Source organism: Canis lupus, chromosome 34, assembly GCF_048164855.1.
Source record: "Canis lupus baileyi chromosome 34, mCanLup2.hap1, whole genome shotgun sequence".
Classification (NCBI taxonomy): domain Eukaryota; kingdom Metazoa; phylum Chordata; class Mammalia; order Carnivora; family Canidae; genus Canis; species Canis lupus.
The window spans coordinates 6,538,424-6,682,602 of record NC_132871.1 but is presented as its reverse complement, the minus strand read 5'-3'; the positions used below and the strand labels follow the sequence as shown (position 1 = coordinate 6,682,602).

The following is a 144,179-nucleotide window of genomic DNA, read 5'->3' as shown; positions in this document are numbered from 1 at the left end:
GTATTAATATTTTTGTGCTGGCTAAAAGCTTCATTTTTATACTGAAGAACATGGAAATGAGATTGCTGTGCCTGTTCTTTGAAGATGCTGTCACAAATAAACAATAAACAACCCCAAGGAAAAAAGAGCCTTAAAAGTAGCAACATGTTATGCATAGAATATTTTTAAAAGAAAAGAGCACCTAGATAAGCATTCAATTACATGTAAATTGACATCTTTGAATCAGTATGTTGGTTAAGAGGAAAGATCTGGATTTCACCATTGCTAGCTAAGGAACACTGAACTTGTGTCACGTGCTGTTGTAGCTTACTCTCCTTATCTATAATATAGAAATAATTACTGTACTGTGTCCTAGTGTTGTTGCAAAGATTTACTTAGATAAATCCATGGGAAGTATTTTAATACTACTTAGTACATATTAAGAACTCAAGGAACATTAGCTGTCATCATCATCAACATTATAAATAATCCTTATACATTGCAGTAATAACTATCCAAAATAATTAGATTCTGAAATGACATATTTAATACTTAATAGTATTATCTATAATACACAAATGCCCTTTAACTGGACGTTGACAGATATTGACTGAACCAAAAGCTTCTCATTAACTCATGAACTACGACAACAACAACAAAAATCTGTGCAGCAGTTAGAGAGGAATACGTCTAATAATATGGTTCTAGTTAAGTTGGTCCTCTACGAAGAATATTTTTCATTTTTGGATAACAGTATTTTACTATAACTGCCTCTCTGAAGAGGTTTGTAATGGACTTGCTGTAAATAATGAAGGCTTCTTCCTCATGACGTCTTCTGGCATTTTGGGGACCATTTTGGAAAAGGTGGCTCCATGGCAGCTCTTATATTCAGACCTCGGACAGCTCCTGGCACAATCCCTAAATATCCAGTGACTCCCTAACTAAATCTCCCTCTCATTCAATTCCCCACTCCAATGTTCCTCCTCCCAGCACCCCCACCATTTAATTCGGATTTTGTGTTTACTACTTTCCTACTAGTCTTCCATAAATACATGTGTATGTATATGTATATATGTGTATATGTACACATATATGTATATACTGTATATACGCACATGTATATACTGTATATTTCACCTTTTGGAACAAAAACCAAGTTGCCAGGCAATAATCACTATATGATGTATTAAAGGACTTATATATCACAATAAAATAGGTATAGCACAAGTTATAAGAAACAGAAGTGCATAAATGAACACCTAAGGAATTATGAAACTTAAAACTGACTTCTGTGTCTAATCTCATCAGTAGTTTGAATTACTGGATCTATTAACATGTAGGGAAGAATCACAAACATAGCATAGCTTTATTTAACATGATGAAGTAACTCATTATATTCTTGGGAACAATGGACACTGACTGCATAAAGACAGATTGATTCATTGGCAATTGAATCGCCCTGCCCAATATGTGCTAATTAATGGAATAATAAAGGGGGAGGCTTAGCGAGAACAACAATTAAAACATTGTATGTTCTTTTAAAATTTATTGATGTGTGATTAAGAAACAGTGAGATGCACAGATTTTAGGGGGTACTTGAAGTTTCAACAAATGCGGGCACCCGTGTAATCCGTACATTTCTCAAGATATGGGGCATTTCTCTCTTCAGGAAGTTCCTGTGCCTTGTTCCCAGTCAATCCTTCCCACCCAGAAAGCAATACTCTTCAGATTCTTTTCACAAAAGATTAATTGCGCTTGGTCTAGAACTTCATGTAAGTGGACTCATGCATGGACTTTTTTGGACTCTGGCTTCTTTCACTGCATGCTATTGTTTGAGATACATCCATATTGTAGAGTGTGACGCTAATTTAATCCTTTTTTTATTTTCTGGATACTATTCCATTGTATGAATATACTAGTCTGTTTATCCATTCTTCTCTTGATGGACAAACACCTGGACAGTTTCCAGGTTTTACTATTATGAATAGAGCTGCTATAAACATTCTTCTACTGGGGCTTTATGTCAGTACATGTTTTCATTTCTCTCAGATAAACATCAAGAAGCACAATACTCTATAAATACATAATGTTTATCTTTATAAGAAACTGCCACACTATTTCTCAGAGTGGCTTACCATTCATTATTCCAACTAGCATCACGAGAATTCTGAAAGTTGCGTATCCTTGACAGCATTTAGTACTGCAAGTTTTTGTTGTTATTGTTCTCATTTTAACCCTTCTAATAAGAAGTACCTCTTTGTAGTTTTAATTTGCTTTCCCATGCTTGATAATGCTGAGCAGTAAGTCCTTTATCAGATATATATGTTGCAAATGTTTTCTCTGAAATTTGTGAAGTAACTATTCATTACTTAGTGTAGTCTTTGGAAGAACAGAGAAGCTTTTGATTGTTGTGAACTTCAATGAACAATTTTGTTCTTTTATAATGAGTGCTTTCCGGGTCATTACTAAGAAATTTTCATTTTACCCAAGGTTGCAAAACTATTTTACAGTGAATGTTTCTAGAAGCTTTATTAATTTAGCCTTCATGGGTTAAGTCTATAAGCCCTCTTGAATTAATTTTGGTGTCTAATATGGAGTAGGTAGTGTAGGTGTGCTCATCTTTTTCCTGTATGGATATCCAAATGTTCCTTATAATATTGGTTGAGAGCATTCCTTCAGCATAGAATCACCTTGGGACTTTTGTATCAAGTCGTTGCACTATATATACATAGATCTATTTAGGGGCCCTTTATCCTGTGCCAATGATCTATTCGTCTATATTTTGACCAATATTACACTGTATTACTATACTTTTATATAGTAATTTGCTTGCTATACCTTTATGTAAGTCTTAAAATCAAGTAATGTAAACTCTCCAACTTTTAAGACTATTTTGGCCATTTTAGGTTCTTTAAATCTTTCACACAGTTTTTAGAACCAGCTTGACAATTTCTCAAAAAGTCTTATAGTCATTTCTATTAAGATTTCCTGAATGTGCAGATCAATTTAGGAAGATATTGAATCAAAATATTGAATCTTCCTATCCAAGAACATGGTATATCTTTATTTATGTCTTCTTTAGTTGCTGTCACCAGTGTTTTATAGTTTTCAATATAGAGGTTCTACACATTTTTTGTTAAATTTATTCCTAAGTATTTTATAATTTGGGATGCTACTACAAATGCTGATAGTTTTTCAATTTTTTATTGCTATTATAGAGAAAAACAATTGAGTTCTGAATACTAATTTTGGATTATCAACATGTTAAGTTCACTTTTAGTTAGTGTTTAGTTGGAGATTTTTGCAGGATTTTTCTTGTACACAATAATATCATCTAAAAATAGTTTCATGTTTTCCTTTCTTCAAATCTTATCTTCTTTTCTCTTGCATTAGCTAGAATATCTAAATAGCACAATGTTGAACAGGAGTGGAGAAAGTTTTAATATTGAAAAACTGAGCAGTAGGCTTTTCAGAAGTGCTTTATATCAGATGAGTGAGGCTTCTTTCTATCTCTAATTTTTTTTGTGAATTTTTATTATGAATAGGTGCTAAATTTTGCCAAATGCAATTTATGCATTTCTTGTAGTACTAGTGGGTTTTTTCCTACTATAAACTATTAATCTGAAGTACATCAATTTCTTTTTTTATTTTTAAAGTTTTTTTTTTAAGATTTTACTTATTTATTCATGAGAGACAGAGAGAGAGAGAGAGGCAGAGACACAGGCAGAGGGAGAAGCAGGCTCCATGCAGGGAGCCCGACGTGGGACTCGATCCTGGGTCTCCAGGATCACACCCTGGGCTGAAGGTGGCACTAAACTGCTGGACCACCAGGGCTGCCCGTACATCAATTTCTTAATGTTAAAAGAATCTCATGTTTATGTCTAAACCCCACATGGTCATGATTTGTTATCGTTTTAATACATATTACTTAATTTGATGTGCTAATATTTTGTTAAGGTTTTCTACATTTATGGTTATGAGCAATATTCTTTTTTCTTGTGGAATTATCTAGTTCTGGTAATAGCATTACGCTGACCTTATAAAATGAGAATTTTTTTTCTTTTCTGTTTTCTGAAAGAATTTGTATATGTTTAATATTATTTGTTAGTTAAGTGTTTGATAGAACTCACCATTGAAGACACCTAGGCTAGGTTTTCTTTGTGGAAAGGTTTATATAACAAGTTCAATCTCTTTAACAGTAGAGGGTATATTAGCTTTTTATTGGAGTGTTAACAAATTATCCCTAAATCTTAACAGCTTAAAAGAACAAACATGTACTATCTCATAATTTCTGCAGGTTGGTAATCACGGAGCAGCTTAACTGGGTGCTTCGGATTCAGAATCTCTCATGAAATTTCAGTCAAGCTGTCAGCCTAGGCTGCTGTCATCTGAAGACTCAGCTGGAGGAAACTCCACCTCAGGCTCATCTATGTGGCTCTTTACAGGCCTCAGTACTTGCCAGGTCACTGACTTCTAGTTCCTCTCCTGGTGGGCTTCTCCTAGGCTACCTAACTGCTGTCCTCACAAAATGGCAGCTGGCTTACTGTAGAATGAGTGATATAAGACAGAGATAGAGATAGACACAGATATAGATAAGATAGATAGAGACCCATAATGTGTTTTATAGTGGAAACTCGGAACTGAACATGCCATAATTTCTGTTGTATTCTATTGGTCTACACAGGCCAAGTGGGATAAAACATTGGAGGGGACAACACAAAGGTGTGAATACCAGTATTGTGAAATACATAAATTAATACAATCATAAGCAGTAGAAAAATAAAAGTATACTTTTCAGAAAAAGCAAGTATTTGTCCCAGTTATCTGTACATATATTGGGAGTTTATGCTCCTTTCTGACACTACCATAGAGTGGCATTGACAAACTGGACTAGGTAGGCAACATAACAAATGTTGCAGAGTGTTTCCCAAATGCCAAATGAAGAATGGTACTTAGAATTGATTGAAAATCTTGAAAGTTAGCATATTCTTTAATCTGATGGTCCCGCCTTTAAAGATTTATCCTGAGAAAAATGATGAGTACACAAAGAATTGTATTTGGAGTCTTCGCAGTTCTGGGGGCACCTGGCTGGCTCAGTTAGTAGAGTGTGTGACTCTTGATCTCAGGGTCATGAGTTCAAGGGCCTACTTTAAATTAAAAAAAAAATATCTTCACAGTGTTATTTTTTTTCCTTTTTTTCCCTATTTTCTTTTCTTCACAGTGTTATTTAGCAAAAAAAAAAAATATGCATAGAACTTACTGGTTCAAAAGTCAAGGAATGTTACATAAAATTGGTATTTTATAACCATTAAAATGATTTTCTAAAAATATTCATTGATGTGAAAATATTTTTAGTATTGTTTCTAAGTAAAATAGAAACAAAAGTCACAAAAATAGAATTTCCATAGAATGATTTCATTATAAGAAACATATGTGTATAAAAAGTCTAGATATTATTATTGAAAATATTAACTGTTATACCAGAGTGGACATCTGTTGTTTTAGCTCACCCAGTATCTATTTCTCCTTCTCCCAATAGCAAGACCTAGACTTTTCCATTATCCTAGTCTTATCCTCTATTCAATGACTGCATAGTGTTAACTCAAACCTCCAAGTTCAGCAAAAGAGTTGGCATATGACCTCATCTCAAGCAGTCCTTGTATTCCCGACCAGCCACAAATACTGAGTCAGGGTTAAGACTGAGAGAGTCGAATCCCCGACTTTTGTTTATTTAAGTCAGGAGCTAAAGTGGCTACGTTGCTCCTTTGTGGAAGCCAGGAGATGGCAGCAGGGTTGGGGGAGTTGGGGGAGTAGTGGGTACCTGTTGACCCACCAATGACCACATGGTCGTTTGACCATGCATTTCCAGGCAAGCTCTAGGGTCCTCATCTCACTTAGGCTCCCATACCCTATGTTACATCATCATGTTTCTCCCCACCACAGGCACCTCCACTTGACTTAGCTGCACCTCATGTCTTTTGGACTGAATTAGGAAGAAAGGAAGGAAGAAAAGATGGGAAGGAAGGAGGGATGACTAGAGAGAGGGAGGAAGGAAGCTTGATTTTTATTTATTTCTGAAAAGATGGCTATGTAAAAAAAAAATCAGGGAAATTGGAGACAAATGAAAACAGAAGGGGAATCATGACCATTGTCTTCATGTAGGTTAAAGACTCAGAAACAAAAAGGACTATTTGAATTCAGTGGTGTAAAGTTACAGGGAGGCATATTTGCTTCAGTATAAGTAACATAGTGTTCTAACAAGGAGAGCTGTCTAAAGGTAAAAATGGGATGCCTTGTAAAGTTATGAACCCCTTGTAAGTGGAAGCATTGAAGCAGAGACTGGATGCCAATCATCAGAGTTTTGTACAGGAAGTTCATTCCTGCCTTAAAAGAAGGGTAGCTCCAAATGACAACTAAGTTAGTTAACCGGGTTGGGTAACTAACTTGGGAGCCCTGGGCTTTCATTTCAATTTTTTATTTCCTTATATAATAAATGAATCTTTGCACAGCACGCTTTTTAACGTAACTCCAAAAATGTCTGAAAGAGGAAATTTGGGGAAAGCAGTACTCATGATTTTCTAGTAGCAAAAATAATTAGGTCCCGATTTTCTCGTGACTCAGAACAATCAGTAGTCAGTGCATTAAATACAAAGAACCTAACGTGACACAGTGTTCCCTTTTGAAATATAAAGCTATTTTGAATTATACAGAGAAGAGAAATTTCCCCCGGATAAAATTGAAAACATTACAGACTATACCAAGGAAAGGAAAACATTATATTTTTATCAGCATGGGACTTTAGAGTGTTTTTTTTTTTTTTATGAAAAAACACAAGCATGACAGAGTGAAAAAGAAACAAAAAATATTGATAAATTTCTGAACTGTCAGATTTTAGCTAATGGTGTAAAATCTCTCAGGACCTTATGGAATAAATTTTACACATGAGTGTTCATTCCTGAAAGTGATAAAAGTTTTGTTTTGATAGAAGTCTTTTTTTTTTTTTTTTTTTTACAAATATATAGGTGCATTTGCCACTTTCCTGCCTTAACAGAGAATGCAAAAAAAAAAAAAAAATTGTCTTAATGACCCACAGAATTATCATTGTATACTCGACTTACGTGGAGGCCCTCAGAGTCTTCTAAAGCATATTTTATAAAAATATATTAAATATTATATATTCAGATATATATATATATATATATACACACACATATTCCTACATTAGCATGCCATTAATGTGTGTTTTGAGCAGTATTGTCTCCTTTTTAAAGTTTTTCAGTTTTCTTCCTTACTGTCAGGCTCCAGTCTGTCATTCTTCAGTGCTGCTAATAAATCTATCTCTGGCAGCCTTTTTCCTAATGTTAAATTTGCTGCTTTTTACCTGCTGCTGGTTTGAAAAATGGATAACTTAAGCAGAAAAAGAACACACCAGAAAGATTAGATCAAAACGGTGGACTGAGTACATGTGCCGGCCTCATCTTCCTCTCCCAAATCCTTAGAAATGAAAAGAAATGGATGCTGTATGTGTGCGATACAAGGATGTATGGCATTTTTTTATAATGAATTTATTTGAAGTGTATGATTCCTGGGGGAGACAAAACCGTGTGGAGTACCTTGGTTCATACCTCCTCCTTGCAGTACCGGAGCTGGGACTGAGGATTTTCGATGTAGAGACAACCGAAACCATGTGGCTTGTGGGAAAGAGGTTTGACAAAAAGCATGGCATGTTCAGTATGCGGACACTTGCTGCAAGGAGGCCTTCCGCACCACCCTCCTGGCCACTTGTCAAATTTTAAGAAGCTTGGATTTTAAATTGAGAAACTGACCCTTTTCAGTTTAGCATGAGCAGAATTCACATTTTCTTCAAGTCGACATGTAAACAGCTTATAAGAATGGTAAATTTTAATTTATATGTAAGTTATTTAATCCCTAAAATATATCTTCATAGCTTGGGAGCTGGAGACTCGTGATTCTTTTCAGTTCTGGAAGATTCCCAGTTATCATTGCTTCAAATGTTACCTCTCTGCCAGTCCCTCCATTCTCTTCCTCTAAAACTCTTGTTAGAAGGACCCTAGACCCTTCACACCTACCCTCTGTATCTCTTAATTATCTTTTCACATTTTAATCTCTCTTGTCTCTCCGTGCTGTTTTAGATGAATTCCTCAGACTATCTTCTCATTCCCTAATTCTCTCTTTCACTCTGGCAATGTACCAGTTATCTATTGCTGTCTGTCTGACAAACCACTTCAAAATTTAGTGGTTTGAAATAAGAACAACTTGTTGTTTCTCATGATTCTGTGGGTTGGCTAGGTGGTTTTTCTGCTAGCCTTGCCCGGACTCCCTCTTGCAACTACCGCTTCCTGGTGGGTCAGCTAGAGTCTGGCCTTCACTGGCCTGTGGCAGACTCACTACTCAGTCCGCATGATCTCTCACTGGCCAGGAGATGACCACGGCTTCTAGCCTTGTGGCTTCAATATTCCCAGCATCATGAGTGTATGAGGCCCAATACTTAAGGACCTTCCAAGCCTCTACTTGCATCACTTTTACTAGTGATCCATTGGCTAAAACAAGTCACAGAGAAATAGGCTCCACCTTTGGATGCCAGGAGCTACAAAAAATGTATGGTCATTCTTCACAGGTGACCATACCTGGCTGGAATTTATTCACCTTCTATATTCTGTATTACAAGTAGAGTTTTTCACTTACAATATCTGTAAATCTCCACATATTATCTTCCTATGCCTGCTTTGTTGCATGAAATCTTGTTCTTGTAATGAATATATTTTTTAAATTTCTTTCTTTGAAAGAACAAACTTATTTTAAGATCTTCATCATATTGTACCATGTAACTGATTTCATATGGGGTGAATTTATGTTCTACTCGTTAACTTTGTTGGTTGTCTTTTTTATCACTGCTTTGTTCATGAGGTTCATTTGAGGAGTGGATTTTATTTTGATTTGTTATTTTGGTTCTCAGTCTCTGTCCTCCCCCTGTCCTACTTTTACTTACTCTCCCACCCCTTTGGACCTCTGGCCCAGAATTGAGTCTTACAATATGTTTTTGGGATCCCACGCTGATTTAGGATGAACTTGGGCCTGGGGCCAGAAGGCAGCTTGACTCAATTTCCAGTTACACAGCTTGCTTCTTGCTTCCTTAGCCTATACCTGTGAGTCCCAGACAGAAAGTCAGCAGGAAGGAGAGGTGGAGGGTAAAAATACAGGACCTTTCCTTTTTAGCTTCCATTCATAGAGATGAGTAGGAAAGGTCTTCTCCAGCCACTGGCTTTAAGCTCTGAGTCAGGCCAGGTCCCCAATCTCCTGAGGAGGATTTTTAATCTTCATTAGCAGCAGGAGCCATCCATTGCCCACTCTTGTTTCCAGGGCCCATCATCTGTCAAGCCTTCAGCTTCGGTTCCACTTATTCAGATTTCTATCGGTTTACAAGCCATGAAGATGTTTCCACGTTTTGGACTCTGCCTACGGATTTTATGTTTTATCTATAATGGCTATGGGTTTCAACTAGATGAAGTACATTACATATGAATGTACCATCCAACTGACCAAAGTCCCACAATTGGTTTAGCAAAGCACCTTATGTTAACTCAGAAGTATATGACAAGCACAGGAAAAGATGCTCAATATTGTTAATCATGAGGGAAAGATTAAAAGCACAGTGAGGTCTTACCATATAATTATTAGAATAGCTAAAATTAAAATCTGATCATACTAAGTGTTGAAGGATGTAGAGCAAGAGGAGCTCCCACACATACCCTGTTGATGGGAATGAAAAATTATAGAGCAAATTTGGAAAATAGCCTGGCAGTTTCTTAAAAAATTTAACATCTACCTACATACGATTTAGCCATTCCACTCTTAGATATTTACCCAATTAATGCATCATCTATATAAACACTTACCCATAAATGTTTATGATAGTTTTATTTGTAATAGCCAAAAATCAAAATTCTATCAACAGCTGGATGGGTAAATAAATTGTGGTATGTATTACAATGGAATGCTACTTGGCAATTAAAAGGAATGAACTATTAATACAGAACGAATCTCAAAATATTTAAGCTGAGTGAAAGAAGCCAGCAAAAAGGAATACATACCATATGATTCCATTTATAAACATTCCAGAGAATGCAAACTAATCTATAGTGACAAAAATTGGATCAATAATTATCTGGGGATGGGGAGGGGAAACAGAGGTGGAAGGTAGAAATCATAAAGAGTCACGAAGGACATTTTGGAGGTTATGGACATGTTCATTGTGGTGATGGTTTCACAGCACTTACATACCAAGCTTAAATTATACACTTTATATTCCACTTATTGTATACAAATTATGCCTTAGTGAAGCTTTTTAAAAATAACTTGATGCTATGTATTTTTGAGCTAGTTTAATTTGGACATACTATTTTTACTTAAAATTATAGCATTGGCCAAAATATTGACAGCGACAGCTAACACTTACTGGGCACTTTGCCAAATCAGTTATTATGCTAAGTGTTCTGCTAGGTCATCGCACTTGACCCCTTCAACAAATTTATCAATAAGGGATTACTAATATCCCCATTATCTAAATAAAGATTGGGCTTCAAAAGACTAAGTAACTTGCCCAATAAGTGACACATAGGCAAGCGGCAAAAATGGGATATGAACCATAAACTGTGGTTGTAGGGCCCAAACTTTTAACATTACCCCTAGTCTGATGGGAAGGGGTATTTGCTTCACTCTTACTCAGTTTCCTGGTCTTGTTCTTTAAAACTGGTCTTCCTCATCCCCATTTTTTATCTCCTCCTGGTAAGGCTGATAAGCTTCTTCCAAGGATGGGGGTCAAGAAAGAGCACCACCATTTGGTTATGTCTCACCAGGTTACCTATGCAAGGAAAAACTGAAAGACTGAAATTATGGGGTGTCCTTGCTGGTCCATACATCTAGTGATCACTTTTGCTTGTCTTTACTGGACTATTTTACACCTTTGTGAAGATAGAAGTTGTAGAAAATGGATACTAATGCCATAATTCCTATCCAGAGAAATGCAAATTATCTGGTGAATTGCTATATTGATTATTGCCCCACAGACAATGATTTCTTTTAGTCTGTGTTTTATCCATTTACATATCTATTTCAGCACTTCTCATCTGACTGTAGGTTGTCTTTTCAACTGGTTGTAACATCTCCTGGCTCCCTCATGAATTGGTAAGTTACATAAAATCTTTAATATGCGTTCATTTTTATTTGTATGAAAGACATGATTTTATCCCTTAAAAAACCTACCCTTTAATAATATGTTATATTATAATTTAAAATAATTCAAAAACGTATTCCTTAACAGAGCCAGCAGCTCCCTGAATTTAGTGATCTCTTCCTTATGCCGTCCAACCATGAAATTCCCTGTGTATATATCTTCAATGACTGTGAGAATTTCAATTCTAATGTAAGACAATGGTGAGCCCTTCCTATTGCATCTAATTAGTTAGAGTAAGATCTGGGAGAGGGAAATAGAGACTAGACATAAAAAATAGTTGGAGAAGTAAAAATGGAGTTTCCCCCTCCCATAAACGGATATAAAGTTTAAAGAGAAGAGGAGGAAAAGTAAATGCAGACTTTAAGATTGTCTTCCTGTGACATCTGTAAGGGGAAAGGAAGGAAGCCAAATACATGTTCTTTGGGTTGAAGTGATCATAGAAAGAGCTGAGACCTTATAAAACTGAGTATTTGGAAAGAAAGGAAGAAATACCTGCTTTATGATGATGTGTGTATTAAATACAGATGACTTACAGTTTTTTTCCATTTCAAATATCCAAGTTCTCCTCTGTCCCTCAGTTAAGGCGGAAAGGTGGCAAGACAGACCAGATGAGGAGGCCTGGCCAAGATGCGGGTGCCGGAGCATAAGATTAAATGACCACAGGCACAGAAAAGCAGAAAAGCACTGATAGAACTGGACCAAGCCTTGTAATCCAGATTATCTTCCATAAAAGAAAATAAATTTATGGATATCTGGTTAAAACTAAAGGAGAGGGAAACTCTGAACGTTTCCTATAAGAAACAGTAAATGGGAATTGAATGTAGCATATATTACTTCAAGGTATGTAAAATAGCAGTGATGCTGTCCTTATAAATAGGTGATGTTTTATCTAAGACAACATTAAAAATACTTAACAACCTTAAGGCACAAGAAAGACTTATCTGGAAGGATGCAGAGCCCAGTGGAGCAAGGTTCTGGAGTCCCCTGGCTGTGCCTGACGTTGACCTGGGATCCATGCTCCATGATGGAAAATCCAATAGCCCTCAGGGAAATAACCACAGTTACTGGGGCAAGTGATTGGCGCTTAGGAGGCTTGGGGAAGTGACTACTTACAAATTACATGGAATTATTTTGCTATTTTAATTAAAATGCTTCTTCTCTCTCTCTCTCTCTCTCTCTCTCTCTCTCTCTCTCTCTCTCTCTCTCTCACACACACACACACACACACACACACCCTCATCCTCTTGCTCTCCTAAGTACTTGGTATTGCTCACCTAAACAGGAAAAACAAAGGACTGTAAAAGAATTGATCACTGTATGAGTTAGGAATGTGCAGAGCTACAAATTGTGTATAAGTCTACCACAGGGGCTTAACAGAAGGGTTTTTTTTTTCGTATCACACACACACACATACACACATGATACGAGCAGTCCAGGGTTGGACATGGGATGCATACAGACATCATCAGGGACCCAGTCTCCTTCCATGTTCATGCCCCTCTATCCTGAGCCGTCCTCATTATGCTTGTGCCTCTTTGTTGCAAGAGGGTTCTGGAACCCTCACATTTCACATCTGAATCTCAGGAAAGAATGAGATGGAAGAGTGAAGGAGTAGTATGTATGTTAGGGGAGCACATTCACAGCAGACGTCTGCTTGCCTTTGGTCAGAAGTATGTCACATTATCTACCCTAGATGCCATGCAGCAGCAGGAAGTCAGTATTTTTAGTGATGCACTTTGTTGCCTTGAACAAAATGAGAATTTATTAGTGAGGACGAAGGAGAAAATAAATATTGGTTAGGTAAAAATACACTACACTCGTCTAAAAACTCCATCAAAAATTGGATAGAATTGGCCCTACCAATGAATTGTTAACATTTACAAAAAAGTCTTAAAATAGCAAAGTACAGTCCATTCTGCTGTGGGTTTTTAAATAATGTATTGTGTCACTCAGTAAATGTTGTTATTTTTAAATTTCACATCTGCAGGGATGTATATAATCACAACCTCATGTTTAAGTGGAAACCGTTGTATTACATATAAGCTGTTTCCAAACATGTATAACTAATCAAATTTTTAAGCCAAATTTCTTCATCCATGCAGAAAAACACTCCTCACTGATGTTCACATAAAAGCTCTTCATGAATGTAAGATTAATTTTGTAGTGTTTGAGGAGAGAGAAAGGGCATAATTTAAAAATCGTAAAATTATCCTAGTTAAGGCAATCAAATATAAAGAACTTTTCAAGTTAAAAAAAACATTTTAATTTCAGAATTACTCACCCCTTTAAAGCAGTTATATTTTGCTCTTCCTGGCTCTGCTTCTTTTCTAAGGTGATCTTCAGTTTCCATTCTGTCTTTCTCTATTTTTGTTTGACTTTTAATTTTTTTCTCCATTTCAGAACAGAATTTTTCTAAGAGGGGAAGAGAGGTTTGTTGGTTTGTTTGTTTTTCCCAAATTGCCTAACATCATGTATCTCTATTGTAGAAAATGGTGTTCTCATTTGTCTCTGCAAAGAGGCTCTTCATAGTTTCTAGTGCAGCAAATGAAATGCAATCAGTTATGCTCCCAGTTTAAAAACATCTATGATGAAATAATATGTACGAGTTCATTGGAGAATAACCCTTGCATAAAATGCTTGAGCCTTGCTTTATTTAATGTGAATCCCAGTTTGGGAAGAAAAATGTTTTCAGAACAGTTTGCTTTTGGTAACTGTTAATACTGCTGGATCCTCTTAAGTGCCACAGAGAGTAGAGGGGAATCGGGTAGAGACCAACATACACAGTTAAGCTCCTGATGCTCGCATAGAGCACATATAGAGCTATAATGCCTCAATCAAAAACTAAGCAGTTCTCTGAAAAATAAAAATGGACGGTAACAAATGGCATTTCCAAGATAGACATTGGTTCTCTGTTTAAGCTATACTTAGGTTCAATTTGAATTAACTCAAAGTAAGTTGACTGAAATACTTATTACGTTGCATGAAGCCCATTTACCCTAAATTTATGTCACTAATGACCAATGTGCAGCAGTGACCTCCTTTCCTTCTTTTCTTTCTCAAGCCCAGACAATGCCTATTTGACATTGAATGGACCCAATGAGTCACCTAGATCTAATCAGATAGAGCTGTAAACTTGGCCAGGATTTGTTGTCACTAGAAAATGTCCTATCCTGCTAGTGAGGGGAAAAGTTGGTTCGACTTTTTTGGAAGATCGCTTGATAATGCATCAAGAGTCTTTTAAAAACACAGCAATTTTACTTTGTGCTCATATCTGATCATCTCCTTTGAATAAATTAGATTTATATACAGATGTTTATTATAGCATGTTTACAAAAAACAGAATAAAAGTAACTTCTCATTACTAGGTTATTAGGATATAACCTAATACATAGCTATGATCAAAGAGAGGGTGAAAGGGGCGCCTGGGTGGCTCAGTTAGTGAAGCATCTGACTCTTGATTTTGGCTCAGGTCATGATCTCAAGGTGGTAAGATTGAGCCCTGCCTCAAGCTCTGTGCTGCTTAAAGATTCTCTCTTCCTTTCCCTCTGCCTCCCCCCCTACTCTCTCACCCACAAAACCTAAACAAAACAAAAACAAAGATAGGGTGAAAGGATAAAGTTTGAGATAGTATAGAGTGTATGACCTGTATTTTTAAAATTATTCAGACAATAAGACCCAAAGTAGAAAAATTACTGAAGGAAAATTCAACCGTGCCATATCTAGGTAAAGCAATTGCCTCCCTCTATAGAAACCTCATACACATATCTGATTAATTATTTTGATTAAATTCCTAAACAGAAATGATCCCGTGTATTACTATTTTTAAATGTCGTGTCACATTTTCAAATGGCCATCCAAAAATGTTATGCCAATTTACATATGTTGATTGTAAGCAAGCTAATTTTCCTTTCCTTTTTTCCTTTTTTTTTTTTGTTAGAGAGGGGGAGGGGCCGAGGGAGAGGGAGCGAGAGAAACTTAAGCAGGCTCCATGCCCAGCGTGGAGCCCAACACAGGCCTTGATCTCACAACCCCGAGATACTAACCTGAGCTGAAATCAAGAGTCAGATGCTGAACCAAATGAGCCACCCAGGCAGGCATCACAGCAAGCCAGTTTTCTACTTAGGTGCACCCAGCTTCCCGGGTCTTCTTTACATTTTTCTTTATTGTCCAAATTATCTACACCAAACAAGGATATTTAAATAATAATAAAAAATACTTATATATACATATGAAAAAGACACAGTATTAGAAATGCAGATCAAATAAGAGAACATCTTGTCCTTCGTGATTATCAAGAGTGTCTTGGACCCAGCCTGAGACCCATACATCAACCTCAAGCGTCTGTCTACCTTCCCTTCTTTAACTGATTGGTGTTTCTACTTAAGTGTGTCATCATCCACCTTCCATTAAAAGTGTCAGACATGGGACTCCCAACCTGGCCCCCCACTAGCTGCATTTGTATTCTCAGCATAGTCCTTCTCTCACGCTAGAAGCATCTGAGCAATCTTTGACTTCTCCTTTCTTGCCTACCACGTCACTAGATTATAAACTTTTCTGAACCTGTTCTCTGTCCTTTCTTTTCTATTCCCATGGCTCCCACCCTAACCCAGGTTTTCTTTACTTCTTTTATGCAACAAATACACCTTCAGTGCCTCCCCTGCACAAGGCATTCCACTATGACAATGGTATGAGGACAGAGGCTGTTCCTACCTGCATGGAATTTATAGTCTAGCAGGATGGACGGACAGTAAATGACACATTTTTTTAAAGATTTTATTTATTTATTCATGAGAGAGAGAGGCAGAGACACAGGCAGAGGGAGAAGCAGGCTCCATGCATGCAAGGAGTCCGACGTGGGACTCAACCCCAAGTCCCCAGGATCACACCCCAGGCCGAAGGCAGTACTAAACCGCTGAGCTACCGGGGCTGCCCCAACACATTTTTTAAAAGATTTTATTTATTTATTTATGAGACACACACAGAGAAAGGCAGAGACATAGGCAGAGGGAGAAGCAGGCTCCCCATAGGGAGCCTGATGTGGGACTGGATCCCAGGACCCTGGGATCACGCCCTGACCCCAAGGCATATGCTCAACTGCTGAGCCACCCAGCATGCTCAGGTGTCCCCAGTAAATGGCAAATCATGCAATTTATCATATAACTGCAGTTGTGACAATGCTTCACAGAAGAAGGCCTGAGAACTGTAAGAGCAAGGAACTAGAGAGACATAATCTAGTCTGGAGAGTTTAGGTTGAAGACTGCTTGAGGAAGTGCCATTTGTTCTGAGCTCTGAAGTGGGGGCAATAACTAGGCATAATGAGAGAACAATCTAGACATAACGAACGATGTGTTCAAGAAAACCAAGAGGGAAGGGACTTGGGGCATTCAGAATAGTGAGGCCAAGTCAAGTTGGATGGAGGACAAAGAGAGGAAGAAAATGGTCTACCCTGAGGCTGCCAAGGTAGGGTCGCCAGATTATGCAGTCCCTTATAGGCTATGTACTAGACTGTAGGACTAAAACAACCTAAAAATAGCCTCTCTGGCTCAGGGTTACAGTGTCTTCAATTGTTATTGCTCACTACAACTAGATAGATCGTTCTAAATGATCTGCTGGAGCACATCAGTTTCCTAACACAAAGAAAGCTGGAAAAACAAATCATCAATCAGTAGCTCACTGCTGCCTATGAACTCAAGGAGACTCCTTGGGCTTTGGGGGTAGGTTGAATTGTAACCCCCTCAAAATTCATATGCTGAAGTCTCTACCCCTAATAATATCTTAGAATGTGCTCTTATTTGGAAATTGGGGAAATGGGGTCATTGCAGATGTAATAGTTAAGGTCATTCTGGAGTAGGGTGGGCTCCTAATCCAACATGACTAGTATCCTTATGAAAGGGGAAATTTGGACCGAAGCATAAGCACACAGAGAGGACCCCATGCAATGGGAGTTATGTTGTCACAAGTCAAGGAACTACCAGCAGCTATGAGACAGCCCTGGAACAAATTCTTTGCTAGCATTTCCAGAGGGAGCACATCAGACTCCTGAACTCCATGCGAGGTGATATATTTCCGTCGTTTAAGTCATTCAGGGTGTGATGTGTTGTTCAGCAGCCCTAGCAAACTCATACTGACTTTTACCTTGCAATTTCTCATTGAAATATCTCACTAAAATATCTAGTGTTGTCCCCAGAGACCAAAGAAAACTGATACCATTCTTGTTGTCTTTATTTCCTGTCTAAAATGACCCCTACTTCTCTCTGCTTATCTGTATCAGTTTTTCCTTTTAGAACCCACCCATGGGAGCCCCCTTCTCTTCTGAAGCCCAATATAATTATTTTCTAATGTCATATTCATGCAACTTTTGTAAGCTACCTTGAATAATTTAGGGGACATAATGAATGGAGTAAAATAAATGGATAAAAAGGTAGTGTGGTGCCTAATTGCGATACCATTCATTGTCTATGATATGAAACTCTTGCCACTTTGTTAGGAATTTGTCTCATCTCTCCAACTAAATTGTGTGCTTTATGACCTTTCTCTACTTTTTTTGAATCCCCCCAAAGTAGTTCACCAAACTGTAGTTGATTGCCTGAAGTAGGCAGCCCTGACTGACCTCTTGTAAAGGGTGATCTAGTTGATTTCTGGGTAGTAGCAACCATGATGCTGACTTGACTGCGTTGGGGGCTCCAATTCTCACTCTCAGTATCCACCTTCAGCATCCTCTACGATCATCACGGCACCTCTTTTTCCAAGGGTCTTAGGGCTTTGGAGGACTAAAAATAGACTCTGTCAAAACAGATAAGAAAATTTAGGTGCGGGCTGTACATATATTAAAGTGTATTCAATTTAGAAACCATAATATAAGAAAGAATACAACAAGCAATGGATATTTGCTTTTCCTATTATAAGTCTCGTTCTATTAAATATGAATAAACAGTCTGGAGCCAATAACATAAAATTGCTTTTAATCATGACTGGAAATTTTTGCTGTTATTCAGACATGGGCATCAGTTTATTTATTTATTTATTTATTTATTTATTTATTTATTTATTTATTTATTTTTGCTGCTTTTTCAAGGCATACGGAATTCAAAATCTTATGTTCCTAACTCCTTATTTATTAAAGCACATCAGAAATAGAAGAAAGCTAATACTTCATGTAATACTACCTTACTTGCTAGTTTATTTTAAGGAATTACACTGAACCACTTAGAGACCTATGTTAGTGTGTGTGTGGAATATGGTTAACCCAATAATTAAAAGAACATTATTTCCCCTTCGGTTAAGAGAAAAAGTCAAATGATGCTAATGGTAATAGTTAAATACAGTATCCGTAGCAAAAGATTGTTTTCATAGGTTACGTTTTGGTGGTAAGGAACCTTGGGATTATGTTTGGAACTAAGGCATCAATCTAATTCCAAAATAGACCTAAACTGTAACCATTTGAACGACTATCAGGTAGATTGTGCCCACAATATATTGTCTCAAAAGTCACCTCTCTATAACTAAGTCCATTTTAAACATTGAGTTTAGAAAGACAAATACTGTCTTCCTTCTATGTGGGATCTTAAAAAAGAAAAAAAAGAAAAAAATAACCTCATGAAAAACAGACATCAGATTTGTGGTTGCCAGAGGTGAGGATGGCAGGTCGGGGAATTAGGTGAAGGTAGTTAATAGGTGTAAGCTTCCAGTTATAAGAAAAATGAGTTCTGGGGATGTAAGGTACATCATGATGACTATAGCCAACAATATTGTATCATATTTTTTAAGATCTTGAAAAGAGTCGATCTCATCACGGGAAAAGAAGTGTAACTATGTGAGATGATGGTTGTTAACTGATCTTATTGTGGTGATTGTTTTGCACGTACACACATCAGAATCAAGTCATTACATTGTACACCAACTTCTACAATGTTTTATGTCAACGATATTGCAATAAAACTGGAGGATATGGTTTAAACATTATTTTAAGGGCATTCCTCTTTGCTATTTATTTTCACCACTTAAATTTTTATGCACTTTAACCTGTAATATGCAGCCCTTTTGTTCTGTCTAAAATATATCTGAAATAGAGAAAGAATTGGTTGGCAGCCTATACGTTGGCCTCCAGCGATCCTCACCGCCTGACATCCATACCCTGTATATCACCTCCCTTTGAATGTGCACTGAACGTGGTGACTCACTTCTAACAAACACAGTATGACTAAAGTAACATTATATCCCTTTTGATATTAGGTTATAAAAAGCCTATGGCTCCTGTCTTGGGTACTCTTGCTAACTTTCTCATTCCTTCTTAATCTTGTTCTCTTTTAAATCACCTTGGGGAAGCCAACTGCCATAATGTGAGGCTGTCCTGCGAAAAGGTACATGGGAGTGACCTTGGAAGTGGATCTTCTGAGGCCTACCAAGAGCCACATGAGTGAGCTTGGAAGTAGATACTCCTTCAGATGAGACTACTGCCCTGGCTGACTGCTGGATTGCAACCTTCAGAGTGACCTTGAGCCAGAACCATCCCACAGGCTACTTCCAGATTCCTGATCCACAGAAACTGCTTAAAGTGATAAATGTTTGCTGTTTCCAGCTACTGAGTTTTGGGATAATTTGTTACAGCACAATGATTGCTAATGCATTGTAACATTGTATGCCATGTAGTACATCATTTTTCTTTCTTTCTTGAAATTGGCCCAATCGAGTTTTGAGTGTTGGGAATGGGGCTGCTAACTATATTAAATTTGATCTTATGGATAATACATTTATTATATAGTCTAATTTTCAGTGATTTCCATAATTAACCTGAGTGGACTACAGTGCCCTGATGCATTCTCTGTTACATGGGTAAATTTATTTCAAAGCTCTTGGTGAAAGCTTAAAATGTTAATGACGTTTGTATGTTTGGAATATGAGTTGTTCACTCCTGTATTCATTCCTTTTATCATTAATTCAGTTAGAAAGCATCTGTTGAATATTATTCATCCTACCTTCTAGAAACTTAAGGTCTAATAGGGTAGCAAACCAAAGGCAATGATAATAGAGAGTGATGATTGATAGAAATAGCAGTTGGTCTTGGATGCTATTAGCACTGAGGAGAAGCATTAAGGGGATGAAAGAAAGTTTCCTGTAAGAAATGATGACTGGGGCACCTGGGTGGCTCATTTGGTTATACATCCAGCTCTTGGTTTTTGGCTCAGGTCATGATCTCATGAGATCGAGCCCTGCATCAGTCTCCATGGTCAGCAGGAAGACTGGTTGAAGAGTCTCTCCCTCTGCCCTCCCCCGAAACATGCCTGCATGTGCTCTCTCTCTCTCAAAAAAAAAAAATAATAATAATAAACCTATTAAAAGAAAAAGGCATGACTGATTTTGAATGATAAATAGGATTTAGTCAAATAAAGGAAACATGCAGGAAGTATTTCAAGTAGAAGAAAGATGTGTGTCACAGCACAGAGTAGAAACACAGTTTAGGATTTTAAAGCCCCTTCAGGTTGTTTAATGTAGCTGTAAGGAAAAAGGTGTGTGGTGATGGTGAGAAAAGAAGCTAGAGGGATTGGCAGGGGCAGATATTAAAAGGATTTGTGAAACAACTTAAAAATTTAGATAGACAAATCTGCTCCCAGAAAGCTAGATTAAAGTTCTAGATTCTCACAGTCCCTGAAAGACCCATTTAATCAGATTCTGGAGACTGATGGGATCCCTGGGTGGCGCAGCGGTTTGGCGCCTGCCTTTGGCCCAGGGCGCGATCCTGGAGACCCGGGATCGAATCCCACATCGGGCTCCCGGTGCATGGAGCCTGCTTCTCCTTCTGCCTATGTCTCTGCCCCTCTCTCTCTCTCTGTGTGACTATCATAAATAAATAAAAATTAAAAAAAAAAAAAAGATTCTGGAGACTGAGAACATTATAGTAAGCTCTCCTGGCACTGTTTCTAAAATTAATGTAACTTAGGGACCATATTTATAGGAAAAGCAAACTGGCACTGACCACCAGTATTCCCAAATGAAATACAAGCAAAAAATTGTGAATGAAACCAATAAAATTTAAATCTAATGGTGCTCATTTCAATTGTGGGATGGAGTTGTTTGTTGAGCTAAACTGGTGCTTCCTCAGTGACTGTGACTGTGCCTCCTGTCTGCACCACTAGATCTTCAGAGTTTAGCATGTCGATATGATTATGCATCATGTAAGGACTCCATTCATCCCACACATTGTCCTATTTGAACTGCTATGAGTTCTAATTTATACAGCCCACGCTTACCAGTCATTTGACCTTCACTTAAGAATGTCTTGAGTATTGAATCTATGTACTCCTTAGGATTAAGTTCGCTGATGAACCAAAACCCAAATAGTTAAACAGGATAGATGTTTTATTACTCTCTTATGTATGCCTGAAAAGGTGCCTCGGCTTGGTTTAGTCTCCACAGTGTCAGAGACCCAGGCTCCTTTTGCACTATCATGTTGCTTGACCCTAAATGAGCCCTATACAGCTCATCAACCAAAAAGGGTATTCCAGCTTCAGGCATGAGAATATATTCTACACAGCAGGGCAAAGTGAAGGAAAGGGACAGGCTTTTTCTCTTTAAGGACACTCCCTAGAGTTGCGCAAACCACCTTCAGTTAGAGCCTGTAGTCACACCTAGCTGCAAGGGATGCTAGGAAACATAGATTTTCTTAGAGGCTGCCTTGTAGTTCTGTTACTGAGGAAATAGGAACAACCAATTATTGACAGATTATTGGTGGCAACTTGCAATCTCTGTTACACGTTGTAATTTTTTTTTTATCATTAGCCCACAACACAAATAGTTACACTATTTCTCATGCATGCTATCATAAACCTAAAAGTAGACAAGGATATTGAATAAGGGAGTTGTTGAGATCACCCAGGACACACTTGCTTAAATTGTCTTAGATCATCATGAAAGTGGAAATACAAATGTAAAAATAGTTTTAGTCTTGAAATCCATGACAAAATGGGACCCGGCTTAAGCAAAACTACCAGTGTTATTAAAATCATCAATTTAAAAACCAGTGCTAGATGATGTAGGACCATTAAGGGATTTTAAGTAAGTTTATGCTAATAACAATATTAGTTCTCAAAATGTGAGGGGCTATGTAGAGCCAAGCCTAAATCTTTGGGGATTTGGAAGAGAAATGTGCAAGCATGCACACACGAGTCAGTGGGAGGGGCAGAGGGAGAGAGACAGAATCTTAAGCAGCCTTCATACCCAGGGTGGGCTTGATCTCACGACCCTGTGATCATGACATGAGCCCAAATCAAGAGTCAGTCGCTTAATTGCCTTAACTGAGCCACCTAGATGCCCTGGAGGATTTGCTTTTTTATTTTATTTTATTTTATTTTATTTTATTTATTTATTTATTTATTTTTAAATTTATGATAGTCACACAGAGAGAGATGAGAGAGAGGCAGAGACACAGGAGGAGGGAGAAGCAGGCTCCATGCACCGGGAGCCTGACGTGGGATTCGATCCTGGGTCTCCAGGATCGCGCCCTGGGCCAAAGGCAGGCACCAAACCGCTGCGCCACCCAGGGATCCCGGATTTGCTTTTCAAAAGCATATGAATATATCTTCTATTTTTGTAATAGGAACAGCAGAAAGTAAAGTTTGATATGATCTCTGTGGAACTGCACAGAAGGTAAAGGGAGAGAACGTTTTAGAAGTCATAGGTTGCAAAAATTGACAAATACTGCTTTGGAAAGACCATTCCGATAGGAGTGTGAAAAATCATTTGAAGATAAAACCAGTAGGAAAGAATCCCATAAAGAGGCTATTACAGTTGTTCAAGGAAAAAAGCAAAGGCCCTGAATTGTCACTGGAGGGGAAATGAAGAAGGACAAGTCTGTGTTGACTTTTTTTGGCTTGGATCATGTGAATGTAGATGGTCTTGATATTTGCCAAGTCCCTGAACACAGGAGAAGACACAGTTATTATTTGCTCTTATACCAAATGATTTTTTGTTTGTTTCAACTGTAAATCACAGGCTGTTCTACATTCTGGGAATATTGTGTGACAAAATGAGCTTGATCCCTGCCCTCTTGGAACTAGCACTCTAGTGATGGAGAAAAATGTATGAGCAAACAAATTATTGAATTACAAATTGTGGTAAAAAAATAAAGGGGAAAACTAGAATGCAAAGAGATGGAATTTACATATAACAGTGTTATTGTGGAAAATAGTTTTTAGAAATTAATTTTTTAGAAGATTATGAAATATCTTCTTAGAAAAGTCCCAATGCAATGTATACAGAGAATGGGACTAAAAAGAGAAGCTGGCCTTAGGGTTAAAGACTTGGGTTTTATCAGTAGATTGACATTGTTAAAACCATGGATCTCAATTATGACCCAAGAGAAAATGTGTAGGGTTATCAAACTGTCAATTATTTAAGGAGAGTGCTTTTTGAGGTAGATTTTCAAGGTATCTGATTAATTTTAATCTGAGAATGTTACTTTTTTACATTAGTACCAGGTTTAAAAATAATTTCAAAGAATTTTCATTAAATTATAGTATCAGCAACCACAAAAATGGTTACTAATGCAATGTGCTTTCAGAAGTTCCATTTGGTAAGTTCGTAAGACCTGAGAAGCCGTTAAGTTTAATGCTTAAAAAGCACAGAATGTTGTGAGGGCTGCCTGGTTTCAAATGTTGGCTTCAGCACTTACTGTGTGACCACAGTTAGTTGCTTAAAATCTTTCATCTCAGTTTGTCTCTCTGTGAAACAGTGATAAGCCTTGGACATTTATAGGGAGAAGAAAATGAGAAAATGCAGGCCAAGTGTGGAGCACGCTGTACGTGCTCAATTTAAAAATAGTAGCAACAATGGGACACCTGCACCCCAGTGCTCATAGCAGCAGCGTCCACAATAGCCAAACTGTGGAAGGAGCCACGATATCCTTCGACAGGTGAATGGATAAAGAAGATGTGGTCTATGTATACAATGGGATATTCCTCAGCCATCAGAAAGGGTGAATACCCACCATTCATCATAGATGGAACTAGAGAGTGTTATGCTGAGTGATATAAGTCAATCGGAGAAAAACAATTATCAGTTTCACTCATTTATGGAGTACAAGAAATAGAGAAAGAGACCATAAGGGAAATGAGGGAAACTGAGTGGGGAAAAATTAGAGAAGAAGACAAACCATGAGAGACTCCTAACTCTGGGAAACAAACCAAGGGTTGCAGAAGGAGAGGGGGATGGGGGTGCGGTAACTGGGTATCAGGCTCTAAAAGGGCACATGATGAGATGAGCACTGGGTATCATACTATATGTCGGCAAACTGAATTTAAATAAAATATAAAAAAATATAAAAATGGTAGCAACTCGAAATACTATTATTTTTTAAAGATTTATTTATTTTAGAGAGAGAGAGCACAAATAGGGGCAGGAAGAGGAGAAATAATCCCAAGCGGACTCTGCACTGAGTGTGGAGACCAATGCGGGACTAGAATTTATGACGCTGAGATCACAACCGAAGCCAAAACCAAGAGCCAGAAACTTAACTGTGCCACCCAGAAGCCCCCAAATATTATTCTTAATGCTGAGCGTTACTACGTGTGGCAGTAGTAGTAAAAATTGTTCTGTGACAGCTTTCTGAAAATCTATGGGATATTTTGGGCTATAGAATTATCAATATTCTTATATTTTCCAGTTATTGTTGTAGATTTCCTATGACCAAAAGGAGACATGTGGTTTTTTGTTTGTTAGTTACTCCATTTGAGATAGGGGTCAGGAAAAAGAAAGGATTGTGAAAACACCAAAAGACAAGGTCAAGCAACCAAACACATGCCTTCTGCCATTGGAACTAAAAATCTTAGGATTTTTCAAGATCCCTATTTGTTCCTGGGACTAGTTGCTTGGTATTGCTGGGAAATTGCATTATTTTATTTTATTTTATTTTTTTTAAACACGTTGCTTTATTTATTTATTTATTTTTTTTATGATAGTCACAGAGAGAGAGAGAGAGAGAGAGAGAGAGGCAGAGGGAGAAGCAGGCTCCATGCACCGGGAGCCCGATGTGGGATTCGATCCCGGGTCTCCAGGATCGCGCCCTGGGCCAAAGGCAGGCGCCAAACCGCTGCGCCACCCAGGGATCCCAAATTGCATTATTTTAAATATGAAAATGTTGTTAAATTTTCTCAGTTGTTGTGAAAGGTTGTGAGAGAGCTGAAGGTGTGGCAGACAATTTTAATTTATGTTTAACTTTACCATTTTATTCTCTTTGAGACCCAGATTTCATTTCTTTTGGATATATACCCTGAAGTGGGTTTGCTGGACTGTTTGGCACATTGGTTTTAATTTTTTGAGGACCTCCCATATTGTTTTCCATAATGGCTGCACTAACTTACATTCTTACCAACGCGTACAAAGTTTCCCTGGTCTCCACAACTTCGCAACACTTTTGTCCTTTGGTAATAGCCATTCTTTTTTTTTTTTTTTTTTTTTTAAGATTTTATTTATTTATTTATGAAAGACAGGGAGGCAGAGACACAGGCAGAGGGAGAAGCAGGCTCCCCATTGGGAGCCCCATGCGGGACTCGATCCTGGGACCTCCGGGATCACGGCCTGGGCTGAAGGCAGATGCTCAACTGCTGAGCCACCCAGGCATCCCGGTAATAGCCATTCTAACAGGTATGAGCTGATAGCTCATTGTGGTTTTGATTTGCATTTCCTTGATGACCAGTAATGTTGAGCATCTTTTCATGTACCTGTTGGCCTTTTAAGACATCCTTTCTCCATTTTTTAATTGGGTTATTCTCATGCATATTTTATAAATCATATGTTGAAATCCTGAACCGTAGCGTGATGTTACTAGAAAGTAGGGCTTTTAAGAGGCGATTAGGTCATGAGGGTGGAGCTCTCAAGATTAGGATTTTGCTGTTTGTTGTTATTCCAGTCTCCATTTTTTTAGAGGACACTAAAATTCTCACCCAAAATCAAGAAAATGCAGCTAATAAGGAGTTTCCCCAGTGTTTAATCATAGATAGTGCTGATATGGGAATACTTTTATTGGTGCTTGGATGAAGTGAGGAAAATAATGTTTTTCCTAAGTTAAATTTATTTAAATATTTGCTCCTATATGTTTTATCTTATTCCTTTTTAAAGCTACGTTATAATATGCTGATGTTATAATTCTAAGCACTAAGTTTAGAATAAGGCAGCAAAATTAAACACTGGCTATTGGCCCTAACATTTTTGGAACTTGACCTATTAAATTTACAAATCTAGTAACTATTTACCTAATGCAGATAATCAATCATAGAAATTTTTCTACCTTATCAGTGCTATTAGTTACTTATTGCTGATGTAATAAATCGCCACAAACTTAGTGGCTTACAACAAACATTTATGACCTCGCTGTTCTGTAGGTTAGAAGTCTGACCTGGGTCTCACTGGGCGTCAACGTCCTCTAGAGGCTCTAGGGGAGAAAGCATCCCCTCACCTTTACTTTTGCCCCACTTCCTGGGTCTCTGGCATTCCTTGGTTTGTAGCTCTTCATCCTCAAAGTTCCTAAATAGTGGACAGTCTCATAGCACCACATCATGTTACTACAAGCTCTTCTTTCTTGGCATTTCCGTGTCAGACCCTTTTCTGCTGCCTTGCTCTTTCACTTTTAATGATCCCTGTGATTACGTTGGGCCCACCTAGATAATCCAGGATAATCTCCCTACTTTAAGATCCACTGATTAGCTCCCTTAATTCATCTGCAGCCTTAATTTTCCTTTGCCTGCCATGTGACCTTACATATTCATAGTTTCCAAAGATTAGAGTATGAACCGTTTTTTTTTTTTTTTTTTTTTTTGCAGGGGTTGGGTGCATTATTTTGTCTACCACATTAACAAACAGCAACTGAGAGAGAAGAATGAATGTGGTTTAATTTTGATTATTTCCTTAGGATGAATTATAAGCATTGAAATTGCTAGATATGTACGTGTTGTAAAGGTTTTGGAAGCACATTTGGCAAATTGCTTTGTAAAAACCATTGCAAATTATTACACAAAATATTATACCCAAAGTTTAGATTCTAAGAAGCATTATTTTACGTGCCATTAAGGAAGGAAAAGCACTGCCAGTTAAACTATGACATAATTTTTTAATCACTTAGAATTTTTATTTTTATTTATTTATTTATTTTAAGAATTTTTATTTTATAATTATTTAAGGAATTCTCGGGAATCCCTGGGTGGCTCAGCAGTTTAGCGCCTGCCTTTGGCCCAGGGCGCAATCCTGGAGTCCTGGGATCGAGTCCCACGTCGGGCTCCAGGCATGGAGCCTGCTTCTCCCTCCTCCTGTGTCTCTGCCTCTCTTTCTCTCTCTATGTCTATCATAAATAAATAAATAAATCTTAAGAAAAAAAAAAAGAATTTTCTTAAACTTACTTGGCCTTGGGTATTTATTCTGCATCATTGTCATGATGCACGAAGAGCTACAGCCAAGCTCGCGCAGTCACAGGAAGTGCCAACTATGTCAGAAGTGCTGCCTGACTGGGAAGGATTTAAGACACCATTGACTGAATGGTACATTTTAATTTCAGAGATGTTAAAACATGCACGTTGGAATCAGTGAAATGCAATATAGATCTATAGATAGATATCTATCTATAGATATTTATCTTATAATGTAAGGATTTAACATTCTTGATGCCCACTTTTTAGTAGTAACTGAGATAGCTCATGATGGGAGATGATTGCAGCTTTGCAGAGACGTGTATTGCACGTTTCCTGTTTGGTCACAGACACAGTACTTCAATCTGTGAATGAGTGTGGTGAGTTACGCGCACCCCACGCTCATAGCCGTAACCCATGCAGCAGCTCTCATTCTGCTTGCCGCTCTGCACCTAAATTTAAGAATATGCAAAGATTTCCTGTAACCTTCAGAATGTCAAGTATGTGGTGGGCAGTTAAGAAAAACAGCATTTATTACTCAGGGGGAAAATAGGCCTTCAAAAAAACCTGCTTCAATAATTAAAAAATAACTACTGTTTACTCAAGGCTTATGTTCAAGGTACTGTGCTTAGGGCTCTGTCAATATTTCTCCATTTAATCTCTCGCAACTAACAGCCTTGCACAGAAGATATAAATACGCCCCTTTTATAGCTGAAAAAAGTGAGTCCGGGACTAGGTAAATGGTATGTTCCAGGAAACATGGCCAGGAGGGCAGAGCTGGGTTTTGAAGCCTGGTTTATTTGAATCCAATCACTGTACTACACTGCCTTCGATATTCATTATATTGATTGTTTCTAGGCAAATAAATCACTGCTCCCAACTTACTGAAATTACATTAAAGTTGGGGAGATTTTTCTGTCTCTACTGTGATTCATCATTCTTATAGGATAATGCTTTTAAGATAACACAGGAAAACATAGTTTATGAAAATGAGCAAACTTCAAGGAGTAACATCTCAAAATACGGATTTATTGTTTTTTCCCTTCGCTGAACATGGCTAAAATCTACTTCCCAAGGACGTCCCTGCTACCTCCAAGTACCATTTGGAAAATATTCCTTCTACATCATGACACAACAGTAGGTATATTGTCAAGTTTTTTAATTGATAGAATATTCTTGCTAAGTATCTTTTCAAAACCACTTCTTTGAAAAAGAACTCCACGAATTAGGAATAATTATTATATATTGAAATGTAGGGGAAACTTATGTCAGTGGTGTATTTCAATCTTAATAAATAGGTGAACACTGCTAAACTCTAGAAATTTACCCTCTCATATAATAAAAAGACCTGAAATTATGATTTTGGAAGAAATATGAAAAAAATGCCTAATAGTCTCTTTCTATGTATCATTGGGGTGCAGCAATTTGAACCATCACTGACATTTACTCTCTAATTTAGCAGGTAGGCTTTCTTGTTGTCTCTCCACCTCACCAGTTCTCAGCATCCTTAACACTAAGGAGTTCTCCACCTTGACCGTACATTGAAATCACATGGGGGAACTTTAAAAAACTGCTAATGTCTGGGTCTCACCCCTGGAGCTTGTGATTTAAGTAATCGGGAGTATGGCCTGTGCATCAGGATTTTTAACAGCTCCCCAACCATCACAAGATGATTCTAATGTGCAGCCTAAGTTGAGAACCACTAATAAAAGGGTTAGATAATAGAAAACACATCTTTGAGTGTGCGAAAGAAGGCTGATTCTAATGGCTTAATAGTGATACTTCTGAATTGGTTACAGATTTTGACATATATATTACATCTGTTCCCAACACCATAGATAATTGAGATTTAGTTATGTTGCTAAATACTGTAGGCAGGTCATGGACCAAGAAATATAACCAGATCATTATCTCATTGTAACTCTTCTCCTAAAATTATCTTATTCGTTTCTGGAATTCTGTAACAAATCGTGTTTGGATTATAGCCCCAGGAAATTCAATGGTACTACTTGTCTTAGGGGAGGGGAGTGGGAGTGTATAGTAATAAGATTTAAAATTTATAACTTATCATCTTGGGCAGAAATCATGGCCAATTTCCTTAAAAGACAATTTGACACACTAATAAAACTTCTGCCAAAATAATCTTTTGCAGGGCCAAAGTAACTTTAGGTACGATAAACTGGCCCCAATTCCTGAATTTTTGAAACAAACGATTGTAATAAGCTATCTGTCGCTTCTGATATTGTTGTTTTCCCTAAAAACACACATAGGGGAAAGCAAGATTTTGCATAGCAAGCAAGTGGTAGAGATGCGGCTAGGCCCCAAATAATAATAATTTCCATTGATACAGAATTTTATGATTTTTTTTTAAAGCTTCTTCACAATGAAGTTCTTTATTTGGTTTCTATGGTGATTTAAAGTCACCTCACTTCATAGCAATGTTCTTTCCTAAATAAATGTTTTTACAACTCAAGCAGTGTACTAATGAGGTAATTTAAAAAAAAATTCATGATTGGTTGATTAGAAGCTATCCTGATGCTGTCGAGAAGGATAAGGTAAGTCCCTATGATGTTTATATCTGGTGTTATCACTGTTTCTAATTAGCATATTTACCTTTGGTTCAGACTCTACATCATTATACATCAATACTCCACTTTACACAGCTCCTTAGTGTTATGTCTTCTAAATAGACAATTGGCAACCGCAATAGCAAACACTCCGTAAGAGGAAAATATGACCTCTTAAGAGGAAAGTGTCATCTACTGGGATTTGATGTCAGCGAATGAATATTCATTCAAATAAACATCTGTTACTTCCACAAGCCACTGCAGTAAATCAGTTTTAAGAAGCTATACAGAGATGAATATCACATCACCTTCCCTCACCCCAAATCAATCTCTTTAAAATGGGATCTCTTTTGTTTGGATTTTACATCACACACACCGCACTAAAACACCGTAGCTACTTAGCTTAGGCATACAGAACCCTTGCCTGTGCTCCTGCCCTTGGTCCCTGACACTGGTTTTTACTTATTCTGTATTTGCAGCACCTAAGTAATGTGGTTTATAGAGTTATGGAGTTGTGAAATTTGCAGTGTTGATCCTTATGTGTAGTCTTTAACAAGCAAGTGCTTGCTCTTGTGGCAAATTGACTGTGTGCACATGCTCTCTATATATGCATGTATATTTGCACTGTTTTGCCAATTAGACTAAGTACGTTCAGATTAAATCATTAATTTGTACCAGACTAGGCACAAATTGCCTGCTGATAGTGAGAATTTTCTCTAGACAACTCCCGTTAATGACTCACTATTATTTTTATACATGCATAGAGTTAAATGCACAAATATAATTTATTAATGTTTTAGTGTTTTTTTCAGAAACGGAGAAACTTCAGTGTTCTATAAACAATCCCTTTGCTGTTAGGCACAAGCGAACGGACACTCTCCTAAAGTGAAGAGTCTAATTAATGTTAAAATGTTCCTACATCTAAATTTGGAAATATATTTTTTTAATTTAATAGAAAATGTTCAATTTCAACATGAAATGCTTTGTATTTAAGATTTGGCAATCCCTTCTAATATTGAATTGATGGAGTGCCAGGATTTATTTTCGCAATCTCTTACTCTTTAAGAATTAGTCCACTTTGGGAGACTTTTCTTCTATTAAGAATCATTGACCTGCATGTACCACACTAATAAGGACCAATTTTGAAATAACCTCAGTTCTTTTCTTTCCATGGAAGTGCAGAGAGGGAGTGGGATGATATATACATTTGATTTAGTAAATACAATAATTTAAAATGTAGGTCAACATTATAGCAGGCTAAAAGGGATAGGAGGGGGAAAGAGGGGGACAAAGGAGGAGAATGACATGAAGGAAGGTGAACTAGGGGAAGACTGGCAGGAGAAAAAAATGCCCGGAAGGACCGCAAATAATTTCTGATTTTTGCAGGAGCTTCGTACATGTCTCTTTCTCATTGGGCAGTCTCTGTCAACCCCACAATGCAAAGACTGTCCAAAAGCCACCCCCACGGGTTGCCTAAAATCATAGCACTTCTCCATCTTTGCTGGCTATCAACATCTCCAGCCTGGCCCAGAGGTGCCAATTCTTACCCTTCTCACTGTGGGGCCAATGATGCTATTGGTTCCTCCTCTCCTCCCTCCCATCTCAGCACTTGGAATGCCACTTGGTTATTTAGAAATAGCATAGCACAGTAGTCAAGAGCATGGGTCTCCTGGCCAGGGTCCATCATTTATAGTCAGATGACCTTGGGCAAGTTACTTTCATCTCCCCATGCCTCAGTTTCCTCACCTGTAACATTAATATATAATCATAATACCTGCCTCGTTGAGGCTATTGAGACTATTAAATGAATCAGTGTATGTAAAATACAGGGTAAAAGACAGTAAATATTACAGAAGTGTTTATTGTTCAGTGAATTTTTATTGAGCTCCCCAAGAGTGCTAGGCACTGTGGATACAGTCGTGAAGACAGGGAGTGAAAGAGACTGGTGTCTTAAGTACCTTAGCTGGATGGTTGAACTCTGAACTCTGTTCTCCTAAAAAAATAAATAAGCAAATAAGAATAACTTGCTACAGTGCAAAAAATAATTCAACTGCTGTTTTTTCAGCCGTGTAATTATCCTAAGATAGAACTCATTTTCCATCTACTCAAGCAGTGCCTACTTGTTCAGCAACTGCTTCATGCATGTGTACGTGTGCACGTTGAAGGACATCCTACCCACGTTCAAAAATACAGTTTTCTTATTCATCAAATAGGTACAGAATGTTTGTTGAGTGTGCATATAAATCCCTCTTTTACGTCCTCTGGCTTCTCCTCTAATGTATTTGAAGGCAGTGAAAGCACAATTCTAAGGCATTGTTTATTACCTGAAGAGTAGGTGAATGAACTTCTGCCATTGTTTTTTGGGCAGGAGACTCCTGTTTTTGGACTTTGAAACACACTCCCCCCCCTCACCCCCCCCACCCCCGCCCCTTAAACCATCCTGCTAGATTATAAACTTTACGGCAGAGACAGTATCATGTCTTGTTTGATACGTATCTTCTAGCATTGTGCTTTGTCCTTCAAAAGGCATTTGTTACATTTGTTAAATGAGTAAATAAAGTTTCAGCTATGCAAATAATTCTACTTCCCAACTTCAATTTTGTGAGGGCTTTTGCGTTGTGTGGCAAAAATGGCCCTAGGTAAGTTATGGACTTTTTTTTTTTTTTTTTTTCTAGGGGCAAGAAAAAAATTAAGTTTAGAATTAATGTGACCAAGAAGTGGCCATCTCACCTGGTATAAACAGCCTTATTAAAAATAACATTGATTATTTTCTTTATAAAACTTCAAACAACTAGAATTTCTGGTATATATTTTCCCCCACTTAAATTAATAGCTGGTTTGGATGCATATACATTCATACAGCCAAAATAACTGGGGGTGTGGTGGGGGTGGACGTGGAGCAGGGTTGCTGGTTACGGTAGCCTTTATTTAAGAAAGACATTCACATTTTTAAAAGCCAAATTGCACTTTAGCAGTTAATCAACTCGTGTGGATACATATGGCTTTAAATCATTGCTGGCGTAAGTCTTGACATGAAGCACTGTTAGTGTTTTTAAAAGCACTACCAGGCATGTTAGTTAATTCAGTTTGTTCAACAGCACTTACTTATACGATAGCATAAATCATACAGATTCCAGAATTGGAAAGAATCTCTGGACTCTCTCGTTTTGCTGATGAGGAAACTGGCATCCAGAAGGGTTGAAGCAATGTAGTCAGAACTAAAACCCCAAGATGCCAGGTTTCTGGATCAATGACCGTGATGTTCTGCTTAAGAGCTAGAGAAAGTTGAACCAAATACTTAACAGTTTTATTTTTCCATCAGTCCTTTTAAATATCTCTGCCAATGGGTCTGAGATTGAGGTCAATTGATTTTAATCTTCGTTGCTAACATTTAGCTTTAGAGAGCACATAACTTGATCTCTTCCATGTAGACCATGTAGACGTTGTATAAACAGGGGAAAAAATTTGCTGCCCTACTGTATTTTCAGAAAGGAATATAAGCCAGTATTCATTCTCTGACTAAGGTTCTATTAGAAGTTTGGTGAGAAAAATGTGGTCATTGTTCCCCGACATGTATTTCAGAGATTGGGGTCACGTGCAAAACACCCTTGATTTATCTGCATGTATGATCCTACCGTCCTTTAATTTATCTAAATACTTTTGGACTCCTGTATCGTTGGCCTATACTACTTTTCATAAAAATTAGGTCCATAAGAATACCAGGCAGTGTAAAAAGATTGTTTCTTGTGGTGGTTGTTGTTGTTCTATAACATTTCCTTCAATTGACATTGAGTGTGAAGGGAACTTGGCCATCCATCCATTCGTTCGTTCAGGAGTTATTTACTATGTATTATATGCGAGGCTCTGTATTGAACATAAAAATCAGATATGGTTCCTGCCTCACTCTAGTAGGGAGAGAAAAATATTAAAGAAATAATCACACAAGTATTTATTTGGAAACTGCGATTCAGTATTTTACTATAGGGTATTAGGAGTGATTAAAATAGTATTACCAAATTTATATCAGTGTATCAGAGGAGATCATTCTCATGCTCCCAAGGGTGAGAAAAGACTGTTACACTGAAAAGAACTTTCTGATGACATCATTTTGGTATCTCTACAAGAGCTGGTGGTTTGGGGAATGGGACTATATGCCCTGGTGGATATGATGGTATAATAGTAGAACGGGGATAAAATTCTAACGTTCTGTTTCCAATTCTGTCAAGAGCTACCTTTAAGACTTTAGGGAGGGAAGTCATTTAGTGTCTCCGAGTCCACCACACAATGAGTATATATTCTTACTGAAAATTATTTACCACTTTTTTTACCCACTCATCTCACTTTGTGATGTCTATTTTATCTGAGCTATTTTTGGGACATTATACTCCAGAGAGGTTAAACTATGGACTCTAACATTTTACTAGGCTTACCTTCGAGATCTCTTACAAACTATCACAAACTTCCAGAATTCGAACCGGAAAAAAACTGAAGTATAACTCTCAACATAGTTAGCTAATATCCCCATTTGAAATATATTGTTTTATGTCTTTAGTATAAGGACATTCAACTAAAATGTAAACTTGCTCATTCTGTCAAATTAAACCACTTTCTCTGCAGCCCCACATCGAAGCACATCGTTTCTTAATAAATCTCTTCCAAGTTGATAACCACTTCTGTGATATAGAAAAGGCAGCCAGAATCACAAGTAAACAGGCCCTTATCCTAAATGACTGTTTTCCTGTTTCTTCCAAATCTCTTTTATACATTTTCCAATCATATCGTGCATTTTGTTTTCTGAAGCATAAAGCATACACTTAACCTGGTTTTACAGTTGAGGTACTGTAAAGCATATCAGAAAAATTTAAGTGACATAATGTTAAGTAAAAACATCAGTTAAAAAGTTGATGCACGACGTCTTTTGTTAGTCTTATTAACTAAGCAGGACGTGAGCTGATCTCATAGAGAGGGATTACCGTGAGATGGCAATGAAGGCCAAAATGATAGTTATAATACTCGCTATTTTATATTCATGTATATTTCATTGAGTGAATGGACCATAATTTACTAAAGCATAGCCTTATGTTGGACAGTTTGAGTGGTTTCCATTTTTATATAGTATAAATTACACTGGGATAAACATTGTCAGGCATATGGCATTTTTTAATATTTTGGATTATTTCCTTAGGATAGATTCCCAGAAGTAGAATTACTAGGTTAAAGGGTATGAACGTTTTTATGACTCTTGAAATACATTGCCAAATTGCTTTCCAAAAAGAGGTTGTATCAATTTACAATGCCACCAGCAATATAGGAAAGTGCTCTTCTCATAATATTCTCACAGGTATTTGGCATCACAGAATCTCTAGTTTTGCAAATTTTGTGGACAAGAACGTAGTACCTCACTTTCATATACATTACTTAGTGGGTTTTTTGGGTTTGCTTTTGGTTCTCTTAAGGCAACATACCGTTGAATAACTTTGAATTTCTGACATGTTCTTTAACTGTCTATGCTGATTTGGTCATTTTTATAAGCCTGTACAGAATTATATGTGATTACATTAAACCTTCTCCATAGTACAAACTTTTGTCTATTTTGTTGCTACAAATCGCGGCATGTATGTGTATGTACGGCAGGAAGCATATTGAGGATGCAATTTTTGTACCTGCTCAAATTCTTGCTTTCTTCTGTGATTTTCTTTTTGCCTGTTGGTTTACAGCATATCGTAACTCCCCTCTCGCTACGTTAAGTATGTGAGTTATTCTAATTTTTCTAGGGAGTGACTTTTTATTTTTTTTATTTTTTATTTTTATTATTTTTTTAAATTTATTTATGATAGTCACAGAGAGAGAGAGAGAGAGAGAGAGGCAGAGACACAGGCAGAGGGAGAAGCAGGCTCCATGCAGGGAGCCCGACGTGGGATTCGATCCCGGGTCTCCAGGATCGCGCCCTGGGCCAAAGGCAGGCGCCAAACCGCTGCGCCACCCAGGGATCCCTAGGGAGTGACTTTTTAAAAACAACTCTTGAATTCATCTGTAATTTATGTTGATGTATGAGACAAGGCATGGATTCCAAGTGATCCTTTTTCCATATGGGTAACTAGTTATCTCAATATCATTAGTTAAATAAGTCTTCATTTTTCTGTGTTTTAGGTGAAGTCTCACTTATTATATATTCATCGAATTCTTATTTCCTTCTTCAGTCTAGTGATCTATCTATCCTTGAGCCAGTGTTTATTTAATGTAGAGTTCCCTCAAATGGCTTTCTAAGGATTTAAAAAAATGGTCTTGCCTTAAAAAAAAAAAAAAACCTGAAAATTTTGACAAATTCCAACAGTCTGCTTGAATTTTCATTTCTTTGAATTTATAAATAAAAATTTAAACAAAACAGCTTATAAACTTTTTTTTAAATAAAAAAACGGTTCAAACAGAATTTTTTACCAAATGCATGCCTCTGCAATTATTCACATCTTTTTTTTTTTATTATTATGAAAGGAGTACCTGCCTATTTAAAAATGCTTAGCAAAATACTGAATATAGATTGAAAAAGGTCATTCATAGTTGCTTTCTTTTATTTTAAAGGTTTTATCTATTTATTTGACAGAGAGAGAAACAGCACGAGCGGGGTGGGTGTGAGGGGCAGAAGGAGAAGGAGAAGGAGAAGCAGGCTCTCCGCGGAGCAAGGAGCCCAAAGCAGGGCTCAATCCCAGGACCCTAGGATCATGACCTGAGCCAAAGGCAGACAAGCAACAGAGCCACCCAGGTGCCCCTCATAGTTGCTTTGAAATATAAGCTTAGGGGATCCCTGGGTGGCTCAGCGGTTTGGTGCCTGCCTTTGTTTGGCCCAGGGCGTGATCCTGGAGCCCCGGGATCGAGTCCTGCGTGGGGCTCCCGGCATAGAGCCTGCTTCTCCCTCCTCCTGTGTCTCTGCCTCTCTCTCTCTATCATAAATAAATAAATAAATCTTAAAAAAAAAAGAAATATAAGCATAGTTAACCTCTAGAGTGTGCTCCTTTCAGATAGTTTTGCTAGTTGTGAGGATGTGGTGCATAGTTCCTTGACAGATATCTATTGAGCACTTACTTTGTCCCAGATCCCTTACTAGGCATCGAGTCAGGTTCCGACTTCACAAAATAGACAACTCCTGCCCTCGTTAGCATTTTATCTTAATCCGTTCTTGTATTTTGCATACTCTTCATAGATTTTAATACCTGCAGATTTCATTGTGTTGTATGAATCCATTTGAGTAATAATTTTCCTAGAATTGGACATTTCTGATTTTTTGATTTTTTTCCCCCCACATTTAGAATGTTTCCTTAAGATGCATTTCTTGAAATGGAGAAAGTTGGTTAAAGGATGTGAACTCATTTAAGGTTCTTGACCCAGACTTCCAAATTGCTTTGTAAAAGTTACTAACTTTGACTGCCACTGGACGTGGACAAAGGGAAACTTTTTTAATCAATTTGCCAGCAATGATTATCATCACTAAACATTGTTTTTGTTGTTGATGAGTTTTAATTTTCCTTTTTTGATAACTAGCAAGGTTTCAGGTTTTTGTTTTTTTTTTTTAATACAGTCAAGCAAATGAAGTTCTTTGAAAATTTTTCTGATCATGCGCTTGCTCTATTCAAGATGCTTCCGTTTTATTTTCATGTGTATGAGCTCTTTATAGATAAAGACATGAGCCTTTTTGGCATTTACCCTCCTTCGGAGTTATCACAAAAGAGAAAAGCAGGAAATGATCACTGAGTTTTGGGTCCTGACGTACTTGAAGTCAAACTGAGGCTTAGGCACCTGTCCATTTCCAGGGCCTAACCTAGGGTGGGCACACAGCGGGCTCTCCATCCAGGACGTGGTGGACGAGCACACAGGTGTCAAGCCGTGCATTGGGTTCTGGGGGTCCAGGGACACGGAGACTGACAAGGGCAAAAACGTGGCTTCCTAAATTCAGCCTGGGCCAAGGAATGACTTTCTGGGAAACCCATCCATGTTTATGGGTAGGAAGAAAAAAATATCATAGCCAGAGGGCAAAAGGATACAAGCAACTGGGTAGCATCGGAGAGAACCTGAGAGAAGGAAAGGGGTAAAATGAAAAGCTAGTGAGAGGAGAGAAACCAAAGCATTCAGAGATCAATAAGCAAATTTATTCTGCATCCATCCATCCATCCATCCATCCATCCATAGGACATGCACAGGGTGTCCTATGTTGGGAGGTATGTTGCTATGGTGGGCGATTAGAAACGATCGGCGGCCTCACCAAAGCTTATCTAACTCCTCAATTCAGAAACGTCTTAGGCAACTGAAAAGATCTATTCCTGTAAAATTCTTGGTTATACACGCATATGCTTAAGTACATGTGTAACGCTAAGACTCGTTGGAAGGTTCAGGAGAGAGCGTCTCCCCAGCTACAGATTTCGGGGGCCTGCCTTCTCTGCCCTTACAACGATAGGTCCCTCTTGGTCACAAAATCTGGGGGGGAAAAAGAGGAGAGAAGGTAATAATTATGGCACCATCTGTTGCCATTGGATAGAGGATCTTCTCACCCCTGCCTCTCTTGGGGTTGTGAGTGAGAAGCTGGCAAGGCCCCAGGCCAACAAGAAAAAAACAGGGGACTGAGAGGGGACAACCTGCCGCGGTAGCCGGTGTCCGCTTTGTGGTACTCTTTTGAGGGTCATCTGGGAAAACTTTTATTATATACTTTATGGAATAATTTGCATTAGGTCAAATTTATATTCCTTCCGGAGAGCCTATGAAACATGATCCCTAATCTCAAGGGTAGACGTGGCAAAAACAAGAAAGAGAGTAATTAGCAAAAAAGGGTGTCCTGTGGGAAAGAACTCTGAGTGAGGAACCGTTCAGAATTTACAAGTTGCCCCTGGTCGAGATGGTGATGTGATCTGACCTTGGAGATCTGTGCGCTGGAAAGGATCACCCGAAGGATACCTTTAGTCAGGTGAATGAAGGCAGCTGAGTACCCAAGATTTTGGGGGCAGGTCACCTCTCTCCCTAACCTTAAGGAGCCGTTCATTCTCTTTATGGTGGCTTTGGTCATCCCCTAAGTACTGGCTATTGAGCAACTATTATGTGCCAGCTACTGTGCCAAGAACATCATCTATATTATCACCTATTCATTCCTCCAGGCCTAGCTCACTGTTCTTTTTAACCCACCCATGACTTATGTCCCCAAGCCGAATTAATAATGCCACTACCGGTGGACTGGTCATTAAAACACTCTACTCATTCTGTTCACTCCTTGAATGCAGCTCTTCTCCCACAGCCCACGCTTCTACCTGTCCCCCTCAGTTCCTCAGTCCTCCTGAGCTGGACAGGACCAGCACCCACGCTTTATTCCAACTTCCCAGCATCTGGTAGTCCCCACGTGCCACATTCCGTTGAGTGGAACCACATGACTTCAAACTCTTGGAAGAATCCCGTAATTGTTGAGCAGGAGGGCGCCTGGAACCTCCGCTGGCTACAAGCTCCTTTCACACAGGAGGATATTTAGGTTCGCACAAGTAACTTGCCTGAGGTCACGTAAACCTGATAGGACGAAATCAGAATCCAGTTCCCTTGCTTTTCAGCCCAGTGTAGATGCGACCGAGACACAACTAAGTATCTGTATTTCCCAATCTCCTGGCCCCACCCGAATCCTATCAGCAACTGGCCTTTGGACCTTCAGGCTATTTCTGTGATAATCTATTTTCTAAAAGAGCCCACTTCCATACACAGCTTTTCTTTCAAAGCTCCGCATTCCAAACAGGAAAGTCCAAACTCCAAATGGGCTGGCTTGAGCCCTTGAGCCGCAGCATCGGTGTAAAAGTTGGGGGTGGTGGGGTGGTGGTGGTGGTGGGGTGTGGTGGGGGGGCCCTTCTGTGTATATTTTTACCAAGTTCTGTCCACATGCAGCCTTTGATCCCCACAAATCAAAACGCTTGTCAACACACAGAGCAGGCTCCCTCTTCCCCATCTCTTGAGACCTGGCGGTTGTGCTGACTCGAGGATCCTTCCTCCTCACCAACCTGGCGAACCCCAAGGATCTGTTCCCCTCCTGGACAGCGAGCTGGCTTGGCCCTCGCACCGTCCCAAAGGTGGACTGTGTGTGCAGCACCGAGCAGCAGGGTGCACCGCGTGCCTCTGCATCTGGAAAATTACAGAAATGTGACTTACTCCTCGCAGCTGTACGCAACCCTTAGCCCAAACTTTCCTACTTGTTGGAGAAAGTAAGTAAAATATGTTGGTGCATTCGGTTCCCCCCCCCCGCCCCCCCCGCAGATTTCTTCTCTTTCTTGCTTTGAGTCCGGTTGCTCTGTTATGGCTGCTGGTCCCGCCGCCTCCGGGAGCTGCACAGGCTCCAGCACCCCTGGCCCTGGCCCTGGCCCTGGCCCTGGCCCTGGCCCCGGCGGGACAGGGATCCGCAGCTTCCCGCGGGGCTGCATCCCTGGAGCACGTTCCCAGGAGCTGGAGGACATCTGGGCGGCCCACAGGAAGTTCTGGTACTTCGGACCCCAGAGCAGAGAAGGTGCTGGAAGGGGACAAGACCGGCCCGGAGGACGCCCCTCCGAGGCTGCCCCTGCGCGCACGCTCCGACCCGGCGTGGCCCAGCGCTCCCCGCTCCGCTCCGCTCCAGGACGGTTGCCCGGCGTGCACATGGGGCCAGGCCGGCGGGGGAGGCGGCCTCGGAGAGCCCCGCGAGCTCAGGCTGGGGCAGGACGTTTAACACCCCCCCACCCCGCCCCGATTGGGGTTATTTTTTAAGTTGTGAAAGCCTCCGAAGGGCTGGCTGCCCCCTGGGCGCGCGGAGGGCCAGAGCCAGGCAGAGCGCGGGGCCCTGGGCTGCCAACCCTTCCTTCCTCCTCCTTCGATGCCCTCGACCTCGTGTTGGCCTTGGGGCTCCGGGGCGGGCCAGGAGCAGCGCGTCCCCGCCTCCGCCCTCCCGGGCCCGCTCCACGACCCCCGCAGGCTCGCGGCCTCCCAGGGCGGGGGCTCCTCGGGGCGCGCCCTCCCCCCCGGGGCGTGCACGGAGGCGCGGCGGGCGGGGGTGCGGGGTGCGGGGTGCGCGGTGCGGGGTGCGCGGTGCGCGCGGGGGCGGGTGGCCCAATGGGCAGCCTCGCTCGGGAGGCGGGCTCAGGCCGGAAGCCGTCCCCGCGCCCCCGCCCTCCCCGGCCGAGGGCGGCAGGGTCCCCGCCCGCGCTCTTTGTCCGGGGCCCGCGTGCGCCCCCGCATCGCCGCGTCCCCCGCGCGTCCTCCGCGGAGCTCCCGGCCCGGGGGCGCGGGGCGCGGGGGGCGGGAGGGCGCGCGGGCGGGAGGCGCTCGTGCCCGGCGGCCCCGGGAGCGCGCGCCCCTCCGCCCTCCGCCCTCCGCCCTCCGCCGCCGCCGCCGCCGCCGCCGCCGCGCCCGCCCCTCCCCCTCCCCGCCCCTCCCCTCCCCTCCCCCTCCCCCTCCCCGCGGCCGCCGCGGAACTTGCTGACTGCGCGGCCGGGAGGAGCCGAGCCGGGCGGCGGCGGCGGGAGGCCACAGCGCGCGGGGTGCCCGCGTCCCCGGGAGCGCGCCCTCCCCCGCAGCCCGCGCCCGCAGCCCTCGCCCGCACGCTCTATTTATTATTTATTTATTTATTTCTCACTATTTATTATTTATTTCCTATCGCCTCGGCATCCTCGTCCCCCTCCTCCTCCTGCGCCTGTCCGCCTCCGCGGCCCTCCCCGGCCTCCGCGGCCCTCCCCGGCCTTCCCCGCGCGGGCCGGGCGGCGCCACCCTCCGGCCGGAGCGCGGTACTGCACGGCCCCCGCCGACTCTCGATGTTCCACGCTCCCCGGCCGGAGCCTCCGCGGCTTCTTTTTTCCCTCCCCCCCCTCCCGCCCCCCCCGCGGCTGCCTCCATTTCCTCAAGGAAGGGTTTTTTTCGCTCTCCCTCCCCCACAGCGTAGCGGCGCGCGAGCGGGCCGGGCGGGCGGCCGAGGTGAGGCGGCGGGGCCGGGGGCGGCGGGGGGCGCGGGCGGGGGCGGGGCGGGGGCGGCAGCTTTGTTCGCGGGCGGCGGGCGGGGGCGCGGGCGCGGGCGGGGGCGCGGGCGGGGGCGCGGGCGGGGCGGGGCGGGGGCGCATCCTCGGCGGCCCCCGGGCGCCCTCCCCACAAAGGCCGCGGGGCTGCGGGGCGGCCGCGGCTCGCCGGCGCGGGGAGGTGCTGCACTTCTTGCGGCTTTTGTTTGTTTGTGTTTGCCTCCTCTTTCCCCTTTTTTTTTTTTTTTTTTTTTTTTTTTTGGTTATTTCTGGACAAAATGTCGGTCCGCGATGCGAGCGCGGAGCGGGGGGCCGGGGCGGCGCGGGGAGCTCGGCGGGCGGTGCAGCCGGGCGCCCGCTGCGCCCGCGGGGCCGCTCGGGGGAGCTCGGGGAGCTCGGGGGGAGCCCGCCCGGGGCACCGGCCGCCGCCCCCCCCCCGCCCCCCGTCCGCGCCGCGAGGGCCGGCGTGCACCGAGCGGGAACCGCCACCCCGAATGCGCGCGGGGGCCATCGGCGGGGTCCGCTCTCCTGCTGCAGCAGGGGGATTGCACGGTCTGCCTGGACCCTTGTCAGCGCCTAAATATTGAGACGTTAGTGACTCCTCTCTCCTCTCTCTCTTTTTTCTTTTTTTTTGCACATTTTTCAGCCCCAGCTCTGTTATGCACAAGGTGTCCTCAATGCTCGTCGCCTAAGTTCCCTGGCAAATCTGTCTCATGCCTTCTGAGAAACTACACAATTGATAGATTGTCCAAGGGATGGGGGGGGGGGGGGGGGAAGGACAAAAAAAAAAAAAAAAGAAAAAAATGTGAGTGGGGTGTTTTGTTTGTTTGTTTGTTTTTCTTTTTTCTTTTCTTTTTTTTTTTTTTTTCTCCGAACTTGAGTTCGGCCAAGGCTTGAACGTGGTGAGACACACCACCTCCCCGTGTAACCTTGCTGGGTGATGATGAGATCAGTGTGAGCACTGGCAAGTGTTTCTCATTAAAATGCGAATGTAGGGGAACCTTGGGAGGAGAACGTGCTGTTGTTGGTTGATCCCTCAGGCTTAATATTTCCTTTCTCTCTCTTTTTTTCTCCCCCCCTCTCTTTAAAAGTTTTCTAAGAAATAAGTTCACCAAGATGTCCAGTGATAGGCAAAGGTCCGATGATGAGAGCCCCAGCACCAGCAGTGGGAGTTCAGATGCAGACCAGCGGGACCCCGCCGCCCCAGAGCCCGAAGAGCAAGAGGAAAGAAAACCTTCTGCCACCCAGCAGAAGAAAAACACCAAACTCTCTAGCAAAACCACTGCTAAGTTATCCACTAGTGCTAAAAGGTAACGTGTCAAAAAAGGACGAAAGCACATGATTCCGGTTGTCTTCCAGACAACTCACTGTTGGTATTTTTTTTTTTTACATCACTAGCCAGGGTTCGGAGATATTTACTTGGTGATCACTTCTATTTGCACTTGAATAGCTTGTCATTCTTTAGGTGGGACGTAAGGCACCTCCCTAGAACTGTACTTCTAAGGGAACTTAACTCTGTACTTTGGTTAACTTCAGGGAGAGTGTCCTTGAGTAGAGAGAGCTTGGACTCCCGTTCTGACAGATTGTTTGAGGAGCTGGCAAGGGAAATTTGGTGCGCCCAAATTAGCTGGTACATTGAGGATGTTCCTTTTTATGAGTCATACTCTTCTTCTTCTTCTTCTTCATTGAAATTGACACTTCTGGAGGATCAGCAGCGCCTCTCCATGAAGCCTGATGATTAGAAAGGGGAGTGTGTTTGCTAGGAAATTTGTCAGTTCAAGGCCTGGACTATACTGGAGAGCAGATTTAAAATTTGGGCTCCCCGTTTGCTTTCAGTTTTGCAGATAAGGACTTTAAGTCACGCATCCCAGGTAACTGCTCTTCTGTAGTTAACGGTTGGTTATGCCTCTCTCTCTATTCTCGTGAGCGCGCATAAAACTGCAGAGGAGCCATTTACCATTTTGGATGGCACCTGGCTGTCGAAAACTTTCGTTGTGTTTGTGGCCCTTCCCTCTGAAACTTGTGGATCTGCTTGACGTGTTAATACCCCACAGGAGAAGAAACCTGTTTTGTTGGGTATATACGAAAGGCCGTTTGTTTCCTGTTGATTTATATTATCTTTGATGGCAAAAAAGAGAGAGAGAGAGAGAAAAAAAAAAAAAGGATTCTGTCGAGGGGACTCCATTGGTGGCACTAGGGGAATATCCATGAATTCTATTAATTCTACGTCAGATATGTCTATAGCGTTAGCTCATATTGACATTTTGTTGGTTTCTAGTGATCACAACTAAAGGGAGAAGAAAATATAAAAACTGTTCAAATACTGCGTTCTGTAGTGATTTCGAAGTACTCTTATTTTTCTGTGGACTTTCACCTCTATCAGTAATCCCGTATTAATAACTTGAGAATGTTTTATTGAATAACAGCAGTCTCTTAAATAATTTAGAGTCCCCCTCAATTTGCTGTGATCTTGTTGAGGAACGTGTTAAACACATCTTAAGTTTTGAAAGCATTTTAAATTTGAATAAAATCAGAGAACTGCTTCCCCTGCTCTCCCCCCCCCCCACCCCCCCCGCCCCCATCTCAAGGCTATATATCCTGGTATTTCTTTCCTCCCCACTTTACTCAGTCTTAGTCCTGTACTGAAATTAAGGTCAAGGAAAACAGAATTGGTTAAGTAAGAATGTCAGAGTCCTTTAGAAGTTTTTCACTGGTAAAGATGTTTGTGAATTTTAAACTTTTTTTGGCCCCAGATATCGTCAAAACTGTTAACGTACTCGTGTGATAGCTTGCTGACGCTTACCTCTATAAAAGTGACTTGAAGTCATTGTCAAAAATTCTAGTGCTTTCCCTCCTCCCTTCTTGTCTCATTTGCATATAAGCTTGAAAAGAGAATTTCTTTGGTAAAAAGTGTTTTAAAATAGATCTTCTATCCTTTATTGAGTACTAGTGGAGGACTACTTCTCAAATCAGGTGTGCATGTCATACTTATTTACAGTAGCGAGTGAGAAAAAAAGCTGCAAAGTTTCTGTTAAGGGATTTGGGTTATGCCTCTGAGAACAAAGAGGAAGCAGCCATGTTAGCATTACTGAAGGCAAAGCCAGCCTTGCATTTAACTGCATGGTGGTAGAGGGCAGTGTAATTCCCCGGTTATTCTGTAGACTACCTCAAATCCTTTTTGTCTGTTCTCATTTCACTAACAGAATTCAGAAGGAGCTAGCCGAAATAACTCTTGATCCTCCTCCTAACTGCAGGTAAGACACACATTTTGTTGTTCTGATTTTTTTTTTTGAAATGTGGAGAAATATCAGGAGGTTAACGTATCGGCTCTGGGTACGTGTGCTGCAGAAAAGCAGCTACTGTTTGCTTCTCTTCAGTTCTTGCAAGTGGAGCAAATAAAAATTATCCGAGGTGAATTAAACCGGTTTGGGGGGGAAAATACTCTTCAGCGTGTATCGTACCTCTTAGATTTAGGAACAGACCGATTTCTGGGCTTCTTACTGACATGGGTGTGAGTGGTGCTGATTTTTGTTCCGTTGTAACATCTCTGTAGGGTGCTTATTCAGAAGTATATTGCAGAAACTTCTAAAATTTTGCTAAGCTTTAAAGTTACTGCTCGTGTGCAATCTGAACTGACCTTCCAAATTTAGAAATCGCTGAATGTGGTGTTACAGAATGTAAATGCAGTAAACAAGAGTATAGTTTCTGTTTGATTTATTCAGTAATGTGCCTTAAGGACAAATTTTATGTGCTAAGCTAATGCTTTTAGTTGTTTTCTAGAGAATGCATTGGTGGAATTACTTACTTGTTAATCAAATGTCTTAATTGGGAAAATCCTTAGGAGTCTTGGTCCTTATAATATGTGTATGGAAAGCAGTAAATGAATTGGAATTTGTAGGAAGAATTCATTACAGTGACATCCTGTGGGATAATTTAAAACGGTTGGTTGCTATAAGGTGCTTTAAAAGTAAGTGGTTGACAGTTCTGTTTGTGAACTTTTTTTTTTTTTTTTTCAGTTTGTCTTAGTGCTCTGTTTTCAGCTGTGACTATGTGGCTTCCAAAATTCATCAGACTTAGGAAAAAAAAAAGTGTTGTAGAGAATTTGCATACAGATATGTGCTCAAGAGCAAGAGTGGCAGCTAGAAACAAGGCAGGGTTACAGTTGGATAGGAAAATGATTTTCTTGTCCTAACCTGTATTTTTGATGTAAGTTGTGTTCACATGAGATGATCAGACCTAGCCCTGAAGTCTTCTTGAGATGTAATTGGGTGTAACTCCATTGCTTCTTGCTTGTGTGTATTAATCAGATCCTTGGATAAGGTGATCTGATCCTGATTTATTCAGTGAATTAACAGTTTTGCTGATATTCGTAATCAGCTATTTCAGTTCAGAAGGCAAACGTGAATGTAAACTAATTTAAACAGGTAGTGGGTATGTTAGATCTCGAAGTTCTAAGAGCTGTGCTGTCCACTGATGCAGCCACTAGCCACTTGTGGCTCTTGACCACTTCAGTTGTTGTCCAAAATGAGATGTGCTCTAAATGTAAAATACACATCAGATTTTGAAAACTTAGTACGAAGAAAAGAATGTACAGTACCTTAGTGATTTTTAAAACTATCTGTGACGTGTTTAAATGAGAAGTCGGGTATGTTGAGTCACATAGAATGTTTTAAAATTTTACCTTTTTACCATCTTAATGCCGTTATTAGAAAATTTGAAGATACGTTATGTGGCTTGTATTACATTTCTAGTGAGCAGTGCTGCTGCTTTAGAGAATAAATACATCAAAGTATTCCTTCCAGCCTTCTGGATTGGTGCGTCTAATCTGTAGCCATTTAGTGAGGTCAAGTTAGATTTGCTCTTGGAAGAATCACTTAACTTGCAGAGTATATTCTGATATTTCCCTTTGTAAAAGATGTAAAGATCTATCAGTTCAAAACCTAAATTGCACGTGAGGTCAAACATTGGTTTCTGTTGATTTTCTGCAAAAAAACTAGCGTACGTGCATAAATCTAAAGAGTCTAGTAGGCGAAGTGTTGAATGCCCTTGGAGCAGTAGTGTAGTGTTGCAGTTACTGAAGAAGTGTGCTTTACGTGTTTAACCCAGGAATGGTTCCCCAAGGTCACTGAGGATATTTTAGAGGAAGTTGAATGTTTCTGGGAGGCAGAAAGTTTGTTTATTTTTCTGTTTATATGCCATGTTTCATTTTAGTCTGAAATTACGCTTCACATTTAGTGATCATTGAAGTAGCGAACCTGTGGGCTTGGGGACGGTGACATGGACTACATCATCTGTGCTTTCCCTGGTCACAATTTGTGATGATTGTAAACTATTGCAAATTATGTATTTCGGTTCTCTAGTTCTTTTAATATTTCAGGGTGGTGTTTTTTTTGTTTTTTTTGTTTTTTTTTTTTTTGTGGCTATGTGACTAAAGGAAAAACAGAAAAAGTGAGTCTTGACAGGGAACTGGGAGAAGTTGTGTCTTACTAGTTTGGGGACGGTCTTCTTTATATGCCTGACGTAAAATAGATACTTCTGTGTCTTTTATTTAAAGCGTCTGGAGATTGTTTTGGGGTGGAAGATGATCTAGTCCTGTCCTCGAGCAGGAATTTGGAATATTGAGTGTTTGGTGGAGACACTTTGGGATTTTGACAGTGAAGTCTGAATTTGTGTTGCATTTTTTTTTTACCTGTCGGAAATGTGTGACAGATCATGGTGTTGTTGTAGTTCACAGGTGCATGGGTGAGGATTTTAGCTTTATGGTGATTGTATAGTTTAAGTTTATTGATTTATGTTATACTTTAAAATGGGATTCTATGTTAATCAGTTTTAAAATGTGTGAGTTCATATTGCCTGAAATCTATGAAACCTTATACTCTCTTGACTTTGATGTTTAACTTTCATGTGCAGTTAATTAATCAGAATTCCATTATGGTTTTGAAAATAATTTTTACAAGCTTGTCAAAGTAGGTGACAGATTTAATTCTTCCTCAGGGAAGAAATGTAAAGTATATCTGTGTACATTCAGGAAAAAGTTGGTTGAAATAAAACTCAGCAAAACCAGAATTAGACAAGACTAAGAATTCTCTTAGATCCCATCCTCCCTTCTTGTGCTTTATTAATAAAATATTCTTCTCTTATGTTACATATTCCCTTACTATTATATGTCTAATATGTGTATATCGAGAGTGATCTTAGGGTAGACTTACCTGTTGAAGTAAGTGTGTGGTTTTAAACAGGTTTGAATATATTTTTGATAGTAATGATATTTCTTTTCCTGAGAGTATAAAAGTTGGATAAAGGACTATTTCCAGTGATTTGATGGCATTTTAGTTTTTAGGTAGTGGAGTTCCTTAGACCAGAGCATTCTCAACATAGGGATTTAATATTTAATGTAGTGGCCTTGATTTATATGGTTTACATAGTGTATCCTGCGTTATGGTATAGTTGATTCATCAGTGAGAATGAAGGGAAGTTGTGTTATGGGCATTTCCCTATCTGTTTTTGGAGAAAGTGATTGACTAGAATTGTTGAGTACTGTGCTATTAGGACATTTATGTTCCCTCTTTCCCAGAGGGTGCCCTTGTCCTTTCACAGTAACCACTTACAGACCTTTAGGAGGTTGCTAGATCTTTAACTCAACCTCTGATTCTTTCCGTATATGATAAAAGCACAAATACGCACTCTTAAAAAGTTCTTTAATATGTTGAGGTTGAATCCGTGTCAAAGTTGGATATTCAGGGACGTTTGTAAATAGTTTTTGGATGTGGGAAAGGCCTTACTGGAGGGGGACGTAATAGTATCAAGTGTGTGCTTGCAGAACTTGAAAAGGTACTTTAATACTTGTAAATCTTGCTAGCAGCATCCTTCTTTTAAAAACAAAATTAATACAAGAGGCAATTAAGTTCTAAACCAGAAGTTGGCAACTCTTGATTTGCTCATAAGCCTCTCATTGTCTAACTGTGGGTGAACCGTACCTCGTGAGGGCTATTGCCGCTTGCCACCATTTTCTAGGATAGACTAGAATTTTGCTCCTCAGAGGGTGATCTTCAGGTCAGCAAGGTCCGCATCGCAGGTAAGATTATTAAAAATGCAGAATCTTGCCTACCCTCGCTGCAGAAGTACTGAATCAGAGACTGAATTTCAGCAAGAATCCCGGTGAATCAAATGTATATTAAGGTTTCAGAAACATTGGTCTGAGTTCAAATCCTTGATCTGCCTCTTATTAGCTGTGTTATTTTAGATCAGTTAGGATATATTTCTGTCTTTCAGTTTTCTTAAATGTAAAATGGAGATTAAAATAATTCCCCTTCTACAGGTTGAGGATTAAATGAGTTGTTATGTTTTAAAGTTTTGTAATGGTGTAAATTGGGTCAGTAAAGTGACCACAGCATAATTAAGGGGAGAGAGGCAGGTTAGACACCTGTCCTCACTCTTGCTGGCATTTTTCCAATGGATCAACATCGTACTCTAGGAGTAATTTTATTTTAATCAATTTAGCATCTATTTATTTGAAAACACATCAAGCAAAAAAATTTTAAATATATATTTATTAGTTAAAGGAGTTCCTTAGAACTTGTGTAAAAAAGAAAATTAACCTAAGGACATTGGGCAAGGATGAAGGACTAGTATATCCCTTTTAAGAGGAATATACATAAAGTTAATGATACTTAATTCAATAGAGAATGATCTCTCTCTGCAGTAAATTACAATGAAAAAATTTTGAAAATAAGGGTGATAGTTACGTTTTCCCTTTTTAAAATATCCTGTTTTAAAAATGTGCAGGTTTATTGAGAATGAGATTATATCAATATTTGTAAAACTTGGATTCTGAATTGATGTAGTTTACCAGTAACCTAAATATAGCAACTTTTTTCCTTGCCTGTGATTTTGGAAGCTTTTTGTAATTGGTATATGAAGGCAGGTAATAATCAAAATAACATGTGATATCTACATTGCTTGGTTGGTTGCTTATACAGCATTTTATTTTATTTCATTTTATTTGGGGGAGGGAGGCAGGGAGGTTAGGCCTGGATCTCACAACCTTGAGATCATTACTTGAGCGAAAATCAAGAATCAGGTTGCTTAATAGATGAGCCACCCAAGTGCCCTTACAGTGCTTGATTTTTAAAGTCCTCCGCATTTATAGATAGATTGCTTTTTTTCTTTTTTACTTATACATGTGTTGTTGTGGTTGATATTAGGCAGCATGTGCTATGTGAAGGAAGATACCCTCTTTTGTGAAAGATCTCTTTCGTCATCTAGTCATTTTCAACTCTTCAAAAAAATTCTGGAACTCTCTCTCTTTTTTTTTTTTAATAAAAATGAAATCTTAACTGGAAGCACACTTTCTAAAACAGATAAATAAAGAACTACTCTGGTTGAAGGTATTTTCCCTACCACCCCATTGTGGTCATCTACTGATAGATAGTTCTTAGTGTTTTATTAATTAAATTTTGACTTCTGCACAGATTTTCAAAAATCATGAGGATTTTTTTTGGAAATTTGGGCATTACTGATCCTTTTAAATGATATTTATGTTTCATTAGGCTAGTACTAGCTTCAACACAGATGAAACACATAATACAGTATGTTTATGTTGTATACTCTAATTATTTACTTGTTTCTACCTTCTGCAAGGGTAAGTGTTCCTCTGAAAGGAGGGTGTGGTCTTACACATTTTTGTAACTCTTGCTTTACACAGTATTTTGCATATGAAAATTTGTTAAATTAATAGATAAATCGAAATCTGTCGAATTGACCAGAATAGAAAGTCCAGGCAAAACAGTGACTTTGGGTTGGAGAAAACTCTCTTAAAAATACCATATGTTCTGTACTTTTCTTCATAGTAGTAATTCTTAGTATGATTATTCAAAGGCACTTAGCTACTGTTTTCTATTATAGAAGGAAACTGATAATACTATAGTAAGCCTAATTATTTGTCTCATATGCAAGAGTGCTGCAGGAAGACCCAGTGCTGTTGTGGCTAAAAACTTTTCCCAAAAGAATGACATGATTGAAAACAGTATTTCTTCCCCTAAAAGGTCATGTTTTTATTAGGGACCTATTATGTTCAAAGCAGATAGTGTAGTTAGAAAGTAGGTGAAAACACTGTGTGCCTTTATTCCCAGTTGTTTTGTCACTTTCTATAGTTAACCAATTGGTACCTTATTCCCTCCTTGAAAAGAGTTGCTGTTAACAACAGATGGATATGTTTAGTTACAAGAAAATCAACAAATCCTTCTTGCTTTGAGTGCAAGGGCATTCAGATTGAGAATGGAGAGCTTGATCTGCCATTCTCATCTTCCTCATAAAATTGAGATTAAAAACATACAATAAAACCACTTGTAGACTTAGAGAAATAGAAATGATTTTTTTTTTCTTCCTATGCGGCTTTTGTCAGGGAAGTATATTTGTCATTTTATTAGAATCTAGAAAAGAAACTCTTTAAACTTTTATTCTTTCCTTTGCCTCTATATCAGTGGTTCTTTTGCCTCTAGATCAATCAACTGGTGGTGATTTTTGCCTCCCTACTTCTCTCTATCAGCTCCTCCCCCCCCCCCCCCCCAAAAAAAAAAAGCCTAAGGAACAGAGGGAACAGTAGACAATGCTTGGAGACTTTTGTGCTTTCTTAACTGGGAGAAGGGGTGGTGGTGGCTGCTGATATTTAGTGAGTAGAGGTCAGGGATGCTGCTAAATGCCCTGCAGTGTGTAGGACAACCCCCTCCAACAAAGATTCATCTGGACTAAAGTGTCAGTAGTGCTCAGGTTGAGAAATCCTGCTGTAGATCCTTAACTCTGATACCTTGCTGCCTGAATTGTTGCATAGTTTTCTTTTTACCACTTTGCTGTCTTATTAGCGATGCCTGCTTAGTATACTCTCCTACACCTTCTTAGAGCTGATGGCTCTACCTCCCACTACTCCTGTGCTATGGTTTATATTTATTGTGTATTTTTTGACATATGAGTGTGTTGTTTTTTATGTGAAACCACAGGAATGGCTACCTTGAATACCTGCTAAATTATGGTCTATTGAGGCCAGAAATGCTTTCGGCAGTATTTTTATTTCTTTTCTGTCTTCCACCAGTTAATTATACCCCTGCATGATCTAGCTTTAGGCTGTTGTATCTGTGTTCTACCAGAAATATTGAAGTACGATGCATCAAGGAGAAATACCATTGGAAATTCATCCAAATTCAGTTTTACATTGAATTACAAACAGGTAAGAAAGCCATGCTCTTGATTTGGTTTTTAGTTTCATCATTAAGACAGTACAGAGATTATTCACTTCTATTATTGTTCTAAGTCCACAGTCTTTTATTTCCAACCCTTGGGGCTAGATGTGTTTCAGAGTACAGAAAATTTTTGATTTTAGAAAGGGAATATGATGTGCTTGCTGTATCTTATATAACAACCCCAGTGGGATCTTCAAACACATAATATTTTTACACCAAAAATGTATGAATATTTATACTAAATGGGATAATAAATAGACATTACAAGTAATTTCAGGTTAGTTCATGTTTGGTGTTGGCTGCCAAATTATTTTTCTCCAAACTTACTTTAAAAACCTTTTGATTTTTAGAGCTTTTGGGATTCCAGAATTGTGGATAAGCAATTGTGAGTCCTCTACTCCCTGTGTTAGAATGACAATCGATTACAGCCATTTACAGTGAAAGTGTTTTGAAGTTGGTCGACTTTCCTTTCTTCTACCTGTTTTCTAATAGCAGTTTTCAGTTTCTCACTTTTTATTCTTGGAAAATTGCTTTTGTTGTTGTGGTGGTATGACTTGTATGTTTAATTAGAAAAATAATTTAGCCTCTTGATTTTAGAATTCTTTCTGCTTAAGTTGAAACTATAAGTATCAGTTTCTTTTTAACTCGCGTATGGTGTATTACTTTTCCACTTTGTTTAGTCATTTCATTTTTTTTCTTAATGCACGAAATTACACCAAAACCAGTGCGTCCTTCAATACTTAAACAGAGGACTTGCCATTTTTATGTATGTGTTTTGTCCTGTAGCATTTGAGTACAGTTGAGTACAATTGAGTACATTAAATTTTGCTGTGTTGGAAACATATAAGGGTTTACTCTCTTGCTCATATGAAGTCCACTGTACATGCAGGAGCTCTCCTGGGTAGGTCTTCCATGTATGGACTCCGCTCTCTGCTTCTTGCATCCTGTAGTTGTGCCATTTGAAACCTGTGTCCAAGCAAGAGAGTTAGGGGGTCATGTGCCAGCTTTTAAGTGCTTCGGTCTGGAAGTAAGACATGAATTCATCACATGGCCTCCGCTAACTGCAAGGTGGCTGGAAAGTGTGGGGGAGCATATGGATATTCAGTGAGAAATCAGTTTTTCTGCCACAAAGGATGCATACTTCCATGAATAGATGACTTTCACTCTTACTTCAAAAGAGGAAATAATTGAGCATCCAGCCTGACACTGTACTGGAGTCCATAGTATAATACTTATTAATACTCTAACTTGTTTAATTCCCAAAGGAACCCTCTAAAGAATCATTCTTTTTAAGATCTCAAAACTGAATCTTAAGAGTAGTTGAGAAAATTGCCAAATGTCACATATGTAGTGCATATACATAACAGATGCGGGACAAAAATCTATGTTTACTTTTTGACATAAAAGTAAGCGCTTCTGCTTTTGTACAGTGCTGCTTGAGAGATCTGGTAAAAGCATTCAGAGTTGATTATGGGTCTGTAGGTGCATGCTTAGTTTAAGTATATCTCCCATTTGTTTGTTTATAGTTTTTCGAAGGATCCAAAAATACTGTTCCTTGTAGGGTTTTAGAACCTGGCAAGTAAGGTCCAGATGGTGAGTTGGAGAAAAAAAAGAGTTTCCTTCTTTGGCTTGGGAGTGCAAGGCTTTCTTACCTTTTTTTTTTTTTAATTTATTATCATTTAAGCTTTTTTTTTTTTTTTTTTTTTGTTTTTTTCAGGGAGCATTTCCCCAGTTGTCAGCTCTCTTGCCTTATTCTCTTCCCCTGTAAGAAAGAAGGTCAGGGACTGAGTATGATCATAACGGAAAAAGCAAATCTTTGTTCTCTGCCTTGTAGTTCTTTGTGTATGGCTTTCCTGTGGGCAAAGGAATATCTTTAAATCTACCTCTGCTTTTTTCTCTGGGGTATTGTGAAGCAGTCCATGTTTATGAATTGCTTTGAGGTTGGAAAAAAATCCATCTGTAGATAAGAATTCCTAGCTTTATGGAGAAAAGTCCCAATCACATAGGATTTTAGGAGAATTTGAATGCTGATTTCTCAGCACCATGTGCACTTACTATTTTTTGATACTGGCACTAGATCTCACGTTTTTAACAAATTTGGCTTCATGTTCAAGTTAAGTCCTCTTAATTTTGTCTTTTTTTTCTTATAGCTTCATAGTTCATTTAATCACTGTTTTCCTAAATTTGTGAATTTATACAGAAATTATTCCCAGATAGTAGTGTGGGGATTTGCTTTTTTTCTTACGAGTGAGTCTCTTTGGAAAAGGAGCTGGTCCACTTAGCAAGACAGACCTACTAACGTTCTCAGGGTGACCTGCTAGGTTTATGTAGTTCATTTTAGATTAATGAGATTAGTTTTATGAATCAATCTGTACCTTGCATTTTGTCTAAAGGCAGTCTTGAATTTTAAACTTGTGGCATTTTCCTCTTTGTTGACATTTCATTGGTTTTATAAGGGTGTGTAGATAAACAGCATAAGCTTATTTTATAGCGCTTGTTTTGTATGTGATGGTCAGTAGGAAGCGATTAACCTCAAAAACAACAGCAATGGGGCCAAGTTTTTAGATCATTACATTTAAAAACATTTCAGTCCTTTCTTGATCCTGAATGTATGATTATTTTAATTTAATGGTTATTTGCAGCGAATAGGAACTGAAAGGAATTGCAGTATTTCCATGTTCATTCATTGTTTGTGGTTTAGTCTGCCTGTTTTGGAGAGATTTGGACCAGTTATCCCCTTCCAAAGTTTCTTTGCTGCTTCACTGTCCCAGAGCAAATACACTTTGTCATTCTGTTTAACTTCTAGCTTGTCTGGGGAAAAATAAAGACATCTCTTGTCTGAAATTGCTTTTGGGAGTATAGCTCCACATGTTTTGGTCGGAATGAAAGGCCTAGGGAAACATGAATTTTGTTACCTTTTTATTTTATTTTCCTTTACTTATAAATCATCATGATGATCCTCCCTTTACATCCTTGCCTCTCACTTTTTATAAACAACATTCATTCCCTTTCTAAGGGTGGTTATTTGTAGTTTGTTTTGCCATTTACAATCTTAGAAGTCCTTTACAAATGGATCATTTTTTCACATTAAATTTTAGTAGGTCAAGAATCCATTTATTCAGGGTCCCCAAGAGAATCGATCTCAGAAGATTGTGGCTACATATTTTTTATGGCTTCCTATTGCTTTCTGTAGTCTTCTCAATTTAAAGAGTAGCAACAACAGAATATAAAGGGCACCATAAGGCCTTGGCTTTATGGTTTTATTTTTGTTTCACACTTGTTTCTAAGAGTATTGGTAATATTTGTTGGATCTGTGAAGTATATATGCTTGTGGTAAATTCACCTGCTATCACAGTGAGGAAAAATCTGGCCTTTGATGGGTTTGAACATGAATTTAGATGCATGTGTTCCATGTGGAATTAAGTGGCAGTTTTTAACTAGTATTCCTTTAGATTTTATTTTATTTAAACGAGTGTCTGTTTAAAATTTTAAAAGACGTTTCTGTTATATCTTCCCAGATGCTTAATATCCCCATATCCATTAGAGGACTATGCCAAGCGTGCATTTTGTTCTTTTTTAAAACCCTAAAATAAACATGTTGCAAATGATTGCTTTCCCCTCCTGCTGAGGTTTCTTAGTTTTTTTAAATTAACTTTTTATTATGGACGATTTGAAACATATATGAAAGTAAACAGACTATTATGATGAATCCCCATGTAGCCTGCACCCAGTTTGAGTAGTTACCAATCCTTGACCAGTCTTGTTCCACCTCTAATCCCATCCATCTCACCCTCCCATATTACATTGAAGCAAATCTCAGACATCATTTCATCTATATTTTTAAAGAACAGATATTGTGCTGTGCATTTTCAAAAAATAGGGACTCCTTTCTAACTTAACTACAATGTCATTAACACACCTACATTTTAAAAAATCTAAATTCCTTAATTGTTCAAGTTTACAGATGTCTCGTGGATGTCCTAGACAACTGCTCCCTCCCAATTCCCACTCCCTAAACTTACCTGAATCAGTGTCCAAATGAAGTAGACGTATTGAGATTGGTTGGTATGTCTTTTATATCTTTTTTAATCTCTAAATTATATTTTTCCCCATTTTTTTGCAGTGTAGTGAAAGAACTGGGTGAAGTTTCTGAGAGTAGACTTTGCTTATTGCATTTGTATAGTATAGTTTAATATCTTTGCTTTCAATATTTCCTTTAAATTTGGGAGTTTTGTCAAGAGGCTTGATCAGAGTCAGGTTTGGCTGGTTTTCTTTCTTTTCCTTTCCGTTTTCCTTTTCCTTTTCCTTTTCCTTTTCCTTTTCCTTTTCCTTTTCCTTTTCCTTTTCCTTTTTCCTTCCCCTTCCCCCTTTCCCCTTCCCCCTTTCCCCTTCCCCTTCTCCTTTCCCTTCTCCTTTCCTTTCCTTTCCTTTCCTTTCCTTTCCTTTCCTTTCCTTTCCTTTCCTTTCCTTTCCTTTCCTTTCTTTTCTTTTCCTCTTTTTCTTCTTTCTTTCACAACTGCCTTATGGGTAGTATGGTTTCTATCAGGAGACTTGTAAGATCTGATTTTCTTCTTGTGATGTTAGCAACCATTGGAATAGATCTCTAAAGAGAAACTTACTGCATCTTCCATTTGTTTACCCAGTTGGGAAAGTTACTTAGTGAAGGCAGACTGTTTTATTCCTTCTCTTATTTATCAGTTTTATTTTTTAGTGCTTTTTCAAAATAATAGTTGGTTTCCTAGTATCCTTTTCAGAATCATTGTGAACTCATAACTGTTGTGTTTCAGTCCATTGCAGCACTTCTGTATGTTGCCATTATAATCCTATACACCCGCTTAATTTTAAATAAACTTTAGCTTCAGTTGCTTTGCCTTAGGGAACTTTGGATGCATAAAAATTGCATGGACCTATTTTGTGGTAAAAAATAATGCAAATACATACATTCAGCCTAACCATTGCCCTAGATATTTTTCAAAAACTGAATACTTTTTTACGCTATTGTTTTAAACAAGTGATATTCTCCTAGCCACCTCTTCATCATTTGTCAAGGGATAATTATTAAGTCTTAGCATTAGGATGACTGAAATACCTTTATTGGAACTACAGGTCTGTTTTTAATTTCTGAATTAAAATAAATGAAGGTGGAATGCAGAGACCTTTATCAGAATGAAATTAATTTATCACAAGAAATGAATTTAAAAATCAACCCTGTTGTAATCTAATAAGATCTAACAAGATAAGCAACCTTCCTTGTCTGCTTACAGTGTTTCTCATCAGGGTTCCCCCTTGGCATTTGGGGCTGGATTGTGCTTTTCCTTGGAAGACATTGAGCATCCTTGGATTCTGCTGGTCAGGCCTGTCCCAGTATTGCCACCAGAAACCACCTTCTCCCATTTCCAAATGTCTTAAGGAGGGGAAAGGGGTTAATCACTTCACATTACAAATTACTGGTGGAGATTCCACATTGTAATGCTAGCAAATCATAACAGTGTAATTAAAAATTGTATAGTATTGCTTCAAATAATAATGTATAATAATTTTTAGTAGATTTCTAATGTAAAGTCTGTGATGACCCAGTGTGTGTGATTTTACTGCCTATGTAATTATCTTCCGTGCAAAAAATAGATGTTTTCTTCCTCTAGCATTTTACTTTTTACACCTCCCCCAAACTCTGAACTCTCATACTGAATATGAACTTTGTGCATGAGCTCAACATATATATATACACACACACATTTTTGCAAATATGTATGTATATACATATCTTTTGATCTTTTTGTTTAGCGAGTTTTATTTTACTTAGAGGAAAACCTGTGTACCTGAGGGATTTTTCTGCTGGCCCATTGCCTCCATTAACCTTTCCTGTTTTTCAGAAATTATTTAAAAGCCCGTTTAATTCTGTCATCTTTTCTCTCCTTATTATCTCCTCTCTGGCTTCTCATTTATCTTTATTGAGCCATGTATGTAGCTACTTCTCCACATTTGTCTTTTATCTCTTTCATCTTTTTGTAATCTGGCTTTTCGTCTTCTGTTTTATTTCAAAAATGTCATTTGGTAAGCTTGGTTGTCCATGTTTTCTTCATATGACTTATTTGTAATTTCTTTGTTTTAAGTGTTCACCTTGTTATGTCTCTTTACTTTTCAACTTGTATTCTGTTGTTGATGAAATATTTCTTCTTTCTCCTAATTACTCTTCTTTTGTATTTAGTATTTGTTTCTTCTTAAACGTGGTACCTATTCTTTCTTCACATGTGTATCCTTTTTTTTTTTTAAGGTTTATTTATTTATTAGAGAACATGAGCGGAGAGAGGAGGGAGAGGGAGAGGCAGGCTTCTCATTGAGCAGGAACCCAGGATCATAACCTGAGCTGAAGGCAGATGCTTAACCGACTGAGCCCCCCAGGTGCCCCACGTGTGTCTGTTTTATCTTTTATCTTCCCCTGGGCACTCATGCCACATTGTGTCAGAGGGGCCTTTGATTACAGAATTTCCTCAGAAATCTCAGTAATTGTGGGCCACCTGGGTGACTCAGTTGGTTAAGCATTAGACATTTGGTTTCTGCTCAGGTCATGGTCCTCACAGCCCTTCAATTGAGCCCCGCATGGGGCTCCATGCTCCCGGGGGAATCTGCTTCAGATTCTCTCTTCTTCCTCTGCCCTTCTGCACCCTCTGCTTGCATGCATTCATGCTCATTCTCTCTCTCTAAAATAAATAAACAAATCTATATTTTCATCTCTTAGTGTATGTAACGTTCTTGCATTACATTTTAGAATAATTTTAATGAACTTGTTAATTGAAAGCAGCTCTGAAACTAGCCAAACTCTTTTAAGTATGGAGTGCGCTATAGGAACCCTGCATTGACCATACATCCTGGCTTATGATTATTAATAGCATTAATATTAATAGCATTTGTTTTTACTTTCAGAAATTCCCCAGTGTGCTAAATTATAGGGTCATCTTACTCTTGTGCTAATGTGGGCAATGTTCTGGTTTGGCTTGGTGCATTAAGATTCTTGTAATCAATTCTCCAGAGCCGAGATTCTGATTTAGTAGTTCCAAGGGTGGCCTGAGGAGGATGTGCATTTTAAGAAGCATGTCTTAGGATACAGATAGTAGTGGCCCTCTAACCATTTTCTGAGAACTAGCACTCAGACTAAAGATCTTAGTTGGGTTGGGGATAATGGGGAAGCGGCAGAGGAGGTAATAAAATACCACTTATTCTCACTAGAGAAGAACAATTAAGCTCATATTTCTTACTTGATTTTAATGGCTGTTTTCTTAAGAATCACCTATACTTTGAATGCCGGTGTCATAATACAAGAGTATTGGTAAAAGTGTGTGTGGGAGGAGTCTGCTAAACATTAAGGCTCTGCATGTGTGTATGTAACTAGTGACTTAATGAGGACATGAAATTTTAGTGCAAACAGCTGAAAAATACAAGTAAATCAGAACTTAAGCTACAATTTTGGAGTAAGCTGGCTGAGCTAATAACTCCAGAGACAGTTCTGAATCTCACTCATGTGTTTCTATATTTTTTCTTTCATGTGTTTCTATATTTAAAAAAAACGAAGAAAATAAAAACACTTCAACAGCAGTCTCTTCAGGTATTTAACCAGAGGATGATTGATTTGAAAACCTGAAGTAGATTATTTGTAGACTAATTTTAAAAAATTTATCCTATATACTTTTGTTATATAGCTTTCTCTATGGATATGGATATTTCAAACTTCTAGGTGATTTTTTTTTACCTTTTATTCGAGAACATAGGAAAACATGAAAAACTACCTTAAAAACTACCTTAAAAATGTTTTGAAGCAAGAATAGTCTAAATTCCCAAGCATGATCCCACACTGCCAAAATGACAGTTGTATAGTCTCACTGAAGACTAGCAGTATTAAAATTGTAGAAACAAGTAGAATTCATTTATTAGACTGTTACCCCGCACACAAAGGAAGTTTGGTACAAGACTGTGAAGAGTGGCAGTTTCCAGTCCTATGCCTATGCCAATATGCCTATGACATATTACTACCATAGGCTACAGAAGAAAAAATATAGAATATTTTGAGATAAAGAATACAAGATAAAAGCATTTTTTTTTAAATTTTTATTTATTTATGATAGTCACACAGAGAAAGAGAGAGGCAGAGACACAGGCAGAGGTAGAAGCAGGCTCCATGCACCGGGAGCCCGACGTGGGATTCGATCCTGGGTCTCCAGGATCGCGCCTTGGGCCAAAGGCAGGCGCTAAACTGCTGCGCCACCCAGGGATCCCGATAAAAGCATTTTATATATTTTATCCGTTCATCAATTATGGATATTTAGCTCATTTCCATCATTTGGCTGCTCTGAGTGGTGCTGCTGTGAACACTTGCCTACAAGCATTTGTTTGAATACCTGTTTTCAGTACTTTGGGGTATATTTCTGGGAGTGGAATTGCCATATCATGTGGTAGTTCTGTTTAACTTCTTGAGAAACTGCCAAACTGCTTTGCACAATGCTGTAGCATTTTAGTTTCCCACCAATAATGTGTGAGGGTTCCAGTTTCTTTACATCCTTGTCACACGTATTTTCTGGTTTTTTGACTATAAGCATCTTAGTGGGTGTGAAGCGGCATCTCATTGTGGTTTGGATTTACATTTCCCTAATCACTTGTGATACTGTGCATCATTTGGTGTATTTTAACTGACTCCCAGTTCTAAATATTGAAGTAGAAGAGAATTCTCCCTTAAAGTAATAAAATATGCTCCCCTTTGAAAAAGCCAATATTCTTATTGAAAATACTTGTGAACAGTTCTTTAAATTTTGAAGGGAGAAAAGCCAGGGATGCCCCAATTATAACTAATAACCGTGAGTGACTATAATATAAACGTTGAAGAAGAAAAGATAACAAAGAATATAAATATTAGAAAGGCAGAGACAACCTCCCGACTGCCCCCCAAATGCCCTTTTTAATATATTCAGGAATTCCAACTGACTTAGACAAATACAAGTTCAAGTCCCGACTCCACAAGGTAGCTGTGAGATTTTGAGCAAGTTAATTTAAATTTCTGTCTCATAAATGTGGATGATAATCCTATTTCATCTGTTTTTGGTGTATTAGATACTCCATATCTGGTGTATGTTACATGTAATGGTAAATAGCTGTTTTATGGAAAAATAAACCAGCGTGTTTATGAAATAAGACTGAAAAATGAGGTATTAGGGTCAGTTATATACAAAGATTTAAGAAATATTTCTAGTCCACAAAGAGTAGTGATGAGTGGAATAGCATGGCAAAAAAATCTGAGATACTATGGTCATTGACTTCTATGGTAAGACTAAGAATTTTGTGTTCTACAGCCATCTTTTATATTTTATATTGTCAGCATTTAGCAGTTTCTGGCACATAGAAGATACATTGTATATGTTTTAAAGTTTTGTTGAATACAAACTTCAGGTGGAGACTTATTAGTATATTAGACAAATACCTTTAAAAATACTCAAAGTGACTTACTTAATATGTGAAATTGGAATAAACAAATAGTGCTTTAAAAAGTTGTCACAACTTTTATAATATAACCTCCAGATGGATGAAAATCTTAAGTATATTGTAAATAAAGTCAAACTGTTGGAAAACTTCAGGAAATGGGCCTATGTATTGTTTATTGTTTTAGAACATCCATAGTGTACAACTGCAGGGAGTGTCATTTACACTGTGCTCTGTTCAACACGCCGTAGCACAGACTCTACCGTAAGTGGCACCCTGGGGGTTGTGCAGTATGGTGGCCATGATCAGACCGTTGACGATTAACTTTTAATTCATAAGTGAAATCATAAAGGAGATGGTTGAAATTCTAATATATATGTAAAGTAAGAGTTCTTGTGCTATGAAAGGAACAAAATTTTAAACAAAGAAATATTCACATCTGCATTGCAAAGAATGTATATCATAAGGAGCTCATATCAATAATAAAAATATCGGTTCATAATGATTAGCTGAAGGATATGAATTCACACAGGCTCCTAAAGACGCAAAAACTGGAAACAACACTGGAGGGGTTGCACTCCTTGGACTGCTTCAAAAACCTATCGAAAGCTTATGAACCAACTCTTCAGGAAAATATATGCAGGACATTTCGGGAAGTTTAGGACACCATGAAGGTCTTTCTTTCTAAGCTCTGGAATTTTATAAATGAATTGTTACATTTAATGTCAGTTAGTGCAAAGAAGCAAAATATGCCTGTCACTTTTCAAGAAAGATAGGTGGGAGAGAAATAACTCTGTAGCCTCCAGAAAATTGAGAGCTTGCATGTTGAAAGTAGAATTTAAAGAGTTTCTTAAATAGCTGGGGGAAAGAAAAATAAAATTATGTTTTGCCTTGAGTCCTGGAAGTCCACCTGCCAGCTATGAATGTGTAAGGGGAGAAGTGGAAATAGAGCAAAAGAGATGATTTGGAGAAGGGGTGGTTTGAGACAACATGTCCAGCCCAACGGAAGGATTAGGAAGAAAAGTAGAAAAAAGCAGAGATTAGGCTGGATGTGGTCTGATGAGACCTCTGACACCTGCAGGCAAGCATCCTGATGCAGGACCTGTAAGGGCATTAGGAAGTCTTTGCAGGCTGTTGAAAGGGGAGTTGGGATTTCAGGGTAACAGATTAGCCTGCAGCTTGAGTTGTGGTGGTTAGACAGCCTTGGGTAACTAATTGACAAATGGATGATTCTGGGGGGGAAATGGTCCGGAAGCAGTTCCTCTTGAAATCTGTTAATTACACGGTTTTCAGATAGGGATGAGGAGATTTTCTAATTTTATTGTTTTAACCTTCCAGTAAGACAGTGCTCCCCTCATTATGAAATATGTAGTAGCTAAAGAAAACATACGATGTTTGTCCATGTCTGTTTTTTAATAGTGGGAGTTTACGAGGAAGTTGTGCTTTTCTGGTTGTTGCACGTGGAGATTCAAGGTCAAATATCTCAAGCAAAAGGCAATACAGGGGAAGCCCAGTTGGCACTAGCTGCAAGTATATGTGGCTTCCCACACCTCGCTGGCAGCTGGAAGTCTAGGAATGAGGTTGACTTTATCGTTGGTCTATGAAGTGCCCCTTGGAATGGATTTGTTTTAATGAAAACATCTACCGGTTATTGGCTGTGTGATAAAAACTCTAGTACGTTAGTAACGGCGTAATGTTTTCTGGTCTGTTTTCAACTGTAATATATATCAATATGTTTCTTTCGTATTGCTCACTGCTGTCAGCAAGGCCTGTTAAGAAGTTATATGAAAATGTGTGGAAGGGGGACAGGAAATGTAGATCATGCAAAGTGGCAGATACATGTCTCTTTTGTTGTTAAAAGCAAATTTAGGAAGCATTACAAACAAAGAAAATGTTCTAAATTCTTAAGTTTAGGTGCCAGGATTCAAAATAGTGCTATTTAATAAAAATATAGTGCAAGCCATCTATGTAATTTTTGTTTTCTAGTAGCCACATTAAAATTAAGAAATTTGTGAAAATATATATATATATATTTTTTTAACCCGAACCATCTCTCAATTTATTTAAACCACTTGAAAGAAACCCAGGTGGTATGACAGACTGGGAGTAAACTGTGTGATCTTGGGGGCCTGACTTCACCTTTTTTGAGTCTTTAGCTATTAGAGTGAAAATTAATTATATTTTTATTAAGTCAAATATCCAGAATTATATTTCAACATGTAACCAACATGAAATAACTGATGAGCTATTTTAACTTTTTTTTGTACAATATCTTTGAAATCTGGTATGTATTTTATACTTAAAACATATTTCAGTTCATACTACGTAGTCTGTAAGTGCTTAATAGCCAAAGGTAACTAGTGGCTGCTGTATTGGACAGCATGGATTTAGAGTGTTTGGTCTGTGTCCTTCCACATATTATGGATTAACTTGGTTTTGCCCCCTTATACCTCATTTTTTTTGTGTGCATAGGTATCAAGAACTGGGGCACACCCCTACTTGTAAAAGGAAGATTAATAACCCCTTTGGGCTAGAAGTAATTAGATGTGAAGATCCAACAGTTCAACAGTACAGAAATGGCTGTTTTCCAAAGGAATTTTTTTGAAACACAGATCTCTCTGCCCATGTTTCTTCATTATTGGTATCTTATGGTAGGATATTCATAATTGAGAGGGAGTCTCTCTATTCTTCTTTTATTGTTTCATTGGTTTTAGAAGCTGAAATGCCATTTGTTGGGTTTGATTTTTTTTTTTATATCAACACCTAAGCAACGTATTTATAAATGTTTTATCTTGTTAGAGATAATCTTACCATCAGCCATACTCCTATTCAGACAGCCTTTAATGAGAAAATTTAGTGTTCTCATTCTGGACATTTAAAGAAATACTTTGTAAATAACTTTAATTCAAATTATTTATGTCTTTCTAAGAACTCCTAGGAAGGATAACATCTCAGGATTTAAAGTTCACTTAATCTAATTATAGTTTGTTGGACTTTATTTGCTATAAACTTTAAATAAGATAGAGTTAGTTCCATTTTTTTTTTTTTTTTGGATCATGATTTTTCACTACTCTAATGCCATAAGGCAATTTGCTGTTTTTGAACACTAAATTTTAATATTAAAAAAACTTCCCAAAACAAAATTTATTTGTACATAGTACATGATAGAACCAGACTATATTTTCCAAGATGTCTAGCGTTGTACATTTTTATTGCCATTTACTCTTTTCGTCTGTGTTGAATTATGACAAGCGTCACTTAATTATGGCAGTACATGTCCATTTGAAACAATAGCTTTTACTTATTGACTATGCTACGTCCTTTGTTATATAATTTACATATATTTTAAAATTCTTCCCTGAATATCTCCCTAAAAGGGAGATACTCTAATCTTTTTAGAAATAAGAATAAATCTTTGAGAGGTTATGTAACTTGTCTAAAGACATACTAATTAATGATGGAAACAAGATTCAAACTTGATCTGATCCCAGAGGTCATGCTGTTCATCACACCACGTTAGATGTTCTCATGGCTGAATCAGGTGTGTGTGGGCAGGGTAGGGGTGAAGAGTAAGGACCATCAGTTTATACAGTACTCTATGACAAGGAATACTTGTCAGTTTATGTTTGTATTGTACACACACGCGTGGGGCTTGTTTCTTTTTAAAGAGGTGAAGGCATAGTCTACTGCGGAAAAAAGTAATACGTGTTATATAGTAAGGAAAACCAAGACCACTGTTGCTTCTTGCCAAATGCAGTTGTGAAGTCTGGCATTTGTATGTTAAATCTTTAGGTAGATTATATCTTACATAGAAAATGTTTTGAAAAAATTTCAAGTAAAACCCAAGGGCTTATATTTGCATATACTTACTTGCATATTGGCAGCCTACAAGCCGAACTCAGCACTGTTTGTGTGTGAGTTATTTTTAAAAATTGACTTTGAATGCCTGTATCAAGACTCATTTTGTTGCAGTAGTAGAAAACTTAGACTGAAGTGGCTTAAGGAAAACATGTTTGTTGGCATAACCGAATAATGGTACAGCGAAAGAAGTTGTTGCACATAACCGAAAAGTTCAGGGTGGAGTTGGCCTTTAGGCACGTCGTCAGCGTCTCACTGACTTGTCCATCTGTTAGCTCTGCTCCCATTTAGTTGACTCCACTACGAGATGGGTTTTCCTGTTGTGGTCACATGATAACTGCTGGTATCACCCAGCTACATCCTTCAGTGTCAGATGCAGTGTGAAATAGTGTGAGAGTTCTGGCTCCAGTATTTTCATCAGAATTCTAATTGCATGTCATTAACACTAATTGGATTCGTCATTGAATCAGACACAATGGGGTGAGTGGAGTGGGGTGAAATGTTCCGTACATATAGTTCATGCCTAGGTGACTGCTCTGTCTTCAGACTGGGTTAGAATTCACTCCACTGGAGGCATATATAGGTGCTGAGAAGGGCTGCAAATGTGAAATGAGTTACCACAAGTCAAGTGCATAGAGCTGAGTAGCAGATGCAGTGTGCATCTCTTTTGGGGGTGGCAGGCATGTTCTGTTTCACCATAGCCCTCACTCTTCCCAGCATGCTGGCTTACTTAACTAATTTGCGTTACTTACTTGGCAACTTTTGAGCATTTGAGTTTGATTCTCCTGGCTTATAGCTTCCTGTTATAAGGACTATTGAAGAACTTATGGTTATATAAATGTATACTTTTCTCAATTTAACAGATTTATTTTTATAGTTTTAATCTCTGGATATCTGTGTCTTAGATGTTCTTATAAGTGTATTTGTTTGAGTTGTTGAGCAGCAAAGATGTTTATAGACATACTTCTGAGATGTGGGGGTTCAGTTCCAGACTATTGCAGTAAAGTGAATATCGCAAAAAAGTGCGTTAAATGAGTTTTTTGGTTTCCCAGTGCATGTAAAAGTTATGTTTGCGCAATGCTGCAGTCTATTAAGTGTGCGATATCATTAAATTAAAAAATGTCATACCTTAATTTAAAAATGCTTTATTGCTTAAAAACCCTAATCATCATTTAATAAGCTTTCTACAAATCCTAATTGTTTTTTTTTTTTTTTTTTGCTCTGGTGGAGTGTCTTGCCTTGATGTTGATGACTACTGACTGATTAGGGTGGTGGTTGATAACGGTAGGTGTAGCTGTGATTGCTTCTTAAAATAAGACAACAGTGAAGTTTGCCGCATTGATTGACCTTTCTTTTACAAGTGATTTCTGTGCAGCATGTGATGCTGTTTGTTAGCATTGTACCGGAAGTAGGACTTCTTTCAAGGTTGGAGTTCGTTTTCTCAAACCTTCCCTCAGCTTTATCAACTAAGTTTATGTAGCACTCTAAACCTCTTGTTTTTTCAACAATCTTCACAGCATCTTCACCAGGAGTAGATTCCATCTCAAGAAACCACTTTCTTTGCTCATCCATAAGAAGCAACTCCTCATCCACTCAAGTTTTATCATGAGATTGCAGCAATTCAGGCCCATCTTCAGGCTCCATTTTCTAATTCTTGTGCTGTTTTTACCACATCTGCAATTACTTCCTCCATTGAAATCTTGAATCCTTCAGAGTCATCAGTGATGATTGGAATCAACATCCAAACTCCTGTTAATGTGGAGATTTTGACCTCTTCCCATGGCATCTAGAATGGTGAATCCTCTATAGGAGGTTTTCAATTTATTTTGCCCAGATTTAACAGAGGAATCATTGTCTATGGCAGCTATAGCCTTATGACATGTATTTCTTAAATAATAAGGCCTGAAAATTGAAATGACTCCTTGATCCATGGGCTGCAGAACAGATGTTGAGTTAGCAGGCATGAAAACAGCATTAATCTCATTGTACATCTCCATCAGAGCTCGTGGGTGACCAGGTGCATTGTCAACGAGCAGTAGTATTTTGAAAGGAATCTTCTTTTCTGAGCAGTAGGTCCCAACAGTGGGCTTAAAATATTTAGTAAACCACGATGTAGATGGATGTGCTGTTATTTGGCTTTGTTATTTCATTTATGGAGTATGGACACAGTATATTTAGCAGAATTCTTTTTTTTTTTTTTTTAAGATTTTATTTATTTATTCATGAGAGGCACAGAGAGAGGCGGAGAAACAGACACAGGGAGAAGCAGGCCTTGCAGGGAGCCTGATGCAGGACTTGATCCTGGGACTGGGATCATGCCCTGAGCCAAAGGCAGATGCTCGACCGCTGAGCCACCCAGGCGTCCCTTTAGCAGAATTCTTAAGAGCTCTAGGATTTTCAGAGTGATAAATGAGCATTAGCTTCAGCTTAAGGTCACCAACTGCATTAGCCCCTACCAGGAGAGTCAGCCTTTGAAGCTTGGAGCCAAGCACTGACTTCTCCTCTCTAGCTATGAAAGTCCTAGAAGGCATCTTCTTCCAATAGAAGCTTGTTTCATCTACATTGAAAATCTGTTCTTCAGCCACTTTCATTAATTATTTTAGCTAGATCTTCTCATTTTCACTAATTATCTTAGCTGCATCTTCTGGATAACAGGCTGCAGGTTCTACATCAGCACTTGGTGACTCACTTCCTACTTTTACATTATGGAGATAGCTTTTTAAACCTCAAGAACCGACCTCTGCCAGCTTCATGCTTTTCTGCAGCCTCCTCACCTCTCTCAGCCTTCATGGAATTGAAGAGGGTCAGGGCCTTGCTCTGGATTAGACTTTGACTTTGTGGCTGGTTTGATCTTCTGTCCAGACCACTCAGACCTTCTCCACATCAGCAATAAGCCTGTTTGACTTTCTTCTCGTTCGTGTATTTACTGGTATAGCGAGAGACCTGCACTCTTCCCTTCACTTGAGCACATAGAGGCCATTGTAGGATTATTAATTGGCCTAATTTCAATACTGTTGTGTCTCAGGGACTAAGGAGGCCCGAGGAGAGGTAGAGACAGGGAATGGCTGGTCAGTAGTGAGAACACACAGCATTTATTAAGTACCTCTTATGGACGTTGTTCATGGTGTCCCCAAACAGTTATAGTAGTAACATTAAAGATCTCTGGTTACAGATCACTGTAATAGAATAGTAATGAAAAAGTTTGAAATACTCTGAGAATTATCAAACTGTAGCACAAAGACACAGAGTAAGCAGATGCTGTTAGAAAAATAGCCCTGATAGACCTCTTGGGGTAGGGTTGCCACAAACCTTCAATTTGTAAAAACACAGCATCTGTGAAGCACAATAAAGCAAATCGCAGTAAAGCGAAGTGCAATAAAATGAGGTATGCTTGTGCAGAGGATTTGAATTAGTTTTTTAGAATTAGTTATTTTTAATTTTTAATTTTTTAAAGATTTTATTTATTTATTCATGAGAGAGACAGAGAGAGAGAGAGGCCAAGACACAGGCAGAGGGAGAAGCAGGCTCCATGGAGGGAGCCTGACGCGGGACTCGATCCCGGGACCCCAGGATCACGCCTGGGCTGAAGGGGGCGGGGCGCTAAACCGCTGAGCCCCCCGGGCTGCCCTAGAATCGGTTGTTTAGAATGACTTTTCCAAAACAAGTTTGTTTACTTGTTGGTTGAACGTCAGTTGGATGTCTTGAACTATTTCACTGCTTCGGGCAGGTTTTAGAAGAGCCTGTAGCTAGATTTTGGCTTGTTTGTATAGTTACAGCTAGACCAAAAGCTACTGATCTAACCCAGTGGACGGGCTGAGCGTCAGGTGGCTGCCATCGCTGGAGTGGAGGGGCTCCAAGCCTAGTTCTTCTGTAGGAACAAAGTGGAGACATTTCCAAAGTCCTTCCGAGTACAGGCCTGAACTCAAGCGCATAGAGAGGCGCAGGTCTGTAGCACTATTTGGGATTTGTGTCAACAAGATGAAGTTAACAGAGTGGGAGCTGGAGTTGAGCACAGCTAACGTAGGAAAAAATTTCCCCAACAGGATTCTCATGAACTGGCATTAGATTCAGCGTCTTAGGGTTTGCTCGGATGCATGTCTTTACCTGTTTTAAAAGCATACCTCTGTGTAATGTCTGTATTTATCCATATCGATTGTGATTTCAGATCTTGTCAACTTCCCCTTTTTGCCTTTCCAGATTCCATGAAGGCTAATACTTTTGGGCCTAGAGAGGCCAGATAAAATATAGGACACCTCATTTAAGCTGAATTTCAAGTAAATAACAAGTAACTTGTTAGTGTAAGTATGTCCCAAATATATACAGGGTATACTTCTACTAAATATTCTTTGTTTATCTTAAATTTGGAATTTATCTGGTTATTCTGTATTTTTCTTCCTTTTTTTTTTTATTTTGAGATAATTGCAGATTTGTGTGCAGTTGCATCAAGTAATTCAGAGAGATCATCTTGTATTTTTGTTTGCTAAATCGAGCAACCTTTTCTGGGTCTTTTTTTTTTATCATAAGGCAACCCAACCTCAAAACAGTTGTGTTTTGCAAAAAAATAAACACTAGATAGAAACCCTTTGGGGGCCCTCTGACACTTCAGCAGAGACCGATACTCGAAAGAATAATCTTTGAGGAAAGATACTACTACTAAAAGTACTTAAACATTTCTAAATTTCAGAATAAAATTACTTTAAAAGCTATACAGGGTTTGGGATATTTTATAATTCCATCTCCTTTCTAGCAAGGTGTAGTGTATTGGAAATATTATGAAACAATGAACTAACTTGGCTTGTGACATCTCTGAGCATTATTTTGAGCCAGATAGTTTCACATCTCTTTCATCTCTCAGTCTTTCAAATTTGTTCCAACTCTCTTGACCCAGATTTGGCAAGAGGGTTATAATCCTGTCTTTTCCTGAAGTTCGTGGTGATTGCAGGCTGGAATCATAATTTGAATAAATCAGAACCTAAATGCCTACCACTCCTTTGAATGAGATCAGAAAAAGAAAAGAAGTGATCCTTCACGTTTTCAAAGTTCTTGAGTCAGGGTTACAGCTTGTTTCCTTTTTCTTTTCCCTCATCTGGATGGTGGGTGGTAGGGCACAGAGAGAAACATGGCCAGCTTGTTTCCCACACAACTACTTAGTTCCAGCTGTTACTCTCCATTGGTAAACAAACTTGATCAGTACTTTTTTTGTTTTATCAAGCAAGTAGATTGAACTGGGGAAAGAAGAGGAAGCGGAACTAAGTAAAACTAAACTAAAATTGATCATCTCTTTTTTTCCTTTATGCTTGGAAATACCTGGGTGAATGGCTATAGAATGTTGTTCTCTAAGGAGGAGATGGAAGTTGGAGCTTCAGTTATTTAGGCTTTTGGACCTTCCATTGGATCAGTTTTGGTCTCCAGCTTTACTTCCTCTGGAGGAGCTTGGAATCAGCAGGATTTTTCTGCCACGGCTCAGTGGGAGGCAAGACAGTGATTGGAGGCCAGTAGATCAGATGGTTAGTGCCACAGGGCTTTGTCTGCACCAGTGTTGTCCAAAAGAACTTTCTTCAGTGGTAGCAAAGTTTCTGTCATATGTGGGAACTGAGCACTTCAAAGGTGGCTAGTACCACTGAATGACTGAATTTGTAATTTAATTTTACTTATTTATACATGCAATCGCTGCATGTGGCAAGGGGCTAGCTACCGTATTAGGGATGGAGTCTTGAACCTTCATCGAAACTTGTACAGGAATGAAGTCATTTTGTCCTTATAATCCAAGCATACACTGAAAATAAAATCATACAAATACAGTATTTTGTATTCTGAATAGTCTGTAGTCTGGCTTTTTAAAGTAGGACTTCACAGGGACGCCTGGGTGGCTCAGCGGTTGAGTACCTGCCCTCGGCCCAGGGCGTGATCCCGGAGTCCAGGGATCAAGTCCCACTTCAGGCTCCCTGCATGGAGCCTGCTTCTCCCTCTGTGTCTCTGTCCCTCATGAATGAATAAATCTTAAAAAAAAAAATAAATAAATAAACACACGACTTTATAAACAAAGTAGGACTTGAGAAATATTAAGATAATGCATTTAAAGCTTTGGCCTTAATGATAAAATTACTAGTTGTGACATCGTGGGGTCTCTGCTATAAACAAATATGATTGCTCTGCCAGTCAGGCATTTATTTTGCGTAAGGGTTTTATTTTCCTACCTGAGGTTTGGCTGGACACTTTGCAAATAATTCTGCTAATGTTTACTGAAAATTACTATATGCCAGGCATTGTTCTGAGTCTGTAGCAGTCTTATGAATGTTATTTTCACATTGAGATGAGAAAACTGAGGGACAGGGAGTTAATTACCTAATATTGTATAGATGGTAAAAGGGGGAACTAGGATTTGAACTCAGGTTCCAGAGTTCATGCTCTTACCTGCTACACTGCTCTGGTCTAGCAAGTTGTTGAAGCAGCCGTGGATATTTTGTTTGTATGCACAGAAGTTGACTCCTGGTGGAAAAGCTTTCTTTGTTCCAGCTGTGGGATCTATATTATAGCCCTGCTTGTGGCAGGAAAGGTTTCCTAGTTTTCAGCTATTGAGGGCAGTTTTACAGGCAGCTCTGGGTTCTAGCAGCGGGAGAGCTGGCTCTGACACTGTGTGTAGTAGTAAAAGGAGGGTAATGGAGAGGGAACGGAATTCCTCCGTGGCTTTGGGCTGGAAAAGGGCAAACTGCAACTGGGTTGGAGAGCACTGGGCATGCTTACCGCAGGTCAGCTTCTAGGAGCAAACATTAAACAGTACTGGGAGGTGAGGGTTTAATTTCTTGAGAGCTAAGTTTGGAATAATAATTTGATAGATTATGACCATGATTGTCCCTGATAGTCTTTAACAGAGTCAGTCATTCTCACATTATTCTTTTTCTCATCACACTAGGCTGTAATTTGTTTTAACAGAATAACATTGGGTCTTGAGGCATTAAATACAATAGGAATGCTAACGATAATTATTCTAAAACAGCGTACTTTATACTATTTGCATAAAATGATAAAAAAGCATAAGATACAGTTATTTTTGTAAGCCAACTGTTTTAGTCACCTGCCTGCGCCTTTTGAAAGAATATCCTATCTAATCCCTGATTTTCTTCAGTAATTGTTAATTTAATACTAGCGTAATGTTTTTCCTGGGCATGTAGTATTTTTGATACTGAAAGATTGGGCACATTACAAAACAAAACTGAAGGGTCTTTTTTCACTATTTATCTATGAAGTTATCTATGAATTATTAAACTGCCACATTGTATTTGTTTGTTGTGGTGTATAGACCTGCTTGGAGTCAATGAACAAATATAATTTTCTTCCTTTCCGTGTTTATTTTCTTCTGAAGGGGTGATTGTGAAAATTTCTTATTTTACTCCTGCACTCTAAAGTACATGCTAATACGAATTCCTCTAAGAAGTGGACAAAGCACTGTTTTAAGAAGTTGTTGATATCTAGAATCCAAGGTGGTATTAAAGCACATTGGTGCTTAGCTACTTTATATTTTTATCCTAAAAGGTACAGTCTATTATTTTTCTTGATAAACTATTCCAGTTTAATGCATTTGTTTACTCTTAATTGTCCTCCGATGTATTTTTATTTTGATATTGTAAATGCTATTACTATTTTCTATTATATTCTGGCCGGATACATGGTTGTAATAAGATTCCAGGCACGTCCTTTTTTTTTTTTTCCTTAACCCTTTCTGGACCATTGTAATGTTTTTTATAAACTAGAAACAGAGTAAGATGAAAGTCATCTAAAGTATTATTTCTGCTATAGTACTGGTGTAATAATTAGAAGATACATAATTTGTGGTAGGTCGGCTGTATTCTTTTGTATTAACTGTGCTTTACTGTATAGTTCCTGTGTTCATTCAAAAAAGTCATTAAGTAGAAGATGCAATTTCAGGTGTGTTAGAACTGATTGCTGACTTGTTATTGAATCGTTTTCTTGTTTGTTCTATCCTTTATAATGACTGGTTAATTTTTGAAGTGGTCGCTTTTAGCTGATTGCTTTTTAAAGTAAGAGTAGTGGTTGCTTTTCCTAGCTGTAGAAGAAGTCAAAGGGATATTCATATTTCAGTTTTGCCTGTCTGCCTTCATCTTTTTATGTGCTCTTTGGTAATAGGGGGATCTTTAGCAGGTTTTTAATATTTCTATAAGATAGAAAATCTTCCTTGCCATGGTGTAAAAATTCGAGTAGGATTGGCACTATTTTAGTTAGATTTTGGCAATTGTTTTATAGCTGCCAAAAATGGGTTCAGAAGTTACATATGAAGTTGGTTTTACAGTTAGATATAAAAGGAAAACAGTAGCTAGTAGAATTTTTCTCCATATCATATACTTTCCCTTTTTTATGTTTGGATAAACAATGTTTTCTAGTGGGACTTCAGAATAACTAAAACAGCCTTTGATGTTAGGGGAAAAAAATCCTTTTTGATGAAGTATGATGTCTTAAGAGTATTGGAAATATATACTTCCTGCTGGCAGTTTGTGCTACATCCTCTTCTTTTTTTGTGTGTTTTATTCCTACATGGATGTGCTTATTGGCAATATTCAAATATGTCTCAGACTTAATGTTGTGTTTTGAGTACCTCTGCAGAAATGAACCTACTTGTGTCCTTATTAGTGAGTGATGGGAGTTAAAATTTCCTACTGAAGGCTTAGCTTTAGTTGCACATCATATGCCATGCAAGGCCATTGTGGACCTACCTCTCACTTTGTTAGTAAAATCAAGGAGTGACTTAGTGACTTGGCCACAAGATCTTGACTCCTTTTGATCAGAGCCAGAACAAAAATCCAGATCTCTAGGCTCGAGTCCAGTGTTATTTCTAGTGCTCCTCAAATAAAATTTTCTTTTAGAAAGATAACCCAGAGACTGCAAGGAAACCATGCTATAGAAGTGTCATTTCTAACTCTATTAGTTGCCAGGTAATATGCTTCCATTTTTCAACTTTTATCTTAATGTCAGCATTGTGTGAGCTATAACAGTTTAATCACTGAGATCCTCTGGCAAGTAGTGTTAGAAAAATTGGATCATACCATTATTTATTGTTCTTATTTTAGCTTTTCAAATGAACAAACCACATGTCCTCCTTTTAACTGCTTTTAGGAAGAACAAATGATAAAAGATTGATTAACATTTTTTCCCGATTATCTAATTTCAATTTATGGGCAGTACTTTTTTGTTTATTTGCTTTTAAATTCCCTGAGTAAGGTTTGTTAGGCAAAGTGGACTCCATAGAATACATCATGTTTTCATCACTTTAGTGATTTCAGAACTAGACTATCATTTTATGTGCAAGGGCAGTTCTGTTTTGCTTCACTGTAAGGTAGAAGACTCAGTTACTAGGTGGGAGGTGGAAAAATTAATTATTTTCTTTTGAGAGAAAGCCTTGTGATTGGTCACTAGCTATGGATTTGTTTTGCCCCCTGCCAAGTACGTTTTTGAATAGTATGCATACTCCTTTTTTATGCAGCAGTGCTACTAGCAATACCAATTAGATTAGTTTTAACAAATCTATTATATGTAATAGTGTTTGCTGTAAATTTGCAGCATAGCTCAGACACACTTTTTTTTATTCACTTGTTTAAGAGTCAAGATGGTTTGTCAGTTAGAGTTGTCATTTGAAATCAGTATTGTCTTATGATTTACATTATTTCCTAGATAGTTTGCTGTGTATTTTAGGTACCTTGCTATCCCTTAAAAACAAACACGGTCAGGGTGGGTGTGTCTGTTCGCGTGTATATGTTGTATACACACATGCATATGTATGTGTATTTTCATAGATTCATGTCTGTGTGTGTAATTTTAAGTTATTTATGCGGCAGCCAAACATTGTCAGATAAGCCCAAGGAGATTTAACACTTATTGCCACGGATGTAATCTCTTTGTTATGCCTGAAGCCAGTTTGGAAGATCTAACTAGTAAAATGAGTGCAGTATACTTTATTTACTAATCCTTTGGTACACACAGAGAAACACACAGTCCTATTTCTGTTTGTCATTTATTTATTTATTTTAAAGATTTTATTTATTTATTCATGAGAGAGAGAGAGAGGCAGAGACACAGGCAGAGGGAGAGGCAGGCTCCATGCAGGGAGATCCCAGGATCACAACCTGGACCTGAGCCAAAGGCAGATGCTCAACCACTGAGCCACCCAGGGGCCCCTTCTTGTCACATATTCATCTATATTTACTTACTTGTAATTTTGTGTTTTAAATTGAGGTATTAAGGCATTTGATGGCATCAACACATTAAAGTTTTATCATTATCTCATAACACATTTATAATTATGAATTTAGAGATATTGGTAAACATTGGCATTTTTCAATGAATATTTCTGGAGGACCTACTATGTATTAGACATTCCTTGGTGTCCAGCATGTAACAGTGAGCAAGGAAGGCTTTGTCTCTGCTTATTCTGTTTTTTTTTTTTTTGGAAGCTGCATACATTTTTTCTTTTCTTTTATTGCAAATATGTGGGGCACCTGGGTAACTCAGTAGGTGAAGTGGCTGCCTTGGGCTCAGGTCATGATCCCAGGGTCCTGGAATAGAGTCCCACATTGGGCCCCCAGCTCAGCCAGGAGCCTGCTTCTCCCTGTCCTGCTGCCCCACCCCTTGCTTGTGTGCGTGCTCTCTCTCTCTCACAAAATCTTTAAAAAAAAAAAAATTTTTTTTTCAAGCATGTTAAATATAACAAAAGTACTAAGTGTTATGATAAGGGTACCAGAGAGGTTGTGTTAGTTATCTATTGCTATTTAATAAATTGCCCCCAACTTAGTAGGCCAAAAGAGGAAACATTATCTTATACTTTCTATGAGTCAGGAATTTGGGAGAGGATTAGCTGAGTGGTTCTGGTTCAGTATCTTCCACCAAGCTGCTGTCATGGTATCAGCAGGCTATAGTTATCTGCAGACTTGATTAGATTAGAGGATCCGTTTTCTCGGTGGCTCACTCACATAGCTATTGGCAGGAGGTCTCAGTTCCTCACTGTCTGTTGGCAGGAAGACTTAGTTTTTTGCCATATAGGCCTCTTCATAGGGTGCTTAAATGTCCTCATAATATAGAACTGACTCTCTCCTGAGTAAGCATTTGGGCAAGCATTATGAGACAAAGACTGAATGAGAGGGAGACAACTACGTGGAAGAAGCCTCCTTGCTTTTTGTGATCTAGCCTGGGAAAGTCATACAGCATCACTTCTGTACTCCGTTCACCAAGTTATTTCCAGAGCCTCAACCAAATTCAAAAGAGGAGAGATAGACCATGCCTCTTAATGGGGAATGGCAAGGTTCCAGAAAAGCACTTGCACCACAAGTATTGATGTCATTTTTAGAAAATATAATCTGTGGAAGGGAGAACGAGAGGAGATCCTAGCAGATCCGTTAACATGCTTCTGGTAGTTCAGGAAAGAGGTGATGGTGGTGGAGATGGAAAGAAATGGATACCTGGAAGAAATATGCCAGAAGATGGAAAGAATCTTGTGATTGGAAAGATGTGGGTGGTGAAGGAGATGGGATATCAGGTATGACTCCCATGTTTCTGACACGAGCAATCAAATGAAGGTGGTGTGATATCTGGGATAGGGAAGTCTGGATAAAGGCCAGAGTGGCTACGGAGGTTTGTTTTGTTTTTTTGTTTTCTCAGTGCTTGTGGTTGTGGTGAGCTTAGCTGGTGGGAAGATGCTAAGTTCATTTCTGAATGAACTGAGTTTGAGTTACATGAGAGACATTCAGTGGAAATGGAATGTTGCTAGTCTACGTAAGAGATGTAGTCTGGGCTGGAAATAAATATTTGAGAATTGTAGGTATATAGGTAGCAATTTAAAGTGTGTAAGTATCAAAGTTCAAACTTGGGTGCATGTAGACTGAGAAGATAAATTTTAAAAAAGAGCTCTGAGGAATAACATCTTCTAATGGTTGATTAGAGAAAAGCTAATCAAGTAAGGCTGAGAAAGAGTGGCCTGAGGGGTAAGAGAAAAACCAGAAGGATAGACGTCAAGAAAACCTAAGGAAGATTGTGTTTCGGGCAAACCAAAGTCAAGTAGGTTGAGGATTGAATAATGTTTACTGGATTTGGCCTCTTAGAGGTGACTTTAGCAAAATTGTTTTTGAAGAATGTTGGTGGTGAAGGCAAATTGGAGTAGTGTGAAAAGTGAGTGGGAAAGGAGGCCATGGAGGTGCCCGGTGAGACCACTCTTAGGTTGAGTCAGTGTGGGGAGAAGAGGGACTGAGGCCACTAGCTGCAGAGGAAGGTGAAGTACAGAGATTTTTTTTTTAATGAAAATTTTTCCCCTTTTAAAATGAAGGGGCTTGATATCTTGAAATGTTTAAGGATCAAGAAAGAGAAAAACGAGGACAGAACTGTAGTTATGCTGTCAACTTAGTTTAAAGGGACATACAAAAGGATACTTAAATATTGAAATAAGGTATTCATGGCCCAATATAGAAAGCCACTCTTAACCTATAGCCACATTTAGCCTTTCCAAAATCAGAGTTTTGGTAAAAACAAGCTAATTGGCTTAGGAAGTCCCCAAGAAATAATAGATATTTAAAAAACAGATGCTACAAATTCCATCAACAGTGAATGGTAACCAAAATTTGGCAAGTACTTAAAAGAATGTAAAGTAGTCTGAAATGTATATATTCACTAAACAATCACTTAGTCCTTGCCCCATGTACTAGAGATATAGGAATTACAGCTAACCGTATTGTAGGAGCCCAAGTAGAAATTGGGTCCTATTCTCACCCTGTTGAGAATGTTGTATAATACCATGGAGCATGTCAGAGCTATGAAAATGGGATTGGAGTAATTGTCAGTGAAGATTAAAATTTGTCCAATTAGCCTAGTTTTATCAAGTTACAGGAATTATTAGGAAGGTAGAAAATATCTGCAGTGCTGCCTCTGGTGTTCGTTCATATGCAGGCTTTGAAATAAATGCTAGTGAATAGTGTAAGGGGTTCAGTGTTAGAAGAACTGAATTTTAATCTAAATTTGCTACCAATTTAGCTGCACAAACCTGGGTAAGAGCTATATAACCTTTTTGTTCCTCAATAAAATGGTGGAGCTGGAGTCAGGCTATGAAAAAACTCAAATTTGTTAAGCAGCAGCTATGTTGACAGGCATAGTGTCATTTTCTTAATACTTTCTCGTTTAATCCTTACAGCCATCCTATGAAGCTGCCCATGTCCATTTCAGAGATGAGGCTAGGTAACTTGGCAGTTGATAAAGGTGGAATACCCACCCAAGTCCATTGACCCCTAAACTGATGCTTTTTACACAGCATCATGTGTCACAGACTTCATTCATTTTTGTACCTTTTTTTTTTTTTTTGGAGAGGAAGAGAGAGTCTTAAACAGGATCCACACCCAGCGTGGAGCCTGATGGAGGGCTTGATTTCATGATCCTGAGGTCATGACTTAAGCTGAAATCAAGAGTTAGACACTTAACTGAGTGACCCAGGTGCCCCGTTTTCGTACCATTTAAAAAACTGTTGCCCTTTCGGTGTGTTACTACTACTGTTATTTACTTGATATTTTTCTTTAAATCTAAACACATATTTTACTCAGATTTATTTCAGAAGGAAACTACTTGGCAAATAAAAACAAAATGAAACAAACTGATGTGGAAGACTGGAAAGACCAGGAGTTCTCCCTCCTTTCCTAGGGGGAGGGAGGGAGGGACGGAGGGAGGGAGGAAGGAAAGGAAGGTAGGTAGGAAAAAAAAAGAAGGTAGGTAGGAAGGTGGTGGGAAGGTGGTAGGAAGGTAGGTAGGAAGGTAGGTAGGAAGGTAGGTAGGAAGGTAGGAAGGTAGGTTAGAGGCCGGGGCCTGGAAATGCCAGAACATTACTGAGAAGTGGGTTTGGGACTGGCAATTTGAATCCCATTTGAGAACTCTATCACAGACAAGAAGATGGAAATAAGTCAGGAGCACCTGCATTTGATTTAAAAGAGCTGGGGGTTAGGAGAAAGAGTTGGGCCAGGAATGGAACCTGGATTATCAGAGGGTCTGGAACTGAGAGGTTGGAACACTTCCTGGGAGTGTTCCTGGGAGAGGGGAGAGGGTAGAGCCTCAAGAAGTAGCACAAAGATTGGGAATTCTGGATAAAAGAGGACAGGGAGCTCGGATTAAAGCAGGACAGTGGCTGGAGCTCTCCAGAGACTGAAGGAATGCTCAGGTGAAGGCTGAGGCCCTAGCTGGAGGCTCAAAAATGAAAGCTTAAAGGTGGGTACCTCTAAGATTGGGGCCCTAGAGGCCGAGTTGGGAGCACAGGGATGGGGAAGGAACCAAATGTGATTCTCTTCAGTATTAAGCCCATAGTTTTTCTCCTAAGACTAGATCATGAGTGCTACAGTTCTAGGAAATTCTCTCCATGAGACAGTTTATATATGGTCTGAAATAATCTTTTGTACATGCAGTAGTAGTATATACACCGCCCTTTTGGTAAACGTGGTTACTCCTAGATTTAATTCATCTGTCCCTTCTAACCCTGGGTTCTCCCTTGACCTGTTTTGTCAAGTCCTTACTCTCTCGTGTTATAGGTTCATTTAAAACAGGGTTAAATAAGAGGTCTAAACATTTCTTAAATTTAAATAATATTTAGATCTAGAATATTCCTATAGCTTGCTTTGTCTTTCAGCTCCCAACTAAGAAGGGGACTGTCATAAGCAGGGCGTAGGAGGGGAATTAGACTGCCTTTCTAAAGAGAGGGATTGACCAGAGAGGCTGAGCATCCTGCTTCGGGATTTCTAGGTCACGGGAGTCCCACCTTTCCTGTTGTCAGCCATTGTTTTCCAGTTCCCTTTGAGTTTGTTTTACTTTTTTCTCCATTTTTTTTTCAGCAGTATCTTTACTTTCTGCTTTCTCTTTCTGCATATATGTTCACGTTAGTAGATTTTGTTGCTGTTCTTCTAGTTTTTACCTAGTTCTACATAATGACACTACCCTGATGCGTGTGCTTGGGGTTCATTCGTGCCTGTTGGACTTTGATTTTCTTTGCTCTTGGTATTTTGTTGGCTGTCTTTCCTACAATGGGTAGGTAACTCTTGAACAATTAACAAAATATTATAAAAAAGATTAAATTATAAATTAAAATTATAAATTATAAACTAAAAAAAGATATTATAGTAGTACCATATGCCACTAAAATCTAAAAAATACTGTTTCTATTTAAAGATTCTGCCTTAGAGGAATGTATGTTAGTGACGTACATGCATACATAAGTACACACATATAAGCGCCCGTATTTACACACATGGTTAATATTTCATCTACAGACATAGTATTTTTGACCTATAGGAAGACATAGTGTGTCCTATGTATTTATGAGGGCGTTGTGTGTATATATGTAATATATAAGCACATACTTCAGAGGATTCCTTGATTATTAGCTTTTGGGCTAAAGGACGTAGGGGAGTGTAGGTTAGTTAAAACCGTGGGCCTTATTGCTGACACCTCTGCATTTTGTTTCAATTTCTAATGTTTGTTCTTTTACTAGACCTTTTAATAAGCAGGTTCTAAAGAGGTTGAAGAGGGAAGTTAAGTTTAATTGCAGGAGTTAGTTTGGTCTTTCTCATTCTCGTTTTTCATTCCAACAGTAGTCTTCATCTTTGATTTCATACAACAGTAATATCTCAGTAAATGGCCATAGTGTAGTAGTATAATATATATACATTTTTCTTTTTATTAGTATCCGGAGGATCTAGAAAAGCTCATGCCTTTTGAATTAGAGAATTATTATTCCTGATAAACAGTTACCTATGCAAGGAGCAGAAGAGATCCAGGCTCCCTGGTATCAGAGTTTTCATTGTAAAATGAGGAAGTTGGAAACAAATTCTGAAGTTCCCTTGCTGCTCTAAAATTGATGAGAGTATGGGTCTGTGAAATTGATGGTTGACAGACGTTTAATCATGGAACATGTTCAGCCAGTGCTCAAAATTTTCTGCCCATAAATGTCACTCAGAAGCATATTAACTTTGCATTAATCTCTTTCTATCCTACCAGTGTAAACTTTCAAACTTTGAAGATAATGGTGCATAGTGGCATTTCCAACTTATTTTTGCAGGTTGTTACTTTGGAAAACAGCATGGATTTAGTTTTAATTTGCATTTTGAAGGCATAATAGCAACTGTAGGACTCTCATTTGGTGGGAGCTTTGTTTGTACTTAATAGCAACATTTATTTTCATTGCAGGGCATAATATACCAGAATTTTTTTAAGTCTATTTAATATCAGTTGTTTTGTTTTGCTTTGAAGGTTGATGTATTAGTTTTTTGGGGCTCCTGTAACAACATACCCTGAACTGGATGCCTTTATTTATTTATTTTCTAAAGATTTTATTTATTTATTCATGAGAAACAGAGGAAGAGATATAGGCCAAGGGAGAAGCAGGCTCCCTGGGGGAGCCCAAGCGGGACTCAGTCTCAGGACTCCAGGATCACGCTCTGAGCCAAAGGTAGATGCTCAACCACGGAGTCCCACAGGCGTCCGAACTGGATGGCTTTCAACATAAATTTATTGTCTCACAGATCTGGGAGCCAGAAGTTCTCAAAGGCAAGGTATGGGTAGGGTCATGTGCCCTCTGAAACCTTTCCTTGACTCTTCTAACGTCTGGTGTTTGCTGGCATTCCTTGGCATGTGTATATATGTCATTCCATTGTCCTTTGTCACATGGCCATCTTCTTGAGTGTTATAAAGACAAAGGCCATATTGGATTAAGGGCCAACCTTACTTAGGATCTCAACTTACTTGCAGTGATTCTGTTTCTAAATATGGTCACATTTTGAGATACTCTAAGTTAGGAGCAAAACATCTTTGGCAAAAGGGAGGGGGACAGGACACGCTCACCCCAGGACAGCTGTTAAGGTTGTGATTGCAAATAATCATGTACTAAGCCCAGATTATTGTCCTTTTATTCCTCATTTCCTAATTCTTTCAACACTGCCACTACCACCTTTCCATCTGCTGAACAAATGTTCTTGAACTTTTTTTTTTTTTTCTGGCATCTAACATCAAATAAAAAGCTCTAGTATAGATTTAGAGGAAATGTTCAAACTAGTTTTCATATTAAGCTGAGAGAAAGAAAGTGAACAGTTAAAAGTGAGTTTCACATGACATTAGGTAATCATAGGAACTAGACAATTTTAAATTTACTTTAACATACCCAGGAATTCCTTGATATGAGTGTAAAATCTAATGACATGTTTGTAGCATGCTGCGTAAAGTTTTTATTAAAATTTTAGATTTAGAGAATGATAAAAGGCAAGAAAGGGGGGGGATTTTATCCTTCCTGTTTCATAGTATTTTATTTGGAAATGTTCCAGTATTTTAATGCATTTGAAATTAATGAAAGGGTTAGCACATACTTTGTCAACAATTTTATAGAGTATGGTGCATAAAAAAACAGTAATTATGTTGAGAAAGGTGGCTTGGGTATAGAAATATGGAGTAGATAATTGCTACAGCAATATACCACTCTTTGTGGACTTGAATATATAGTAACATAGTTAAAACTAAAAAACATGAGGTTAGTCAGGATTCTGTGCTTTTACTGGCAAATAAGATACTAATCTCAGTAGAGTGTTATGTTTTCTCTTGATATTGTATATTCATTTAAGTTCTGCTCTTCTGTTCTTATCCAAGTTTTCAAAATTATTCAAATGTGAATGCTGCTTAGAGCTTTTCATTTAAATGTGTAATATGTTAATATCTGTGGTCATGGGACCAAGTAAAGTGATTTAGTGGTATTTGAACTGATTTCTTAATATTCTTTTAGATTAATTATTTCTTTAGAGTTCTACTTCCGTCTTTTTCAAGAACCATATGTAGGTTGGAAAATGTTTTTGGATTTTGTTTTCTTAAATGATTTCCAAGTACATCTTCAGATTCAGAGTAATAGTCCTGAGAATCCATGACTTTAGTCTCACCTAGATGTGAAACCACCAGCTTTTCTCTTTTGATCAGTTAAGAGTAAAAGCTACCTTGCCTCACATACAATTTTTATGAAAATAACAATGGGTGCATCATTTTGGAAATTGTAAAATGCAGTACAGGTGGAATAACATAGCATTAAAAATAATAGAATCTAAGTGGGAATCTGTATTGTTATCTTCCAGTTAATGTTTGTTACGGTAAATGTAGCTTATAAGTCTAGGAACCATGGACAACTTTTTAAAAACGAATGTTCAATAGTTATCTGATGATTAGGAACTATAACCTTTTTTGGTAAAACTCTTGAAAATAAGATTAGTTTTACTAGCTCCATTCATTTCAGGAAGATTTATGAGATGTTTAGAGAAGGAAATTCATTTGATTTTGATTATTTGCGGTGGTTATGTTGCCACAAACATTGGATTAGTGAACACTGAACTACTGCTCCTAGGAGACGTACCGGGTTAGGTTCCTGTGAGCCTCTGGTTACATTTCATCACAAGTCAGTGCCTGACTTATGTTTCTGTTTAAAGACATTTATTTAATATGTATTGTTAATTTATTAATCCTGGACCCAAGGCCAGTGACACTGTCTAACTCAAGCCTGAGTGAAGCTTATCTGACACATGTGTTTTCTCTAAGGCACACCAGAGCTTTTGTGCACTTTTGGGGACACTACACAGCACTTCAGCACTGAACTTGAGGCCGTTTCAGACAGTGAAAAGCACAAAAATGGAAGAAATGTGGTACTAAATAGACCATGAAAAGAGCACTTGTTTACAGTGTGAGAACTGAAACAAGAAGGCTGAGTATTTCTTTATTTTATTACCTAAGCTGGGACTCATATTTTCTACCACTCTGCATATGCCTCGAATGACTGCAAAAGTACCGCTAATATTCATTCAGGTTATGGAAATACATTTGGTGAGTAGGTGAATTCAGTGTCAAAATCCAGGAATGAATGAGGATGTTGTATATGCAACAGTGAAAGATTGAGTTATTAAGTTGTTATAGTTGGATTCAGATACTTTGTATCTTAATTTCCTAAATTTACATTTAAAGTAAATAGTACATCCTCTGTCTTTGTCTTCTGATTTCTCAATCAGTGTAACTACAAATTGTCCATTATCAATGATACCTGTAACAAATAATTTAATGCCTTGCCCTTTTATTTGATGATAAGAAATTTGTGACTTAAAAGAATCATGCGTTGCTCTATAATATCAGAAGGAAGACAGAGAACTTTGATCACTGTAGTGAGTGTACAACATCCCTTACACTATTTGAGTCAATAATAGCCGTGCTCTTTAAGTAATTCCACTCTCCCAACCTCCAGGTATTTCTGGGCATAAAAATCAGGGACATTCTGGAACATATTAAAAGTGTTAAGAGTGGGGGTCCTATCTTGGTCTCATCACTTACTTGATGTGTGAATTTAGGTCTATTAAGTTCTTTGTGCCACAGGTTCTTTTATACAGTGAGAATAATAATAATAGTATCTACCTCATTATTTTGGTGGGAGAATTCAGTGAACTGCTACACGGAACATACTTAGAATAATGCCCACCACTTAAGTTAGTGCTCAGTAAATGTTAGCTGTCATCATTATTACTATTGTTATTCTCCTAAATTTAAGTAGACCCTTTTTATTCCTTCTACCTCTTACTGTCAGGGGGGTAATAAAACAACTGAAAAACCTTTGTTTTACAGTATTTCTCATTTGCAGCCTCTCCCAGTGCTCATGTTTATCATTGATCTGATGAGTTATGCCCCTCCTCCCTATTTTTACTATCATTGCATGGGGTCATGTAGAAGAGATAAACATGTATGTTCAGTCCTCCATCACGAGCCAGAAGTTGATATGGGGTCTTAAGGTGATGAGTCACCAAAGGAATTTTAAAAATACTTGTTAATTCCTTCTTCTTCTATTTTCTTCAAAGATTTTGACTGACTTGTTCTCAGAAATGGTTGGCAGTGTATATGTAAGATTGATCCTTACAGTGAATTATGGATTATGTTAAGACTTCATTAGGAAAAAGTGAGACTATCCTTCCGTCCTGCCATCCTATCATCCATGTACCTTGTATGAAAAATAATCCAGAAAAGTGTTCAAAAAGGAAGGATGTTTTAATAATGTATTTTGGAAACTGAGTTTCAGTCATCATGAAATAAACAAGCAATAACCAGGTTAGAGTAAAGCTCCAATAAAGTAGAATTATAGAACTATAAATTATACTTTGAAATTTTTTCGATTTATTTTAAACTTTACATTTTATATATAATTTTGTAAAAATAGTAATTTCAGTGTGTTGTTATGTAGGAAGGAGTCAGTGTTATAGTCATCTTTTTTTCTCTCAGGATTTTTATTATGAAAATGTTTAAACATACAGCAAAGCTAAAAATTTTACAGTGATACCTGTATGCCTACCACTTAGATTCTTTCATTGAATAATTCATTTTTATAAAGGCAATTTGATGTAGCAGTATTATAAATGAAAAACCGTGCCCTCTATAAACAAATACGTGAGGGGCACCAAGGTGGTAGTTGGTTGAGGTTCCAGCTCTTAGTTTTGACTCTAGTTGTTATCTCAGGGTCTTAGATCAAGTCCCACATTAGGCTCTAACTCAGCTCAGAGTCTGTTTGGGTTTCTCTCTCCCTTTCCCTCCGCTCCCTCCCCCCGCACTTGCATGCACACTCAGATAATTGAGAAAGAGAAAGAGAGTGGAGGAGAGGACAGAAGGACGGAGAGAACCTGAAGCAGATTCCACACTGAGCGTGTAGCCCAAAGTAGGGCTCAGCTGCATGACCCTGACATCATGACCTGAGCCAAAGTCAGGACTCAGATGCTCAACCAACTGAGCCACCCAGTAAGAAAATCTTAAAAAAAAAAAAAAAAAAAAAAAAAAGGATCGCCAAAATCTTTAATAGAAATGAAATAAAAGTCATCTGATTTTTTCTTATGTAATTGACTTGAATGATAGTAATTCAAATGTAGTAACTTCAAAAATAGGTTTTTCTGATATATATTATTATATTGTTTCATGTTAGCTCCATTAATAGAAGTCAAATAATAGAATAATTCTCTGTTCCCATTGGCAGGATAGCCAATTAAAAAAACAATTGTTGGGGCACCTGGGTGGCTCAGTTGGTTAAGCCTCTGAGTCTTGATCTCAGGATTGCGTGTTTAAGCCCTATGTTGGGCTCCATGCTGGGCATGAAGCCTACTTTAAAAAAAAATTGTTAATAAAGAGTTTTAGAATCCTGCATAAACATTTCTTATGGCTTTAGTCAGTCACACATGGGTGGGTTCTGGGACCAAAGTTGGAAGTATTCTTGGAGAATTAAAAATAAATAATTTTTAGAGACAACAGTGTTTAGAGGTGCAGTTTTGGATTTAGGATGGGTCTGAGCATTTGTTTAGGAAGCAGACCACTTTGCCCAATGTACTTGAATTCCTAATTGTTTTCGCTAGCCTAGACACTCTCCAAAATAGAGCAGAAATCCTACTCTTAATGACATAAAGACAATGAAATGAGTTTGTTTTCTGAACGTGTTTTCATTTTCATCACCAATATTTTACTTACAAATAAATACCCTTTCACAGTGTCATTTTGTTGATTTTCGCAGTGAAAATGTTATCTATTTTTTTCCACTGATATTTGATGTTAAAATGTGTTCAGCTCGTTAGTTGAGATAACTTAAGTATTTTTCTCCAGTATTGTGAAAACAGGTCTAATTGCTTGGAATATATGCATTTAAAGGTATGCCTTTAGAATAGTTATCTAAGAGATTATTTATTTTTTAAAAGATTCTGTTTACTTATTTGACACAGAGAGAGAATGCACAAGCAGGTGGAACAGCAGGCAGAGGGAGAGGGAGAAGCAGGGTTCCTGCTGAGTGGAGAGCCAGGCATGGGGCTTGAACCCAGGACTCTGGGATCATGACCTGAGCCAAAGACAGCCGCTTAGTGAACTGAGCCACCCAGGAGCCCCTAAGAGATACTTCTAATCGTAGTTGTTAAATACTACATGTCATTTTCTGGATTTAAGCAGCTACCATGCTGTAGTACTGAACTTGTCTCAGAAATGATGGAAATACACTGTCATTAAATTAATTTCTAGATTTGAATCATATTATTGGCTATTAATAATCTTCCAGAATCACATCTACATATTTTAGCAGTAAAGAATCATTTTAGTGACAATCTGTTAGACTTAATAAAAAAGAAAAAAAAACCTGAGTTCACACCTTGTCTTCTGTGAGAGCAAGTCTGATGTCAATGTACAGCCCTTTCTTTTTTGTTTTTAAAACAGTCAAGATAGTTCAGTTTTATATGGAAACATTTTTCAAAAGAGCAGGAAGTGGATTTATGGAAATTTGCACATAAACTTGCACTCACATTTTACCTAACATGTATACAGATTGGGGCACCTGGGTGGCTCAGTTAAGTGTCTGCCTTCGTCTCAGGTCATGATCCCAGGGGCATCATTTCTCCCTCTCCCTCTGCCTACTGCTCCCCCTGCTTGTGTGCATGCGTGCTCTCTCTCTCCGTCTGTCAAATAAATAAGATATTTAAAAAAAATGTGTACAGATTATTTTTAGTGTTCAAAAAATGTTAAAATTGAATAATATCAAAGAATTTTATTTCATTTAGGGGGGCCATAGGATAGTTAATAAAATGGTGATAGAACTGAAGAGACTTTCATCATAGGATCAAGCGTGTTGGGATCATGAATTCTTAAATAGTTCCAATTATGAAACAGCAGGAAAACCTGAAAAAACAAAAAACAAACTCCAACCCATTGATTTAGTAAAAAATTTGGAATATAATAATTTGAGGCTAATATTTTAGACAATCTCATGGAAACAAAAATATGTTTTTGAATATTGCAGAGATAGAGTACATATTCTATAGATTATTCTGGCATTTTCTTGTAATCTGATTTTTTTCTTTTTAAATTTAAGAATACATTGAATAAGCTTTAGGTAACTTCTTCAGTTAAAATTCCTGAAAAGACAACTGTAATCTCTCTTGGAGTATTTGGATTTCTGCTGGTTCCTGTATCTTTTTTGTCTGAAGATAGGGAAGAGGGTGTGTGTGTGTGTGTGTGTGTGTGTGTGTATGTGTGTGTATTTTCTGTCAGTTGGGTTAGTAAATCTTTCAGCCATCTTTTGATAATTGTGGGGAAATGTCCTCTAAAAGTTGAGGATAAAAAGAGGAGGAAAAGCTGCATGTAATGAATATTAGATAGGATAAATAGTGTTCTTCAAGTTGCAGTAATGCCATTCATTTAAATTTTTGGCTCAGGCCTTTTGTTAGATGACATACGTAGATCTCGTACAAGAACTGTGGTTGTGCTTAATTAAACCTTTGGCAATGGCTATACTGGATGTATTGTACATATATTGTCAGTAAGCTTATAATAGTTTGATACTGATTAAAATTCTTGTCTAACTTGAGTCTGTTGACCATATGACATTTTGTGTAATTTCTATGGTTATTATAAAGTTGATAACCAGTTACCCAGGTAATTGATATTTTAAATGTTTTATTTTGAGTTTCACTAATCAAATATCTCTATCCATGAAGCTAGTGAATGATTCGTTAGTAAGATTTGTGAATGAGAATTGTGCAGAACATTCAGACTTCTAATTTTATCTATTCTTCCTAATTTATACTACATTTAGGAATGTTCTTAATACTTTACAGTTTTATTTGGAATTGTTTTGGTCATCAATACTATTTTAAAATGGTATCTGCCACTTTTAAAACAAATGGTTATGCATTCTGTAACGTGAATTTCAAATTTATAACATATATGCATGTGTATATGAATTAAATTTTAGATGGAAAGATGGACTGTAACAACAAGAAGTGTGGGCATAAAGTCACAATATCCTTCTTTTAGCTTTTCTGGGTAAGATGTTAGTAACTATATCATGACCAGCCGGACCTCTTGTTTGAAATCAGAGGCATGGTTAATTTTAAGTAAAGATGCCAAATAAATTTGAAAGGAGAATTGTTTGAGCTACTGAGTGAAAAGATCTCACTAGGAATTCCTAGATTATCAAGTTATTTAATTCTGAGCTCTAACTTAAAAACATAAAAGAATTTGAAAAATAAGAATCCATTTGTGGGTAGACTTTTAAAAAGTTTTGTCACTTGCACATAGCTGAGGCTAGAGACTTTGTTTCTTTTATTTGAAGGTCTGGGGGGAAAAAACCTCACATATAATTAGGAGCAGGAGAACTAGAGCATATTGTATCTTTCAGAGGTCTTTTAGACTGACAGAAAAACCCAGCTTCTCTCCTAGTATTGTTTTTAAATACATGTTTGAAGTTGAATATTATTCAGCTGTAAGATTTTTAATTATTCGTGGTTATCAATGTTAACTATACTTAACTGCAGTGATTGTTTTGCAATATATACATATATTGAATCACTACCTTATAAACTTGAAACATGTTTTCTTGTAACTGTTGGGTATTTGGCTGTCTTTGAGAAACTCTGTTTTCAGATCTTTTTATCTATTTATTTTTAAGGATTTATATGCTTATTTTAGAAAGAGAATGCATACATAAGTAGGGGGAAGGAGCAAAGGCAGAGGGAGAGAAGCTGACTCCCTGCTGAGGGCAGAGCCCAATGTGGGGCTAGATCTCAGGACCCTGAAGACAATGACCTGAGCTGAAATCAGGAGTTGGATGCTTAGCTGACTGAATCATCCAGACTCCCCTACCCTTTTTTTTTTTTCCTTAAAGATTTTATTTATTTATTAATGAGAGACACAGAGAGAAAGGCAGAGCATAGGCAGAGGGAGAAGCAGGCTCCCTGCTGAGGGCAGAGCCTGATGTGGGACTTGATCCCAGGACCCTGGGTATCCTGGCCTGAGCCAAAGGCAGACAAATCACTGAGCCACCCAAGTGTCCCTCCCCTGCCCATTTTTAATTAAAACAAACAAATCTTTTTTTTTTTTTTTTTTGCTTATGAGTTTTTTTTTTATATATTTTGGATATTAACTCCTTAATTAAATGGATCTGCAAATATTTTCTCCCGTTCAGTAGTTAGGCTTTTTATTTTGCTGATGGTTTCCCTTTGCTGTCTACAAGCTTTTAAATTTGATTTAGCCCTGTTTATTTATTTTTCCTTTTGTTGACTTTGATATTGGTGACTGATGCCAAGCAGCTTGCTGGGTGTGATTTCTTTTAGGAGTTTTATGGTTTCTGGTCTTATATTCAAGTCTTTATTGCATTTTGAGTTGGTTTTTGTGTATACTACCTTCATTGGAAAGGGGAGCACCTGTACACTTTGTTTCTTAATGCTGAATCCAACCGTAAGCCGTCTTGCTGACCTTCAGCATATTACGGTCACTCAACTATTGGAAGATCATTATAAATCATAACCTGTGTCCTGGGAAATGCAGTACAGTGTCACAGAAACGTGGCCTCTATCTAACTTATGATTCTGAATAGATGAAGAGAGACATTTTATAAGAATACACTGCAGTTTTAATACTGTCAACTAATGTGATTAAAGCTAAAGTTTCTCTTTAATGACAAAAAAAGTGTAAATTAATGGTTTCGGTTTTTTTGCGTGTGTTTGTCCAGTTTTCCCAGCACCATTTGTTGAAGAGACTGCCCTCTTTCCCCAGTGCATATTCTTGGCTCCTTTGTTGTAAATTAATTGACTAATTGTGTGGGTTTATTTCTGGACTCTTTATATGTTCCAGTCATTTCACGTGTCTGTTTTTATGCCAATACTGTAGTGTTTTGATTACTGTAGCTTTGTAATAAAGTTCAAAATCAGGAAGTGTGATGCTTCCAGATTGCTTCGGCTATTTGGAATCTCTTGTAGTTACTTCATACAGATCAGGATTGTTTGTTCTACTTCTGTGAAGAATGTCATTGGAATTTTGATTGAGATTTCATTGAACTGTAGATTGCTTTGTCAGTATGGACATTTTAACAGTTTTGCATTTCCTAATCCATGAGCATGTGTTATCATTCTATTTATTTGTTCTGTTTCTTCCATCATGTCTTAAAGTTTTTAGTGTACATATCTTTCACCCTCTTGGTTAAAATTTATCCCTAGGTGTTTTATTCTTTTGGATGCAAATGTAAATGGAATTATTTTCTTAATTTCTCTTTCTATTACCTCATTATTAGTGTGTAGAAACTCAACTGATTTTTGTATATTGATTTTGTTTTCTGCAACTGAATTCACTTATTAGTTCAAACAGTTTTTTGGTGTATGTAGTCTTTAGGGTTGTCTGTATATATCATGCCATCTGCACATAGAGACAATTTAACGTCATCCTTTCTGGTTTGGATTCCCTTTATTTCTTTATCTTGTCTAACTGTTCTAGCTAGGATTTTCAACATTGTGTTGAATAAAAGTGGTGAGGGTAGTTATCATTGTCTTGTTTCTGATCATAGAGGAAACGCTTTTAGCTTTTCTTCGAGTATGATATTAGCTGTGGGCTTTTTACTATTGGCTTTCTGTGTCCACCATGTTGAGAGTTTTTATCATAATTGGAGGTTGAATTTTATAAAATTCTTTATCTGTTGAGATCATGATTTTTATCCTTTTGTTAATATAGTATATCACATTGATTGATTTGCACATATTGAGCCATCCTTGCATTCTTTCAATAAATCTAACCTGATCATGTTGTAAGATCCTTTTAATGTTTTGCTGAATTTGGTTTGTTCATATCTTGTTGAAGAATTTTATATCTATGATCATCAGGGTTATTGGCTTATAATTTTCTTGTAATGCCCTTATCTGGTTTTGATATCAGAGTAATGCTGATCTCATAAAATGAGTTTGGAAGTGTTACTTTCTCTTCTGTCTTTTGGAAGAATTTGAGAAGAATTGATATGAATTTTTCTTAAATGTTTGGTACAATTCACCAGTGAAGTCATCTGGTCCCGGACTTGTGTTTGTCGGGAAGTTTTTGATTACTGATTCAATCTCCTTGCTAGTAATTGGTCTGTTCAGGTTTTTTATTTCTTCACGATTAAATCTTTGGTAGGTTGTGTGTTTCTAGGAATTTACCTACTTTTCTTTCTCCAGTGTGTTGGTGCATAATTGTTAACACAGGATCATAAGAGACTACTATCATCAGTTGTTGTATTTACCATTTCACTTCTAATTTTATTTACTTGAGTACTCTCTCTTTTTCTTGATGAGTCTGGCTAGAGGTTTGTCCTTTTTATCTTCTCAAAAAGCCAGCTCTTCTTCATTTCAGTGATCTTTTCTTTGTCTTTTTAGCCTCTATGTCATTTACTTTTGCTTTTTGTTAATTTTTCCTTCAACTTTCAGCTTAGTTTGCTCTGTTTCTAGTTTTTTTGAGGTATAAAGTTAGGTTGTTTAATTGAGCTCTTTCTTGTTTCTTAATGTAGGCATTTATTGCTGTGAACTCTATCTTACTATGGATTTTGCTGCATTATATAAGTTTTGTTATATTTTCATTTGTGTCAAGGTATTTTTAAATTTTTGAAAATTTATTCTTTGACCCATGGGTTGTTCAGTGGCATGTTGTTTAATCTTCACATATTTGTGTATTGTGCCATTTTCTTTTTGTAATTGACTTCTGGTTTTATACTTTTGTAGTTGGGAAAGATTCTTGATATGATTTCAGCCTTCTTAAGCTTATTAAGACTGGTTTTCTGCTCTAACATGACTTATCCTAGAAATGTTTTGTGTATGCTTGATAAGAATGCGTATTTTGTTGCTCTTGGGTGAAATGTTCTGTTATGTCTGTTAAGTCCATCTGGTCTAACTTGTTGTTTAAGACTATTTCCTTACTGATTTTTGGTCTGGATGAACTGTCTTTTAATGAAAGTAAAGTATGAAAGTCCTCTACTGTTATTTTATTTCTGAATATTTTCCCTCTGTGTCTGTTAATATTTGCTTTATATATTTAGATAATCCTATGTTTGGTGTATAAATATTTACAAATGTTGTATTGTCTTATTGGATTTTTCATTTATTATTATCTAATCACCTTCTTTGTCTCTTATTAAATTCTTTGTCTTAAATCTTTATTTTCTTTGTTGCTTTCCATTTGCATGTATTTTTCCATCCTTTTACTTTCAGTGTATGTCTGTCCTTATATCTAAAGTGAATCTCTTATAGTGGATATATAGGTGGCTCTGGGTTTTTTAATGCATTCAGCCAGTCTTTGGTTTTTGGTTGGAGGATTTAGTACATTTACATTTAAGGTAATTATTGATAGGCATGGATTTACTGCCATTTTGTAAATTTTTTTCTGGCTGTTTTGTAATTCCTTTGTTCCTTCTTTCCTTGATCTATTTCTTTGTGATTTATTTCCTGTAGTGATGTGCTTATATTCTTTTTCTCTTTATCTTTTGTGTATATACTGTAAGATTTTGCTTTGTGGTTACCATGAGGTTTATGTTAAAACAGCTTCTAATTAATAGTCCATTTTAAGCTAATAGCAACTTAACTTTGAATGAATATTCTAACTTTCTACATTTTTACTTTACTTCCCCATATTTATGTTTATGTTACCATCACTTACATCTTTTTATTTTGTGTATCCATTAACAAGTATTGTAGTTAGAGTTATTTTTAATGCTTTTTGTGTTTTAACCTTCATATGAGATTCATAAGTGATTAACATACCATCTTTACATTAGAGTGTTCTGAATTTTACTATGTATTTATTTTACCAGAGAGATTTGTACTTACATATGTGTTTCTGTTACTAATTAGCACTCTTTCATTCCAGTTAAAAAAGTCCCTTTAACATTCTTTGTAAGGCCAGTTTAGTGGTGGTGAACTCCTTTAGCTTTTGCTTGTCTGGAGAAAACTCATTGAATTCTGAACAACTTTGTTGGTCAGGTATTGTCATTTGGCTTTTTTTTTTTTTTTTCTTTTATCACTTTATTTGAATATCTCTTTCCTGTCCCTTCTGGCCTGCAATATCTGCTGAAGAATCTGTTTATAGTCTTGGGGGTCTACCTCATATATTACAAGTTGTTTTTCTTATACTGCTTTTAAGATTTTTTTCTTGTCTTTTACTTTTGATAATTTATAATGTGTCTTGATGTGGGTCTCTTTGGAGTCATCTTGTTTAGGTCTCTTTGGGCTTCCTGGGTGTGGATATTTGTTTCCTTCTCCAAATTAGTGAAGTTTTCAGCCATTATTTCTTAAAAAAAGTTTCCTGCTCTTTTATTTCTCTCTCTCTCTCTTTTTTTTTTTTTTCTGGGACTCCTATAATGCAAATGTCAGTCCACTCGATGTTTTGCCAAGAAGTCTCTTAAGCTATCCCCACTTTTTTTTCTTTTAGTCTTTTTTTTAAATGTTTGTGGCTGCTCTGATTGGGTAAGTCCCACTGCCTTGTCTTTAAGGTCACTGATTCTTTCTTTTACTTGATTTAGTCTTATTGAACCTCTCTATTGTATTTTTCAGTTCAGTTTTGTATTCTTCAGCTCTGTGATTTCTCTTTGGCATTTTCTTGTATTTTCTATCTCTGTTCAAAATCTCACTTTATTTTTCTCTTGACTTGAGTATATGACTGCTATTTTGAACTTTTTATCAAGTAAATCACTTCTGTTTCATTAAGTTGTCTTTCTGAGGTTGTATCTTCCTTCATTTGGAATATATTTCTCTTTTATTTTCCTTGACTCTGTGTCTTGGTTTTTATACATTAGATAAAATGCCACCTCTCAGTTTTAAAAGACTGTCCTAGTTTAGATGAACCTCGTTTTAAACCCTGTGCCAGCTCTTAGTTGTCTTTCAAACCTTGTGATTGTCCATTCAGCCCCTTTTGTTCTTTGTTGCTCACAGTAATTCAGGGTGTGTTAACATTTGTCAGTGTTCCAAAGGGGAGGATCTCCATCAGCACATAGATTCTGGCTGTTTAGAAGCTGAATTTTTGAGGTGGTATCTTTTAAAGTATGCAGTTATACTTTCAGAGAACACCTGGGAAATGAATGTTCTTTCCGCTTTCTCTGAACTGAGCCCTGGGGTGTTTTCTGCCATCTGTTGAACCTGTCAACAGAAGCCCTTTGGCCATCAGAGCTGGGCTGTCAAGGGAGTGCCACACGTGTTCATAAGCTCTTTTCTAGGCGATACCAGTGACCTAGAGTGAAGTAAAAGGAGACAGTGATGATGGTGCCCACTGGCCTTTGTGGTTTTTTGGAGAGTATTTTAGTAGGCTCCTAGATATGTTGTTAAATTAGATCCCTGCCCTATAGGTAGAAGCTTTCAAGATAAACACTTAGGCCTCTATAATGGAAAGATTGGGTATTTCAATCAGCTGCTTCCACTCTAGGCCCTGGGTATAGCTTCCATGAATATGTGTGAACCCCTTAAGACCTGGTTCTCTGTTTGTGGTAGCTTTGTGGATATTGTGGTCATATGCACTGTTGCCTTTAAAGCTGATGTTTTGTAGGCCCATCTCTTAGGTACAGGTCTTAAATATTGTGCCAGATGTGGGGCACTTTAGGGAGAAACATCCGTTTGTTTCTCAAGGAGAATCTCAGAATTGTGAGTTTTCTCCTGATGTGGGTCCCCACACCAGTGTGTGGTGAGATCATGTCTCAACCTCTTCTGCCCATTTTATTGTAGAGTTTTTCTTGTTCACACAATGTGTAGGAGTAACTCTACTCCCATTTGTTTTTAGGTTTCTTTCAGAGAGAATTGTTCCATATGTAGCTGTAGATTCAGAGTGTCCAGGGGAGGAAGTGAGTTCAGGATCCTTCTACATTGCCACCTTGAGGCAAAACTCCTTTTTCTCTTACATCTTGTTTCAAGACTTGAGTCACGGCATGTAGCTGTAGTTCACTAAATTTTCTACTGTATACCACTTTCCTATGTGAATATACCTTGATATAGTTTACTGTAGTAGGAAATACTGGGCGTTCTAGGCTTATTTTGTCATGAGCAATTTTAATGTGAAGATCATTTAACATGTATTTTGGTATATGTGAGTAGATTCTTTAGTTATATATCTAGGAATGGAAGAGGTGGGGGGAGGAAGGTCACAGGGTAATGTACATGTTCATCCATGCAAGATAATGCTAAATTGGTGATGCATCATTGTGTAGTCCCACCAGTAGAGTATAATTCCTTTTGCTCTGTATGCTTTTCAACACTTGACAGTTTTCATATCTTTTTTTTTCTAATCCATGTGTGTAAAAGTGGTATCTTACCATGGTTTAATTTTGCATTTTCCTGAATGATAATGAGGTTGAACATCCTTTTATGATTAATTTCCAATCCAACTTTTTTCTGCAGTTAGTTGTATCAGTTTCTTGTATAGTTAGCCCTTTTTTAAAATGTCATGGTTAAGAATTGTTTACTTGTTATAAGGACTTCAAGGTAATATCAATATTTTATTTTATTTTATTTTTAATTTTTATTTATTTGTGATAGTCACACACACAGAGAGAGAGAGAGGCAGAGACATAGGCAGAGGGAGAAGCAGGCTCCATGCACCGGGAGCCCGACGTGGGATTCGATCCTGGGTCTCCAGGATCGCACCCTGGGCCAAAGGCAGGCGCTAAACCTCTGCGCCACCGGGGATCCCAATATTTTATTTTTTAAAAGTTTGCTCTTCATATTTATATTATACCTATCAGGAATTAATTCTTTGGACCGTGTTAGTTAATGATGCTATTGCATGTTCCCCATATGAATGACTGTTCTGGTACCTTTTATTGACTAGTCTTTCCATTGCCTAGAGTGCCACCTCTGTCATTTCATGATTCTGTATTTGTGTGTTTCTATGTTGGGTTCTTCTGTTTTATCAATCAAGTTGGCTGTCGCTGCACAAATATTAAATTATACTGTTTTAATTACCATAATTCTAATGAGTCTTGATGCGTGTGTGGTAGGGCAAGAATCCACATTTCCATCAGGAGCTGCTTGCCTCAGTCATTTACATTGGGAATCAGCTTCTCAAATTCTTGAAAATTCTTTTTTGTTTTGATTGAAATTTTGTTAAATTTATTTATCAAATTGGAGAAAAGTAAAATTGTTAAAAATGTTGAGTGATTGTACATGAACATAGTGCATCACTCTACTAATTTTGGATTTCTTTGATTACAATTATAATTTGTCTATATAAGTATCACCTGTGTTTTGTTAGATTTATTTCTAGGTGTTTAATATTTTTGTTGGTATTATAAATTACATCATCCGAAAATTTCAGTTACCATTCTGCTATGTAGAAATTGAGTTGATTTTTTTTTGTTGTCTTTGAAATAAACTCTTACCAGACCTAATAATTTGCTTATATATTTTTTGAACTTTCTATATAGACAATTCTGTTATCTGTGAATGACGGTTTTCTTAATTTTTTTTTGAAGTCCTTTTCTTTCTGTTTTTTTTTTTCTTACTGTAATGTTCAGATCTACAAGGTCATAAGTGTGCTTCCTGTCTTGTTCCAGGTCTTAAAGAAAAATGATACAGATTTTCATCTTTGAATATGATGTTCCTTGTGGGTCTTTATCGGTTAATAAAAGTCCCCCGCTCTTTTATTTTCTAATTTTCTTTTTTTTAATAATAAATTTATTTTTTATTGGTGTTCAATTCACCAACATACAGAATAACACCCAGTGCTCATCCTGTCAAGTTTTTTTTTTTTTATTTTCTAATTTTCTAATTTTTTAGATTTCTTTTTCTAATTTTTCTAATTTTCTAATTTTCTAAGGAAGTATTTTGGCTGTTTTTGTTAGTGGTGTTCTTATGTAAAATATTTATTGGTTATTTAATTTTATCAAATATTTATCTGCTATCAAGAAATAATCATGGTTTTCCTTTAATCTGGAATTGTGTTTGTATATTTTTCTGTCTAACTTGCATCACAGTTTGGTTATGGTATACTATCTTTTTTAATAAGGACACTCTTGGGTATGGTTTATTACTAAGAGTTTGCATCTGTGTTCCTTAATGAGATTAGTTTTTAAGTTTTTTTGAATTGTACTTTTAAAGTCTTTTTTAAATATCAGTTATATTGGCCTCAGAAGAAAGAATGATGTATTGCTTAAAATTTGTTAGGGCTTCTCTGTAAAATAATATTTGGAAGTTTTACATTTGAGGTGGTGTGGGATAGGGAAAACATAAAGAATAACTACCAATCCATTACTTTTTTATTATAACAGTATTCTCATAGTCTTTTCCTTTTGATAACTTGCGTTTTTCTAAGTGTAGGATCATTTGTCTAAGATTTATTTATGGTGGTGTTTGTGCCTTCTCTCATTCAGTCTTTTTGGAGGTTTATATATTTTACAAAAAAAAAGAGAAAAAAGTCTTTCTTGATTCTGTATTTTGTGTTTGTGTTCTGTTTCACTGATTTTTATACTCTTACCTCTGTAACTTCTGTATTTATTGTAACTTCATACTTTTGTTCTTTTTGTAGTTTTTTAGATTGGGGATTTAGCTTGGTGATCTTAAGCTTTTTTACATTAATGTAAGCCTCCAAACTGTAACTTTACCTCTAATTACTGCTTTGGTGGTGATTTTAAATATTTGATGAAATTTGCTTTTTGGCTTAATATACAGTTGAATTTTGTAAGTATTTTCAGTATGTTGAAGAAAAATGTCTTTTCAGGGTGTGCCTAAGTGGCTCAGTGGTTAAGCGTCTACCATTGGCTCTGGTCGTGATTCTGGGGTCCTGGGATCAAGCCCCACATCAAGCTCACCATAGGGAGCCTGCTTCTCCCTCTGCCTGTGTCTCTGTCTCAAATAAATAAATAAATAAATAAATAAATAAATAAATAAATAAATAAATAAAAAAGAAAAATATGTCTTTTCTAATTGTTAGGTATCAGGTTCTGTATGCCTCCACTGTATAAAATCTATATGTCTCCAATATGTTAGCTGTGTGATTCAAATATTTTATATTTTCATTTTTTCCCCTGCTTGACTTATCAAAAACAAAATAGAAATGTGGGAATATATGGATTTGTCTAATTGTTTCCTGTATCTTGAGGATATTTTTTTAGGTGAAGTAAGTTAAAAATGATATGCCTCAGTAAATGAAACATTTATCTTCATTGCTTTTGCTTTTTTGTCTGTTAAAAGTACCATATTACTGTGTGTATATATGTGTGTGTGTGTGTGTGTGTGTGAGTGAGTGAATTCAGTTTGGCAGTCTCTGAAAAGTGATCTATTTATATGGTGGTTGGGCTTGTTTCTGCCATGTACTTAGTACTTTATCTTTTCTGTCTCTGTCCTCCTACCTCCTCCCCCTTTTCTTGTAGTTTCTCTTTCTCCCTTTGTAAATTTGTTGAAGACTTTCTACTTGTTAGTTGCTTTTTTTTTTAATTTCCTATTTATTTTATATCCATTTTGGAAGATAAACACTATTTCAATTTTCTTATAGTTCTTTTGAAATTTTACCATGCCCACTTAAATCCTAAGTTAGTGTCTTAATGCCTTCTCATACAACACAGGGCCTGTGGAACAGTTTAACTCTGGTCAGCTTCTTCCATGATTTAAATGGTTCCAGACTAATGATTTTTTAAATGCTGTTGTTTGAGTCTAACTCAAAGTTAGCCAGGCCCACAAATGCCAATTTGGAAGTGCCATGTACCTATTCTAACCATCCATTGCTACTTTGAGCAGATTCTATGTCCACCTTTTGTTGGGAGACATCTCTGACAAAAATGAAGCTTTATGTTGAAGTAATACGTTGTGAAAGCTAAAGTGAACATCATTATTTCAAAGGAAAAATAGAACTTGGCCTTACTTATTCATCCGGTAGCAATTGTATGAAATAATGCATACTCAATATTAATATTAAGTGATGATATTTATTTTTCTGAAGAGTCAGGTTCTGCTGATGAAAATGTGTATTATTCTTGCATATATAGAGACTACAGAAAAGCCATTTGGCTAATTTATTCTTATGGAGCCTATCAAAGGGAATCTCTGTGTTACAGATAATGTGGGTAAAATAATGAAATTTCAAAAAAATATTAGAGCAAATCATTCTGTGTTCTTGAATATGTTCTTTGTATCTTAACATTTTCTCATTTGTACACTTTGTTAACTCAAACTTTTAAGTTGGTATTTTTCTAAATATGAAAAATTTCTAAATAAAAATTCAGTCTGAAAAATAAAAGAAACTTTTGAGTATATCATAATTTGGACATACAAAGAAAATGAGATTGGAAAAATATATTTTTTAAATCTGCTTCCTATTCCCAACTATGTTTAAGAACCACTGAAATTGGGCAGCCCCGGTGGCTCAGCAGTCTAGTGCTGCCTTCAGCCTGGTGTGTGATCCTGGAGACCCGGGATCGAGTCCCACATCGGGCTCCCTGCATGGAACCTGCTTCTCCTTCTGCCTGTGTCTCTGCTTCTCTCTCTCTCTCTCTCTCTCTCTCTGTCTCTCATGAATAAATAGATAAATAAAATCTTAAAAAAAAAATACACTGAAATTTATGAGTAAACATTTGAAGTAATTTTAGGTTTATCAAACACTATCTAAAATTTGCTAGAACTAGCATGTCACAATATTATTTTATGCCTCACTCAACTTATAGTGTGTATACTCAGTTGTACTTCATTTCTATTCATATTCATATTGATATTTGAGAAGTGGTATTGAACTGAAATGTGGTTTTCAACAGGTGAAATGGTTTGAATATTAGAAAAAGAACTAAAAAAAAAAAAAAAAAAAGAAAGGTAAAGCTCTAGTATTTAGATTATAGGTAGATGAATTCTACTTAGCTAAAGGTGAAAACTCATTTGGAAAAGCTACATAATATCTATTATATAAAAATCACTCATAAACTAAGTTATTTAAATGAGAATTTGCTCTTAAACACAACTTTATCATTGTTAGGGAGTTTTTTTTTGTGAAGTTAACATTTTTAAAGGATACATGATGACATATTCAAGGAAGAAATTTTGACGTTTGTAATTTATGAAAGGTAGAGAAAAAAAGGACTTACTGAATTTTTAAAATGTTTTTTAAAGAATATGAATTAGTTTTTAAATAATAATTATTGCTAATACAAATCTTGCTCTGTAAGTTCCTAGGGTTCTTGCACTTGGGCAGGAGGGCAGGAGGAGGGTTATATAATAAGACAGGGTAAGCTTGTAATACATTCTTTTGCTCTCTTCAGCTGTCTTAGGGTTCAAGATTGATTTTATGTGAAATTGAACTCTTGGTGTATGCTAAAGTAAGCCTCTGGTGTGGTAGGTGATATAAATTCAGTACATTCTTTAAGCAACAGAGATACAATTCTCATTTTCTTCAGTGGCATTTTTGAAATACCAGTTTTTTTTTTTTTTTCAGATTTATTTATTTATTTTAGAAAGAGAGAGTGCAAGCAGCTGGAGAGGCAGAAGGAAAGGGAGAGAAACCCCCACACAGACTCCCCACCAAGCCTGGAGCCTGACATAAGGTTCAATCCCAGGACCCTGAAATAATGACCTGAGATGAAATGAAGAGTCAGATGGTAAACAGACTAAGCCACCCAGGCAGGCGTCCCTGAAATATCCATTTTTTAACAGAAATGGACAGGATGGAGGGATTAGATCATGTCTGGCACCATTTCGGACATTCTCATTTTTGAAAATGAAAAAATAGAGGACTCACGTTACCTGCCATAACATATAAAGCTACAGATAGTGTGGTATTGGCAGGAGGATAGACCTATAGACCAGTGGAACAGAATAGAGAGCCCCAAAATAGATCTACACATTAATGATCAGTTTACTTTTGACAAAAGTGTGAAAGTTCAGTAGGGAAAGGATTTCAACAGATGGTACTAGAATAACTGAATATCTATTTGTAGAATAATGAACTTTGACCGTTGTCTCTCATCATACATAAAAATTAACTAAAATTGGGTCATAGAGCTACATGTTTAGAAGCTAATGTGATAAAACCTCAAGAATAAACTATAAGAGACCTTGGATTAAGAAAGATTTCTTAGGATACAAAATCATGAAATAAAAGAAAAAAATGGGTACATTGATTTCATCAAAATAGAAGACTCTGTTGAGAAAACGAAAAGTCCACTTATAGACAGGGAGAAAATATTTGCAAAACCTATGTCTGATAAAAGATTTGTATCCAGAATGTTCAGAGAATTCCTACATCTTAATTCTGAGAAAAATCCAAAATGGGCAAAAGATTGAATAGACATGTCACTTACAAAGCTTTATAAATTCTAATGATGCTTAACATCATTAGTCATGAAGGAAGTGCAAATCAAAACCACAGTGAGATAAAGTCCATACACATGGGCTTTAAAATTAAAAAAAAAAAAAAAAAGAAAACAAAAACAGATCATACCAAGTGTTGGGGTGGATGTGGAGTTGTCACCACACATTACTGTAAACAAAGGCAAAATGGTATAGTCACTTTAAGTGATAGATTGGCATTTTATTGTTACGAACATACACTTACCTTATGACCCTGTGCAGTGGGTTGAGTTACATCCCCCCCAAAAGGTTATATTTAAGGCCTCCCTATCACTACTTCAGGATGTGACTTATGTGGAAATGGGGCCATTGCAGTTTAAGATAAGGTCATTTGGACTAGGGAATTCTTAAGGCAGCATGACCTGTGTTCTTAAAAAGAGAGAGAGCCACAGAAGACCTAGAAGGGAGAGAAAGCCACGTAAAGACAGAGACATAAAAGGAGTAAAAGAATATATCAATCGTATTTAACTGGGTATAAGACGAAGCTCTATGCATGTCTGAATATATGGCAATTTTCCATTTTCCCAGTAAAAACAAGAAAAAGAATATTCCATCCTTATAAAGATGGAAGCAGAGGTTGAAGTTAACCAGTTTTAAACCAACGGCTGCCAGTACCAGTACTCTACCAGTTGCTAAGAAAAAAGACATAGGACAGATCTGTTCCTAAAGGCTTCAGGAGAGCATGGCTCTACCCACACCTTGATCTCATGCTTCTAGCCTACACACTTGTAAGGGAATATATTTCTGTTGTTGTAAGCCACCTATGTTGTGATACTTTGTTACAGTAGCATTAGGAAGCTAATACACCCAGTAATATCACTTATAGGCATTTACTTAAGAAAAATGAAAGCATATTTTCAGAGATATACTTGAATATTCGTAGCAGTTGTATAGTTTTAATAGCCAGAAGCTGACAATAATATTGTCTACTAATTGGGTGAGTGGATAAACAGATGGTAATATATCTGTGTGATTGAATGAACTGATACACACCCACAACATGAATGAGTCTTAAGGGGGTTACGCTAACTGAATGAACTCAGCTACAAAATTCTACATAGTGTGTGCTGCTAGTGATAAGACATCCTAGAAAAGCCAAAACCATAGTGGCAGAAGTAGATCAGTAGTTAACCAGGAGCCAAGAGGTGGAGAGAGGGGATTAACTGCCAAGGGAACGCCAGGGAACTCTTCTGGGATAGTAGAAATGTTCTAGATCATGATTGTGGAGATGCTATAGGGTTGTGTACGTTTGTCAAAACTCATCAAAATGTTTGCTTCAGAATGGTGAATTTTATTATAAATAAATTATACCTCAACAAAGCTGATTAAAACAGTTAAAAGAGTAGAATAAATGGTTATATTGAGAATATAATGAATATACTTTTAGGTTGAGTGAAAAGAACATTGATCTTAACATTGTACAAATGATATTTCTGGCTGATAAAAATTTTTGATAACGGCATCAACTGCACAGGCAAAAAGGGCTGCATCTCAATAATTTAGAATTAAAGATAATGTACTCTGGAAAAGGATTCTAGTGATGGTAATGACACTAATGTCCAGGAATTTTAATGAAACAGTAGAGGAAAGCATTATTTGTAAGTTAATTTAGTATTATATTGGGTGATTTTAAATATCTGTAGATGAACTAGATATTTCAAGTGTTTCCTTGGCATTCCCAAAATCATACACTTAAATTGGGAGGGGAAAATTATTTTTTTCTTTGTTTTCCTGGGAAAATGGAGAATTGCCATATATTCAGGCATGCATAGAGCTTCGTCTTATACCCAGTTAAATAGAATTGATATATTCTTTTTCATCCTTCCATGGGTCATTGAACTATCTCTAGTTCTGCACCTCTTAAACTGTATTGCATTTAACCATTTTCGTATCTGTAAATTCAGTAGGTGGCATCTTATTTGTCCCTACCACAGTCTACGCTACCTGATTTCTGGTGTACATAAAGTAAAAGATTGGTGGATGGGACAAAACAGTTTTTATAAACAATCAGTTGTGTGCCATCGTGCCTTTTATGATGTTTGACATTTATTCAGCAAGCACTTATTGTTATGTGGAAAGCATTATACTAGCTGCTTTGGGACATACAAAAATGCTGTAACATCTAAACTTTTAGGATTAAAATAAAATGTAATCTATTTAGTGAAAGGTGTGACAAAAAGGATGAGGGTAGGTAATCACTAGAGCTTTCAGGTAGATCATAGGTTAAAAATACTGGAGAAACTATTTAGTCCGATGACAGAGGGAAATCACTTCAGCCGCCACAATATGCAAAATAATCATAGTTTAGATGTCATTTAACAACATTTCCTGGGATTTTTATAAAACCATTCTCCTTACTGTCATATTGTTAAGTTGATCAAAAGAGTTGGACTGTGCAGTAAATGAAATGCTCTTCACCTTATAAGAACAGAAGACTTGAATTTTCCTAAGTAGGCTCCTAGCGATTCCTTCTGATGCTTCAGCATATTTTTCTTTTCTCTAAAGAAGTAGAAGAAAGAATAATGCCTCAAAGATTGACCATTATTTGTTTGTTTTTTTACCCTTTTAAGTAGATTTTGGTCCTCACATGGGGTTAAATAGCTGTGAGACAACACCTTTACCTCTCGAGGGGCATTGAACAGGACATAGAAGCTCAGTATGAGCTATTTTTTTAATCAGTATAGCTTCATGCTAATTGTTAAAATGGATGTCAGAGTTTTCCGTGAATAGTGTGGAACATAAGGATTCTTAATATACTGCAAATTGTGATAAGGTTTTGTCAAATAGAATTATTCATGGCTGATGCTTTCACTTGGTGAATTGAGTGAAAACCAAGCCTTGTACATGAGCTGTGCGTGTGGTCCAGAAGAGCACTGGAGCAGGAGGCAGACGACCCCCCCGCCTCTACCATCAGAGTGGAGATGGTCTCCGTATTCCTTAGAACGCCTGGTTCAGTGCTGTAGTGATGCCTGTCCTCCAGGCACCGGCAAGCAATCATACATGAGAAGGCCTTTTTTGAAGCCTCTGCTACATTTATCAAAACTAATTAATATTAGATAATTAGAAATTAATATTGGTAGGTTACAATTAATTCCAGGCTTTATTCATATTTAACATTTTTTCATTAATGCTCTCTTTTGGTTCCAGGGTCTTTTCAGGGATACCACACTGAATGCAGTTGTCCTGTTTCTTTGGCCCTAACACATTAATTTTCAAGCACTTTCTAAAATACCTTTTACAGATGTTGGAAAATTAATGTTTTCCCATCTTAGGAAACAGAGTATGTGCTGAACCTCACTCAGTCTTTTCTTTTAACTCAGGGCTGTTATTTTGAAACATGTTACTATTCTGTGCCTTTCAGGGGTTGTTTACATGTTTCATGTTTTTTTTGCCCTGACCTCAAGCCACCGCGCTCTTCTTCTAGCTGGCCTTCCGACAGTGTGCCCTAACCGAAAGCCAAGCAGCAGAGTGTGCTCAGTGAGTTCAAAAAGAGGGAGGAGTCTTGTAGAGTCATGGAAGGCCTTCTGTTTATCAATGAATTCAGATGAAGAGTATTGAGAGAAGCAGGAGTGTTCAGGGAGGTAGAAGAAATGGCATAAACAAAAAGACTTAAAAAAAACAAACAAACAAAAAAGGACTTGAGGAATTTTTCAAGGATTCTAAAGGACTTTTTGCTATTTCCATTCTTGCGATAGAAGAAAGATCGCATGAAAGGAATTCCTGAAACATTGGTCCTGGTGAGGAAGGAGGCTTAAAATTAAAGTTTCATGTCTGTACAACTGGAATGCTAAATGAAAGTGCCATTTAAAAACCCCTTTTTTTCTGATTATAAAAGTATAATTATCATAAACATCTGGTTAAGACACAAAGGCAGAAAAATACATAATAAAATTGAGTAGCTCACTGTAGATACAACCACTGTTTATGTTTTTATCCATATACATATTTTACACAGATTACTACTGGTATACAGTGTTGTGACTTTTCTTGCTTTAATCCATCATCTTTTTCCACGCCATTAAATAGCCTTCAAAACTTGATATTTAGTGGCTACATCGTAGTTCACTGAAAACCAGACATGATTTAACTATTACTTTTTTGTTGGACAATGAAATTATTTTGAGTCTCATTACTGGTGTATTTCTTTTAGCTTCCTTACAGAAAAATCTGTAATCACATTTGTATTTATTCTCTTAGGACATTTTCTTAGGGATGGGATTACTTATCAAATGGGTTTTGACACATGTGGCTAAGGAACCTTTAAAAAGTTGTATTTCTTCTGTCCCCAGCAGTGTATAAGCATGACTGTCCCACCCTTTTGCCATCAGATACTACAATTTGTGGACTTTAGAAGAGCCAGAAGGGCCATGTTTGCATTGAAGATTATTTTGACTTCGTGGAGTTTCAAGTGACAATTAGACAAGTAAAGTAGTACTAGAAGAAGCAGAGTGATAAATGTGTATATAATGGTACAACTGAAGATTTGGAAACTTGTTTATATGAAATAGGATATTTCTAAGCTATAAGTACATATAGTATGGGTAATGATATCTGTGGCATTGACAGAGCAAAAAAGTGGGGAGCTCAGGACTTAACTTCAGGGAAAGCCCAGGTAATATGAGACAGAAGTGGAGAAAAGGATCTTTCAAGGTGGTAGAGAAGGCTGGAGATGATATACAGTGTGGGTTTATATTAGGCCTTACAGAAATTGTGACCTTCTATTTTCTGTAAGGCTGTAAGGCCTATCCTAAGGAATATTTGGTTTTAGCTTATTACTATATAGCGATTCCTTTTGTAATTTCAAATTTCTGACCCAATCTCAATATTCCACTGTTATACCAATAAAACTGTTTTATGTCATGTAGATTAATACGTTGTTGATCTTCTTCGTGAATCTTGGCTTTTTAAATAATATTCCTTTAAATAGTAAGGTATTACTAAAGTCCTTGAATGGCTGTTAGAGGCCTCAGACAGTTTAGTTCTGTTTAAAAGTATTTTATAGGGGATCCCTGGGTGGCTCAGCAGTTTGGCGCCTGCCTTTGACCCCGGGTGTGATCCTGGAGTCCTGGGATCGAGTCCCACGTCGGGCTCCCGGCATGGAGCCTGCTTCTCCCTCTGCCTGTGTCTCTGCCTCTCTCTCTCTTTCTCTCTCTGTGTCTATCATAAATCAATCAATCAATCAATCTTTAAAAAAATAAAACAAGTATTTTATAGCACAATGGTCATATAGTACTAGTAATGTTAAGTGGTGAGTGTTCTAGACTTAATAATTATATATTACATATAATTAATATTATTTTCCCATTATGTAGAATTTTCTAAATGTTGAACATAAAGTGATAGAATTTAATAAATGTTTAAGTAAAATTTTAAAATAAGATTTTACCTCTTTCTGAAAGCTCTATTTGTGTTTATGCTTTTAAGTCTGTTTCTGCTTTATAAGCAGAAAGGAAGGGAATTGACAAACTTAGAGTAGAAAGAGCAAGGATTGTAAACTGTGATAACAGCATTTTACTTTTTAATGACAACATTATGGGCAAAAGTAATTGTGCATTATGTGAGTAGAATATTTTTGAGACCTTTCCTCATTTGACCAATGTTTTGAAAAGTTGTTGTATTCTGAGGGTTATCGTTGCAACTCTTTTGAGATGGTGATACGGAGGTTGTCCAGGGAGGCTGGCATGAACAAGGCTGAGCCTAACAGAGCAGCAGTACCTTAGTAAATTCAGTGTACTCCGAAGATGATGATGAGTTTTGGCAAAAAAGTTATTATAGTCTCTTACATCTGTCTACCCAGTAGGAGTAACATTTACGGAGCCCAGGTAGTTATGTCATATATGAGAATTGGAATATTTTCTCATGTTTCCATTCTGTCATTTCCCAGTCTTCCTGTATGTGAGATCTCTTTTTTTTTCCCCCAGTTGCTTTGAATCTTGACTGCACCTGAGAGTTTTTAAGCCTCTGCAATCTTGGATCACACTTGTGCTGATTAAACGAGTCTCTTAGTTAGGGCCTAGAAATCAGTAATTTTTAAAGTAATTTTTAAATCAGTAATTTTTAAATTTTTAAACCCTGGGCAGCCAGGGTTATGATCTCTGGTTTTAGATGTAGTAATACCACCAGTGAACTTAATAGTTCTTAAGGGGGTTGCTTATTAAAATCACCTGGAAGATTTCTCCACATTATTCCTTCCCCTCCCTTTCCCCTTATTACTTGAGTGATCCAGTGCTCCCTGCTGGGAGTATAGCCCAAGCCTTCGATGTGTCAGGACAAAAACAAAACAAAAAAAAAAAAACAAAGGATCAGGATGTTAAATACTGTTTTCCTGGTAGATACTCTGTTTAAGTGACTTTGCATATATCCAGTGTTATTCCATATTAATAATTTTGTGTTGTTTGTTCACTTATTTGCATATTCTCTTTGAAGGCAGACATCCTATCTGTTCTGTTCATCACTGTTTTCAGTACCTCACAGTGCCCAGCGCATAGTGGGTACTCAGGAAATGTTACAAGAATGAATCATTGACTCTGAGTTTTGGGAGTTACCTCACTGTTGTACGTCTATATGCACTACCTATATTATTAACCTTTATAATTACATTATCCACCGAGGAGAAAGAACTTCTGTAAAGCAAAACATAAGTAGGAAATAGATTTATTGAATTTTGAAAGTCTTTTTTCAGGTCAGGGATTCCGTGTGGACATTATTAAGGTTTGAACAAAAATTGCAGCTCATAAGACAAACATTTCCTGGTAGAAGTGTTTGCATACTTAGCCCTCATATCAAGTGTCAGACCAAAACGCATAGAAAAACTAGTGAACAAACAGGTACTTTTAAGAGTCTGTGCTTAATTCAAACTTTATGATAAACTAGACTAGAGCTTGGCATATATATCAGCTTGTTAGTTGTATTTTACTCAAAGTCTGTCTTAAAGTATAAGGTGGAAACTAAAAAGGAGATGATCCTGTAAAATGTGGTTGATTTGTAATACAGATTTACAGTATATTGACAGAATGGCTTAAATTTTAATGAGCCTTTAGTTTTACAGTTTGTAAAGAATGGGGAAAGGGAAGGACCTGAGAAAGTCTGAGTAGTTCTAGCTAACATATCTCAAAGCTCTTATTAAATCTCTCTTATTTCAGAGTTAGGGAATCTCTGACACCAGAATTCTCCAGTTTTAGGATTGAAGATAACAAAATATATCATATAAACTCTGCATAATTAAAATCCTCTATGGTTTAGATTTTCTTCGGTAATCATAGTGTTTCAGTGATAGAAAACTCACTGGGATTTTCCCCCTTATTTTTTTAAATTAAAAAAAGTTAGAAAAAAACATTTTTGGACAAGTAATTAATTCAAAATAGAAAAGAATAAACAGGGAGAATTAGGTTCCTTTCTATCCCAAAGCATCAGATCCTTCTTGGAGCGAACCACTATTAGCATTTTCTTGTGTATCTTCCCGGAAAGCGTTGGTTCCTTTTGCCAGTTTACACATGCACATAGCTTTTGTAGTTTACACTGCAATAGAATCATTGACATCCACTGCTCTGTGCCGCCTTCTTCTTCTTCTTCTTCTTTTTTTTTTTTTTCAAACATATATCTTGGAGATCTTTGTAGATTACATTTTTTATTTTCCTCGTTGTGAGTTGTTTATGATTCCCATCTCTTTACCAGGTGAACTCTTCCTCAATTTTTCTAACGTCCTTTTCAAACCCAGCTTCTCCTTATATCTCTTCACGTACTTCATTTCTCCTCTGCTTTGCTTCCATTTACTTTCTCGGTCCTTCTCTTGTACGCTGCTGCAGGTCCGCCTTTTCATGACTTCTGTATGATTCTCTCATCCCAGGTGTCACTTATCCCAGTTTGGCCCATCCCACCTGCAGGACCGTAATTACCACCTAAATACTAAGGTTTCACAAATACACACACACACACACACACACACACACACAGAGCCCAGGCCCAAATTTGAGGTGTCCATATATATCTCCTTGACATATCAGTTCTTGTCTATCTCTAAGACATCTTAATCCTACTACATCCAAAATCAGCTCCTTTTTCAGTGTCCCTATCTTAAGTAAAATGGCATCTATATCCATTTCAGTTGTATACTCCAGAAAACTATGAGCTATTCTTGATAGCCCTTCTCATGGTGCTAAAAACATAACTTTGGTTGAGTTTTATTTCCTAAGTCCCTCTCAAATCTATCCTGTTCTCTTTCTCTCTAATATTGCTTGAGTCCAGCCTACCGTTTTCACCTGGATTACCACAATAGTCCACTCACAGCCCCCTCTGGTAGTCTTCCAGACCATTCTCCACACATCAATCTGGGGAAGCTTTCCAAAATATAAATGTTAGTATGACACCCTCGCCTCCCACTTAATTATTTATTGACTTTCTGTTGCTTTTAGGATGAAGCCAAATATCTTTAATAGCCCCACAAGATCCTACAAGGGCATTCATTACTATTTCCCTCTTTAGTTATCTCTCACTCCACTCTCCCTTGTTCTTTTTGTTCCTGCCACATTGACCTTATTTCCAGTTCCTGCTACTCAGCTTTGCTCCTTACTGCCTCGGGGTATTTGCATATGCTATTCAGTCTTCCAGGGCTTGGCCCTTCCCTTTTACCTTTTCCTAGTTAACTCCCATTGGGTGTTTCAAATATCATCTCAAGCATTGCTTCCTTTGGGAAACTTCCCTGGTCTTCATAACTAGGTCACATTCCCCTAGAACTGAGCATGGTATAACTCTCCTATGTAGCAAATTTTCTATTTTACTTTTATTGTGTGTGCATTTATTTAATATTTATATCCTCCCCCCGGCGCCCCCCCCCCCACTAGATGGTGATCTGTCTGAAGGCAATGTCCATTATATCTTCAGTTTGCAGCATAGATGCCCAGCTCAAAATAGTAGACACTTAAGTCTTTAGTGAATGATTGAATTTATTTCTATTTTCTCCATTGAATCTACTATGGAAAGTATGCAAAGTACTATACCTTGCGTATTATAAAAGCTCAAATACATTTTTCAGATACAGAGTGAAATCATATGCTCAACACAGTGTAGGGTATGGATTAATAAGCAATAAATGCCATCATTTTCCAGAAGACTTAGAAAGAGGTCATTCTGGGAGAGGGGAATAGGAAGATAATTTTGTGATCTGCTAGGAGATAGCTAGGTCTGTCTTTTTAGTTAGTAGGATTATTTCCTTATATTGTTTCTTAAGCTATCTCCCCTCTCCCATTGTCTTATATCTCTCTCTAGTAAGTCGTGAACTTCTAATTATATTTAAACTAGAGAAATATAACTATTTCCAAAACACTCAGGAGTAGCACCTGTTTACTTAAAACAAATTGCCTAGGACACTTGGGTGGCTCAGTCAGTTAAGCATCTGGCTCTTCAGCTCAGGTCATGACCCAGGGTCCTAGAATCGAATCCTGCATCTGGCTCCTTGCTCAAGCGGGGAGTTTGCTGCTTCCTCTGTCCCTCCCCACTTCTCGTGATCTCTCTGTCATGGTTCCTCTCTCTCGCTAATAAGTAAATAAAATTTTTAAAAAATTGCCTAAATTTTGGAAAGAAATCTAGAGATGTGGTTAAGCTTATATATAACTCTCTTTAGATAGACTCCTTGTGTCTGCCTTCCTACTGCTATGCTAGCCAGAAGATTTTAGGGGAAGCAGCTGAGCTGCTGTGAAGCTGGGGTAGTTAAAGTATCTATCCCATAGTATCACTGTGAGGATTAAATGAGATAGATAACATTTAACATCTTGACTCTTGGCAACATACAAGTACTCAGTCAATGCTAAATATTTTATTTTGTTGCTGCAGCTGCTTTTACAAGTTAGGACACATTTTCCCAACACAAGGTTGCTTAGGTTTCCAGTTGGTTCATACATAACCATTTAGCACTTGAGGTACTTAGTATAGTTTTTTTTCTACATGCTGAGGATGTTCTAAAGCCCTCAATACCACTGATGACCCTGTTTATATGAACAACTCATTGATAACTACTATTACCTTTATCCCTCTTCCCGTGTTCCATGGAAGAAGATAGAACATGGGAGAGAAAGCAGTTTGTAGTTGAGGATGGGTATTCGTGATGCCTCCATTAGTAAGAGAAAAATCAGGAATCTGCAGATACATAGCACTTCATTTATTTATTTACTTTTAAAGATTTTATTTATTTATTCATGAGAGAGAGAAAAAGAGAGAGAAAGAGGCAGAGACAGAAGCAGGCTCCGTGCAGGGAGCCTGACGTGGGACTCGATCCAGGGTCTCCAGGATCAGGCCCTGGACTGAAAGCGACGCTTAAGTCACTGAGCCACCCAGGCTGCCCATAGCACTTCATTTAAAGCTAGGGAGGAAAGGGTTTAAATAGACTTTGTGAGCCAGCATTGAAATCACCATTTATCTTACTGTAGTTCAAATGTGTTTCAAGTCCCTAAGGACCTGATTTTAAGACAAATTTTTGGAAAGCATCCCTTTGTAAACTTTATTTGTATGTTCTAAATTAATAAACGTTAATAGCAGTTTTAGTTTCACAGCAAAATTGACCAGAAAGTACAGAGTTCGCATATACCTGCTGTCTCCACACTGCACAGCCTACGCACTGCAAACATCCTGTGCCACAGTGGCACATTAGTTACAGTTGATGAACCTACATTTGGTACATTATTGATCAAAGTTCATAGTTTACCTTAGGGTTCACTCCTAGTGTTCTGCAGTCTGGGTTTTGACAACGTATAATGACGCGTCAGCATTGTAGTCTCCTTACAGAATAGTTAATACTGTCCTGAAGGTGCTCTGTACTTTGTTCATCTTCTCTTCCCACTAAACCCTGGCAACCACGGATCTTTTTACTATCTTCATGGCTTTGCCTCTTCCAGAGGGTCATATGGTTGGAATCCTACAATATGTAGCCTTTTCACATTGGCTGCTTCCATTTAGTAATACGTATTTACATTTTTTCCGTGTTTTTTCATGGCTCGATAGCTCATTTCTTTTGAGCATCAAATAATGTTCCATCCATTGTCGGATGTACCACAGTTTACCCTTTCACCCACTGAAGGACATTTTGGTTACTTCAGGTTTGGATCGTTACGAATAAAGCTACGATAAACATCTGTGTGCAGGTTTTGTGTGGACATAAGCTTTCAGTTCATTAAATACCAAGGAACACAATTGCTGGATTGTATGTTAAGAGTATGTTTAGTTAAGATGCTGTCAAACTGTCTGCCAAAGTGGCTGCACCATCTTGCATTCCTCCCAGCAAATGAATGGAGGTTCCCGCACATCCTTGCCAGAATTTATTGTGGTCAGAGTTTTAGATGTTGGCCATTCTAATAGGTATGTAGCGGTATCTCGTTGTTGGTTTAATTTGCAGTTCTCTAATAACATGTCCCTAATACCGTAGACTTGGTGGCTTACAAGCAACAGAAATTTATTTCTCACCGTTGTGAAGGCTTGGAAGTCTAAGATTTGGCGTCTGGTCTTCTTGCTGTGTCCTTCCATAGCAGAAGGGACAGAGAGTTCCGGGGCTCTTTTTCACAAGGGCACTAATTCCATTCAAGAAGCCCACACGCTCCTAACCTCAATAGCTTCCCTCCTAATACTGGGGGTTAGGGTTTCAACATGCATTTGAGGGGGACACAAGCATTCAGTCCATAACACCATATGATGTTGAACCTCTTTTCATATATTTATTTGCCATGTATATATATATACTTTGGTGAGGTTTCTGTAGAGATCTTTTGCCTATTTTTTAATTGGGTTCATATTTTTTTATTGTTGCATTTTAAGAGTTCTTTGTATATCTGGGATAACAGTCTTTTATCAGATAGGTCTTTAGCATATATTTCTCTCCCAGGTTTGACTTCTCCTTCATTCTCTTGACATTGTCTTTTGCAGAGAAGAGTTTAATTTTAATAAGTCCAGCTTACCATTTTTTTCCCCCATGGACTGTGCCTTTGCTGTTTTATCTAAAAAGTTACTGCCATACCCAAGGTCACCTAGGTTTTTCCCTATGTTCTCTTCTAGGAGTTTTATAGTTTCACGTTTTATAGTAGTTCTGTGGTCTATTTTGAGTTAATGTTTGTGAAAGGTAAAAGGTCTTTGTCTAAATTTTATTTTATTTTTTTTTACATGTGGATGTCCAGGTGTTCTCCAGTGCCATTTCTTGAGAAGACTGTCTTTATCTTTGCTCTATTCTATTTTGTTTGCTCCTTTGTCAAAGGTCACTTGACTTTATTTATGTGGGTCTATTTCTGGGCTCTCTATTCTCTTCCATTGATCTGTTTTTCACTTCTTTTGTCCATGCCACACTAACTTGATTACTGCTGCTTTTATACTAAGCCTTGAAGTTGGGTAGTGTCTGACTTGGTTCTCCTTCAGTATTGTGTCAGCTATTCTTTTGCCTCTCCGTATAAACTGTATCATCAGTTTGTTGATACCCACAAAACAACCTGGTGGGATTTTGATTAGGATTGTATTGAACCTATAGATGAAGTTGTGAAGAACTGACATCTTGACACTTGAGTCATCTTACCCATGAACATAGAGTATCTCTCCCTGTATTTAGTTCTATTTTGATTTTATTTGTATTTTTAATAGATTTCATATTACTATATAGTGCTTTGAAATTCAGTGAGGGGTGGAGAAGTCCTATTGAAGTTAAACCAATATGGCATCTTAATTCAAGCTCTTCCATTATGTAACCCATGCTTCAATAGGAACTTTGTGTTAGTAAAGGTTTTTTTTTTCCATTTCAAAAGCATCCTACACTATGTGTACGCAGTATACATAGGAATAGTTATTTTAATATTTTAATCATTTAAAATGGGACACTTGCTTGTATACCAGTTTTCAGTTATGTTTTGTGTTAAGTCATTGTTATATCATTTTCTCTTTGAACTTAGTTCATCTCATTTTTAAGATAAGACTTTTTGCCATAGGGATAAAAAGCACATAGAATTTTAGTATAAATATTTGCATTTAGTTTGGTACAGGATTAAAAAGTTGTGTGCCTAAAATCATTGTGTAAAAATAATGCTTATTTGTAAAATGAGTCACTATTAAATTGAGCATTTGAAATTTTGTGCAAGGAATCTTTCCAGTGCTGGGAAAGTATAGTGTTTATGACCCTTGCAGTAATAGTACTTGTTGAATTAATATTCAAGCAATGAGAAAATGGGTTTTGCTAATATATCAATCCTCATGTTGCAGTGTTTAAAGTTATGTCACTTGGGGACGCCTGGGCGGCTCAGTAGTTAAGCGTCTGCCTTCTGGCTCAGGGCCTGATCCTGGAGTCCTGGGATCGAGTTCTGTATCGGGCTCCCTGCATGGGGCCTGCTTCTCTCTCTGCCTCTCTGCTTCTCTTTCTCTCTCTCTCTCTCTCTCTGAGTCTCTCATGAATAAAAAAAAAAAAAAATTTTTTTAAAAAGAAAATAAAGTTCTGTCACTTGTTAATAAGAGCAGCTAGTAACAAAATTTTTAGGGTAAGTTTGTCACTACCTAAACTTTCTACCTGCTTTTTACTTCTGTTGTTTTGTAGAACATATAGCTTATGGGAAACATGGTATTAGAAGGAGGGATGAATGTTTGTAGGGTGAAAAACAATAGAATAGAGGTACTTCTCATTCTCTTAGTAACCTTTAAGCCACAAATTGCGTACTCCATTATGGAATGTAATAATTGATTTTTTTTTTTTTTTGGTATTTGTGCATATTGAGGATTCATTCAGTAACAAAGGTCCTGTTAATTTTGTCTCTGCTTTCTCATAATTTGACTCAGAACTAGAATAAATTTTACTTTTGCTGTATCGGTGAAGTAAATTAAGTAAATGAACCTTTTATGAAGGTAATACAAGATGTTTTCTTTCCCTCCCATCCCCTCCCCTCCCCTCCCTTTCCCCTGCTGTTACACTTGCTCTGTGAGATCTCCCTTTCCTCTCACCTTGGGCAGGTGCCACAGCTCCTTAGCCATTTTGAGTTACTAAAATATTTCTAATTTTCAGGGCATAAGAAGCACAATCCCCACTGTAAGTTATAGAGCCCAGTCTATATTTTATAGCCTTGTGGAGCCTACATTCTAGTGAGGCAGACAAACGGTAATATAAATAGGTAAACTATATAATATGTTAGAGAGTTTTAAATGCTATGGAGAAAAAAATAGAAAGGAATACATAAATTGTGTGGAGATGATGATGTGTGACATTTTTTGATAGAGTGGCCAGGAAAGGCCTCAGTGAAAAGGTGACTTTTCAGTCAAGACCTATAGAAGGTGATGAACCTGAACCATGTTGCCATTGTGAAGAGCAACATTCCAGGCAGAGCTCCATCTGTGCAGAAGCCCTGAGGTGGAAGTGTACATTGTGTGTTGGAGAAACCGGTTGCTACAGCCAGTTGAACAAGGAAGACAGGAACAGATAAGAAGGATGAAGGTAGTGGTGGCGGCAGTAAATTATACAGTGCCTTGTAGGTCATAAGACTTTAACACAGAATAGGAGGGTATGCCTTTGGAAAGTTTTGGCCAGACTTCGTTGATCTGATTTACTTTCTATCTTTGCCTAATTGTCACTTGCAAATAGACTCTCATGGTAGGAGTAGGCTCAAAGGTGGAAGGAGAGAGGCTGTTGTAACTAACCAGGAGAGAATTCTAGTGTTTTGAATCAAAGTCAAGATGGTAGGAGTTGGGAGAAATAATAGAATTTTCAGTTTGTTTCGAAGATAAAATCAACAGAATTTGTCAGCATACCTGGATGTGCGGTAGTGTTGTCAAAGATGAGGTCTCTGCTTTTGCAAGAATGAAGAATGGCATTAACTGAAATAGGGAAGATTGTAGGAGGAGTTCAGGAACTTAGGTTGGGACTTGTTAAAATATGAGGCACTTTTCAAAATTATTAGATTTAAGACATTAGATTTCAAAACAAAGACTGTTCAGTAAGCATTTAGTTGTATGCCTCTGAAATTCAGGATAAAAAATCTAGGCTGGAGATAGAGATTTCAGAATTAAGAGCCTACTGGTGCTGTCGGAAGCCCTAAAAATGCATGAGATCAGCAAATGAGTGGATGTGAGTAGAAAAGAGAAGAGGTCCGAGGTCTGAGTTCTGGAGGACTGGCTATATTGATAGGTTAGGGAGATAAGGAGCAGCACTAGTGGTTGAGAAGGCAGGACCAGAAAAGTTAGGAAGAAAACCAGGAAGTTTGTTACTCTGGCAACAAAACAGTGTTCTATCAAGGAGGAAGAAGTGATTCTGTGTCCAGTGTCTCTGGGTCAGTCACATAAGACGAAGATTGAGAAATAAGCTTTGGGTCTAGTGATGAGGTCACTGGTGACCTTTGATGAATGCTGTTTCAGAGTAGTGATGAGGAGTAAAAAGCCTGTTAAGAAATCATTGACATGGGGCCTGGAAGGGGTAGAGTAATAGAGACCTGTCTTTTAATAAAGATTGGGGAAATGGTATTTGTGATACTCTTATGAATATGATTCAACAGAGAGGGGAAAAACAAATGATCTAGGATGGCATGTGCAACTGCTTGTGTCAGAGAGAGAGAGAATGCAAACTAGTGAAAAGCTATGAATAGCACCTGTCTGGAGATTGTTAGCATTTGTCACTCATTTTCTACTCAGCTGTGAAGCCTCAGTGGCAGGTCAGATGCTAGCCTGTAAAATGCTTTGCTTGAATTTGGGTGGAGTCAGCTCTTGCATCCAACATCTCATCCCCCACACCCGCCACCAAGAATGTCTTGATGTGCAGTTGACACCTTTGTGAGAAGGAAAGGGGCTCCTTATTCCAAACGAGGCCGCCAACACAAGGGCTGGATTGTAGCCCTCACCCGCCTTAGGCTCAGTATTCTTGGAACAGTAAAGGAATCCTACTACCATAAGCTGGGGCCTTCTTCTTCAGTGTTCCCTGAGACAACAAGGAAAGTCACATTTATTATTCTGCTGTAATAAACATATCATTTGTCCTGTAGCAAAACAGCATAAATGAGAAGAAAGCAAACTTAAGAACCAGTACAAATTTCGTGTAGGAATGAATCCCAGTCCTTCTGCCAACTGGCAAAGGGGATTTAAGACGCATCATATACTTTCTGTGCCTTGTTTTTTTCAACTGTAAAGGGTGGGGGTGGGGGGGTCGGCTTCAACCAGTTTCTTTTCAGTCTGAAATAATGCGACTCATTAGAATATAGTAATCCCCAACTTTTGTGTATCCCTTGAAGCATAGCATATTCCTGTAAGAACTGAGAAATAGCACTGAGGAAGTTTGGTTTTGGGTTTTTGTTTCTGTTGTTTTGTTTGAGTAACAGCACCCCTTGAATTTTTACACAAACAAACATTAGCAAAATTTGAAGATTAAATTAGATGTAGCAGCACTGAAATTAGTAAGAGGAAATATATAGCAAACCATTGAGGACAGTACAGACTAGTTCACAGACTGTCCAAGTTCTGTCTGAGTCATTTTTGGCTATGGGACATATGGAAAGTTATTTAACTCTCTGAACCTTTGTTTCCTCATCTAAAAATAGGAATGTACTAATAGTACCTACTTCATGGATTTGTAGAGAGGATTAAATGAGTTATGCACTATGCTTTGAACAATGCCTGGCTTGTGGTAAAGATGGAATAATCCTTAAGTAATATTGTTTTTAGTATTTTTTATTACTATTACCACTACCACAGTGTGACATGTATAGTTTAGCAACATTTTAGTGAAGTGGCCATATCATAAAAGTCTTTGACACTATAATTTAATTGTATAATGATTATCTTAAGTCACCAAGGGAAAAATTTGCTTGGAAAAAGAAATGCTCTTGAAACTGGTTAAAACCCTTTTTCGTTTGTTTACAAAATTAGGACTCAATTTTATGTTTTTAGTTACAATAAAAATTCACTTAGGGAATATAGCTGATTCTCAAGTGATGACAGAACAGTGAGCCATTATTGTGATTAGTTTCAATGCTGTGTATACTTGAATCATATAAAACAGTATTTATTTAAAAAATATTTTTCCCTACATAGGCCAAAATAGTAAGATTTTATTGTTGATGTACCTACCTTAAAGATAGGTATTTAAAGCATGCTGCCAACATTTTGATTATACCATCAAGTTTTCTACACCCTTTCTGTATGAACTATTTTTCAGAGCATACATTTGATTATTGATAACATCATTTACCTGACTTTACAATTCAGTTTGTTTTACAGAATTAATAAGATACAGTTAAATTATTTTAACTATACTTAAGTCCTATTGTGATTAATGTGGACTATTTATCAATGCAGGTTTATCCTTATTTCAAATCAAACACGCAGATCATTTCTAGACTCTAGTGGTCCCTTTAAAAGAAGAAATGCTGTATATGCATTATATATATATATATATATAGTTCAGAAAGTCAAGATAATTTATGATGTTAAAGGTCAGGGGAAAATGGAAGTCTGTAGGTAAATTGGAAGAGAATTTAAGGATTGTTCAATGTTCCTTACCAGCCAATAATTGTGAGGCTAAATTTTATTTGAATTATCTCTCTTTTTCAAATTTTATAAATGAAATGATAATATTGTTGAGCACAATGCAGTGTACCTGGAACTCTAGCACCTAGCATTGACCATTCCCTAAATGTGAGACTAAAAGGAACCAGACAGAGCTCCTTAAGGAAACGACTGATTCCAAAGCTGGAATCCTGAACATCTAGTTATGCCAGAAAATCAAAGAAGTACTTATAAATTACAGCAGCCTGTCACAAGACTACAGGGGCCATTTTGAAGGATCTCCCACTGGCCAAATTTAGGATAATTTGAGCATCAAAACAATTAAAGGTGGTGATGAATTCTATATAAATCATTAGAAAAAGTAAGAATCCAGGAAACCACACCAATAATACACAGATTCATACCATTGGAACAAGAGAGGGATCAAGGGCTAGCTGGTAAATGTGGAGGAAATGCTGAATTTGGAAAATCATGATTTTATCACCATCACAGTGCAGTTTAGTTCAGCCAAGAATCACCGTTGGGTGTTGAATCTAGGGAAGAAATTTTGATGAAGAGCAGAATATTGGTATGGTCGAAAAGTATCTGTCCAAAGGTTATTTATTGATTGCAGGGGAAAGATAATAAGCAGTAGGAAAATCGGACAGCACTTGATCTAGATGATGAAAATTAACATCACCAATTAGAGATAAGTGAATGAATACCTTGGTACCGTGAGAACACATCACTTACGTACTGCCGTGGCTGGGAATGCACTGTCTGCATCTAATTATGAGGAAACATCAGATAACTCCAAAAAAGATGAGGATTCTATTAAAAGAAGGAGGTGATAGGGAGGGAGATGAATGTATTCTTAAAAAATGTTAATGTATAAAAAGTCCAAGGTAGAAAGATTCCATGTTAAAGGAAACTAAAGACATGGAACGTAGATGATCACAAGACTGGATTCTGTATCTGGATGGAAATTAAATTTTTTAAAAGGCGTTATTGAGTGTGGACATTATTTTGCAGATTATAGGTTAAAGTGTGTTTTACTGATACATTTACTAAAATTGTAGCTGCATTGTGATTATATTGGAAGTTAATTTAGGAAATGTGCACACTAAAGTATTTATGGGGAAAGGCTTACTCTCAAATGGCTTAAAAAAAGCACTGGGTGTCGGTGTGTGCGTGTATACACAGACACAGACATAGAAAGCATGGGAGGGAGGGAAAGATGAAACAGCTAATGGGGCAAAATGCTAACAAGGAGATTCTGGGTAAGGTTATACTGGTATTCTTTGTTCTTGAAGTTTTTCTGTAAATTTGAAATATTTGCACATAAGTTTATACATTTGTATGTACACATTGGGGCTTATTTCTTTTATATTTATCTCATTGCTCTAGGTTGCTAATTTACCTTTAATACCTAATTGGTTTAAGATGTTAACATCCATTGCTTACAGATACACACATTGATCTTTAATTTCTTTTAAATAGTGCTGGGCCTAAAGGAGATAACATTTATGAATGGAGATCGACTATACTTGGTCCACCAGGTTCTGTATATGAAGGTGGTGTGTTTTTTCTGGATATCACTTTTTCATCTGATTATCCATTTAAGCCACCAAAGGTAAGAACCTAGATGTCCATTCTTTAATATTTATCCTTCTCTGAAATGCTAGAGATTAAATGTGTATTTATGTAGTCATTTTCATTTCATTGCTTTTCATGAAGTGATACGGAAACTCTCATGTAACCCAAGTATTTTAAAACTGAAAGAAATTGATTTCTGCCTTATACAAATAGCTTTATAATCAGCGGAAAGAGGGTTTGTTAATTGCAAATAAAAATATGCTACTTTGCATACCAATAAAGCAGATGCATTTTAGATTTATGTTTTAAGGGAAAATATCCTATGAACCTTCTTTGAGAAACATATGCGGGTAAAAAGTAAACAGAATTAAATAAGAATTAAATAGCTTGAGTTTTGTGCTCAATACCTTACCCTTACAGATCAGCAAAAACTAACAAACCATAGCAAAGAAGAGGGAAACTACTATTATTTAATCAGCTTACTTTGTGCCCTCTGTAGATACAATGTAGAAATGAGAATGAGGGTAGTTGGGTAGCTTAGGCCTCAGTTGGCTCTCAGTATGAACTGGATGGATAACAGAAGGGTTGAGTTGTGCCTTGTGAGGATTGGCAATTATTTTTCACGTCTTAAACATGACAATTACCTGAGTAGTTTCCTCCTCTCACTTCTCATTATAAAGTGGTCAAGCAAACAGGTAAAAACCGCCAGTATTAAGCCTGAACATAATTATGGTTTAGTTACAGGGACTTCTGACCTGTCAGGGGAAAAGTATGTTGTTATCAAGCCTCTAACTAGGATGAAATGTCTTTCCTTTCAACATAGTTCCTTATGTTCCCTACGCTATTTAAAATACATGTAGAGTTTAATGCCTGCACTCACCTGGATGCATAGGTGGGGTTGGGGTTGGGGGTGGGGTTGAGATTGAGAGAGAGTAAAAATTGAAGGTATTTTTTTTGAAACCCAAGATTATTTCTCCATTATCTAATAAGGTAACAACAGTTCCACCTAGTGGTATCTACCTCAAAATACAGACCCAGAGCTCCCTATCACCTAGAGGTATTTACTGTCAACTGGAGTTATCAGTGATCCCATCAGAATTTAAGATCTTTAAACGACTGTCTTATTGAATGTTTTCAAGTATGTAGAGTGTATCTTGCTAGATCAAATAAAGGAACAAAAAGCCCTTTGTTATTGATACTACAAATTGTATTCACATTCAAAATGACACGTTAAGTGCTGATACATCCGTAACTGCTCAATTTTGCATTCTTTGGTTAAGTTTCCCATATTACAGAAAACAAAACCACAGCAAAATAGCCATGGCTGTATTTGCAAATAGTGATACTTCTTTCCAGATGCCTCATTTTTCTTGAAATTGGTTTTAATGTGGCAGCAAAATTAGATAAAGTTTGCAAGATGTATTTTTTACAAAATTATTTTTGTGAGGGAAGATCTGTTAAAGAAAGACTCCTATTTTTCTTAGCATCTTTTAATGTAAAATAGAAATTGACTAACAAGAGTTTCAAACTATAGTTCTGTGTATGATTTATCAGTTGTTTTGGTTACTATAGTGGTTATGTTTTAACTTAGCATTAATTTTTTTTTCTGAAGTCTTAGTATTTTAATTTTCTAACCCTTGCATGTTGAATCATTCCTTTTGCCCAAGATCTCTCACACAGTGTTATGAACCACTATCCAGATCTGTGGTTGGACACGTGAAAAAGAAAGAATACTTCTGCTCTTATCTTGGTGTTAGGTATAATTATTTCTATACAGTTCTGCTTATTTTTGAGGTTCAGATAAGGTGTTGAACTTCTTGAGGGATAATACAAATTTAATTCTCTTCCATTCACCAATTATTAGTAGCTGAAAGGATTCAAAGTATTTTTAAAAATATTTTTTGAAAATATATTTATTTGAGAGAGAGAGCATGTGCACGAAAGAGCAAGCAGAGGGAGAGAGAGAAGCAGACTCCCTGCTGAACAGGGAGCTAGATGTGGAGCTCGATCCCAGGACTCTGGGATCATGACCTGAGCTGAAGGCGGGGCTTAATGGACTGAGCCACCTAAGCGTCCCCAAAGGATTCAAAGTATTAATTGCATTGTGTTTATAAACCACAGTCTGTTTAGTAGTCAGCTGTCGGTGATCTAAACATATATTATTCCCATATTCTAGAGCAGAAGTGTCTGACAAAAATAAGGCAAGCTACACATGTTATTTTAAATTTTCTATGAGCTACATTAAAAAGGGTAGAAAAAGTGAAATTAATTTTAATAACATCTAGTACATCCAAATTCTCATCATTTGAATATGAAACCAGTGTAAGTATTATTAATGTGATATTTTACACTCTCTTTCTGATACTGTGTCTTTGAAATCTGGTATATATTGTACATTTTTAGCCCATCTCACTTCAACTAGCCACATCTTAAGAGCTATAAAGCTAGTATGTGTACCCTATTACACAGAGGTTTTGGAGCTACAGTCTCTTCCTTTTTCTTATTGAATGTTTTCAGTTGAATGCTAGACCACTGGTTTCTTTTTGTTTTTTTTTTCTTTTTTTGAAATTTTCTTATTTTTAATTATGCATCCTTATCAGAAATATACTTTTGAGAACTTTTAATATTTTCTTTCTAGACTCCATCTGGGAGATCATGTAGTATCCTGCTAGTTCTAAAACATCAGGAACTTTTTCTTTTTTTCTCTGCTACTCCATATTAAGAATCAGGAACTTTTTCTTTTTTTCTCTGCTACTCCATATTAAGAATTAGCCACCCCATTAGTGTTGGTGACTGTTTAAAACTTGCCGGTACTTGTTCCTATGATTTATTCTTTTTTTTCCACATATCTCAGATGTATTAGTTTCCTTTATTCATTACCTCAGGACCTTGTTTCGTTTTACTGTCTTAGTCTAACAAGACGCTGAACCAACAGCAGAAATGAAAGGCTGAAAAATAGACAAGTGATTTCATCAACCTTCCTCTAAGTCCTTGGCCAATATTTTCTGATACATGACAGGACATTAACTGAGTTGATACTGATCTTTTCTACTAAGAAACTAATGTGACTTTTGTTTTATGGTAAAAAAAAAAAAAAAAAAACTTCACAAGTTCCTTCTTACCTCTGGCACTAAAGCATTTCTGTTTTCTCTCACTTGCTTTACACAGAGAGCTGTATGTGCACACGTGTGCACGGTATATATGGTCATACATACATAGAATTATTGTATCATTCATTTAGCATAAACCAAGCAACCAAATCAGCTACTCACTTTGGTGTAAATTGATGAAGTTCCTTATCTGCTGGGTAAAAAAGGTTTAGTTAAATAAAACCGTTTACTTTTTTTTTTCTTTAATTAGGCTCCATGCCCATCGTGGAGCCCGGTGTGGGGCTTGACCACACTATCCTGAGATCAAGACCTGAGCTGAGACCAAGAAAGATGGTTAATCAACTGAGCCACCCAGGCGCCCCAAATAAAATCATTTACTTTGATGTTATTTAAACGTAGTATTTAATTAACTCTTCAGTTAAATTATTTTCTATTTAGTATCTATGATGTGTTACTCGTCACTTTTGCTGGTGAGAGTTTTAGTTGGTAATAGAGCATTCATTTTCTTTGTTTTTAATGGAACTGCCTTTAGGTTACTTTCCGCACCAGAATCTATCATTGCAACATCAACAGTCAGGGAGTCATCTGTCTGGACATCCTTAAAGACAACTGGAGTCCTGCTTTGACTATTTCAAAGGTTTTGCTGTCGATTTGTTCTCTTTTGACAGATTGCAACCCTGGTAAGCAAATCTTTATTAACACATACCGTGGGGCTACAGAAACCAGTGTGTTTTTGTGGTTGCTAAACTGTGGATTTGAGAAAGTAAATGCTATTAGTGGAAAGATCAGCATAAATCATTTTGCAAGGAAATTATCAATGCCATTTCATTTAGAATAGACCAGAAGTTTCACAATAACTTTTAGTTTATTAATGGCATGCTACCTATAATTATTTTCTTTCTGTCACTGATGGTTTTTTTTTTTCTTAATAATGTAGCTGTACAAAGCATGTTTGACAAGAATAAAGCAATGACTGGCACCAGTGTTTCCTTTTCTTGCACCTTCCATGCTACCATGTGCTTTAAAGCAGCCACTTACTAATGAAGGGCTTCTTAGTCTCCCTTCTCTCTTGGATTACAGTTAGTTGTCTTAGAGATAGTAATAACAGATATTAAAATGATAGCTGATGAGTTGGACCAGATTATGACATATAACCTCAGAGATAAACTCATTAATACATAATTCCTAACATTTTCAAGAGGTGCATACTTGCCACATAGTAACCTGTATAGTTGACTTGAAAAGTGATGTTTAGGTCTGAGATTTTGCATATGTTACCTTACTAAGTGGTCATTTTTTAAAGAAGCTGAATTACTTTTTCTATATATTGGACTAATCACCAAAGGCTTTTTCTAATATCTTAAGCCCAAGAGAGAAAACAGAATTATAAGGAGACCACTCTAAATGGACTTATAGGGAAAGTTCTTCAAGATATATTAAGTGAGAGAGCAAGGCACTGGAAAAATGTACATATGCATAACAATATTTTAAATGCTTGTGAATGTGCATAATATCTAGATAGAAATGCTGTAAACTCTATTGCAAGATTTGGGTTTTTATTTAAAAATTACATTTTTAAACATCCATAAGCAGGGAGACCTATAATCACCATACATGCTTTCATAGCTGAATAAAATGCCAAGAATATTAGTATTAAAGGCACACATTTTTTAAAAAAACTCAAATTTATTAAGTCAACATGCATTTTTTAGTTAAAAGGGCTTTTCTAATTTGAATATTAGAATATTTATGTTGAGCATTTTAATCTTGAAAATTCAGCCATTACATATCAAGGTGCTCCTAAAAAATTAGTGTTTCAATTTAATAGACTAGTTAAGCTGTAACTTGAAGACACCATCTAATCTCTTACTGTTTCTGCTTTTCCAGCGGATCCTCTGGTTGGAAGCATAGCCACTCAGTATTTGACCAACAGAGCAGAACATGACAGGATAGCCAGACAGTGGACCAAGAGATACGCCACATAATTCACAGAATTTGTATGCGGTGTGAAGGAGCAGAAGGCCCCTTCCCACTGTGCTGCAAATCTTTATAGCCTTTACAATACGGACTTCTGTGTATATGTTATACTGATTCTACTCTCTGCTTTTATCCTTTGGAGACTGGGAGACTCCCCAAAAAAGGTAAATGCTATCAAGAGTAGAACTTTGTAGCTGTAGATTAGTTATGTTTAAAACGCCTACTTGCAAGTCTTGCTTCTTTGGGATATCAAAATGTATTTTGTGATGTACTAAGGATACTGGTCCTGAAGTCTACCAAATATTATAGTGCATTTTAGCCTAATTCATTATCTGTATGAAGTTATAAAAGTAGCTGTAGATGACTAGGAATTATGTCATTTGTATTAAACCCAGATCTATTTCTGAGTATGTGGTTCATGCTGTTGTGAAAAATGTTTTACCTTTTACCTTTGTCAGTTTGTAATGAGAGGATTTCCTTTTACCCTTTGTAGCTCAGAGAGCACCTGATGTATCATCTCAAACACAATAAACATGCTCCTGAAGGCATAGTTTCCTGTCGTAATATTTTAAGTCAACCTTGTTAGAGGGTGTGTCTGAGATGATTGTTGATGAAATAAAAATGCGGATATGAAGATTGACTATTAAGGACCAGTACAAATAAATGAATTGTTAAATTGAAAACATTTGAATTCGTGTTAAATGTGTAGAGTTTTCTTTTCCTTAAAGTACTAATGAGAGAATATAATGAGCTTAAGTATGTAAAACTGGATGTTAAGTCATTGATCTCAAAACACATAATGCTTTACGTCGATAAGATGGTATTTGAGCAAAAGATAATATGAAATTGTGACTCATTTGGGCATCTGGTAATAACTTAGGGAACATTTTGCTTCCTAATTGGTGATGTCCATCCACCATTGGACCGTGTTGTCAAATAACTTTAATCTGATAGTGCTTCTGGTGTCGTTGGTATATTTTTTACTTCTAATCGTGGTCTTGAATTTTCGTGGTGTGTGGTGTGCATTACCATTCTTATTATGGCACTGGGCCAGCAGATACCTAGAGGCAGAGTTGAACACAAAAACCCATTGTCTGCCCTGAAGGTAGAATAGAATTCTGGATTATTGTGCAGATGCAACATTTATTTCTCATTTGAAAAAATAATGGAATTTTAAGGGTCTTACAGCTTCTTTTGGTGTTAAGGGTTTTACAGCTTCTTTTTTGGTTACAATGATCAAATATGAGACTAGGAGTTAAAATTACTTTGCTGTATTCAGGTTTGGCAAACAGTATAAATGTGCTTAATTTTTTTCCATGACTACGATAATTATTGAGGTAATTCTCTGGTCAAGCAGCCAAGATTGTGGAATGCGGTGCAGATGTCTTCAGTAGTCCTAAACATGGAACCTAGAGTACCATCTTAAAACTGGAGTTACTAGTATAAAAATACATTGCTTCAAGCTAAAGTAAAACATTTATAGTTGCATCTACTCTCACTGAGAATAGTGGGCCTCCTACTTGAGTACTTGTCAACAGAAGTCTTAAATCAGGGTAAAAATAAAGTTATATTTATGTGTATTTTTCACTCTCTCCTTCCTCCCACTCCAACCCCCAATCTCCATATTACAAAAGGAGCAACACTAAACAAATGGGTAGTATTTTGAAGACTTGAGGCTTAGGTCTATGAAAACCTCCGAGCCTTGACTATTTTAGGTGGTAATCATCTATACTGGAGTTCAAGTCAGTGTGATGACATTAGGGACCTTTTATGTAATCTGTGTGCATTTCTGTGCAGGTGAGCTGCAGACTTGTTTTTTTCCCCACTTCCAATATGTAGGTTCTGCATCCTAGAGTAATGAGCATCTCTCTTGATGCTAGAAAAGCTTTCATCATAACGAATATTAGGGTGTTGGAGATGCTATCGTTAGACTTCCTCTATCTCCCTAATTAGTACCACCATCCTTTTTTGCTACATGTAGGCTATACCCCAAACTCACTTGGGACAGAGAAGAGGGAACTGGTTACTTAAAAGTGTTTGTGGCTCTTTCACAAACTACCTTTGTAGTAGCCTTGAATAAGACACTGTAACTTCTTTCAATTTTAGTTTACTCATATATGAAACAAAAATTGAATTTGATTATTTCCTTATTCTCTATACTGAGCCCTCAGACTCAGTAGTTCTAATCCTATTACATGTGTTACCCTTTTTCTCTTCTCTTTTAGGACCTGGCACAATTTCAAATAGACTGAAAACTAAAAGTTGTCATTTGGTTTCTTACCGTTAGGTTCCCTTAAAATCCTGAAATTCTTTTTACCTTGTTTCCTATTTCTGAAAAAACATAGATCCACTTTTCAGTTACATAGGTATTCATCTATGAATACTACAAATAGGGTGTGTTTTTCCCCCCATGAAACTTTGCCCTGGATGTAATTTGTGATATTTCAGAACCTCAATTTTTTTCTTCCCCATTCAGAACAAATTTTGCAAGTGAAAGTCCGAATGTAACTTTATAAGTATTCAAGAGTCATCATGGCACTGTGCATCGCATTGAGCCTGCAGTGTTCTAATTATGGTCATGTGGCCTCAGGAGCCATATAGTGCGCCACTACATGCCAGGCCCTGCTGAGTTACTGATGCGCCGTGTCTCTTACTGACTATCCCCTGCAGAGCTTTAGGAGAGGAGACCCTGACGATCTTTGGTTGACAGAGTGAAACTGATGCATAGACAGGTTAAATAACTTGCCCAGGTAGGTTACACAAGCCAGTATGATGGGGACGGTATAGTCTCCAATCTTCACCAAGTTGGGGTTTGTAACATCACAGTTAGTACTGATTATATATGTGTGTATATGTGACAGCAGACCTAGGTAGATTGATAACTCCTGAAAATGACTCTATCGGATAAAGTGCAGTTCGCATTTTAGTAGCATTTTAAATTCTGTTTTAAAGTCTCAAATGTAACTTACAAAATAAGGCTTTATTAATCCCAGTGAATATGAGATACATTTTCTGCCTTAGATATTTGTCATGGGAATACTTTAAACATCCCTAATTTCCCTTTGTTCATTGGAAAAAATGAGTTTAAATGATGTTATCTTAAATTTTTTTAACTATACGTACATAACCACAACAGGAAATTTATATTGATAAATATGTGTCAAGCATTTAATGACTATCTTTTTCAAGCTAACGAGATGTATTACTTATCTAGACATTGCTTTTTTTCTTTCTTTAAAGCAAGAAATCTTAAGGAATCACAGGGATAAAAAAATCATGTAGGCATTTGTGGTTTAGATTGACCCTGAAAGTTCCTGTAAGAACTTTGCAGTGTCGGACATCAGCCCACTGATTTGTCCGGGTGTATTGTGACAATACAAGAATGAATTGTAAAATTTAAAAGTCCGTTTCAGTCCTATGACTTCATGTATTAACATGTGTTATAGTTAATGCAGTGCATTAACACGTTTTCAGTTGAATTTATATGGCGGTCTTTGGACAGAATTATGGCATGATGTGAAAACATTATTTTTATAAAACCACTGCAGATTGTTTTAAGAGGCTGAGATAATGGGTCTACAGTAATCACATTACAGTTAGTGTTCTTTATTTTAGATGAGTAGAATATATAAATAGATTTGTTGCACGTCTAAATAAATTACTAAGTTTTTTCAGGTAATTCCCAAATAAAAAATAATTCATAATTGCATTTTGATAGATAGGCATTATTTGCAACATCAATTTCATGTAAGTAATTTCTCAACTTTTTTTTTTTGGATAAAGTTCTTCAGTGATATTTACATAGGCCTTTCAAAATGGTTATAAAATGAATTTCTTAAGAAAAAGAATTTATGAGACTGGTCTGTAAACCAGATTGCCAGCAGCGATGGGTAGTGTTAAAGCCTCCTCAGACAGAGCCAACCTTGTTAACTAGAAATGAAGAGTGATCCTCTAAGGTGGAGGCGTATTACCACACCTATCCTCACTTTTCTCTTTTTCTCCGTGATGCACTCCATAAACTCATAAGCACTTCTCTGAGGGGAATATCCTGGATTTTGAGTGGTGTCTCTTGTTTAGTTTGTCATCTGCTGTGCTCTCAGCTTCTTGTGGTTCCAGTAGTTCATATGACTAGAAGCCCTCGGTGATTTTTAAGTGATAAGTATCCTGTGAGTAAGACCAAACCTTCAGAAGCTAAGTTTGAAAATTACAAAAAAAAAAAAAAAAAAAAAAGGCAAGAGATGACCCAGATTCAGGCACATGGACAGTGTAGACAACCTGTGACGGTATTTATTGTTAATTAGTTGTCTGTGAGAAGGGAGTGAGTTGACCCTGATGAGGAGCAGAGCTCTGGGTCCTAGACCTGGGTATATTCAGAAATAAACAGAACTATGGCGTAGCAAAGGGAATTGGTCAACAAGCCTAGACATTACCAGTGAGTGTATCTGGAGGTACTTAAATTCATGTTAAATCTCCATAGCCAGGTTGCCTTGTTGAAATCCATCCAGTAAGGCTAAAGCCGATTATGCCAGTCTACCCAACACAAAGCATTAAAAGCAGTTTTTTCCCCTAAATCCTCCAATCTCTAAAGTTTATCTCAAGTCCGGATCTTTCCATGAAACCTTTCTATTTCACCGTCGTGTACTTTTTAGTCTGTTTCTCTTGAGACACCATGTGCACAAACATCAGATATAATAAAAAGGATTCAAGCCTGTGGTATATTTCCAAGCTGCCAGCAGCAAGCCAGGTGCCTTCCTCGGCAAGGATCCTTTTCTCCTTTTCTTTTTTTTCTACGGGAGTGGGCAGGTAGTGGTTGGTTATGCCGTAGAACCCCTTAGCTGACCTCCAGGTCATTCATTCTACGCGTTTTAAGCGCTTGCTAATGGAAGATCCTTTCAAACACCGTGATGCGTAGAGATGAGGACATTGTCACATCCTTAAATAGTTTATCATTTTCTTGTCTGGATAAGATTTTCCCCGCCTCTTAGCAGAGGAGAAAACATCTTTGCTAATGTGTATCCATTTTCTGTTGAATGAGAAATTGAACAGATGTCCCTGCTGATTTAGTTATGAAAATATTAGTATAATAATTTGGTAAGTTTTACTCAACCTATAGGATATTAAACATCCTTCATACTATTTGATGCTTTTAAAATAATTACCGTCTTTCAAACTACTCTTAGTACCCAGCGTCTGTGGTATGCATTTTGGCATCTTACTACATTCAGCTTTATACTTACACATATTTCTGGAGGATAATGTCTGTGCTCCTTGTCTCTGTATCTCAGCCTAATACCTAACATGAAATATGTTTGCTGAATGAATTAATATAGGTATAAGTCTTTTCCAGAAGGTTATCCAGAGACCATATGAAGCAAATCATTCATGTCGTCTTTAATTCCCTATCGTCCTATTCAGTGCTTAATATCTAGTAGGTGTTGGATTAGGTCGTGTTCACTTGAAATAATCTGAAGTAGCAATGGGTTTTTCCCATAACCTACTTGATGTCTAGTTGTTTGAAATGGAGAATGAAATTAATCTGGTAATTTTCAAAGTCCTTAAAGATCCCCAAATGCATTTTGTCTTACAGAGTTCTACATAATTTTCTATTGTCATTACTTTCTTCTTGAATGGATGTATTTCTCCTATCCCATTTAATTGGCAAAAAGAAAAAAAAAACCCACAAAGGAATACGTGCATTTGCTTACAGTATTCTTCTAGAAAAATCTAAGAGGAAAATGAAAAGGTACAGACTTTGAAAAAATCTATGTTAACAGAACTATTTCAGGGAAAAGGAACTAGTGTGCTCTCGAGTAGTATGGGGGGCGGGAGGCGGTCCTTGAGGACTGTTGAAGTTGGCTACTTGAAATACTGTCTCTGCCTCATTTACTTTTCTTCCCCACTTGTAGCTTCTGTGAGAAAGGGGATAGGATAAAGAATCCGAGAAGCTGGTTTGTGTTTTTCTGTGTTGCTCCCTATTAGTCCTGCATCAAGAGAGAGAATTGAAAGGTGAGTGAGAGGAAGCTCCCTAATTCCAGAAACGTCATTCCAGCAACTTCTCATTCATTGTAACATGAGTAGTTCATAGATGAGCTGAGTAGGCTCGGGTAGGCTGGCTGCTTGTCACTCCAGGCCCACCTCAGACCGAGAGGGGAGAAAGGCAAACCTGTGGAGAAGTGGGTTCCTGAGACGTATTGGCACCGTGAGAAATGCCGACAATTGTGGGGCCGAGGGCTTGAGGAAAATTAGATTCCCCAGTAGCTGAAATTGTTTTGACAGGTCTTTATATAAACATTTCACATTTTCATCTACAGCGTGATGGAGAAAAGTAATTAGGAACACGAGGCAGGGAGGGAATAAAGCTGTATGTCGAGGTGTCCCTGGCACCCCTTCCCTGATTCCCTCATCATGTTTCCAGAGCACTTTCCCCCTCTGCTGAACTCGGACCACTCCGCTCCCAATGGGAAAAGTCATTTTAAATATACATGTGAGATGTTTTTCTTTTTCTTTTTCTTTTCCTTTTCCTTTTTTCTTTTTTCTTTTTCTTTTTCTTTTTTTTCTTTTTTCTTTTTTTTCCTTCTTTTTCCTTTTTTTTTCTTTCCTCTCTTTCTTTCTCTTTTTCTCTTTTCTTTCCTTTTTTCTTTTCCTTCCTTTTTTTTTTTTTTTTTTAAGGATTTTATTTGCTGCGGAGAGAGGGGGGAGAGAAAGTGGGAGGTGGAGCACAAGGGAAGAGAGACCCGGGGTCTTCAGCAGACTTCGCACTGAGCATGGAGCCTGACGTGGGGCTCGATTCCAGGACCCTGAGGTCACGACCTGAGCCCAGACCAAGAGTCAGATGCTCGACCGACCGACTGAGCCACCCAGATGCCCTAAGATGATGTTCTTTTTAATGACACACTTTATTCGTGTTTGTGTGTCATCCTTCTTGATCCTGAGCCCCTAGAAATCAAGGATCCAGTTCACTTAGTAGGTTACTAGTTATGTACTCTCCTCAATGTTTTTGAGGGTGTTTAGGGTTAGCAGCGAACAAAGCGTGTGAAAGCCCCTGTCCTTATGGTGTTACTTGCCAGTGTCGACCCTGCCGTGAGAGCCTGGCCACGACACGCAAAATGCCAGCGAGGGCCAGGGGAGGTGGAGAAGGGTGGGCGACTAGGAAGGGGGCGGCAGATGAGGTCAGGACTGTGACAGCGGGCCCGACCACATAGGGTCCTGCAGACCCCTGAAGGGGAGGAGTAGGACTACTGTGAGGAGTAGTCTAGGACACGAAGCCTTTGGAAGGTGTTCTGTTGGGATCCCTGAGTACTGGGACGGTGGAGAATTGGTGGTGAGGCGGGGGTCAGGGTAAAGGACAGCGATGGCTTCTCGCTGGGTGGCGTCGGGGCGCCAGTGATAGCAGGTGGTGACGTGATCCGAGGCTGGCTGACGGCAGGGCTAACGAGACTGATGATGCCTTTAACCCCATGGTGTGCAAAAGGAATCCGCGTTGGCACCGATGCAGATTGGGAGGCTGGAGTCGCTGGAGTCGCCTAGGATGAGGGACCCGAGGTGGAGCAGCCTGGGGAGAGTCGTGAGCTCAGTTTTGACCGGTGACGTTTGCAGTGCCTATGCAGTGGGCCAATGGGGGTGTCAGCATTCAGGACTGGTCATGGGCCTGACGTGGGCCTTGGGGCGCTGTGAGGCCCCAGGGGACCCTCCAGGACACATGCTAGAGGAGGAGGGGTCTGGGGCGCAGCGACGCCCTGGAGCCGAGGTGGTGAGGCATCAGCGGGACGCCCAGGAAGGAGCCATCCGGGAAAGGAAAACCCCCCAGCGCGTGGATGTCTGGAAAGGAAGTGAGTCCCTCGGAGGGGCGGGGGTGACCGGGGTCCGCCACGGTCGGGAGGTCGGATGAGCACCGAAGGGTCCACCTCCCTCAGTGGCTGCTGCGGCGCTGGAGTGGGGAGGACAGAAGCTGGACAGGGGAGCGGGGCCTCTGGGGACACCCGACGGTTCTGCAGCCCCGGGTAGGGCCACACCCGCAGGTGGCACGGTTGTCCTTTGCGGGGGACTCCGGCGTCGCCAGCCTCGGTCCCAGGAGGGCGCAGGAGAGGCGGCCGAGCCGGAGGGTGGCACGGCCGGAGCCTCCCTTGCTTTTAGCCTCGTGAACCAGGGGGGTTAGCGCCTGAGGCCCGGGCCCGGCCCCCGGGGCGTGTGTTTGCGGGACGCCTCGTGCCCTGCACGATCGTGCGCGACCAAGTGGTCACTATTGTCCGGACGGGCCTCTAGCTTCATGGCTGCGTGTTGGGGACGATGCAGTGAAGATCCCAGCGGCGCTCGGAAAGGCTCGTCCCTCGGTCAAGCGGGGCCAGCAGCCGTCGGCCGGTGTCCGCCTCGAGCACCTTCTCTCTTCCCTCCGAGCGGCCCTCCTCGTGTCACTGGAGCATCGGCCGCGGCGCCGGGTGCAACCCCACGAAGTTCGGGCCTTCCTGAGAGCGAGCAGGTCTGTAAGTGCAGGAAGCCGACCTGGGTGTCGGGAGAGCTCCCCACGGTCCGTGGGGACGGGGCCGTCCTGGCGAGCACCGCGCGTGGACGCCCCGGCGACGCGCACACGGGACCAGCGAAATGGTTCGTCGGGGTCCTTGCCCGCCCCTCGCGGATTCTGGGACCCCGGGCGGCTTTGTGGATGTGAAGCGCAGAGAAGGACTAGTGGCGCCCGCTCCGGTGAGCCGGACTCCCACCCCGGGCCCGTGGGAAGGCGCCCCCAGTTCAGCCTTCGGGCCCACCTCGCCCGGGGAGTCGGGAGGACCCTCGAGGCGCAGGCCTCACTTCGGGAGCCGCGGGCTGGTGACCTTGGGACCAGGCCCCCCCCCCCCCCCGTCTACTGCGCTTTGCCCTCCCTGCTACGGTCCTGACCTCCAGCTCCCCGAGGCTCCCAGGTAGGAAGGGGGGCCTGGCTGGCTTACTTGCCCCGGAAACCCAGTCTCAGGCGTGCAGGCGCGCCTCCTCTCTGGTTCAACCACTTACCTGTACTTGCTCAAGAGTTAACAGATGCAAGTGAACCCCCCCCCATTGAGTCGTGCGGGGGTGGGGGGGGCCCTACCCAGAGGCACCGTGACCGTCGCATGGTTAAACCCAGCCGCGCTTAGGATCTGACGCTAGATGGGACGTGGCTCTTCTTTCCCAAGTGAATAGTGTCCTTGAGGATATTTCGCATCTACCCGCGGGCTACTAGTTGCTGTTTCCCCTTGTTTCTGAAGGCGTCTTCGTGTTCTGTCCTTCCCAGTTCTGCTCACTCTTCATGTGCGTCATTAACTGATTTCTTTCAAGGAGGCTCCGCACCCCCTGCCTAGTCCCTTGTGGGGCTTGAACTCACAACCCTGAGAGCCAAGACCTGAGCTGAGATCAGGAGTCGGATGCTTACCCTGACTGCGCCCCCCACCCAGGCGCCCCCCCCCCCCGTTCTCTTAATCTATCCGTGTTTAACAACTGAGCTGGCCGCACGCCCCGGTCCTTGTCCTGCTCTCGGCCCCGCGGTTATCAGGGTCTCGAGGAGCCTTCTGAGGTGTCGGGCAAGGGGCCCCGGTGTGTCCCTCAGCCCCACCCCGGGTCCTCCCCGAGGATGCCCCTTACGGGGACACCCCCGGGCCCCTGGACTGGTGAGAGTGGTCGCCCGGAGCGCACGGGGGTGGTGCTGAGTCCCTTGCAGGCCCCCCACCTTCAGGGCAGCAGCGTGCTCCGGCTCAGCACCACTGTGGGTGCACCTGCTGGGCCCCCGGAGCCCTGCGGCCCCCCTCCGCCCCCCCGTCAGGGCAGCAGCGTGCTCCGGCTCAGCACCACCGTGGGTGCACCTGCTGGGCCCCTGGAGCCCTGCGGCGCCCCCCCCCACCCCCCCATCAGGGCAGCAGCGTGCTCCGGCTCAGCACCACCGTGCATGCACCTGCCGGGCCCCCGGAGCCCTGCGCCCCCCCCCCCACCCCCCCATCAGGGCAGCAGCGTGCTCCGGCTCAGCACCACCGTGCATGCACCTGCCGGGCCCCCAGAGCCCTGCTGCCCCCCCGCCCCCCGCCCGGCAGCGGGTCGAGCATCCCTCACACGGTCGCCCGGAGGAACAGCCATCCCGGCCCCCTGACAGCCCTTCCTGAGTCCTCTTGCTCCTCAAGGCTCTGCTCGCAGGACCACAACTCTGATGCTCTGACATTTTTATAATTTCTTTTACAACTAGCGGCTCGGAGTGTTGCTGCACGTAACCTTGTCGCAGGCCGCGTTACGTTTCGAGCTTCAGAAAATGGATTGCTTAGGATACATGGCTGGGCACCCCGGGATTTTAGATCCGAACTGATATCCTTGGCGCTTCAAGACAGATGGTGCACTGCTTCTGTGCCTAAGAGCATTTGGCAGTACTGAGCCTGCGCCTTCTGTTCAGTCCAGAATAATTCAGCGATGAGTGGGCAACTTTGGACTTTTTTTTTTAAGAATTTTTTTATTTTTTATTTTTTTTAATTTTTTTTTTTTTTTTGCCAAATTTGAATATTTGGAAGTGTTTCAGCTCACAGATTAAGCAGGAGCGCCTTCCCAAGATGACATTGCAGGTGTAGGGAGGTACAGGACCGGGGTAGGCGCTGCGTATGGGTTTGGCATATGGCACCCCTTGTTTTTATTTTCATTACCGTGATATGTTTCCAGGAAGATTAACGAGTATTTGGCCACAATTAAACACGGGCGTCTCAAACTTTTGCAGATTCAGGTAACTGCTAGCTGGACTGATGTTGGTCAAGATCAGAAGGGGAGCTTCCCAAATGGGAAGGAGGTTTAAAGGAGCAGAGGTGCCCACGTCCGGTGTTGGCCGCTGTCCCCGGATGCGCTGTATCGCCTGGTTACCACCTCTTCGGGCACCTGCGAAGACGGCAAGGTTTCCTCCTTGAAGGCCTGGCTGGGGGACCCAGGGAGAAGCACCCCTGACGCCCTGTATTTTAATACTTGGAATTAGAAATCGTGTATTCCTCTTGGTGCGCAGCTTGTGAGAGAGCCTTCTCGGTGATTAGCTAGGGAGGTACTTTTTCTCTTCGTGTGTTTTCAAAGTAGCATTTATGTGACCATGTGGTTATCCTCTGGGGACCCTGGGCGTTAACTCTAGGAGGCCCGAAGCCCACAGGTGACACTCCGGAGGGGATCCCTGAAGAAGAGAAGCGAAGGCGCCCCTATCCTGCGCTTGGCTGTGGCTCCTGGGTTGATGCAGAACCACGTGGTTGGCCTAGGAGCGGGGACTGCACTGTGCAGAAGACGTCCAGGACCCTTTGAGCCTTGGGAACTTGGGTCGAAAAGACTGGATCGCCTGCACTCACAACGCTGGCGAGGACGAAGACATCGATAGGAAGTCTAGATTCCGTGAATCAGACTGGCCTCTGTTCTGTCTACGTTTCATGGGAAGCCAGGCCCACGAAGGCTGGTGGAACCTTGGGGGGCGGGTATTAGGGATATATTGGCCACTCCTCTAGGTTCCTGGCACGTTCCACGGCTGTGCACTGACCTCCTCGGGGGCCACCTCGCCTTCAGCAGCTGCAGCTTGGTGCGCGACCGGACGACCCGGCCTCTGTTACGGAGTGGCATATGCATGCTTGGGAGCGTGGAACTAGAAGATTGATTTAGGGGGTCCCCACCCCTGCTGACACACACACACACATGACTGATGATCTCTCTGAAAATCACTGGACTCTGCGTATTCAACACTAGAGTTAGTAACCTCAGCTCCTGGGGTCCTGCCCAGGAATCTTTAAAATCATTTCCACAATACAGCTGTATCATCAAATGAAATCTATATTTTATATATATACACACACACATAGACATATATATAACATATATAGTTAGATAGTTATATGAATTAATATAGAGAGAATATATATATATATTAGTTATATTAGTTCTCATATATATGAGAACTAATTACCAAGGGTTGCAGCCGGATGTATTTTGACACTTTCTCTAGAAAGAAATGAATCCTGGAGATCGTAGCCTTTACATCTTAGAGAAATTCCAAGTCAATTGATGTATCACAATAGTTTGCTCGGGAGTAAAAAACTCAGTAATCATTATTTCAGTTCGGACTTGTGGGTCTTTAGGATACCGAACTCTAGAGCCGTAAGTTTAATTAATCTAACCTGTAGTAGAGTGAGTAAGCTTTCAAATTTCTTTTTTCTTTTTTCTTTTTTTTTTAGCTTTCAAATTTCTTACTACTGTCTTGTTCTCTAAGGAGGATTTTTTTTTTTTTTTTTAAACTTCTCTGGGCCTGAATTTTCTCAATTCTGTAATTGAACAAAAACTGAGGGAACAACATTGCAGAAATATTGTAGTGATGGGGGGAAAAAAAACCTGGTAAGACCCTGGGCGTTTTAAAGAACGTGGAAAGACTTTTTAAAGCAGTAAACCAAGACAATTGCAAACTGTATAGATAATTACATGTTTAGTGCAGGGTGAAGCTTCACTATTAGAACTCCGTTTCTGCTTGTGCTAATAGGTGGCGTCGCATCTTTTTTTGTTGTTTTTTTGTTTGTTTTTGTCTCTGGGCTCTGAAGATTGAAGTGGACTATTAATTGCCAAGAAGGACATAAGTGAGTATATTTCTGCTTTTAAATTTAACTACACCAATAACAGACGCGTACTTACTTAGTAGAGGGTGTTTGGTTATAATTGAGCACATGTAGCTGCCGTAAGCTTCTTCTAGGGTTTTACATTTGGGAGCTGGTCTAGTCTAATCATTTTTAGATGATTCTCCTGATTGCCAGGCACAAATGAAAGAGCGAAGGAGTTAAACAATTGAGCATTCTGGGTGGGCTGGGAACAAATTCATGCACATTCTTCTCAAGAGAAAAGTCACACATTTCCTAATCCTTGAGGTTTCTTTGACTCCCATGCTATTTCCTCTAGTCCAAAAGTAAGATGTTTTCATTTTTTCCCCATTCTTTTCTTTCTCCCCCCTCTCCACTCCCCCCCCCAACCCCATAAGAGGTGTGGTGGGTCTGCTAGGACCAGAGGCTAAGCACACAGCAGTTTAAAACCATGAAACAAGCAAAAATCTTTATTTCAGCTTCCAGAATCCTTCTCCAACCTTTCTGTTAATGGAATAAGGAAGCCATTAAAAGAGTGATGTAAGGAGTCCCATCGAGTTGTTTCCGTGGGAAATGAGGAAGCAGAAGCAGGCAGGTGTAGAGCGAGCGCTCAGCCCTTCCCACGCTCACCAAAGTGGGGGAGTCTCTCCCAAGGCCACTCAACATTGATTCCCCGGAGCCTTTGGAAAGGACAGAGACGAAACACAGCCACACTTCACGGACAGTGCTAGGCATTTGTGAAAACTCAGGGCAAATAGCAACATTTTATTTTTAAAATTTTTATTTATTTATGATAGTCACAGAGAGAGAGAGAGAGAGAGAGGCAGAGGGAGAAGCAGGCTCCATGCACCGGGAGCCCGACGTGGGATTCGATCCCGGGTCTCCAGGATCGCGCCCTGGGCCAAAGGCAGGCGCCAAACCGTTGCGCCACCCAGGGATCCCAAATAGCAACATTTTAGTTGATGTTTTTGTTGCAAAGGAAATGCAGTCTATTTGGATGAGCCTGGTTAAATGCGGAGCGATCTGCCCAAAAGCTCACACACATGTATTTGCTTAAAGGAACTTTACTGCTGGATGTAATAGGATTCACCCCACAGGGAGGGACAGATGAACTCAAGGGATGTAGTGGAAAACCTGGAAGACTTACCTCCCCTATGTTTCCCTTCCCTGGCTGCCTTCACTGTAGGAAGAAAAAAGCAGGTGAACACACACACGTACTTGCTCCTTTGAAAAGAGTCGCAGGGTTTTGGGGATACCTGTCTCACAACTGCAAAGCTAACCAGCTCTTTGCCACCCCCTCGTATCATCATCCCGCGTCATTTCAGCATCTTGCGACTTTGGCCAGTGTTTTCAGGTGGGTAACAAGCAAAAATCCAAACATACGAGAAGTGGACTTTTCTTTTAAAGTCCATTTGTATCTATTCTTGCTGCTGTGGATAAAGACCAACAAGGAGCCTCTGCTCCCCTCGGGCGGCCGAACTCTGCAGCTGTTCTGGGGTGTGCAGTCCCACAGCGCGCCATAAATCTCCACTAGATGTCAGTGTGTCACTAAGTGAAACGGGTTCCGCATGCTTTCCCGATGGGTTCTTGGAGCATTACTGGAAGGGTGAACCCATTTATAACTGTTCATCGGAACGAGACAGAGACCTTTTAGTGTGCAGGTTAGTAATGAGTTGTGTGCCCTAATCACTGTGAGTTGATTAAGGCGAGTTCTCTTATTTAAGAAATCTAGTACCTGGTTTTTACCTGAGGATTTTCTTCCGTTGTATTTTGGTTTTGCCATCATATCCTCAAAGAGACAGAAGGCAAATATCCATTTCACGTTTTCCAGTGGTGTTAACCGGCAGAGGGCAAAAGGGTTGGCCCAGCATCACACGCTGGTCATCTCATGGGCCCAGGCTGGTTTTCTGCGATCGCAGAACCTACCCACCTAAACCGTGCTGCGGAGGGGTGAAGTGTACGTAGCTGCAGATTCCCCTTGCCTGCTGCTTGTATGAGCTACCTTGCCTCTCAGACAAGTTCAAGGAGAGTGCAATGATAAAGAGCCACTGTGGCTGCTGCTTAGGTTAGTATGGGGCTGTCAGACGTGTGATTTGAAGGTTTTAGCGAGACCGTACACAGACGACGCGCCAAACAGCCAAGGCCCCAGCAGCCTAGATGCCTCGCATCCCCGTTTTAGAGCAGATGAACCCAGGCTAAGGTGAGCCTCATCTTTAGTTCATGTACTCAGGTGGAGAAGGCAAGAGAGGCAGTTGCGGTTTCGTCATCAAGTTCTAAGCTCTTGGGTATTTGGGGATTGCGAGGCATAGTGTAGGTGTTACACTGGGTGATTTCCTAAAAGAGGAGTCTGCCTATAGTCCTGGACATGAGTATTTAAATAGTGGTTTTCCCCCAAATTGTGTAAATACGCCAGTTATAACCACGTAAAAGTTATATTTGTGGATAAAGATCTGAAGCATCCGCAGAGAAGATGGGAGGGTGGCGGATTTGTGGGTCAATTTAACCTTTTCCCTTCGTGCAGTAATATTGTTTTTATGATAAATAAAAATAGAGAAAAAATGAAATCGAGAAAATAGAGAAAAATGACAGAGAAAATAGAGAAAAATAGAGAAAAATGATCCATCTTGTAAAGATGTCCATCTTGTAAAGACTTACTACAATCTCAGGCTTATTTCGTATCCAGGAGGTACATTGTAAACAATGAAAATTCCAGTTTTGCTTTGGTTTGTTTCCTTCAAATGTGCCACTTATGTCAGAAATCATGCTTAAATTGGTGGAAGTACAGGATCATATTTTCAAACTTTACTGTGAATTTTAATTGAAAATAAATGATTGTCCAAATCCCAGCAGGCTACTTGCTGTAATATTTAGCGCATTGTAAATGTTAACTAAATATTGATGAAAAAGTGTTTAATAAATGGAGCTCTCCTCAGTCTGTGGTTTCATTTTAAAGGATGCAAGATTAAAAGAGTTTTACCGTAAAGTCAGAAAAATGTTCAAGATTAAAAATCATTAAAGCTGTTGATTTTGCATGTCTGGACCTATGTTTTGATTCAGAATGTGTGTATCACATCACGCATGGATTTCAGATCGAGATATGAAATGACTTGACATACGTGAAAGAAAACTTGTACTTTTGGGATAAGTCTCATTGCAAGTAATGACGGTAGCCATCCTGGAATTATGTATAAATACTTCATGGACAATAATAAAACTCACACAGCCGATCAGTGATTATCCGTTGGAGGAGTTGAGCATGTGTATCAGAATCACCTAGAAAACTTTTAAAACCCTACAAACTTCCCTGCCACCAGCCCCCTCCTGTACCCGTGATATTTGTGAAACCTGGATTTCCGGACTTGGCCATGGGATGGGTGGAAGGAGCAAGCAAGAACGTGCAATTCCAGGACTTCTCAGAGGGCTGCAAAGTACTGGTGCATTTCCAGGTGCAAAATCACACCCCACCCCACCCCCACCACCACCCCAGGTGTACGCTCAGGTTAAGTGAATTCTTGGACCCCGGGAGCCACTTCCTAAAACACAGTGAATCCTGGGCTCACGGTGGTCTGGAGTTAGAAGTTGAAATAAATCGAGGCGACAGGTTAGTAGAGGTTATTGGATTCCCACTTAGGAGGGAATTCTCTGTTTAACCTAAAGGAAAGGAATCCAAGGAAGAGCAAGACCAGCTCGGCTCGCCCCCAGCCCCGTCTGTGGCACCTCAAGACGACAACTTCCACAAAACCTTTACTGTCTCTCCCAGTCTCAGTCTCTCTGTGCCTAGAATCCACCATTAGAGATTCATTCTTTGGCTTAAACCATGACCCTCTCCAGCAATCTCTTCCTTTCAGTGCTGATATTACAGGCAATCGGTAGCACATGGAGTGTATCAGTGACGCTGCGTAAGCGCATCAGCCCCAGGAGCCACTTGCCCTCCCGTCCACACCGGCCGAGCAAAGTTGTGGGGCAAGTGGGGGGCTTGACGGAGGAGGGGACGCGGCAAGGCTCGGGCGCTGCAGCTGCTGCCCGGGGGCCACCGGCCCACCGAGACCTCCAGGCTCCCAGGTGTCCAGGAGGCACCCAAGCTCCTTGCCCTGCGGGTGTCCCGAGCAGGTGCTAGAGCCCAGCCCGCGGCCGGGCCCTCCCCCGAGACTGCGAGCGTGAGGACCTGAGCTGGCCCCTGGCCTCCGGCACCCCGAGGGTCTACTGCAAGGTGCGCGCTGCAAGGTGAGCTCCGCTGCTTACTGTGCCCCAGACTAGCGGCCGGGGTGCCCCCCTGCGAGCCGAGCCAGGCTCGGGGAGTTCTAGGGTTGGTACGATGCCGTGCACCCCAAGTTACAGGAGGGTACAGAAGGGGAGTGTGCAGGCGGGGGCCTCAGGATCCCCTGTGTCCCCGTTTCCCGGCCCCGGTGGGTCGACTGGCTCAAAATCCGCAACCCGGGGAAGGACATTCAGCGGGAGTTAGGGACGATGCCGTTTTTAAACATTTCGGGCTTTTCTTGGCAAATTCTGTTCACAGCCTCCCCGGAGATATTTTGAAGGACTTGGGGCTTCTTGAGTTTGGA

General features: G+C 38.7%; 1 protein-coding gene and 1 long non-coding RNA gene across 3 annotated transcripts; one reads left to right on the top strand and one right to left on the bottom strand.

The window, feature by feature from the left end:
- Positions 1-38,313: 38,313 nt before the first annotated feature.
- On the bottom strand, positions 38,314-42,057 carry LOC140624555 (uncharacterized). The gene is made up of 2 exons (XR_012024018.1): positions 41,809-42,057; positions 38,314-40,328 (listed from the first exon to the last, which is right to left on the bottom strand). It is a non-coding gene; the product is annotated as an uncharacterized lncRNA (long non-coding RNA).
- Positions 41,711-127,584, top strand: UBE2E3 (ubiquitin conjugating enzyme E2 E3). Of its 2 annotated transcripts, none has more exons than XM_072811470.1 (6): positions 41,711-42,143; positions 43,273-43,491; positions 45,385-45,435; positions 121,854-121,986; positions 125,592-125,739; positions 126,947-127,584. In XM_072811470.1, the coding sequence occupies exons 2-6, from the start codon at positions 43,298-43,300 to the stop codon at positions 127,042-127,044; spliced, it is 624 nt and encodes a 207-aa protein (XP_072667571.1). In that variant the 5' UTR covers positions 41,711-42,143; positions 43,273-43,297; the 3' UTR covers positions 127,045-127,584. The 2 variants fall into 2 exon arrangements, with proteins under 2 accessions (XP_072667571.1, XP_072667572.1); XM_072811471.1 differs by lacking the exon at positions 41,711-42,143 and adding an exon at positions 42,677-42,771.
- Positions 127,585-144,179: the final 16,595 nt, after the last annotated feature.

What these genes read in the sequence shown, in the direction of transcription:
- UBE2E3 (XM_072811470.1), top strand. Translation starts at nt 43,298, where the DNA reads ATGTCCAGTGATAGGCAAAGGTCCGATGATGAGAGCCCCAGCACCAGC. An exon ending in ATCCATTTAAGCCACCAAAG is followed by an intron (nt 121,987 to 125,591) that starts GTAAGAACCTAG and finishes AACTGCCTTTAG; the next exon opens with GTTACTTTCCGCACCAGAAT. An exon ending in TTTGACAGATTGCAACCCTG is followed by an intron (nt 125,740 to 126,946) that starts GTAAGCAAATCT and finishes CTGCTTTTCCAG; the next exon opens with CGGATCCTCTGGTTGGAAGC.